The sequence below is a fragment of the Bactrocera oleae genome, chromosome 2 (genome assembly GCF_042242935.1).
Source record: "Bactrocera oleae isolate idBacOlea1 chromosome 2, idBacOlea1, whole genome shotgun sequence".
In the NCBI taxonomy this organism is placed as follows: Eukaryota; Metazoa; Arthropoda; class Insecta; order Diptera; family Tephritidae; genus Bactrocera; species Bactrocera oleae.
The window spans coordinates 2,800,573-2,917,809 of NC_091536.1; the positions used below are offsets into that span (position 1 = coordinate 2,800,573).

The 117,237-nt window shown below is 34.0% G+C and overlaps 11 protein-coding genes and 1 long non-coding RNA gene across 20 annotated transcripts; 6 read left to right on the forward strand and 6 right to left on the reverse strand.

Moving 5' to 3' along the window:
- The first annotated feature begins 880 nt into the window (after nucleotides 1–880).
- Nucleotides 881–48,483, forward strand: thw (thawb). Of its 5 annotated transcripts, none has more exons than XM_036373637.2 (6): nucleotides 881–1,032; nucleotides 3,653–3,808; nucleotides 40,786–40,842; nucleotides 43,657–43,703; nucleotides 43,898–44,170; nucleotides 44,228–48,483. In XM_036373637.2, the coding sequence occupies exons 2-6, from the start codon at nucleotides 3,793–3,795 to the stop codon at nucleotides 47,852–47,854; spliced, it is 4,020 nt and encodes a 1,339-aa protein (XP_036229530.2). In that variant the 5' UTR covers nucleotides 881–1,032; nucleotides 3,653–3,792; the 3' UTR covers nucleotides 47,855–48,483. The 5 variants fall into 5 exon arrangements, with proteins under 5 accessions (XP_036229530.2, XP_069962943.1, XP_069962952.1 ...); XM_070106842.1 differs by lacking the exon at nucleotides 881–1,032 and adding an exon at nucleotides 1,095–1,380 and having other exon boundaries at nucleotides 3,613–3,808; XM_070106851.1 differs by lacking the exon at nucleotides 881–1,032 and adding an exon at nucleotides 1,095–1,380 and having other exon boundaries at nucleotides 3,613–3,808; nucleotides 43,901–44,170.
- Nucleotides 48,484–52,863: 4,380 nt separating this feature from the next.
- LOC106622804 (nuclear pore complex protein Nup214) lies at nucleotides 52,864–56,612 on the forward strand. The gene is made up of 3 exons (XM_014242111.3): nucleotides 52,864–53,522; nucleotides 54,989–55,023; nucleotides 55,088–56,612. The coding sequence occupies exons 1-3, from the start codon at nucleotides 53,498–53,500 to the stop codon at nucleotides 56,261–56,263; spliced, it is 1,236 nt and encodes a 411-aa protein (XP_014097586.2). The 5' UTR covers nucleotides 52,864–53,497; the 3' UTR covers nucleotides 56,264–56,612.
- A 1,277-nt stretch (nucleotides 56,613–57,889) lies between these two features.
- Nucleotides 57,890–60,124, reverse strand: brv3 (brivido-3). The gene has a single exon (XM_014240921.3). It carries the CDS (start codon nucleotides 60,026–60,028, stop codon nucleotides 57,890–57,892), a length of 2,139 nt encoding a protein of 712 aa, XP_014096396.2. The 5' UTR covers nucleotides 60,029–60,124.
- A 1,761-nt stretch (nucleotides 60,125–61,885) lies between these two features.
- On the forward strand, nucleotides 61,886–68,843 carry LOC106621890 (modular serine protease). Of its 2 annotated transcripts, XR_011395449.1 has the most exons (8): nucleotides 61,886–62,142; nucleotides 63,050–63,335; nucleotides 63,394–63,914; nucleotides 63,986–64,127; nucleotides 64,193–64,431; nucleotides 66,186–66,321; nucleotides 66,373–68,421; nucleotides 68,486–68,843. XR_011395449.1 is itself a non-coding variant. In XM_036373754.2 (7 exons), exons 1-7 carry the CDS (start codon nucleotides 62,049–62,051, stop codon nucleotides 66,884–66,886), a joined length of 1,932 nt encoding a protein of 643 aa, XP_036229647.1. In that variant the 5' UTR covers nucleotides 61,886–62,048; the 3' UTR covers nucleotides 66,887–68,843. The 2 variants fall into 2 exon arrangements, 1 of the variants encoding a protein (XP_036229647.1); XM_036373754.2 differs by having other exon boundaries at nucleotides 66,373–68,843.
- On the reverse strand, nucleotides 68,404–69,520 carry LOC138856286 (uncharacterized). Its single transcript, XR_011395451.1, has 2 exons — nucleotides 69,476–69,520; nucleotides 68,404–69,401 (listed from the first exon to the last, which is right to left on the reverse strand). It is a non-coding gene; the product is annotated as an uncharacterized lncRNA (long non-coding RNA).
- A 244-nt stretch (nucleotides 69,521–69,764) lies between these two features.
- Nucleotides 69,765–71,237, forward strand: LOC106622851 (uncharacterized). Its single transcript, XM_014242175.3, has 2 exons — nucleotides 69,765–69,953; nucleotides 70,005–71,237. Exons 1-2 carry the CDS (start codon nucleotides 69,930–69,932, stop codon nucleotides 71,040–71,042), a joined length of 1,062 nt encoding a protein of 353 aa, XP_014097650.2. The 5' UTR covers nucleotides 69,765–69,929; the 3' UTR covers nucleotides 71,043–71,237.
- On the reverse strand, nucleotides 71,232–74,198 carry Noc3 (Nucleolar complex protein 3). Its single transcript, XM_014242122.3, has 5 exons — nucleotides 74,094–74,198; nucleotides 73,052–73,976; nucleotides 72,285–72,984; nucleotides 71,595–72,215; nucleotides 71,232–71,537 (listed from the first exon to the last, which is right to left on the reverse strand). The coding sequence occupies exons 1-5, from the start codon at nucleotides 74,100–74,102 to the stop codon at nucleotides 71,303–71,305; spliced, it is 2,490 nt and encodes an 829-aa protein (XP_014097597.1). The 5' UTR covers nucleotides 74,103–74,198; the 3' UTR covers nucleotides 71,232–71,302.
- A 348-nt stretch (nucleotides 74,199–74,546) lies between these two features.
- Nucleotides 74,547–75,888, forward strand: LOC106622889 (G patch domain-containing protein 11). Its single transcript, XM_014242222.3, has 3 exons — nucleotides 74,547–74,895; nucleotides 74,954–75,421; nucleotides 75,477–75,888. The coding sequence occupies exons 1-3, from the start codon at nucleotides 74,852–74,854 to the stop codon at nucleotides 75,781–75,783; spliced, it is 819 nt and encodes a 272-aa protein (XP_014097697.1). The 5' UTR covers nucleotides 74,547–74,851; the 3' UTR covers nucleotides 75,784–75,888.
- Nucleotides 75,826–77,320, reverse strand: LOC106622836 (serine/threonine-protein kinase 16). Of its 2 annotated transcripts, XM_014242158.3 has the most exons (4): nucleotides 77,209–77,320; nucleotides 76,988–77,149; nucleotides 76,335–76,929; nucleotides 75,826–76,276 (listed from the first exon to the last, which is right to left on the reverse strand). In XM_014242158.3, exons 1-4 carry the CDS (start codon nucleotides 77,301–77,303, stop codon nucleotides 76,025–76,027), a joined length of 1,104 nt encoding a protein of 367 aa, XP_014097633.2. In that variant the 5' UTR covers nucleotides 77,304–77,320; the 3' UTR covers nucleotides 75,826–76,024. The 2 variants fall into 2 exon arrangements, with proteins under 2 accessions (XP_014097633.2, XP_014097640.1); XM_014242165.3 differs by having other exon boundaries at nucleotides 76,988–77,294.
- A 372-nt stretch (nucleotides 77,321–77,692) lies between these two features.
- Nucleotides 77,693–79,047, forward strand: Dtwd2 (DTW domain containing 2). Its single transcript, XM_014242210.3, has 2 exons — nucleotides 77,693–77,865; nucleotides 77,920–79,047. Exons 1-2 carry the CDS (start codon nucleotides 77,735–77,737, stop codon nucleotides 78,668–78,670), a joined length of 882 nt encoding a protein of 293 aa, XP_014097685.1. The 5' UTR covers nucleotides 77,693–77,734; the 3' UTR covers nucleotides 78,671–79,047.
- Nucleotides 78,826–79,766, reverse strand: LOC106622906 (general odorant-binding protein 84a). Of its 3 annotated transcripts, none has more exons than XM_036373914.2 (5): nucleotides 79,673–79,756; nucleotides 79,420–79,589; nucleotides 79,277–79,338; nucleotides 79,085–79,211; nucleotides 78,826–79,000 (listed from the first exon to the last, which is right to left on the reverse strand). In XM_036373914.2, the coding sequence occupies exons 2-5, from the start codon at nucleotides 79,583–79,585 to the stop codon at nucleotides 78,906–78,908; spliced, it is 450 nt and encodes a 149-aa protein (XP_036229807.1). In that variant the 5' UTR covers nucleotides 79,586–79,589; nucleotides 79,673–79,756; the 3' UTR covers nucleotides 78,826–78,905. The 3 variants fall into 3 exon arrangements, with proteins under 3 accessions (XP_036229807.1, XP_036229806.1, XP_014097722.1); XM_036373913.2 differs by having other exon boundaries at nucleotides 79,645–79,719; XM_014242247.3 differs by having other exon boundaries at nucleotides 79,420–79,766.
- A 1,060-nt stretch (nucleotides 79,767–80,826) lies between these two features.
- Nucleotides 80,827–116,746, reverse strand: Gld (Glucose dehydrogenase). Its single transcript, XM_014242134.3, has 6 exons — nucleotides 116,044–116,746; nucleotides 97,319–97,711; nucleotides 95,273–95,393; nucleotides 83,095–83,499; nucleotides 82,603–82,934; nucleotides 80,827–82,548 (listed from the first exon to the last, which is right to left on the reverse strand). Exons 2-6 carry the CDS (start codon nucleotides 97,478–97,480, stop codon nucleotides 81,736–81,738), a joined length of 1,833 nt encoding a protein of 610 aa, XP_014097609.1. The 5' UTR covers nucleotides 97,481–97,711; nucleotides 116,044–116,746; the 3' UTR covers nucleotides 80,827–81,735.
- Nucleotides 116,747–117,237: the final 491 nt, after the last annotated feature.

Consider the following 117,237-nt stretch of genomic DNA (forward strand, 5'->3'; position numbering starts at 1 on the left):
GACCATTTGCAATTAGCTGTGGTCGCTTCGTAATAAACGGGGTTTCTTCCACGAAATTCCAGTTTTTATCTGATAGATGGGAAAGAACAATACTTCCACTAATTGTGCACCATTTTAATTCGCATGCAGTCCATTTGCACTTCAAAATCTCAATGAACGAGTCGTAAAATTTAACTGTAAACTGTCCGATGAAAACAACTATCTATTCAATTGGCTGTCATTTAGGAATTTCTACTAATGAACGCAGTGCAGCGATTTGAAAGAAGTGATCTCTGTGAAAACAGAAACAAACAGAATAATGAGAATTTTATAGATTTTGAGTGATTTGATTTGATTTGATTTGATTTGATTTGATTTGATTTGTGAGTGAATAATGAATGAATGAATGCCGATGAACACCTCAAAATGACCGATATGACTAAATGAACCAACAGGAAATGAAATAAATGAACGGCTACGTTACAACAACTGTACTAATCTTTCGAATATCATAGCATCGTGGCAGCGCTGCTTTAATAACGATGAGCACTCGCTTTTCTGTGGGAGCGCCACATCTATTAGTTATCTGGCTTGTACAAGTCTCTTTAGTTTGCGCAAACGCTTCGGCATACAATCAGTATGCAAATTAGCTAGCTTTATAAAATCAGAAGTTCATTTCGGTGCTGCGCAAAACATTCACAATACCTCTGTCATATGAGCATAAGGTTTGCGCAAACTCGCACTCTCAGAGCGCAAAGCTTTGCTTTTGGTTTGGTGATCGCATCACCCAACTTCGACCGCCCCACAATCGAGGCTGCCACTGTTGGGGCTGCTCGCAGTTGTGTTGGTGCGCCAGCCTCATCTTCGCTGTAGCGACGCATCTCAACGGCGTCGCTTGTGCTGCCATCGTCCAATTGTTATTATGGCTTAAATCGCTGCATGTTTTTGTTGTACTCTATGAACTTTTCTTAGGTTTGCGTATTTTTTCATCACTTACTTCTTTTCATCTTCGTTTTTGTGTCTCTGAAGAAGCGCCGACTCGACAATAAGGCGGTAAGTACTAGTAAAGTTCGTCGGCACATTTGCCAAATGAAACATTCAAATGTTGGTAACGATCGTGTGAAGACGTGTTCAACGTCCGCGGCTACGGTTTTGTGTAAAATCTTTTGGGAAAATCTATTCAACTCAACGACTTCCTCAACTGCGTTTTACTAAAGTGGTTACTTAGCTGAAATTTTGAATTTTTCGAAACAACTTCAAAGTTCGTTTATGAAAAAATAAAGAAAACATTTGAAAATAAATGTTCAAATTAACGGTGTTTAAAAACCTGATTATAAAAAACTGCTACTTCAAAAATTATAAGTGTGCTGTGGAAACTTAAAAATCATATTGCTTGCAAGTGTTGGTATTTTATCAAAGAAATAAAATTAAAACAGAATTTTGCTACAAAAAGATACATTTTCATAGTTCTAAAAAAAAGTTATAGAATTGTGAAAACCTAATCCTTAAACACATGATCTCATTATTGATGCTATTTTAAGACCAAAAGAAATAGACAAGAAATTCATACAGTCAATGCAATAGTCTTGAAAGGATAAAAAAGCTACGTACAGCGTCTGAAAAAATTCAAAGAAGTACAAGAAGTTTGGAAATATTAATGTGCATTATTCGTACTTTCGGTCGTGATAGATAAATATTTATATTAAACAATTTTTTACGGAGTTTCAAACGAGAAAATTTATATTTCTTGTAAAAAAATTGAAATAAATAAAATTATGCACATATAAAGTAAAAACAAATAAAATAAATGTTTGCCAATAAAATTGCTCACATTTATATGTTTGAAATAAAAATTAGTTATGGCAAAATAAATATTGAAAGTTTTTACAAGCAAATTTTAAATATATAAATATATATCAATATAAAATAAAAGAACGAAACGCAAAATTTTATAACAAAAGTACTTAGATCGAAATGTAGCAAAATGTTAAAAGTATTTGGAAATATATAGCTAATATCAAATTTAACTAAAAATCAATAATTAAAAATATTAACATTGTTATGATTAAATTACTTAAAAAAAATTATTTATATTAAATTATTTTTTAAATATGAAAGTTCAGACTTATTTCAAATGAGCAAATATATGTAGTCACGCTTTTCTTAAAATAATTTATTGTGATAAAGTTATTGATATCCTATAAGCATTCGATTTATAAATTATATGGTATTTAGAATTTGCTTAAACTTTTTAAAATTCAAAAATTATTATATAATTTCTAGTAAAGAAAAAATTTATATAATATAATATTTTTTGGTTGAGATTAAAGTTTTAATTCTGTTTTAAATTTTTTTTTTTTTAATTTTTGTAATTAGAAATTGTTTAAAAATTACGTTCATTTTAAAAATGAATGCTTACATAAACGTTTGAACTTTCCAACAAAAAATAGAGAACATATGCTGCATTTACTACGCACAAAATTTTTTAAATTCTAATTTTAAAAAATATATAAATTTAGATAATATAAAAATTCAAGAAGCAATATTTACGTTAATCAAGATTGGATAAAAAGTTTTTGGAAACGAATTTATTGGGTTTGATCAAATTTCATTTTAAAACATAAAATATCAACAAAATAAGCTCGTACGAAGCCACAAAAGAAATCTTTCAATAACACAATCTAAGAAATTTCGAAATCGATGAGTTTGTTTTATCGATATTCATTAAATTTGTCCATAGTATTTATATTTATTGCATTAACTATTAAAACTATTTAATAATAGGTTATTAAAAAAAAAAAATATTAAAAATTTGTATCATTTAATTATTAAAATATCCAAAAATATGGCAATTAAATTAATTAATTTATTATATTTAATTAAATAGCAATTTAATGTACACATGTTTTAAAATATGTTTAAAATAGCAACATATCCGCAAAATGTTAAAAATTAACTTTTTTTTTTGTCTAGTAATAACAGTAATATATTTTTATTTGTAATTCGTTATAAAGCGCAAGCAATATGCATAATATAACCTTAAACAATTGAACCAACCATGCAATTAAAAACTTATGTCTAAGACATTCAGTACAATGTAATTAAGGGCCTCAAAAATATAACCAGTTTTAATTGTTAGCAAAGTACCGAAGTTGCATGAAACAAGCTTTAAAACAAAAAAACCTAAAAAATAGCAAAACAGCCAATAAAAATCATAATAAAAACCAATGAGAACTCTAATAACATAAAACCAACAAAAGATGTACGACAGACATACAAACATTTATTGGAGTAGCGAACATGAAATAAGTCACAGCGGTCGACAATGTGAAACAAACGTGCACACTCGCCGCGCAGCCGCTTTCCACATAACATATAATATATTTATCTTGGCGGTTTCCCTTAAAATTTTTTTATTTTACTTTTTTTTCTTCACGCTTTTGTCTTTCGCCTGTTTGTTATTGCTGTTATTATTATTTATTTAGTTGTTTTTGGCTTTTGCTTTTGAATTGAACATTCGAAGAGGGAAAATGAAAAGAAAACTTGTACATTATTCTGTGATTACATCAAATTCACAGTGAAATAACGGCAACAGCAAAGATTAGCGAACGACTAACACACACATTTACATAGCTATAGACATACATACTTACATAAGGAAAAATAACTTTAGAAAAATATCACAGCGAGAAAGAGTGCAGCATTAAATAAAGCAAAGAAATCGAGTGCAATAAGATCAAAACAATAACAACCGACAACAAAAACAGCGGCATACATACATCAAGCCAACAGTGACAACTAGCAGTGACAGAAATGCGACCTTTCAAAGGTGAGTTCAAAGCGCCCTTTATCATTACATACATATCTATTTGTACTTATATAGATATTTAAATATACTAAACCAAAAAATATAGTTTTGCTCAATGACCGCTGTGTAAGTTTTAACTACTGCACTAACTGCTGAAAAAAGTTGTAGAAAATATAAAAAAATGTGTAATTACTAAGAGTTTGATTCACGCGACTTCATGTTGCCATAAAGCAGAAACCAACTCTTAGAAATATCTAAACTTCATTTGACTTGTAGTCTTCTTTGTCATAACCTTGTTACAATATTTTTAAAAATCTTCGAAAAAACTATTTCAATTAAATAAAAACAATCTTTTTGCATCAGATCATGCCACCGCCGAAGTATTTTACAGTTTATTTCACTTAACGGGCCATCTTAAACAAGCTAGTAGTTCATCCTCGCGTTCTGTGTTTCAAAATTTTTTTTATACTCTAAACAGGGTATATTAAGCCACAAAGTTTGCAACACCCAGCAGAAAATGTCGGGGATCCTATAAAATATATATACAAGTACGTATAGATGATAAATGATCAGCATGACGATGCTCATTTGTATTAACCGCTTTAGCATTATCGAAATCAACTGCTTTTATGGTTGTTCAAATCGAGTCACTATGACATACGTATATGTAGCTGTCATACAAAGTGACCAATCAAAATCAAACTGGAAAGCTTTTTACTCGTGAAGGGTGTTCTAGTTTCGTTGCAACTGAAGTTTACCTTTTGCTTGTTTTTTATTATACTTTTTAAAATTGAGTTATGATTTGTTATATTGCCTCGAAAGAAATTATAAGCATAAAGAAAATATGTGGAAACAACTTTCTTAATTCTTCTTAATTTCACATAATTTGGGAATGCATCGTTAGTACTAACAACAACAACAATATTTGATGCTTACTAGTCATTAAATAGCAGTAACAGTTGTAAATAGCAATGCTTAACCCGCCAAAGCGACAAAACCAGCTCTGCAACTTTGTGACTTTGTTGCCTTCAAAACTTCTTTGTAGTTGTTATTATGGTTATTATAATTTTTGCAGCGAACTGCAAATGTGAAAAGGTTACGACGTTATTTGGCTGATGACTGGATGCTGCAACAAAAGCTGCTTTTATTGCCAGCAACAAAAACAAAAACACTACTAGCATCAAAATAAGAAGCAGAAATGAGAATATCCTCAATGCTCTTGTGAGCGAAAAAATCGCTGAACACGAAGAGTAAAGTTTGGCAAACAAAGCAACGAACGCCAGCAGCAACAGTTAGACAAATGTAAACATTTATGACACTAACATACACACACTCACACTTAGTAGCCCATCAAGCTGCTGATCAAGCAGCCAGTTAGCGCAGACAGACTCGTTTGCCGCCAAACACGCAGCTTTGCGCTTGCACTTGCTCGCCACCGTACATTCTAAATGTTGCGTCACTGCACAGTTATGCGTATGTGTGTACAGGACATACATGTGCATACATAAATTGTCTGCTTATTACTTTAAAGAATATAAGAAACCTTGCAGCATCTGCGTGATCTTATTTTTAGTTGTCCAATCGAATTCCACTACATCTCATTTTTTGTTGCACTTAACTACACAAATATGGTTATATAGTACGTATGTTCATTTAGAACATGAAAAACGTTAACTTCAGTTGCAACGCAGCTATAATACCCTTCTCAAATACAAAAGGATCCTTAAAAAAACTTGATTCCGACCGTTCAGATTGTATGGCTGCTGTATATATGCTGTGCTATAGTGGTCCGATATCGAACGTTCCGTCAAATGAGCAGCTTCTTTGTGAGGAAAGAACAGGTGCAAAATTTCAGATCGATAGCTTAAAAACTGAAGTATTAGTTCGCGTATATACAGACGGACAGACAGACACACATGGCGAAATCAATTCAGCTCATCATGCTGATCATTTATGTATATATTATAAGGTCTCTGACGTTTTCTTCTGGGTGCTACAAACTTCGTGGCAAACTTAATACACCCTGTTCAGGGTATAATAAATCTGTTACCAATTCGTAGTGAATGTACTATGTTACTCAAAGCTTATAAGCCAACGTATTCATTTTTAGTCATAAAATTCTGCATTTTACTGCAATACAACTATGATATTTATTTGTTTAGATTTTGATTTATGTAATGTATCGATATTGCCTAAGCACTCTTGAGCGCATGCGTAGTCTTTGAATTCTTCTGGTCAATAAATTTGACATTTGTTGATATCATAAGCTGGCTGAACTGCTAGCATTCTTTTAAAGGAAAAAAATGTAATTTAATTATTAAATGTAGTTGCCTCAGAGAGGAAATTTTCCAACTTTTCCTTATCACAATTGATATTTTACTACAAAATGGACACAATCTTTCCGGCCGGGCTTCCACCAACTCATCAGCATTTTACCAACATTTTTGATTAATGTTGTGACATTATTATTGTAAAAAAGCAGCAAAAAAAGCAAGAAAGGAAGCGTTAAATTTTGTGTTTAACCGAACTTTTTATAATCTCGCAAGGTAAACTGATAAAGGGGTTTGCGTATATATTTTAATCAAAAGTAGGAAGTATTGCATCCATTTCATTAAGATATATTACATATTGACTGATAGAAGTGAACCGGAAGTGCGAAAAAATGTATATTAAGTATGTATATATTTTTGGCACAAGGACATGTCATCACAAAAATATTCTCCCGGATTTCAATAATAGAACTCACAGATTGACCGATATGTTCCGTAAATTTTAATAGTATGTGGTATTGAAAAAAAAATTGATAAAATCGAGTCAATACTACCCCCAACTCCCATAGACTGCATAAATGCTTTTTGTTTTTCGCGCAAGTTTTATACCGAATATTTTGTGATGCAACCTATGTGTGTTTTTTTTTTTGGTTTTTGGAAAAAATTATCTTAACAAATTAAAAATTAATATAATATCACTTGCATAGCCTTTAGCTTTTATACTTTTCCTTTATTTCCGGATTACCAGAGAACCTGATTCTATATCAGTACACTAACAATAACAAAATAAATCAATATTTCATACGTATTTTTAATTAATTATCTAATTAACCGAACAATTTTAAACACCGCTTTAAAAATTACACAAACTAAATGACATCAAGTTTGTTGCTTAAGTCTTTTGTTTCGCCTTCAGCATATAACGAGTGCACCCAGCATTAAGTCATATATATAATATAATTTTGGGAATTGTAAATGGGCCGCATCGGCCTTGAACTCTCTGCGCTATAGCAGTACACGCACACACACATGCTTAGCTTTGTACGTGTGTTGGTGAGCTCCTTAGCGGTGGTGAGAGCTTAAAAACACGTGCCACAGTTGCAAAACCACAGACTGCCAATCAACAGTTACCAGAAGCCCACCGCCATCACCAGCAGCATAAATTGGCAGTGATGCTGGCGCGCGGTGGTTACGGCAGTCGCCGCCATTGCCGACAATTATTGCTTGCAACATGAGACCCCGCAATGCCAATAGACAGAAAAGGCGCAGATTAAAAAGACGTTGCCGCGTCGCCAGCAAATAAATGCTCACCAAGACCGCAGCAATACAAGATTATGAACTTAAAATTGTGCTTAATGGAAGGCAAGCGGCAAATTCGGTTGGTGTGGCACTCTTGGCGACACAGAAAATTTACCACAATCGTTATGTAGCAACAGTAAAAAGTTGGCATTGCCCGTGTATGTGTTGTGTGTGTGTGCGGCTGTGTTAGTTTCACCTACAACTTTTTTAAGCGGTTAGCTAACGCTCTTCACATCTTTTTGTGCATTTTTCAATTTTATGGAATTTTTATTATTTCTCGGTGGAAACCCAAGCGCCATAAATTTAATCAACGCAACTAATAATTATAAAGAAAAGAAGCTAAGTGCTTTATGCAAATACTCTCAATTATGCAAAAGCGTGAATAAATTAAATTTTTTGAGAAACTTCGCGTCTAGAAAATTTTTAATTTGTGGGAAAAGTGTGTGTATTGCATTAAGAAATAGCGTTGAAGGGAAATATTTATTTCGAAACGTGCAGATAAGTACTTTAATGAATTAATTTTCAGCGGCAAGCAAAAAAAAAAATTATAATGTATGTTGTAATGTTATATTAAAAAATATTTTACTGTTATATTTTCGCAAATATGCGAAGTTTTGTTGTATAAAATTTCCAAATTTTATTTCAATTCAAATATTTATGAATGAAACTCAAATCTCAATGCTTTCGAAAAAAATTCTGTAATTCTTTTTTACCTCTTAATTTTTTTTACCTCAAATCTTCTATTAGTGCATATATATATTTTTTCTGACATCACCATAAAAAATAATGTGAATAAAAAAAGTTTTTTTTTAATATTTTATATATCATGAAATAACACAAAAGTGACGCAATGACTCATATTCAATGAGTTCCAACTGTGCCGCAAATTGCATTGAAATCTCTATAGACTCGAGATCCAAATATTGTCTATCGATATATTTATAATACATTATCGATTCACGCTCACAAAATCTATTAATAATAGCTCGCTATTAAAAACAGTAACTATGGTCAGCACCCATAGTGACGTAAGTAAAACAATATCATCATAAATCAATATTATCGACTATGGATAGATTAGTACCATTACTAATTTTGACTAATAAAACTCATTTAATATTAACGATTTGCTGAATATTGAACAATCATACCCATTTTCCAAATCCTACATATTTTCCTCTAACTTTACTCAATTTCGGTGCATAAATGTTGAGCAGCCATTCAAATGTTTCACAGTTTTTTCCATTAATAAATTGCATATAGTCAAACATTACCTCAAAAACAAGAAGAAATATTAACTTCGGTTGCATCGAATCTATAATACCCTTTAAAAATATTCCTTACGAGAATCGTTCAGTTTATATGGAAGATATATGCTATAGTGGTCCGATCCAAGTAATTTCTTTGGTGATTGTCAAATGAAAAAGTTTGCCATATAAGGACTTCATTCCGATCGTTCAGTTTGTATGACAGCTATATGCTATATTAGTCCGATAGCGGTGGTTCAGAAAAAGCTTCTTAGGGAGAAAAGGACGTGAGCGAAAACAGAGACTAGTTGGCGTATATATATACAGACGGACAGAGGGACGGACAGATGGACATGGCACAATCGACTTAACTGTTGATAATTTTTAAAGGCTCTTAAGGATTTCGGGTTAGTTATTCAAATAGTATGCTTAGTCAAATATGTGGGTTTGGGGTTAAAGGAAATTAGGTATAGACGTTTGCAGTTTGGAGTTCTAGATGTGGTGACTCGATATGGTGACTGCTAAGATTAATTTCGGTATAATCGGGCTAGATATGTTAATTTAAGGGTATTGAGTTCATTTCATCTTTGAGTATGTCTGCCTTTATCACTAGCTCAGTGTTTCAGTATATTCTAATCTTAATTCTCTTCTTCTTTTCGTTCTAACATTTGCCGTTATTCTTTTCTATATAATTTACATTTACTTTTCTAGAATATAGGAAACAATATTTTATCAAAAGCAGATCAAAACTAAAAAAAAGCTAAACAAAACAAAATACCAACAACAGTTTAATTCAAATAAATAAATTGAAAATGTAATTTAAAGTCAATTTTGAAACCATAAAAGTAAGAATCAAGCGAGTGAATGAAAAACAAAAGAAAGTCTAAGTCTCTTACCCTGTTTTTCGATAAAGCCGATTGTTTCATGATCCATGAGGTCAAAGTATTGCAGACACTACAAAAACGTCACAAAAAATAAAACATAAGGGAACATGGGAAAATATTCAAAAAAGTATTACCCGAACAAATCTGAAGCATAATGTGACACATTTCTAAATTCAATGTAAATGTTTATATTTTCAACTTCTTAAAATTTTCAAATAAGTAAAATAAGTACTTAATGATGTATCAGATTCTTAAAACGTTGGTCTCACATTTTTGGTGAAAAACTGTGAATAACGTCAGCCGTATTCATTGTATTTTATTATTTACGAATTTGTTGCAACGCCGCACATAAAAGTCAGTTTAAAATTGCCGGAACAAAGCAAATGCTAACAAAATGGAACGATTAAAAAAAAAATGTGAAATAAAAATCGCAAAAATCAAAAAACTATAGCGCAAGCAAAGCTGTGCACTATAAAAACATAGAAGAACTCCAACAATGCCGCAACGCAACTTGCGGCGGAAATTCCGGCTGCGCATATTTTGTTTATTGTGGCTGAGTCGTGGCAACAAAACGCAAAAACAAAAATAGCAAAGCGTAGCATAAGGCAAACAGCCTCTTTGCGGATTGCCACCTTAGAGCTGGCTCACGCCTGAAAATTGTAAATCTACCGAGTTGCCCTGCAGCAACGTTTTTAGAATATTTTTACATTGTTGTTGTTATTATTTTTATGGCGTAGAATCTCAGCGCAAATCTATTTACCTATTTTTATACTGCGGCTCAATGTTGTTACCACGCCACAACATGCATTTTGTTGTTGCCGCCGGCTGGGAAGTGGTTGTAACATAGCGTCATCAAGCAAATTTCACACAAGCTCACTTATACGTATCTGTATGTCTACATACCGTATAATCGCAAATTTTCTTTTTGTTTTTGTATTTACTTTAGCAATTTCGGCAATTTGAATGCTTTTTCTTATGTTATTATTGTTTTTGTTGCTGTCTTTGTTTTCAAATCATTTGCGTAAAATTTGGCGATTTTTGTTGTTGTATACACATTGTAATCGCTGCGCCGCTTTATGCACAACTACACTTTTGTGGCAACTGACGCCTCTGGTGCCTAGTCGAGTTCGTTGCTTAAGTCTTTTATATAGTCGAATAAAGCGGCATAGAATGCATCGAAGACAGACAAATTAGCAAAGAGTCTCTTCGCGTTGCCGAAATCTTTGCTTGAACATTGTGTTGGAATTACAAGCCCTAATGAGTATTGATAATTAAGTTTATTGAAAGAAGGCAATTTATACGATTATTGCCTGTTGACGGTGCTTATAAAACAACGAAATAATTTTCAATTATTTGCTTTAAAACACAAGCAACATAATTAAATATTTTAACAAACATTCATATTAAATAAATATTTTAAGATTATGGACACTTTTTCTACTCACATAAAATTTGCATTTAATCACGCTGGGCAACAAAATCCGAGTTTCCTATATACTAGTTACATTCCGTATTCTTATACAGAAAATAGTAGATAACTGTGTGCCGGCATAATAAAATTTTGTATACTACAGCAATATATTGCAAAAATATAATAGTTTTGAAATCGGACTAAATCTTTTCAAATCCCTAACATCCGATAAGAGGACCTCAGTGTCTATGACTGACTTTATATTGAAAATATTGATCAGTCTGTAAAGCATCTTCATGCAATTAAATTGACATATTTTCCTGATGATAGAATGGTCAAATATAATATTAACAAATTTGAAAACAAAACTCTCCATTATCTAAATTATATACCATATAACAAGTAAGGAAGGGCTAAATATGGGTGTAACCGAACGTTTGATACTTTTGCAATTTCCAACGATTAAATCCGGGGAAAACCCATCAGATGTTGGAAAAATAGTTTTAAAGGTTTTCATTTAATGGCGTTTTTTGAACGTGGCAGTTATCCAATTACTCCCGCCTGCATTAACAACCTCCATTGGGTAAAAAGGAATAGTTTCATCACAATATCTTAATTTTTTATCAAGTTATGGCTTGCATGGACAGATGGACAGACAGTCACTTCATCTTGTCATCCTGATTTATTACATATATATATATATATATATATATATATCTAGTAATATTACTCTATTATAATATTACTAGATTAATTTTTTTAATAAGTATTACAAATATATATTGCGAAAATTTATTGAATATGTTTTTATGTACTTAGTATTGTATAATAATAGCAGTATATTTGATAGTGTAAGAAACAAAAAAAAATCCGACGCGAAATCTTCGGCATTTATAGCAGGATCTACAAGAATACAAAATTTGCCAATCATAATTTTAATATATGGTGGAAAGCCTTTTAGGCATAACGTTATATTCGCAGAATGTTTACAACTTAGTTAGATAGAATAGGTCAGAGCCAAAACCAGAACTTATTTTTACTCATTCTTCCTGCCAATAATAAAAAAAAACACTACGCTTATACTCAAATAACCAAAATTATTCACCTTTAAATAAATAAATCCATCACAGAGACATGTGCGCATGTGCATTAACCGATTGCAATGAAAATAGGTCACTCAGCAATGAATAGGCGCAAATAGACCTTATATCCAATAAATTTTCCCACAACTCATTCAACAAAGTAAAGCAAAGGCGTTTTGTATTAAACTCAAAACCAAAAACAATAAGTGAAAACTCATATCCAACAATTCCACAGGAAAACAAAGAGAAATTGTAAACCTTGCGGGTGGAATTGCAAAAATGCTAAGAAAGGCACGCCCCCACACGGACATGGCACAGTGTTTTCGTTGCGTCTGCTACAACGCACCACAAGCGGTGCGCAAAAACGCCATATAACTTTTTCCTACTAACGAATACCGCATGTGAACATCTCAGCTGCGCCACTTGGCTGAAATAAAATCACCTACAAGAACAACATGAGTAAATAAACAAACAATTGACATGATAATAACGCAAACAAAAAACAAATAGATGGACAACAAAAACATCACGCATTCGCGTGAGCAATGAAACGAACATCCAATGGCAAATCGTGTGCCCAAAAAACAAGAAAAAAAAATAAAAAATATTAATGAAATAAATAAAAACTAAGTATGCGGCAAAAAAACAAGTGTTGAAATCGACACAAAAGTCAACGGCAAAACCATCAATAATGACATACAAACACAAACCGCCAGCTCACCTTGTTTCCCAGCGCCCACATGATTGCATCGCTCCGTTAGTTAGTCATCGGCTCGATCGTTATTTACACTTCATTAATCAGGCAAAACATTGATCGCTGTAATGCGAGGCGGATGAGCGTTTTGTTATTGTTGTTTGTCTGCAACTACACGGTTAATGTGGCATCTTCAGTTGCTGTTGTTAGTGTTGTTTTTGCTCTTTTTTGTTATGCTGTATTGCAAGTGCGTCACAACCTGTTGGTTAGAGCCGCGTTAGATGCCTCCAATAAGGTCGTCTCGCAATAGGATTTCAGGAGTTGGTGAGGGGCTGTGGTGCGAAATAAGCTACAATTGGCTGTTGTGGGAAATGACTGGTGTTTAACTCTATTGTGGCAGCGCCGATATCTTTGACTCAAAGAGGTAAACTTACAGGAGAAGTATGTAAGTTTCTATGATAAACAAAATGCATATATAAAAATATTTCGATTTCCATCAAATTTTGCAAACTTGTTACTTGCACTAAAGAAAGGCCAAAGGAAAATTAAGCTTCAATTCAATTTTGTTTGCTTTGATTGTTGTGTTGTAGTCATCTTCTTAACAGTTATTTAGAACAACTTACACTCATTGAAGTGGGAATTGTGATAATAGATAAGCAAAGTTAAACAAAAGATAATTTCATTGTATGTAGTCACATAATCTAATCGTTCCGACTACTGTAATCATATTGTAACTGTAACTCATTTATTATATTATACTCAAAATGATTATATTTATGATTACAATTTAAGTAATAGTAATCATATAAAATTTAAGTGTTCTTGTAATACATAATTCTTGAATTCATCATTCATAATTCTAAGCGCCCGGTTAAACAGAATCAAAATTATGTATTCCAATTAAAGTAATCGTAATGGTTGAAATTTATGGATTACAATTACAGCAAAAATAAATTTACATCAATACTGATACATACTTTTGCAACTAAGAAAAAATTTAATTAATAATATGCTTAGCTTGTAAAATATGATAAATATGTAAAGTAATTTCTTTTCTATTTTCAGTGCAACTTTATGGAAGAAGAATGGTTATTATTATACATATATAGATATATATATATATTTTTTTTTAATTTTTAAGAAATGTTATATAAACTTTAAAAATTTATTCATTTAATCAAATGCTCATTGCTTATAGTATCTTTAAAAAATAACATGCGTTTCGTATGTATTGCATAACACATTATATCCGTGACTACTCCCGCTTTATTGTTGCAATTTCCCATCACACAAATCAGCTACCTGATGCTCTTCATCACGATTTATTTATTACTCACCTTGATTTGACTTTGGTTTGACCGACACAAATCATTTCAAACGCTTCAATTCCTCTGCACATTTTCTATTATTTTTCCCAACATATAAAATACCAGATATAAACTCATCTTCTCAGCCAGTCGAAGGTAACGCTAGTAAATTTAGTAGTATGAAGGAATTTAAAATAAAAAACAACAATACAGAGTCGTACACGTATGCCTACACCGATGTAGCGAATGCAGCGCTATACAAAAGTCGCCTGTGAGCTTGAAAAGTGCTGGCATAAACTAAATAACAGAACGTAAGAGCTGAATGCTGGCGCTTTTTAAAAAGCAGATTCTTGCACAAAAATGAAAAATGGTTTTAGCAATGCTAAAGGTAGTGAATTTTTCATTTTCAGTGGAGTGCTGAGCGTTGAGCTGACAGTAATTGGAGTTGCTGAAGCAGCTGCGATTATCAGCTGCGGTCAAATGTCAAATTAGTTGATGCCGAGAAGCCAATTGAAATGAAGGCAAAATTTAAGCGAAAACAGAAATAAGAAACAAATATTAAATGCAAATAAAATATAAAAAAATAATGTTTTCAATATCCAACTGAAAGAATTATTGATTGTCATGTGAAGATCGCATGAAAAATGTGGTGTGGAGGCCAATTGGCACATATGTTTTTTGTTTTTGGTTTTTGAATGAAGTGCTAATGAAGCTTGCATTAAAGCAGCGTTAGTGTTTTATTTTATATTAAAGTATTTAATGATGGCACATTCGCACTGGCTGAAGGCTGTGGCAGAGTGGAGTCTTCGCCTGTGAGTTAAAACATAATTAGTAGCACTAACAATCAGCGAGGACGGCAATAAGAATAAGAATAATATAATTCGCATTCATTTTTTTTTTTATTTACTGAAGTTGTATTTGAGTAATTCTTCATTTGCTGATTTGACTACTTATTCTTTAAATGTACATTAAGATTAGGTTGCTGCAGAGATATCTGTTCTTTAGCTCGGCCCTGATATAATTTGGACGATTGAAATGCAAAATTCTTGAGCAAAAGTATGCTAGAGTTGTAACATTATATACTCATATGTAACATTATATATAGTAAAGATCGCCAACACTCTTCAAGGATTTAATAGCATCCAACTTTTCAAAAAATATCTTAGTAAATAATAAGATTTTTTAGAAAATTCACAAACCTTTAGCTTTTTACCAGAAAACTCGCTAAAATTGCACTTAAAATTATAATAGCAGTAGAGCAGCCACTAGAAGTGCATCTAAACATTACACAGAGCTTAGGTTGATATATATTTCAATAGTCACTAAAAATATTTTTCCTAATAGGTGTAAATCAGTCAAAAAAAATCTCCTTACAAAATTCGTTAGTTGTTGTTTCTATAGTGTTTATAGTGTAATTATTCTCCAAATAATTGGGGTGAATGCTACCAGGTTTACCTTCATTGGCCGGATATAAATCCGGACGAAGCCGATGTCGTGGGAACAGCAATCCATTAGTCATTTCGAACCTGCTTAATTTATTAAATTAAATCCGCCTTTCGTAAGGTAAGATCTACCAAGAATCGATGATATGCTACATATGTATAAGCTAATCCATTTACGTTCATATATTTTTAACTTGCTTGAAACTAAATGAGGTTTTGATGAGTATTATAATTAATATAAATGTGAAATAAAATGTCGAAAATGACGTTAACTTAGAAGAGAACAAATGTGTGATCCGCTATAAGTGAGCTTAAGTGAACTTTTTTTAGTCGACGAACATTTGCCGACATTAATAATTTTACAAATATTTATATACTATTTGGAATAGAAAACATATATTGAAGAAGGATATCGATAAGAGTACAGTTATTTCCATTTAAGCATAGTTCTGGTTATATTTGCGTGTCTCTATTTTGCTTAGATGCATCTTATGTCACACAGTTTCTCTTATTCCTAAATAGATTCATTTGCTATCAAAAACCATAGCGCCTAAAAAGAAAAACACTCTGAACCTACCTACTAAAGTAATAGCACCAACGGCTGTGCAGCTTATGACCAGTGAAAGAGCAGAAGCAAATTTAAACACTGAATGTAGCTGCTAAAGGCAAGAAAAGGTAGTCTCGTAATAAGAAAAATAGGAAGGAGGCTTAAAAAGCGACAGTGACTAAAATTTAGAGAATTCGTTGTGCCAAATGGAAACACTTGTATGCATAATTTTTTGCGGATTTCTTGACGTGCACACAAATATATAGTGAATTAAAAATGAAAAATCGGCGACGGTAGACAATTAATTGTGCCTACTTTAAAAGTGGCTTGTGTGATTTCTAATTAAATTTCCAAATGCAAGGGTGTGGACCTAAAAGATAAAAAGAAAGTTATAAAAATGTAATTAAATTTAATTGAAGACATTATTTAAACAGATGGGTTGTAAGCCTTCTCAAATATCTTCACATCTTACATTTATTTATCATTATGTTAAATTAAAGATTTTAATAATTAGCAACGATACTCGAAAAATTGTTCGCACTCCAAGTTTGAATCTCTTGATTGGTCCAAGTTATAATTAATCACATGTACAGCTGAAAAATATTTTATCTTAAAATATAATTGTAAATGTTTTGCAACTGTACTTAAAACTAGTTACACAATAATTTAATATTATTTTCAAACAAAAAATTTATCCTTCTAATTTTTTTCATTGCAGGTAAGAGTTGAAAACAATTGTTGATCTAAATTATAAGTTTTGATAATATCTTCGCGGTGAGTATAACTCTTAACAAACAACTCAAAAATAAATTGTTTGCATGCAATAAAGTTGAAATACGCTTAATTCGAATATATTTTTGCATAGCTTCTATTGCGGACGTTGAGCGTGGGGACTGAATTAAGAAATTCCATAACGGAAATAAACCTAACACGATCACAAAGTATGCGCAAAATGTTTGTATTCTTTTAGGCGTATTTTCGCATATCTCAGCGGAACAAACCAATTGAAGAACAGGGTGATTCGAAAATAATAATATTTAAGATACAATTTTTTTAATGGTTAATAATAAAATTGAATTTAATAAAAATGTAATTAATAGAAAATAAATTATTCAATACTCGGAGTCATAATATTAGTAACATTATTATTATTTTGGTAAATAACTACCCCACCTTTTCCAACAGTATCTCGTTTGACTTCAACAATACAATTGAAATTAGGTATTTCATTCGGATTATCAATGTTAATAAATTTCCACTTATCTTGGCTGGCGATTCAACATCAACCATGCTGATAAAATATCAGAGCCGTTGACAACTTTTCTTTCGGAAGAATTGAATTTGAAAATGAATACTGATCCACAAGAATCCACAACAAAATTTTCTAGTTATTTAGAAGATATCAAGTCTCAAATTTATGTTTTTTATTTCAGTTACCATAAACCTATAGTTTCAATTATGAAAATTCCTGAATAACCTACATGTATTGTAAGATAATAAAAATATTTTGAACAATATTAACTTCTCATTTATTCAATAAAAGAAACAAAATTGTTTTCTTATCGTTCACAACACTCAAAAACTTGAATTAATATCAAAGGAAAAAAAGACTACATAAAAAGTAAATAAATTATTATAAATGTATAAGTTGATAAAAAATGCTTGAATTGGTTTGAATTTTTTATTTACTCGTAGTTTAATGCAAATTAATAAACATATGTGCAAATACATACACAATGAGAACGAAAGTAAATATTAGTAAGAAAGAAGACCGCAGATATCAATATTGTTACATAAACAAGGTTTACAGGTTTAATGGTACCGAGCATTTTATACTCTCGTAACATGGCAGGATCAAAGACAGGAAAATTACTTTCGAGTTTCAATAATATATCTGACAAGTTGACCGATATTTTTAGTAAAAAGTTCGCAAAAGGAACTGGCATCCACATATTTTGTTCCGTTTGGTACAATTTTTGGTCATCCTACAAAGTTTTACTTGGATATATTGATTTTTATACTGAAAAGTGTAAGAATAAGATGGAATTTAAAATTGTGTTATATGGGACGTAGGTGTGGTTTTTGTCTGATTTCGCCCATTTGCAAGAATATCCAGGTAATCTTACATACCAAATTTGATGGAAATCGTTTTGTATCGACCAAATTTGACACCGGAAGTTTTGTGTCATCTCGGGTGTAAAATTTTAGGCCTCCGGGGCATTTAGTTACATACTAATCGCACTCTTAGTATTTATATGCGGAATGGGCAGGGTTATAATCCGAATTCACTCATTTTCACAAAGTGGATATGGATGCGGAAAAAATTTGTCCTAAGCAAATTGGCTTATTCTAGCTTGCATTATTTAGGGGATATATATTACTACACTTATTAGAAGGTGGTGCAATGGTCACTTCTTAAAAATTTTTAGCCCAGACGTGCCCCTTTCTACTTTATATGTTTTTGAATGGTGTCTTGCAGGTGTTAATAAGGTGATACAAACAACCGTTAGGCAAATAATAAAATACATTGTCAAATTAAAAAGCTTTCCAAACAATGACTTGAATTTGAATGGTCAGTTTGTATGGCAGTAGTCTGTTATAGTGGTCTGATAAAAATACAAACGTGTGCAAAATTTGTTGTCGATATATATATATACTTTATGCGATCTCCGACGTTTCTTTCTGAGTATTACAAACATCGTAGTAAACTTAATATACGCTATATAAATGTGACCGAAGAAATTTTTTAATTCGATATTTTATAGCCGAAGTTAAGTATAATTACGCTTAAAAACTCAATAAATTGGGAGTTAAAATATGTTCAAAGTTTCTCAACATTTCACAGCAGTTTATATATTATTATATTATTGTTACCATTGTTTTTTTCTCACCCTCTCTTTCCTCCACTAGACTTCTCTCTTAGAGAAATAAAACAACACTACCGAAAAATACAGGTATATTCCTTTATAGAAAATACTAATTTAACTTCAATACTACTAAACCCATTCCTCAAGGAATTTAATAAAAATAATCCAAATAATAAACACATACCTGCAAAAGATAAATAACACTACCCCCTCTCCTATTTGACCATGAAATTTAAAAAGAAAACAAAAAAGAAATTCTCAAATTCAACTAATTAAATAATTTCTCTCAGCGTTTATTAAAAGATGATAACTCAATTTTTATTAGATTAATAAAAATACATATACATTTGTTTCTTTGTAGTTCCCCAAAACTGTTTTGTTCGCTTGTATTTTTGTGCCACCAACAAAAGCATAAAGCCGTCAGGACCGCTGTTTATGCAACTAATGTAGAGAAGCTATTAAATTAGCATGGCACAAATTACCTGTAATCAAATGAGAAAACCATTATTTCAGGATTGAAACTTAACACATTCATTATTATTAAGAGCTGAGTGTTGCTTTATCTGCCTGACAACGACTTTCTTTGCCAGCAAGCATGTACTTACGTGTATATATGTTTATGAGCTTCAAATTGACTTGAATACTATTAGATATATAATAATAACAAACACTTACATCATCACACAACAACATTTTAATGGCTTCGCAACGCTTCGTATCTTAAGCCTTTTGTCGTCTCCCACAAATGATCGCCATTTAACGCTGGGTCATTAGTCAAGTTGTAAGAGCGCTTAACTCTGGTTAATTTGATTACAAAATTTACGATAATATTCAACCTCTCTTGCCTTTTTTATGAAATTTAAAGCGTGACGATTGGAAAGATTTTCTGGCGAAATACTTTATAAAATTGTTTTAAATAATTAATTAGAAAGCTAATTTGCGCTACTTACTTGCCTAATGCAATAATAACTTTAGCGTAACATAATTTACTCACTTTTGAAATATTTATAAAATCCTACAAAAGTCTCGAGTGTCCATGAGTAGTTTCGCATTATCAAATAAACACTATACATATATACCATATAAATATACATATGTATATATAATACTACAAATACTATTTATTCAAAAATGTATCTTCAAATATTATTCACTTCTAAGTTTAAATTGATGAAGCTGTTGAAAATACTGCGATAAGCAAGAATTCAATTTGAAACTAATTATGGACCATTAATATGCTAAATACTTCAAAAACATGACCGACAATATAAATTGACAAAGATACTGAAAATGAAAACAAAACGAAACGGTTGATTGCATCTCAATTGAAGTATTTGATTCGAATTTATTAAAATATATTATATATTAAAAACTAGTTTTTTTTTTGCTTTTAATGGCAATAATTTAGAGATCTAAAGTAGCTAAAAATATAGAAGATTATCACATGTTTAGGCACCATATGGCAAAATATTTTTATAGAATCATAATGAGACATAAATCGATTGCTTCGTAAGCATTAAAAAATTGCCTAATAATATCGCTTATTGTGTTTTAAAATATTATACGAATAATTGTTTGGATTGTTAACTGAGAAGAGCCAGATTTTACCTTGACTATGCACTTATTGATACAATTAGTCAAGCACTTTTACCTCATACTCATCTAGAAGAGTTGCTTTGAAACACAGTGGTATCTGAGTTTTATAATATCATATCAAACTGACCGATCAAAGTACATGGAAGGGTTCTTTCGTATTTACAAAAGGTATTACAGCTTCAGAGCAACTGAAGATAATATTTTTTCTTGTTATTATTATTGCTTGACAATCATTTTCCTTTTAATTAGCGTCATACAAGTATTCTTAAAACGCAAATGTAGATCTGAACTGATCAAATCCAGAGAGATGCTGTCGCTTTGAAGATACTGGGGAGAGAGAAAGAATGCCGAAAATGCCTGCTGATATTGTAATAATTGAAGAACATTTTCACAACCGTAAATTACATTACCCATTGTGGAGCTCTCAGTTTTGGTTCAAGTACGGTTCTCTTTGCCTTATTGTTCGGCTCCATGACCCATAGGAAAGTAACTAAAGATTCAAAACCAGCTTTTTACATTTAATATAAAATTTTTTTATATAGACTACAAAAATGACCATTGTCTCTAGATACTTATCAACAAAAGATAATGTTAAAAACAAAATCGGCAAATTTTCTTTATATTTGTATAACAAACAAATTTTAATTTCATGTTTTTTTTTTTGTGTGCAGAATATGTAAGATAAAAAACCGTTGTATTGACTTAAATAACAACTTGTATTCTTGTTTTCGATGAGCGTAACGCTTAACTTATCGATGATTTCAGATAATATTTATATTTTTCATCATTTATAAACATAAATATTGCGCTATGCTAATCTGCTGATGCTGATGATGCGTCACACATTACTACCCTAAAACCCCTCTGCATGCCCTGGTCTAAGCGAAAAATTATGAATACCTATTCTGCAGTTTTTAAAAGCATATGGAAATATAAGCATTCGACAAAAATAAAAACAAATACAGAACAAAGCAAATCCGTATGTGTTAATAAAGTATCAGAATTTAACATCCTCAGAAGAGATGGCCACCAAACAGGTTCACTACTACATGATAGAGCATTTAGCGTTGGACCTGATTTGTGTTAAGCCCAAGTTGCTTGGCTCATCTGTCAGCCAGCAGAAGAACCTGTCTAGCACGCTTCAGCCACAGCTTAAGCTTCACTTAAGCCGTACGTAAGTCGACTTGGGGCAAGCCCCTTATCTTACAATAATATATACAAGTATATATACTACTGAACCTCGATAATCTCACGCTAATGACTCATGTAATATTCACAGTGTTAATTTGTATTTATTTGTTATATTAATTTGTTGTAAGCGTTAATAAAGATTTCGCTAATGTTGTTTATTTATATATATAAAAATAATTTGTTTGTTTGCCAGTTTTAAGAATGCTAAGCCAGTGTTGATGTCAGTTGTCAATCAAATTCTTTTTGGTATACAAAATAAGTTTGTTGTTGTCAAAGTATTACGTTTTATATTCGCCAAACAGCTTGTTAGGAATTATTTTTTTTTTAATACTTGTAGTAATTTCACTGTCACGTTACGTAATACGTGATACAAGAAATCTAATGTTTGGATTTGCAACTTGATAGTTTGACAGATTTTATGACGCAGATGTAATTAACAATTAATAAATTTAAAATTAACGGTATAAATATTAGATATGAAATTCGTGCAGCCGACGCAAAATATGTTGCACTTATTTAAACTCACAACAAAAACTAGGAGAAGTTTAGAAGTCATCCAGCCGAGATGTAAACATGAGGAGCTAAAGAATGAAGAATGAAGCAGAAATGAGTATTATTGTGAATTATCAACTCAATCGATAAAGCTTTTTAACTATTCATGGGAGTATTATTTGTTATTAAAAAAGGGTTCGAGCTAAGTTCCTTCCATGTTCGCTCAAGCTGTCATAATTCGATATCTAACAACAAGCCTCTAAGCTTTTCATAAAAATATTGTAAAAATTTCTCAAATAAAAAAACTCGTTCAAAGCTTTCGCAAATAAGTACAAAGACCCTGAAATAAAAGTTAGTGCCTCGTAAAGATATTATTAGTATTTTTATTTAATTATTCAATCATTAATGGATGCATTTTCGAATACTAATGGCACAAATTTTTTAATGATTGCCAGAACGGTAACTACCATTACATTGTTTGACTATCTAGTCTAGACTAGGTAATTTTTGATATCCGATTAACTTAAAAAAATTAAAAAATTGGAGTTATCATATGTCAATGATCCTATCAGCTATTACCTCCGAAAGCTAGACAAAAAGCTTTATAAGTGTCTTTTAAAGGGCAACAAGCTCTAAGCTCAGAGAAAGTCACTGGGCATAATGAAAGAAACTCAATTTTCTAAGCCCAAAAAGCTCTCACTTGATTTAATCTATGTTTATCCTCCCTTTTACTCCACAATCACGTTAAAATACTGTTTGCAATAAACGCTAAATAACTTAGCATTTGTGTGGGTTTATAAAAAAATGGGTTAATTTCTCGTGATTGCTGATATTAGAAATACCATATTTATACTATATTGTTAACAAACGATAATTTTTCATGGACGAAAAAGGATTATATTTCCACGAACTCCTTCGCTTCTGCTTTAATACGTAGTAATTGCTACAAAGTAGGGTACACAGAAATTTGTTTCGATTATTTCATTGCTTGTAGGTAATTTCACATGTCCAAATGTAGCTCTAGCATGATAACTGTCTTTTACCAACAACGACCAACATTGAAGTATCCAAGCAAGGGTCTTCAATAATTTTGATGCTGCAACGTAATTGAACTATGTATTATCAGAGAGAAAACAACCCTAGTTGGCAATAAAAGGCCAGTAATTAAGTTGCACACTAACAAATAACAACTCTTATTAGTTACGAAAAAATAAGAACAATAAAGCTAACTTCAGATTGCTTCATATTTTACCCATAAAGGCTAATAAAGGAAACCGAAAATTGGAAAGAAAAAGCAAAATAATACAAAAAGTAAGCAAGAAAAAGCTTTTTATATAGAAACAATTTTAAAAAAGCGGACACGTGCAGCAATGTTGCAACACTTCCATTACATGCTTGCAACACTACTGTCAAAAGACAAGAGGTGTTAAAAATTCCACGCTTAGTGGGTTCATAATTTGATGGTAATTTATAGTAGTTTTCAAACTTTCTAAACACAGCTGCAACCAGTACATTTGTTGTTGCCTTAATTATGGATATGAAACAATAACAAAGTTCATAGCTAAATATTTAGCAAAGTCATCATTACTCTCTTTATATTGCATTTGCGTAATATACCATCCATTATTATAACTATTAAGGTAAAAGTGAGAGATAAATTGGAGATAGATCTGACTGCATTCGGTTTCTATGCTTTAAAAGTTTTGTTTTTTTGCTAAGTAATATTTTACTTCGTTTACTTGTCAATCTCGAAACTCGAAATATTTTTGAGTAATTAGCATTTTTTTCCTAAATTTACGTCTTAATCAGTTCGCTAGTTAACTAAATTAGTTTGCTAATTATATCTGAAACGATTATATTATTTAGAGTTTTCCAATAAAAGTGATATGATTAAAAAAATAATTACACTAAATTACCAGATGATTTTGTTCCAAAGCAAAATCATCAAGTTTACGACGTTAACGTAGATCCAATGGCTTCAGTTCCTCAGTAAAAACAATTTTATACGGATGCAAGTCCGAATCCCTGCTCAAAATCTGCTAGGCTGTAATTTGAGACAGTACCAATTCTTAAGAACGTCTTGGAATCGACAAATTGCAACTTCAGCAACACTTGGCTGAACGGCAGCAATATTTTCATTTCTTCTTATTGGCACTTGAACATTATTTAAAGAAAAAGTACGATCGAAATTTTCAACGAGAAAAATTCGACGAATAGCGATCCCAGATGGACGATTATTACAACCATAACATGGCAAAAGCGCAAAAAAAGTTGCAATTGGAGAACGATTATTTTGATAATTAAATTGCATAATTTGTATATACAATGAATGAATACAATGTAAAAAGATTACGAAGATATGATATTATCCCTATTGGAAATCCCATTATATAAAGAAAGAATAGTTCTGTAAATTATAATAAAATAAGATAATTTAGTATATAAAATTAAAAAAGAAGTCGCAACGAAAAATTTTTAAAATAACGCAAGAGGTTTAAGGTAAATATTTAATACTTCCTATTGCAAATAGGCGGGTAGTAAAAATAATAAAATCAGCAAATGTAAAAATAAATTAGTTATGTTAGTAGGAGTGTACTAATCACTTCATATACATTTGAAAATTCAAATTAAGTAATTTTCTGCAAAATGTGAACAAGGTAAACAATGTTTAAACACAAGTGCATTTTTAAACAAAAGTAATAATAATCACAAAGGGAGCAATTAAAAATATGATTATCTATCTATGTAGATAGATAATATACAATTCATTTCAATGTTCCGTACATTTTATTTTCTGTATAAAAATGTTACCCTTTCCCACTCATAAAGCTATTTTGAAAACAATTTTGGTGATTAATATCACTCTAAAACTGCCTCCAAAGGACTTTCCATGAAGCTATAAGCTAACCTTTACATATAATAATATCAGCTCAAACATATTTTGCAGTGATAGTCACAGACAATGAATGCGTATTATACTGAAAAAATGTTTAGTTCAACCTTTTGTATTCAATGAAAGGCTGCATAATAGGGGCTGCGAGCAGGTCCCGAGATATGGATTTTCCCCTAAATGTGGGCGATGCCATACTCCAATTTGTGAACTATTTCGTTATCGATTTAGCTCGCTTTTAGTATTATTTAACAAAGCCGTTATATGGGCAGAAAGCAGAGTTATAATCCGATTTCATCCAATTTTATACTATTTATAGGAGTACTTAAAGGGTTTACGTTGAGTGAATATGGATATTATATATATAGCTTAAGTGGTTTAGAATATATGTACAGTAAGTCTATTGGAAGGCGGAGTCATGCATACTTTTTTTTTATTTAAGCCCACAGGTGCCCCTTGCTATTGCAATTCCCGTGTGATAAATTACAGTTTTATATTTGGATATATTGGTGCTTAGTTATTGCATTGTATAAGTTTTTGATTAACGACGTTTTTTGGGTGTGGCAGTAGTCCGATTACGCCCATCCACGAACTCGTCTTCACTTTTTTGCCAAGAAACACGTGTATCATTCAGATATCCAAATTTTTACTCAAGTTACAGCTTGCACGGACTTACTGACGGACGAAAAGACAGACAGTCACCTAGATTTCAACTCGCCTCTTCATCCTGATCATTTATATATATATAACCCCAAATCGAACTTGATCATTTTTAGATGACACAAACAACCGTTACCTGAAGCAACATGTTGCAAGAGTGTAAAACATAAATTGTTTTAAAACTACATTTAGCTTTCTTTCCTATTGTTTCGCGCGATTTAACTTCGGTCCTTCTAAGAAGAACATCGTTATAAATATTTGTACAAACCGTTTTTTAACATTGTGCAGATAATTGACTTTCAACGAATTCTAGGCAAAGGAACACACAAGCGGCAATTTTCAAAAGCATTTCAGTAGTTAACCCCAAAGTGCCATTGTTTATAAATAAAATAGAAAGACAGTGTCCTATTTGAGTACATAGGATATCTATGGCTTATTTTATTTTTGTTTTACAATTTTATTCAAGTTTTCATCTTTGAAATAAAAGATTACATCTAAATATTACATATATATAACATAAAAGATAGTTGCCACATTTTAAACAAATTCTTCGAGTTTTCGATTATAGGTAATTCGTCTTCAGTGTTTGTATATTTACGTACATACCCTCGCCAAGTTCGTTGCTTAAGTCTTATGTTACTGACAGCCAAAATGCTCGCGAGTTTTATTGCTCTGTTATTACTGCACCGCGCTTAAGCGCCTAATTTACCATTTCCAACTATTATTAAAATCAACAACTACTAAAGTTTACGACAGCAACAACAACTGCAACAGAGACAAAGTAATTATAAATGAAATCGGTACGGCAACGTGTGAAAAATTTCACACCACATTTAAATTTGGTCTCGCTACAGCGGTTCAATGAAAGCTAAATCGAAGTGGTACGTCAACAAAAAAAATTATTTGATGTAAAAATTGAACTAATGCAAACTTTTCAGTTTTCAACGACGAAAACATACCAAAGTGAATGAATGAACCATTAAGTGTGTGTGTGTGAACTGTAGGCCATTGCAAAAGTGGCCTGAATTTAAATGCAAATGTCATGTGATGTTTTTTTTTTTGAATTTTTCAGGGCGATCAAGTAGTTATAAACATTCTTGTGCTTTTGTATTGTTCAAATGTTTGATATATAGTACTTCTCATTTTTGAAACAAAGTTACAATTTACAAAACAAATACCTAACCAAAGCTTTATACAAAGTAACACCAAGCCACTTTCAAAGAACTATTTACTTGAAAAATTGCCATTTTAAAACTATGATCTTTAACTTTTATTACCGTTACAATTTTCACTAAATAATTCCATATTATTAAACACCTTTGTGTATCGTACGCACTTTTTAAAAATAATAATTTTCAAAATGAAAACATTCACAAAGATCTTGGTACTCCTATGATAAGAAAAAGAAGTAGAGGACAGCAGAAAAAAATACGAACTTAAACTCCGGAAACATCCAAATCCATTAACTAATTCCTTGCTTGAAATCAAACCGGCTTGAAAAGTATAGATCTACCAGAATACTAAAGAGCAACGTTTTAGCTAAAAGGCTCAACCACAACCTTGAGCTTATTTAGGTAGTTTCAAGCAGATTTAAGACTTTATTATTCATTGTAAGGCTAAAAACCTAGAAAAAAAAAGAAAAAAAGTCAAAGATAAAATAACTTTTATGCTAAAACTACCTCTTCAAATCTGCCTATCAGAAAAGACTGTCGGAAATGCTCTATCTTTTACATTTTATCAATGTTTCGAAATTGGAATGAACTTATCTCTAGTCAGTATTCCAATTAGCTTCTAAAAATAAAGTACGCAATTCTGTTGTTTTAAATCTGGAAAAAGCGCTTTCGAAACCAAAAAAATTATTGGCTTCAAATTTAAGAAATTTATTCATTCCGGTTCTAACATAACAAATTAGATCAAATCTAAATACAGATCGTATCTGCTTACGAGATCCATTATATTTTTGTCCATCACTGCTTGTTTCGATACAACTCTTTGAGTTTTCATTTGGTGTTACTGTATAAAAGCAGTGCGGTTAATCATTAGCCAACGATAACTCGCACTGATTGCTTGGTGGTGATGTGATGTGTTGATGATGATGTTGCAGTTTTGATGTTATTAGCAAGTCGTTGAGCTAATGCTGAGCCAAGCAAAGTGATGTAGAAGTTAGCGACCCCAGTGTGGTAATCAGTCAACGTAAGCCATTTGCAACACCACTAAATAATCACGTACCACGACACATGTACAGCAACATAAACAAAGAAGCACAATGATTGAAATTTTTGCAGAGCATTCCAATTTGCTAACATACATACATATATGTGCTTTATTGTGTTGGGATTATAACAATAAAATGTGCAAAATATTTGGCGCACAACAATAAGACACCTCTGCCACGGCTACTAACAAGTGTGTATGTGTGCATATGAATTGAAAATCAGCATAAACACCGAATAGTCGCTCATTAATTCCTTCGCTTTTTACATAATTGTCGACGGTTTTTTTTTTTTTGTGAGATAAGTGCGTTGGAAACTGTCACAGCAACAAAAGTGGGTCTTTAAGTAGAATGAAAAAGTAAATGGGAAATAAATACAAAATGTAAACAATTTTTAACCAAAACAAGTAAAAGAAGCCGCGACTTTGTTTGTGAACTTTTTGGTTGTGCCTACATAGTGCTTAGGTGAAGCGCGAAATAGCACCCATTGACAATTAAAATTTTCAGATGCCGCGAATGCATTGCATTCACTTTTTTGCACAGCGCATTTTTTTCTCTTCTTCTTCTTGTTTTCTTGCTGTATTTTCTCGCGGTTGCATGGTACTGCTGTCTTCGCTGACATGGGTTGGGCGTTGCTAATTAATTAGCGTTAGATTATTTAACCCGGTGACATAAAAACGCAACGGGAAAAAAGGAAGCGAGAAACAAATGAGTTGGCTCTTGGAAAAATAGACAGCGTGGCACTGCATATTGCTGTAGCGAATTCACATTAGCACACTTTTGTGTATCTTGTTTTAACTTGTTGCGTATTTGCTTACTAAGTTGACTGACTTGACTGACTGTAGACAGCAAACAACTTGTTGACTTTCAACCAAAACTTACATATTTTCAAATATTTTGTTTTATTATTTTTTAATTTTTTTTCCATTTTTGAAAATATTATATATTATTTATTTTATTTCTTATATAATTTTTTTTTGTTTTAATTTGAAAATTTTTTAGGCATTGTTATATTGTATATTCACCGAGCGGCAAATAAATCTTTGAAATAATTCTTGAGTCAAAAAGTTATGAACACAAACCTACCTTCATATTTACTCTATTATATCATGATATCAAATTTTTCTACAGAAGGAAAAAACGCTTAATCCAAAATTTTATAAAAAATAATAATTATTATGTTACAAAAAAAAAACATTTTCAAGAAAATATTAGGTACAATCATTAATATAGAACTATTTTTAATTACAACTTTTCCTTTTTACTATAAACTGCGTCTCGGTGCTATTATTTTGTGAATACAATTACTGATAGTGGCCAGTAGTAATTAGCCATTATATTTTCTTTCTCGACCAGGGTACCTTGTTATGCCCTGAACAGGTATGTTTGCCACAATGCTTGTTTTCAAAGCATAGGCAAATAAATGATACACATGAGGTTTCCGAATGTGTCCAATAGCTATAGAATACCTAGATTAAGACTGGTTGAAGTTAATTCTGAAATGTGTTAAACCTTACCAGTTGAAATTTGTTTTTGTTTTTAGAACTTGCCTCATTTTACTAAAACAACGTCTATCTGTATCCAAGAAACTAGTAAAGGTGTACATATTTAAGCAAACAAATGACCTTATCTTTTTATATATATTTGCTATTAGTTTGTTAGTAACAGAGAGGAAAAAGGAAAATAGGATGTAAGTTCTTTATTAGATGACAATATATGTTTCTCAGCAATGGGTTAGAAGAAATATTTCTATCAAAAATGCTAAAAAAAAAACTTCTGTCTGATGAAGATTTGAACACTATTAAGCGCCAGAAGCTTGTTGACACGTCGCATGCCACATTGTTTGCCGCAAACAATCACTTATTGTTACTCATTATTGCCAAAGACATAAGCACATGTTAAAGATATTTGAAATAAACGCTTCAGCGAGGCGTCAAAATGCGAATTCAACTGCCAACCGGCAAACGTTTAATGAACTGCTGTCGAGAGCTAATGGCACCCGCATGCCGGAGACAGCGGACACGCACGCAAGCAGTTAGACGTATGTTAATGAGCTTATGTTGGCGCACACTCACACATACCCAAGAAACATATGATACATATATACAAGTAGGCTGTAGACTGTAGTAGTCTACTCCGATAAATATGCGAATGTGTAGTGTGTATAAATATAGTTATGTATGTATGAAGTCATGTTTGCAATGCGAATTGACAACATAATGAGAGAATTACATAAAGATGAACATGGAAATTAATGATGATGTGATGTATATGCGGTTTAGTTGAAAGAGTAGCAGGAGCTGAAAAAATAAGGCCAAAACAGAATACTCACATAACGAACAGACACGAGCTGAACACACATCCAAGCCACTGAACACACTTTGTATGGTTGTATGAATGTATTCAGATTTCAGCAGCCGCATATGTGTCTTTCCGCTTAGTTTTGGCAGGCGTCCATTCATCAGGTGTGCCTCCAGCTCTCAAAGAATTTGGAAAAATTCAAATTACCAAAAACGAAAAATATGAGCAGCGCACAGCTTGGTTTAGCAGACGAAATTCTCAATTGATATTCGGCGATCGGTCGAAATAAAAGCACAACCGGGCAGTCGGTGCGACTACTGGGGATGCTTGCGGAAGCGCCGGCAATTTGTATGGAAAATTTGGTCGCCACAACAACAGCAATAGCAAAACGCCAAAAACATGTATTGCATTGAAATAAAAGCAAACACAGAAACAAAAACGATTAAAAAAAAAAACGCTGCAGCAGCAAAAAGATGCATCGCTATTCGTTTTTACCACGCAAATGACCTCAAAATCTATTAGCATCCAAAAAACATGCAGCACGCAAAGCAAAAAATTAAGAGGCTCATTTTTTGGCAATACCTCGTGTAAAACCAAGCACAAAAAACTAATTGGACTTTTGGCATTTTTGTTCGATCCACCTCCTTCCGCGTCGCATTCTTGACCGACAATTACCGCCAAAAAACTGTGAATTCACTTAAATCAAGTAGCTACAAGTTAAGCTTTGCTGTTTTGTTCGTCGGTCAACAAGCCACCAGACGCGCAATCAGTCAGTCACACATTACAGTACTACACTGGGTAGTTTCGTCTGCTTAGTTCTGCTGTTAGAGTCGCTTTATATTATTTTTTTGCGTCTGCGCAAACCGAGGTCTCTACTTATGTTTTTATACTTATATACGAATGTACATATATATGCTTATGAACATATAGAAACGCCAAACTAGGCAGAAAAGTTAGAAGTAACGTTAAATGAACGTAGTTTGGTAATACAAAAATATAGTAATTGTATTATGAAAAAACAAGAAAAAAGAAATTTTACTTTAGTTGGACCGAAACTATAATACCCATCACAGGTGCAGTTTTATAACATTTATAGCATTGGTCTTCATTTTGATTTTGATCGGTGAGTTTGAATGGAGCTACATATATGCAATAGAAGTCCGATAGGAATCATTTTTTCGAAGATTGTAGCAATTGTATAGCCTTGTATAACCATTCGTGCCAAACTTCGTGATAAAACCTTGTCAAATAAAAAAGTTTTCCATACAAGGACTAGAGTTCGGTCGGTCAGTTTGTATGGCTATATGCTACTTAGATGAAGAAAGAACGTGTGCAAAATTTCCGACCAATATCTCAAAAACTGAGGGACTAGACAGACAGACCGACATGGCTAAACCGAATGCGCTCGACACGCTGATCACTTATACATATATTGTATAGGGTCTCCGATGTTTCCAATCGGGTAAACATCGTGGAAAACTTATACCCTGTTCAAGGTATACAAAAATAATAATAAACGTCTAAATACAATAAAATTTCTACAAAATATCATAACAAAAGATATTTTATGGAATTGGTACATAAATTTAAACAGGAAACGCTTCGGAACTGAATACAACTATTCGAAATTTGCAAAAAAGTTGGCATACCAAACTTTCCACCATTAATAAAAGGTAATGAATTATATACTTTTATAAACGTGTCGTTGTAAAAAATGTCTTGCTGATATGAATATTTTATATAAATAAGAAAAATTTAATAATTTAATAAAAATTGCAGTATATTTCTTTTAGAATTTATTTAAGAAAAATGTAAGTAAAGTCCTTAAAATAATTTAATAGTTTTGGTTAACCCAAATATGTTAACAAAAAGACTGTTATAGATATGTTAATGCCTTGGAAGTTAATCTAATAAATATTTAAAGCTAGATTAAATAGGAAACCATCGTTTTTTTATTTAGTTCCACATTGGTCTGATAACAGCCTTTTTATAATTTTGGATCTGATTTTTGCTACAAGTATACAAGCAATTCAGTTTTCACGGTGGACGTTCGATTGCACTTCCAAAAGTTCTGCTAAATTTTCCCCTCGATTAGCACTATAAACAAGTTTCGACCATAACAATAAAGTTGTGTCCACAATTTAAAATTTAAAATATACTTAGTTCTTGTTTAACCTTTTCAACTTTTTATTTTTATGCATTTTTTGTTTTTTGTGTCACTTGACAATCAGCATTTATGTACAACCTAGCATCTAGCAAAGCAATACAGCATGAATCGAAATAAAGTCATCATGTTTGCAACGTTTTTGTAATTTGAACTTGTACTCACACTTCTGTTTTGCAAACACAATGCATGCACCTACAACCGAGCTTTCAAAGCACCATGCAAGACCATCCCACTCTTGGCTGCACAACAAAGCTTCGATTCGCTGCCAAGCATAACTTGTTTGCTGTTGCTTAAATGCACTCAGTATCTATTATGCTAATACTTGCTTGGCACTTTTTGTTTCACCGACTTTACCTTTGCACATACACACATATTTTGCGCATGTTTGCAGTTTGTTTTTGCTGGCGCTGCACTTGCTATGAGTTCTTTGATAAATTGCTATGTTGATCAACTTGAAGTTCAAATGTTGCATAAGGTTTGTTGCATTTGTTGTTGTTTTGCGTTTGCTTAAAATAGCGAAACCTGCAATGCAAAAGACAGTTGGCACATATTTCTTTGTAGAGAGATGCCTAACTGTAAAAACATTCGAAGAGCTTAATACCACTTAGCAGCTGAGTAGGAATGAAGACTTAAGAAAGAAACCTGAAATTATTTTTTATCAGCAATATCAATTGCTGTTGAATGTAATTATTGTATGTAGTAAAAGAAGAAGCACCAAATTTCTGTTTACAAGATGCTATCTTTCGGTACTTTCCGATCAAATGAGGAGCTTTTAAACTTAGTATGCTTTCACAACTCTGCATCTGTTTTCTATTATTTCTACCAAGAATACTCATATATTCTTTCATACAAGTATATTTTTCTTCAGATGGTTTATGTTTCTTAAATAATAAAATAATGCCAAGACACTATTCTCCATAGGCGTTTTAGAGGCACAATTTTATATGCAAGTGGATGATTAACATATAATATATATATACAAGGTGCAATTCAAAAGTTTCAGGACTTTTATTAAAAAACGAATATTATTATTTTTTTTTTTTTTAATTTATTGGTTGCTTCAAAATAGTCTCCTTCCGCCTGAATACAACGTTTTGCACGTTCAAGAAGGTTATTGAATGACTTTTTTAGGTCATTTGTCGGTATAGCGTTGAGGATGGCGGTCGTCGCCTTTTGGATGGCATCAACGTCAACATAGCGGTTTCCTTTCACGGCCAAATGTAGTTTTCCGAACAAATAAAAATCGCAGGGTGCCATATCAGGCGAATAGGGTGAATGGTTGATGATATGAATGCGATTTTTGGCCAAATTGCATGTTGAGTTCTGAGGTCTTTTTCGTGTTGTTTCAAAGTGTGCGGGATAAATTGAGCACAAACCATTCTTAGGCCCAAATTTTCTGTCAAAATACGATAAATCGACGCTGCGGATTTTGATAATTCCGATTCCATATATTGAAGCGTTGATTTCGGCTCTTTTTTAATGAATTCAAGCACAATTTGCGTGTTTTTTTCGTTCACAACATCTTTTGACCGGCCCGAACGTTCGTCGTCTTCCAAATCCTCCCGTCCCTCTTGAAAACGTTTAAACCACTCATGAATACGGCTACGGGATAGACAATCATCGCCATAAACTTGTTTCATCATTTGATGAGTTTTGGTAAAAGTTTTACCAAGTTTAAAACAAAACTTAATGTTGGCTCTTTGTTCGATGCTCATTTTCCGACCGACACTACAAATGTAATGTCACATGTAGTGCGATATCTCAGCTGTTATATAAATTTTATACGACAACACTGAAAAATACACAATTGAGGGCTAACAATTTCAGACAGATGGCGTCACTAGAAGCCGCGTTGTTTAAAAAGTCCTGGAACTTTTGAATTTTACCTTGTACACTACTTACAAAAAGTATGCCTCACTCAACGCTATAATTCTAGAGCGAATTCGAGCATTCGCCACGAAAATTTCACAGTTTTCAGAGTAGCACTTAATTTCTCAATTAATAACTAATTTGAAAAGAAACAACACACTCTGCAGCTGTATTTAAGACCATATAACAAGGAACCTACCCGAAGAGTAAAAATTTAAACATTTGAAAAATCACCTTCAGCAGCGCATATTTATGGCAATTGCCCACCAATAGGCAATGAAAATCTACTGAGCACATACGTACACAACGAAACAACAAAGGCTGCATATAAATGAGCCAACTACATACCCATATAAGTAACTTAATAACAACAAATGTGCAATAAACACCGAAAAAGAGGCAATTAAAAAAGCAATTAAATTACCAAAACTATGGTAATTAACTCCTTTGCATATGCACATACTGAAATTTGCTTATATACCTACATATAAGTATGAACATATGCATATGATAATCATAACGTCATATAAATGCTTAATTTCCATTGCGGAAGTTGCCGAGAAAACGCTTCTTGGCTTTGTATAAATAAGTTGGCTATTAGTTGAAGCCGAAGCAATTGAATATCTGATATAAATAAATCCATACATACAAGTACATGTGTATATGCTTATACAGATGTTAGTGCAATTATCTGATATTTTATAATCACATATGAGTTTGTAACTTTTAGAGGGCGGCAGCTGCAACGATGCATGGTATATAACTTTTAGGGCATCAGTGACTAAACATTTATACAAGTATAAATATGTCGCTGATTTTATGTGCGTTAATTGCGCCAACTTTTATAGTATAAAGTATAGTGCTTATATTTCACATTATAAGCAAATGCCCGAAGTCAGGCGAATTTTTGATATGCGACGTCATTGCTGAGCGTAAGACTATAACCCAACCCGTTAAGAATTCAAATAGAGTTGTTTCTATTAGTTCGTAGATCACTTATCACTTATAAGATCGCTACCTCTTCGTTTAAGATCAATATTTATACGCGGGATAAAACGAAAAGAACGAACTCTTACCAAGCAATGATTTACTTTGTAAACTTTTAAAAAATAAATAAAGAAACAAGTAATGTTAGCTATGACAAAATAAAGATGTTTGAAAAACATTTTAAATATTTATAAATTATTTGTAACGTTTTACAACTAATCAATCTCCACTACAAATATTCGTATAGGGCTAATTAGTACCTAATTGTATCTAATGGTAGCGTATAGAGAGTATATACTAAGTGACGTGGCCTGCTACACAAAACCTACTACGTAAATATGATTTTCACACCCACCAAGTGGTTTTTGTCGATTATATGTCGGATAGGGTAACTAACTTTCATTGTCGCTAAATTATTTTACACTGAGAACTATTTTGAGGTCTGAGAACTGGAAAATGTTATGAGGGCCAAATCCGGAGAAAATTCGGGAATAATACGAAACAATTTTGCCACGATTTATGTTATTCTTGCGTTATCGATATTTTCAACGCTTTTCTTAGGTACCTTCAGTATATCAGCTATCGGAATGAACTTAATTTTACGGTAATCCGAAATCGTTTTGTATACTTTTTTTTCCCCCATTCCGTGTATCGAGTTAAGGTAAGATAGGTAAGAGGTAAGATCTAACTACAAAGCGTAAACATCCAATTCTGGTTCTCTGATATAGAAGCGCCATGATCTTTTCAGCCCTATTACATATAATTTATCTCACTAACGACATTCAATCCAAGGAGTCAAAGATTTATGAGCCATCCTTCTAGAAAATCCAATAGCTGAAGAGATTCTAGCCTTCTCTTCAGCTATTGGATTTTCTAAGCGGAACCACAAATATGAGTTAGTTTCAACGCAGTACAAAGCGGTAATTTCGTTGCTCTGCAATTAGTATAATTTACTTCGGACACCAGTCTTTCTTAATCACATATCAGTTTAAATATTTGCAACACTGAAAGCGTGAATGTCGCTCAAGCAAATGTTAAGGCACGAATGTAAGTGATGCAACAAGCATACAAGCCAATTGTACGTTGTTGTTATTGATATTTTACAATGTTTTATTTTCCACGAAAGTATGTAAAGCGTGTGTATCCGTTTCCGGTTGGCTAGATGTGGTTTCAGTAACAGCTTGTTAAGTCGCAAAATGGTGGAAAGCGGCAAACTTACCTATTTCCCTCATTATCATTAACTTTGTTTTTCAACCTAAATTAACCCTTTCTTTTTGTTTTTGCTCCTTCTTCGGTGTTTTTGTTATTTTTACTCTCGCACGCTTGTCACTCAAGAATCTGTCGTGGTGGCTGTGCCCGTGTCCGCAAAATTGCCGCGTAATTGACCTCTCGGTTAACAGGCGTTTCAAATGTTTCTTCTCTTTACTTTTCCTGTTAATTTTTGCCCATTATCTTTTTTACCTTTTGCATACGGAAGTTGTGAGTTAAATATGCAACAGCAATAACAATAAGATATAGAAAACTGCATAGGTATAAAAAGAGTGTTGCCAGCATGCAGCATATGACCACAAGAGGTGTCAGCAATGACTGTAAGCCGTTATATGCAAAATTTCAAACGGTACTTGCACTTAGCGGTTTCTATAAATGAAAACGAAACGAAAAACGGCAGATGCCTCAGCGAAAACATTGAATAACAAATAAGTAGCGAAAAGTTTTTTTTCGAAGCTTTTAAGCGGTAGTGTTGACTTCAAGCTGCCAACAGATGACTTTGCTGTCTGTCTGCTGTTTTGTCTGCTAATTCTGCACCTGTTCATCCACAAGCTGTCTCGAATATCGCTTACTTAATACTTTACATTTACTTCCTAACTCTACACTCCATTACACCTTCTCCCGCCTATTTTCCCGTGGATTTTTCGACTGGCAGTCACATTGCTGATCAGTCTTAATTTGACATAGAAATCGACAAAAAGCTTCGATAATGTCAGTGCTTTAAGAAAGATAAAATATTAAGGAGAATTTGTCGCCTGTTTCTGCTACTGGTTCTTTATTATTAGTGTTGTTATTGCAACATGACATTACCGATTAGTTAGCTTTAACGGCCGATACTTCATTTTTCGCGTCTTAAGTGATTTTGCTGTCAGTCACAACTGTTTTCAATTTTACGAGTTTTTTACTATTTACATAATTTTGCATTTTATATTGAAAGGGGATTGAACATATTCGTGAATATTATTTTCAGCGCGTTCCTCTAATCATTGATTATACCCTGAACAGAGATATCGATCTGAAATTTTGCACATGTCCTTTTTTTCCAAGATGCTGCTCACTGAAAAACTTTTTTATTTGACAAGAGATCTTCATGAAATTTTGCACAAATTATTGCCAAAGGCAGCACTATAAACATCGAACAAATTATTCAGATTGGACAATAAATATATATTGGAAGATAAGAGATTTGTATACCCTTTTGTGCTATACAAGTTAAAGGGTGTTACAGCTTTGGTGCAGCCGAAGTTAACATTTTTTCAAAATAAACAATTTTTTTTCATTTTATTGTTCGCAAATCTTCTAAAATTATTTATTTAATGCAGTTATATATTATATAATATTATTAAAATAAAAACAAATTATATTAATACTAACATCACATATTAATCGACTGTAAAACTATTTAAATATCCTAATATAATAGTATATATTAAGACAGCTGAAGCTTTAGCTTGAGTCAAGAAGTATTTCAATGCATCTGTAGATATTAAATTATTATTATTTATTAAGGGGATCAAAACTAACAAGTTAATTTCTAGCTCTATTCAAGCTCTTAACCTAGAATTAGACTGTAATTACAGTTGCTGTCGTTAAGATGAAAAAAACTTTATAAATTGTAAAATTTAATGTTTAATAGTTTTATTTTCCATATACAAATATACTTAAACTAATGAGCGGCCATTGCACTGGCAAATTTTAAAGAAGAAGCCAGCATATAAAATATTTAAATTTGCGTGAATTTTATTAATTTTTGTTTATTTATATTTTTGCAGCCACTTCAGATAAACTTTTGTGCAAGCCAAATTATGGCTTCATATTTATTTCGGTATATGTATAAATAGATATACATAGATGCTATTTACATATCATATGTTATGAAGATTTATAAGAGGTGGACCTATTAAGTTGCCGTTATCAAGCGCGTATTATTTGCATAGCTGTGATCAGCTCAACCAAGTGTTTTCTATGTAGTAAATCAACAAGCGCGCTCAAATTCATTTGAGTTTGTTAATATTTATTTTGTAAAATTTCATCACATATTAATTAAATACTTTAAGCTAATACTTTTCACTATTTTGTACTTACAGTGATAGTAATTTTTATTTTTTCGCGAGGTGGTAATTTTTATCTAACAAACGTCTGAATTAATACAAAGTAATTAAATTTTGCCAAAGCACCCAAAAAGAAACGGAAAGAATATAAATAAATGGTCAGCGTGACGAGCTCATGCGATTTAGTGATATGTCCGTCCATCTGTCTGTATATATGCGAATTATTCTCTCAGTTTTTGAGATATCGTTCTGAAATTTTGCACACGTCCTTCGCTCACCAAGAAGTTGCTAATTTGTCGGAACGGCCGATATCGAATCATGATAACATATACTCGTAGCTGTCATACAAACTGTACATTGCTTCTATGTAAAAATTTTCCATTTGACGAGATATCTTTACGAAAGGGTATTATAGCTTCAGTGCACCCGAAGTTAATGTTTTTTCTTGTTTTGCTTGCTTTCATCAAAAATATCTAAACTTTCATCTGAGTTATCAATAGAATTCAAATGTAAATCTTCCTCTTTTCTAAGAATTAAAACACTCTTTAATTTGAAAAAAATAGATAATCCTATACATATATGTACCATATGTCTGCAAAAAGAGCTGCCCAACGTACTGCTTTTGCGAATTTCTTTCATTATTCCTTCGCTTAAATATTAAATTCAACTTAACAAAAAGTCTCAAATATATAAATATTATATTTTAAAAGTTGAAAACTTTAGAGAGAGAGTTCATACGGTTCCATAATTTCACTGTCTTTTTTTGTTTGTTTGTTTTATAATCAATTAATTTAATTCTTCGTCGGCAGTTACAACGGTTGTTTGTGGCAAAACGCTTTTTTGCTTCTTAACTAAGATTTCTAAAAAATAAGTTGTGTACAAAAATAATTTTTTAATACATTTTTAAACAAATATCTATTATATATGTTATTGTTTAAATAAATTGTAAGAGCAACACTCCAATACTCCTGGCCAGAAATAATCAGTGAATTAAAAAAGGCACGTAAAAACGTTGCATGTTCATAAACAACTTCCGCGTCTTTACATTTTCTTTTTCTTTGTGATGTCGCAATAGTGGCACGACCAGTTTAAAATGCCACTGCCTAGACAAACGTCCTTCCTAGTTTCATGGGGCTTGTCACACCTTCGCATCGCGCTGAGGCTAAACAAAAGCAGCAAAGCAGCGTTGAGTAATCCTCGTTGCACATGTTTTCACAATTTCATTATATACATATGTTTAAGGTAAAAAATAACTAAATGAAGAACATCCAACACTCGCACAACCTCTGAGTACACTGACCAAATGTGGCAAGTTAACAGGCAAATTAGCGTCAAAGTGGCGTCAACTGACTGAAAGTGGCAACTATGTGGCATTATAGCCGCGGCTGCTTTTACCTTTTATTGCTTTAGTATACGCTGCTATTATTATTTTGCATTCAGCATGGAATTTTGAAACTTTGCATTGTTGATTTCCAAAACTGGAAGAGCTGCTACGTTGCTTAGATCATTTTCTAAAATGTATAGTATATAGTACATATCAAAAAGCATATGTATAACATAATAAACTCCCTTTAAATTCCTGTAAGAATTTCAAAGATAATTAAACGTAATAAGACCAACCATCCCCAACTGAAAAATGCTTGTACATATCCAAACCCTTTGTAAATAAATACACATTTTTTTTATGTATAACCGTTATTTCTCTTTTGTTTTTTACTCTATCTTATCTGCCCGAGAAATTGGTTGGAAAACAGAGAAGTTAGAAAAGATTAAATATCAACAATGATGAATGAGATGCCGTGGATTTAAATGAAAAAAAATCGTTGATCACATTTTTAAATATCGCAGACACTTTCTGTCAATTCAATAAATTTAAGGAAGACGTATTTCGTAAACTGTATATTTTTGTTTTATGATAAAATTGACCTTACTTATAAAAATTAAATTTTTCCAAGAAGTTTATGTTATATTTCTTCACAGGGATAGCAGCATAACTCGATTTTGGCGAATGCCCGCTTACATAACATCAAATTTAGGATTTTCTAAAAAAAAATATTGTATTTTATTTGCAAACGTAAAATTATCTTTAAATAACAACAAAATTAGTAAGTGATGCTTTCAATATTATTCTATTTTGGATTAACTGTAACTTGAACGCGCTTATATATACAAACATGGATCTATTAAAATTTATATTTAAATGTAAAAATATTATACTTCCAATATATATTTAACCTATTTATTTTTGTTTCCTTCATTTCAGATTTTTTTGTTTTTAAAATGGAAACACGAAAGCTGGGAATGAAATTTGTACTCAGCGGTATGTGAAATAGATATTAACTGCAATATTACCAGATCGATTTAATTATTTTGTTGTTAATCTTTACATAACTTTCATTTAACAATTTATTTTAAATAATAATAAAATATTTAATGCTCCAAGAAGTTGAGATTTAACACCATTAGAGTACTTCTTGTGGGGTTTTTTGAAGTCATTGGTCTTTAGCAATAAACCAGACTTTCCTCAAGCTTTAGAAGTCAATATTAAACGTGCTATTCTTGACATATGACTCGATTTAGTGGAAAAAGCACTCGAAAATTGGGTTTATCGAATTCGTTCCTGCAAAAGAGCTCGTGGAGCCCAATTGAATAATGGCTTCTTGACTAAACTTGAGCACACTGTCAGTAAGAAGTGCAGGCATAATTGCCGCTACTTCTGCTTGAAAAATACTACAAGAGTCTGGTATTTTGAAGCTAAAGTTAATGGTGCCCTTTTGACAGAAAATTCTCCCTCGAACTTTCCAGTCTCAGTAACAGTTTCAAATCCTATATCATCAGAACGTAATTATATTCTACATTGTACGAAACCCAATAAAACAAGTTCAGCACATTCTCCTAGCAGATTATGATGAACTAAAGCAGCGTTAAAATAAGATAATGTGAGATATAACACATGGGCCTCCCATATAGATGGCGCTAGTTTTATTGAATTCACCTCATTTTCAGTTAGTACTAACCTTCAAAAGTCAACTGACAGCAATGGCTTTCAAAAGTTTTATAGGGATTTAGCACACTTCAAGCGTAGTCGTAGAGACACCAAAGATGTCCAAATGAGGCTGTAACACCAGAAAACATAAAAAACAAGAAAAAAGTTTTCCATACAAGTACTTGATTCCGATTGTTCAGTTTGTATTGCAGCTATATGCTATAGTATTCCGATGTCGGCCCGACAAAATAGCAGCTTCTTAGTGAGAAAAGGACGGGTGCAAAATTTTAGATAGATAGCTTAAAAACTGAAGTACTAGTTTGTATATATACAGACTGACGATATTTGTGTATATATTTTATAGGGTCGCCGACGTTTCCTTCTGGGTGTTACAAACTTCGTGGCAAACTTAATGTACCCTGTTCAGAGTATAAAAATCCACAAAATCGTTCTGAATGATCGGAAAGTGAAGTTGCATGATTTCAAAAGAACGTGTTGGCTTTAAATTGCATGTTTGTACGTAACAAACCGGAAAAGTGGTATTAAAATGTTAGAACGGCGCTAGAATCATTGTGTTGCTTTTGATGGAGATTATATTGATGAATAAAGCCAATTTTGAACACAAAAACACCATGTCATGTTTTATTATGCTTATAAGGGCGGCCAAGATATTTTAAAATCAACAACATGGGTGGATCAAAGACATTTCACAACAATTTCTTATTTAATGCACCTTTGTTTATGGTTAGGAGTTCGAGCTAAAGTGAATAACTTCCACCAAATATACGCATATACATAATAAAGGTATCAAAGTGATAAATTATGAATACGATTAGAAATTTACTTCTAAACTTACATAAAAAATAGCGTTTGGTAAAATGGATAAAATAAATACAAAACAACACTAAAATATTCATTTTGATACCCAAAATTTTGTTACTCTTGCATCGGGTGTAGCCACCGAGCACAAAACGAAATTCGTTTCTTCCAATTATGCTCAAGTGCAAACTTGACCCAACGAACCATTGCGAGATGTTAACACTTTTCGCACGCAAAAAAACACGATTTTGGAATTTCATATTCACCATTGTAGTGTGACCTCGATATCGACAAAATTTCAATGAATCAAAAATGACTAGATCGATGAATTTTTGCGAAAAATATTTCCAAAAAAGATGCAAACATAGCATCACTACAAAAATTAAACACAAATCGAAGTCAACATTAAATATTAATATTACAACATTAATCACACATTGCAAATCAAATGACAACAACCACAAACAGTTTCGAGGCCAACAAATTAGCTTAGCAATTAGGGTGTGCGAAATCTGTGCGGAACATACACCGATGCATCCGATTGCGCAACTAATTTATAATCATTTGATTTTTTTATCAAAATATTCATTAGACATTCGTTGAATTTTTTTTGTAGGTCAACGGATATATTAATTTTTGAAACCTGGTTTTAGGTTTTTTTCTGGGATGACATGAAGAGTGAACCCAAATTCTAAAAGACAAATTTATCTACTAATCCGATATCGCATGTGGGTATTCAAACCCTAAAGTTCTGCTATAAGAAAGTTTTTCTGAACTTTTTTTTTTTTCAAAAATGTAATATATGTTTACAACAAATTTAAGGTGAAATAAGCATTAGAGGAACCGCTTGTAAAACTATGTAAATAATTACTATTGTTCGAAGTGGCTGGCCGGCATCTTTAGGAGTCGAAATGATTTGTCGCCCCACATTTCACAAATGCAGTGAAAAGATACCCCCATTAGTCTATTTCATCCTATTCGAATTTACGTGCAAGGCTTATAGAGGATAATTGCGCTCCTCGAATATGATTTAGTAGCTAAAACAAATTTAATAAAATAAGTATAAATCTCACTCAAATTCTTTCTAGATAACATCATATACTTGTTGTGTCAACCCTCCATGAACTTTCTTATCCTCAAATGTTTATTTTCATGCACCTACGCATCCTCAGTAAAAACTCTATTTTTCCTACTTAATTTAAATTAGTCTGAGTATATTGTTGTAATATATTCTTACTTCTAAGAAATATAAATAAAAGTGAATACCTTAATGAAATATGAAATATCTCATTTACTACAAATATAATAATATTAATCAACTTTTTACAGTTCTACTGCTCGTCACAATGCTTAGCTTCAGCAGCGCCGAAACAAACGTAAGTTAGGGTCGAAAAAGGGTAACTTCCAACTTGCAAATATACTATATTTATGAATCAATACTTTTACGCTCTAAGAAATTAAAATAATTACTCAAAGAAATGTGTACTCTTAACCCTAACTTGACTTTTGCACTTGTCGGTTGAATACAAAGAGTAGCTCATAAATTCTCTTATTTTATATTTCCCGTTAGCAGAGCGACAGCACGCCAGCACGGGTTTTAGCCAAACAAACCGGTGCCGCTCAGTTTGAGGAGGAACGTTATGAGACGCATACGGATGTTAATGAACACAAACATCACTTGAAAAAGCGCTCTTCCGATGAGGATGTGGACTATGAGGTGTATCAGGGCGTGGTCGGCAGGCCGGGCATAGATTTTCCCATCTATCCACGTATACCGAAAACGACATTTAGTTGCCGCTCTTTCGGCAATGGATACTTTGCGGATATGGAGACAGATTGCCAGGTAAGTGTACAAATAACCCACTAATATTGGCATTTACAAGTTCTTTTTCTGCAACAGGTATTTCATATCTGCGAAGACGGACGCAAGATATCCTTCCTCTGTCCCAATGGCACAATTTTTCAACAAAGTGAACTCACTTGTGACTGGTGGTTCAAGGTGAATTGTCTTGGCTCACCCGGTTACTATGCAGACAGTGCAGAGATACTCAATAAACAGCGCGTACAACGCATACGCCCCTCCGTACCGGTGCAAGGTTTCAATATTGTCGGTGGTGGCTTGAATATAAAGGCAAAAGTGAACAATGAAGTACCACGTCCACGGCAATCGGCTAAGCCGGAGCGACGTTTCGACTCGAATGAAGAACCTTCTCTGGAAACTGTAGATTTTGAGGACCTTTCTGGAGAAAAACAATTGAAGGGAGAAAAGACACAGATACCGGCGAGTATCGACAACAATAACAATAACGATGAAACACAAATTACCGCTGAAAGTGGGTCTTTCGTAGACGGGCGAAGGCGCAACAGTTTTGGCTACGAAAAGCCGAATGTAGACATTGTGGAAACGAAATCTGCAGAAAATCGTGGAAGAAATAATGGACGTAATAGTGCTTATGTGGAAGGACGGCGTGGAAATGGCAATAACAATGTGGATGGCAATAAAAAAGATAATATTAGTAATAGTAACGATAACGCTAGTGGAAGCAGAAATGGGAATGAAAAAGCGAGTAGAAACGGAAATAATAACTCCAAAGAAAATGCTAGCAGAAACGGTAATAACAGTGGCAACGGTAATGGCAATGGCAACAACACTGACAACAGCAATGATCGCTCTACTACCCCTCGTAAAGGTTACAACTATCAAAAGGAGTCTGCGGAACGTGCTCGAGATGGTAAGCGTGGTCAACAGCGTTATCGTGAGGATGTTAAGTCTCAACTCAACTCACAGGAATCAAAAGAAGTAGCTGTTGATAGCCGGGAATTCAGTAAGAAACCTTCATTGCTTGAGAAGCCACGCCAAGTAGTCCCTGTGGAGGGTCGCGCGAAATCACGTTCTGGTTCCTCTATTAAATCTGATGAATCGGACTCAAATGAGCCAAGATACTCAACACGTTTTGTAGAAACACGTTTACCAAATACTACACCATATCAAGCTCTTGGCACATATTCGACCGCGCGGCGACTTGATACGACACGTAGCACACCCTTCTATACACCAACTGTGCCAACTGTGGCTAAATCCAAGACCACTGAAGGTAAAGGATTTTACATTAAGGGTTCACCGGTTGTGGGATCAAATATTGTTGCTTCCACACCAAATCCCAAACGAAGAGTGGTTTCACAGGATACTACCTCTAACTCAACACCTATTACAACACTCCGTCCACTTATAATCGGCATGAGGTACAATCACGAATCATCCGGGGAGAAACATAAAACTGCAGTTTCGTCGAAGAGTTCTTTTGATGTAGATTTACCAGTGCACCGAGCAAGAAAACGTCCAGACTCTGCTGATCTTACAACTACTTCCACTACACCAGCGCCCACAGGACCGACTTATTTGCCACGCAATGCCGCACGTCCAAAAACGACATCAAATTCTGGTGGTGACGATTTCCTCTTTGCACCGCAACCACTCATTGATGGCGATGACTCAGTAACACGCAATGTACAGGAAATGATAAAGACTATTAACTTGTTGAAAACTAAATTTGATGACGTTGATCAGACAAAATTCCAAGGACAAGCACGTGAGGGTTTGGATATACCTCCTTCATCAGGACCAGATGCTTTAGTCTCATTAGCCAAATATTTTGCGAATGAGCAGAATGCCGCGTCAAGTAACTCAGTAAGTAGTTCAGCAGAAAACAAAGGCATAGCGCGTACCGACGCAAGCATTCCCATAACGACATTGAAATACTCATTAAAACCCATAAAAATCACTGAACAAGTTGACGCTACAACCGCAACCAATATTGGTGTTAGCAAAAAGTCTGAAGACATACGCACCAGTCTGCTCAGTGAACGCACTGTCAATCAGTATTCTAATCTATTTGGACTGCACGCTGCTGGTGGCAAATCCACAGAAAATATAACAGGCCGCAGCAGTGGCACAAATGGATCCGGTGCGTCTAATGATCAGTTAAGCTTATTCCCACAAATAGGAACCACCGGTGCTACAATTAGTCAACTGGCCGAAGAGCCTAACTCCCGGAAAATAGCACATGTCTTCTCGGAAGCCATATCTAGTTATTTAGAAGATCCCAAAACATTCCGGGCACAACTTGAAGCAGTCAGACCGACTGAACCAACAATAGTTAGCGGAAAACCAAATTTTGAACCTGTTACAGCGACCGATAGGTCATTGTTTAACTCAGGCACAGCTGCTACTTATCTTCCCACGCAGTCGCCAATAGTTACTGAACCGCCAGCCACCGCATCGAGTATCGCTGCCGAAATCAACAACAACTTCGACTTTTCTACACCCTCAAATGACTTCTTGAGCACCACAGATGCACCCGACACCACAACCTACCGACCACGTTTCAATGACGCACGCGGACAACAGTTGCGAAAACAATTCTCAGCAGAATTACAATCGGCTCTGGGTGAATCAAGTGAACATGAAGAATTTCTCCATGGTGAGCACACTCAATCGTTTGTTATACCTCGCAATAACAGAGTTAAAGCTGCATACACCTCCGATGTGGGCAATAAACCAACCGAAAATCCCTGGAATCACATTTCACAGACCGATTTCCTTGACCCTCTGACAATTAATGACGGTCTGATGAAGGAGCCACGCACCACAACCATTAGTTCATTGAATTTTGCTCAAAAGGACACTACAACACTAGTCCCTGCCACAACTCTCCGCGGCCAATTAAGTGTACTCTCATCGGATGCACAACGCACCACAGCACGAACTAGCGAGCAGTACACACGCGTAGGTTCTGCCGAAGAGACAACACACCATCCTGCTGCCACCAACCAATCACCCGAATTCGACTCTTGGCAAGAACTGTTTCACGCATACAATCTGCCACAAGAGTCACTGCCCTCTAGCAATGGTTTGCAACGTATTGCCAATAAACTGTTCGGCGGCCTCAATGAATCAGAAGCATTACATCTGAAGAATGTTATGCAACAAGCGGAACACAATCGTCAGGTGCTAAGTCTATTGCTATTACTCATACAGACGTGCGACGACCAAAATGGCAGAGCCTTGGAACGCTCGCGCAAGCATCTTCTGAATGCGCTCATTGATATGGACGGCAAGTTGGCAAATGAAGGTGGCAAGTCTGCACATAACAAAGGAGCCTCTGTGCCAGCAGCCGCAGCGGCGGCTTCCCAGCCAATAATCTCCACAACCGCACGCATAGTGGACACCACAATTCGGCAGGCAGCCACCACTAATTTACCGTTAGCCGGCAGTACTACCACTGAAGCCGGCGCGTGGACGACGACAACAATCCCCGCAGTCACACAATCAAGTGGCAGCATGGAGGAGACCACGAAATTCGAGATACGTGTGGAGGATCCAGAGGAGAGTACAGTCAACACGATTGCGTCGAGCCACGGTGGCAGCAGCGGCAGCGGCAGCACCAGCTCGAACTCAGATGAACGCGCCTTAGAGCTACTCAAGTCATTATACTCGTTGGCCTCAAAGTTCACAAGCAGACGATAAGACCAGCGATGGCTACACCGTCCGATCGAATACTTCGCAATAGCTAACTACTTTATCCCTGCAATTTCTTTGGTTTTTTATTTTAAATTGTACCCAGTTATTTACGTTTATGATTTTTTATTTAACTTAATTTTATTATTTGCTACTCTTAATTTTAGTTAATATTTTTATCCAAGTAATTAATACGAGTATTTGCTTTTCGAAATCGTTTGGTATAAAAACCAATGTGAAATTATTATTTTAATATTTAATTCTTTAAAACATTTACTTGTAAATAATATTAAGTTGTAATTGCCGGATGAACGAGTATTTAGCTCAAGTGCCTATGTGTGCGATTCCATTTGTATTGGGGATAATACTCAAACCGCTTATTGTAGTGTATCTGGTATGCGAAAGCACTATATTTTTTATGGCAAACTCTGAGAAAGCACAATTGAATGGGTTTCTCATTAAATGCTTTTTATGAACTCTTTACTTTATTTATGATTTATTTCTAAAAAGTGACTTATTCTTTTTGTCGCCAATGTAAATATGTATTACTTGTTAGAGACACGTTTTATTCTGCCACACTGTAATATTATTTTTTGTACATTAATTCCAACAATTTATGCAATGAACGAATAAATAAATAAAAATAAGATAAATAAATAAGGTACGTTTTTTTAAATATACATATGAGTATGTGAGTAAAAGCTGTTTTGTAAAAGAATAAAATTTTTATTACCACAACCACGACGACGCCTTATGCACCATGTCGATGCAATTTCTATAATTTTTCCCAACACCAATAACAAGTCGAATAATTTCGCTTATTTACGCACCTGTTGCATCAACGCTTAAGATGACTTTTGCTGATAAATGGCACATATATTTTTTTTACATGAACTTCGAGTTACTTCGAAAAACTATGTTATATTGCAATATTACTTGCTGGATATTGTACCAGGTACACAGATTCCATCCCAACATACTCATACTCAAAAAATACCTTGCATTCAAAAGATAAGTTCGGGTGTAACCGAACAGTTTGCATTCTCGCAATTTGTAAACATCAAATCCGGAGAATTTTAGACTGTAAGTTTCATTTATGCTAAACCATTAAAAATATATGGTTAAGAAAGCATGTCCATGATGTGGTCACGCACATTTTCCAAAATTTGTTTACAGACGTGAAGAAAAGCTAGAAAGGAATGTTGCAATTATATTCGATTGTTACAGCTTAAATAGTTTATGAGATATACAAAATTAAACCCATTAGCAAGCGACGCGACGCCCACTTGAAAAAATTAAACCCCAAATCTCTCTCTCTCCAGTAATCTCCTCTACCGAATTTAATTTTTTTAGCTTAATTTTTGATTCACTTCCAAGTTATTAAAATAACAATTGTCCGATTTTATCCATCTGCAAACACAATCTTCTCAAAGTTCCAAGGAATATACAAGTTGGTTGAAAATTGAGTAATAAATAATAAAGAAATACTTGTAGCACTACTAGCTCCAACATTTTTTTTCTCAATTTGCTACATCTGTCGTGAGAACACATGCAAAGTTACAAGTCACTCTGTCAATTATTTTTTTGTTTACAAGCCATTTGAAATTGACGTGTCAGAGTATTTTTTTAATGAAAAAATTTAATATGGTGCAGTGATTAGATTCTTTGTTTTGAAGGCTTTTAAAGCAAAGGAAATTTATGAACAATTATTAGAAGTTTATTGGGAGTCCTCACCTTCAAAACGCACCGTTGAATTTTCGTGGGCGTACTAGGCTTAAGGCCGATCCACGCGAAGGACGACCAAAAACCGCAACCACATCAGTAATCATTGAACAAGTTCATAATATTGTTAGTGAAGATCCATGTTTGACTAAGCGTGAAATTGCTAATGCCATAGGCATCTCAGACGAATGCGCACTTCATATTTTACATGGAGAATTACAACAAAAACCGAACGTTTAAAGCAGAATAAAATCGATTTCTTGCGTCCTTTTATAACTGTGGATGAGACTTGGACCTACCACCATGATCCTAAATTGAAACAAGAAAGTTTACAATGGACTGAAGCTGGTTGTTCAGCTCCAAAGCAGGTGAAGTCACAACGATCAGCAAAAAAGGTTATGGCATCAGTTTTTTGGGATGCAAAAGGAATTTTGTTGATTTAATATCTGCAGAAAGGTAAAGTCATCCGGAAAGTCATTATAGAGATGGCATAAAATTATTGGAGAATCATTAGAATAAGTGTATTGAAGTTAAGAAAAATTATATTGAATTTCGAGCGCAGAAGCTTTTCAACCAACCTGTATGTACCAAGTTTGTTAACTTATAGGTCCAGTGGCCTTTAGTTTAGTAGTTAGTTTTATTACTATATTTTGCTTCCTATCCGAAATATTTATATTATAAGCAATCTCAAATGTGATACAAAGTCAACAAAGAATATTGGGGATAATGGGGTTTAGACCAAGGACTTGGCCGATTTCAGCGCTAATCCACATTATTTTTAAGAAAACATTTCCACTCTATTTTAGTAACACATCGCACATTTTCAAGAGCATAACAGTTCTGTTGGAAAGTCGGAACACACTATATAGGGTATATTGCGGCTGGAGGAAGATCTGGAAGACTGTTTGCTTTAACTTTTAATATTACTTTCGTATAAAGTCTGCTAGGGTAACGAAATGCATTAAATGTTGTATGTATATGACAGCTAAGGTTATTCGTGGACCACTTTCACTCAATTTGGATACTAAATTATACTATTGTATATCCGATATTATACGTTCACTTCTACACGTTCTGCTAAGCCATCTTACATACAACTATTACTGGCTTAGTTTGTGGCTAAAAGATAAAGTCCGACTTCGACCGCTTGCATTAGATGCGGCATTTACTCGAATTTTTTTTCATTTCGCGAAATCAACAACGCGAACAGTATGTCAAGAGAATGTTAAATATTTAATTTTAATCAAATTGGTTCGACAGTTTCATCTCATGTCATCTGCTATTCGCTTTTAAATTGTATACAAATAAAAAATAAAAACCTTAACTTCGGCTACATCGAGCCTATAATACCCGTCACAGGTGCAATTTTTATAGCATTAAAGGGTATAAAAAGATCTTTATGTTGATTTTGATCGATCAGTTTGAATGGCAGCTATATTCTATAGTTGTCCGATATCGGCAGTTATATATATATAATATATCTCAAAATATGAGGGACTTGTTCGACTATACCATATACAGACATGCAGACAGCCGGACATGGCTAAAAAAACTCAGCTCGTCACACTGATCATTTATATATGTACTTTTTACGGTCTCCAACAAATCTTTTAGGGTGTTACAAACATCGTGGCAAACTTAATGTACCCTGTTCAGGGTATAATGCAGTAAATTTCATTAAGAAAATTTGTTCTTTAATATCGGTAGCTCGTATTTGAAAACTGAAAATCGGAGCACGTTAAAGATGTGCACCTTAACGACGAGAAGCATTGCATGTTGTGTATTTAGAATCTGTTAAATGTGAAAGGTTGCGAATGCGTTCTGTCCATAGTAATGAGAAGAATGAAACTAATACACGATTTAGACGTCTGTTCAAGGTCTTGTTATTGAATACATATCTTGTAAAAACGCCCTAAATGTCGAAAAAGTACTTATTATGCAAAGCAAGTGATAGCATTATAGATATCTCACGATAATTGAAAATTGTTTGAACATGTTTTTCCATAATAAAATAAAAACACAAAACCATTGAATAATTTTTTAATCACGCACTGAGTGAATCATGAACGATTGGACCAATTATTTTGAAAATATTTTTACAACAAAGACATTGACATTTCCTTGATTTGTTAAAAGGCAAAATTTCTGGAAAATTACATAAATACAAAAGCCGTTTGGAGGTCAACTTCACATTGAAGCTGCCATGGTTAATAAGAAAAACAGAAAAGATATATGCCACAAGGATACCATCTGACCCTGAATTACGAGACGATGTCAACTGTTTTATATGTATAATAAATAGATATAATCAGTAAAAATACATCAGTGGGTTGCAATTTGTAACAAAAGCTATATAAGTATATTTCTACTTAACTGAGAAATCATTGTTGCCACATTGTGTTTTTGAATTGTGTTGTATACGCTACATAAGTAATGATTCTCCGCACACAAAGATTTATATTTTTTATTATATGGGAGCTGATAATTGACAAACCTTCCAAAAATGCCGATCCATATAAATATACTAGTAAAGCCGGGCGTTGCGTTGTTGTGGCTATAGTATACATTAAAAACTATTTCAACAAACAATACATTATAGTGAAATTATTATTTATTTATTATATAGAACTTTCCGTTTGTCATTTTACTCAAAACTACAATATAATAATAATAACAACTTTTTTTTTTGAACACATGCTTATGCTTAAAAATATATTTATTTATTTATGAATTGTTTTGATTTTTAACAATTTAATTGATATTTAAACTAACTTGTCTTTTAAGTTGGATTAAACTGACATAGCGTACTTAATTTTACTAAAATCGAATCAGTAGTTTAGGAGCTTACCGCGGACATAACGTTACACGTAATTATGGTAATATAGATGTATATATTATCTTAGTCTGTACCTCTGGTCTCTGGATCATATAGTGCAACGCATTTATTCCTTCACGCAACCCCCAAATTCCGTACTAGATAATTTTCGTCTCTCTAAAACAAAAATGTTTCAATAAAAAATATCATATGGCAACCACGCAATTGATTAACTAAATTCAATTAATGGGCCGGGTCGAGCTAGCGTAGAAACAATAGGATTATCCACGGTAATAAATCTACATTCAAATGAAAATACGAAGAAAACGGTTAAAAGTAAATGAGCAAAAATTATGAACAAGTTGTTAGCGACGTCACAAAATCGAGAAGCAACAAGTTTACTGTTGAAACATTCATACATATATCCATACAAATAAATGTGCCTGTGTAGTTATGCTTGCCTCCGTGTGCCCAGGGGATTGATAAAAAATCACATATCGTAAATTCAACAAAGATGCAACAAACAGCAAGCGCAATGCAAAACACACAAAATACCAACAACTACAACTGCATAGCGAACAATGTAACGAAAAACAATAAACACCAATGTAATCAATCAGTTGTAGTGGCAACTAACGAATTGTATAACAGCTGAGTGTTCTTTCTACACAATTAGAATGAAAATAGAATTCTAATAGTTTGCTGTGGAATTTTATGCTATTTCAATCTCCAATCTTATGCGGCACTCATTGGAGACTACAGCGCTATCGCTTCAGCAAACTGTTGGTGGATGAGTTGAGCAATTTTAGGCGGCAAAAATGTGTTTGAGGCTGTATAAAAAGGGCTGGAACTCGGAGAGCCATGCACACAAATGCAGTGTCAGTTGGTCGGTCGGTTGGCTGGTGTTCAAGCATTTGATATTGGCCAGACGAATAATAGTTGCGTATACGCCGTGTAGTAGATTGTGAAAGTTATACGGTGTTTGATCGGTTGTATATGAGTGCATAGAGTTGACTTAAAATACTTAAAATATATAAATAAATAAAATACTTTAAAAGTTATTTATTTTCAAAACTCATTTTGAGTTGTCTCACTGCTTCAGAAACTTAGCGAATATGTTGAAAATACTGAATTATTTAGGTAAGTGAAACTAAAAATTTAAATTAAATAAATGATACCGAGAATTTGTCTTTGAGATTTTTCAAACTTCAGTTTACTGTGAATCAGCCAAAGCAGAATCTCAAATCATAAAACAGTTTATTCAGTAATTGCAAAATGGCTTGGAGCCCTAAAACCCTTTATTTTTTCAAATAATATTAAGTTAAACTTTAAATTAGGTAAAAGATTCCAAAAGAAAATTTTGTAAACATAACTTACTATAGTTTAGGTTATATAATTTAAATTTCATTCATTCTTAGTATTCAAGTTTCATAAAAACCGTCTAACTGATCAGTACAAGTTTCCTCTGTGTACTACCAAAAACAGTTAGAAAATTGGACCGAAACCACTTTCACTTTAACTATAATTTATAAGTAAATAAATTATTTGAATTAACTGATATTGAAACATTTTATAAGTAAAAAATATTAATATTTATATACCCTTGGTAAATTGTTATTAAAATTTATATTTATGACCATTTTAAATACCTAGAACTCCAACCAAGGAACCAAGATTTTAAGAATGTAGGTAACTACGGTCTAAAACCAGGATCTACACTTGTACAATATATAATAAATATTAGAATCAATAAACTTATCCCTAAATTTTTTATTTGTAAACATTTGTAAACCAGCAACTTTATACTTTCTAAAAAAGAGTTGAATGAGACCAATTATTTTTGCATTTGCAAGATCATAAAAATTCGTTCAATCTTCCTTGAATTATAAACGGTGTCACTAACCCGACGTTGTTTTATTTTTATTATTAAAGTACTGTACTTAGGTATGTATAGGAGTATCATAATGATGTACGTAGATGAATACTTGCAAACGGTAATGGTTAAAGAAATCAGGGTCATTTGCTGCCAGCACCATAAACAGCGGAAGCGGGTTAAACTCACCAAGTCGGCACCAAAGCAAAAATTCAAAAAGTAAATATGGTCAGTGTGGCACGTGCGGCTTCAGTACGAATTGCACATTTATATATCAACGTTGGTATGTGTGTAGTTCCACAGGTTTATAAACTAACTAAATTCGTATGCACATACAAGCACCTATAAATATACCAGCATACAAAGAACAGACTCAAGCTTCAAGTAAGTACAAAAAGTGTTAACATACCTATGCAGTCAATATGAGCTAAACCCAACTGAAGTCGGTGCCGTCAGCGTCGCCGCAACCAATGATAAATGTTCGCATTTAAATTGGCCACAAAAGATTGTAATCACGTGCAGCGCCTGCTTGGGGCATGCTCTTGGCCTTAAAAAACTGGGCCACAACCGCGCTTTGACCGACGCATTTTGATTTGCAGCAGCGGACGTCTTTAATTCATTTTGCGCTGCAGTGGCCAAAATATACACAAATTTGTACATACATATGTATCTTATGTATGTTGTGCGTTTTCATTTTACTTGCTATAACCGACTCTCTTTCGTATCATTTCAGGAATTTCACTGCTGCTATTCAGCACGTGTGCACAGGTGAGTCTGATCAGTAGGCTAGTTCAAGGACACACTTGATTAACTTATTTTTTATTCCTGTCAGGCGCAAAGTGGCTACAACTATGCACGCCCTGAAATTGCGAACGTCGCTGGAGGCGGAGTTGGCAGCTCGAATGTCTTGCGTCCGATAGTACCCGTCGGCAGCAACACCTTGACCGCCTCTCCGACTTCGCCACTGGGTTTCCCGTCCACCGCTGGCACTGCTTATGGTGGCACAGGCGGGGCTGCCGCTACACCTTTCCCCAGCTTTGGCACGCAGCCGTCGGCGCTAGGTGCTACTGGACAAGGCGCTTATTCAGGTGCCACAAGTGGTGCGGCATTACAAGTGGGCGGTGGTTTCAACGCGGCTAAGCGTCCTATTTTAGCGGGACAGCAACGCAGTGGTGGAGGAGGCGTATTCAGCGGTGGTCTGACGGGTATTACAAGCGGTCGGTCGGCATACGGCAATGCACCACGCGTTTCAGGACTTAACGATGTGGACTATAGTGGCGAAGGCGATTATTCAGCCATACCGGGTGTACCAGCCGTTGATTATCCCGTATATGCGGAGGTACCGCAGACAAATTTCGATTGCGCACAGCAACTGTCTGGTTATTACTCGGACGTCGAAGCGCAGTGCCAAGTATTTCACATATGCGCACTCAACCGAACCTACTCATTTATTTGTCCGAATGGCACGATCTTCAGTCAGGAGACACTCGTGTGCGTATGGTGGAATCAATTTGAATGCGCAACGGCACCTGCTCTATACGGCAACAATGCTTACATATATGATTATGGCAGCGAACAACGCACTGCAGGCGTTTATAGCAGTTCTGGAGGCGCCGCAGCATTAGGTGCACGCCAACCGACCAGTTATCCAGGCGCAGGTAGTGGCAGCAGCTTACGTGCTACAAGCGCTACATTGCCCTCTGCTGGCGGTATTTTCGGTGCTGCCAATTTACGTCCCACCGCTTTCGGCGCTATCCCTAGCACTGTGACACCAGTGCCGTCGACGGCAGGTTATAATGCAAATACTGGTCGCTTTCCTACTGCCTCGGCAGCCGGCGGGCAGTCCTTTAATACTGCCGTTGCACCGATTTCTGTCGCGCAGTCTACGTATGGTTCCGGTGGTGTTGGTGTCGGCGGCGGTAGTGGTGTGCCGACAGGCACGAGCAATTCTAACGCAAATAGCAATCGCGAATATTTACCACCATCGCAGCGGCAGCGACGTCCCTAAATATACGCCTTTATTTAGTAGTATATAAAAATCAACCTTCTATAATATTAAAGACCACTGGAATCTGTACCCGGTTTATGATGTCCCTACTCTCCCACGCCCGTACTACTGCTTAGGTTGTACACCTTAATTTTAATATCTTATGCATTGACCCATTTTTATTATAGTAATTAAATATTCATTATCTCATCGAGCTCATCATAAATAATTCAACACTATTCTCTTCAGAGGCATGCCTGTTTTCGCTCAACTTCTACAGTTTTCTACCCATACTTCGCTTCATTAATAATATAATTACTAGAATGATTTTACATATTTTTTACAAAATAAAGTATTCATAAAAACTACATTTTATACGGCTTTTAGAATTTCATATAGAAAGATATAAACATGTGATACAATGTTAGAAGTCTCCCTAGAGAAAAAATCAAAAAATCGAGATAATACCTCCCATTGTCCTTGGAAGCAGGGAGGCATTCCGGGAAACGAAATAGCAGATGAGATTGATTGATGAGATGAGAACGGAAGAAAACATGGATACTTTTTACTAACATGGTCTCGAAAAGACTGCAATACGGTTGTTGCCAGTTTAAAGAAATTGGATGAAGTAACAGAATTAGATATCAAGTCTTTATTAAATTTCGTCAAAGCGTTGACGTCCTGTACGACGTAAACGTCAGCTCGTACTAAACTGAATATCTGGCATTACAAAAGACCTGTAGATCAATTTATGGCATGGCAGATAGCCAGTATAACCTATACTAACCTACATGATGTTTATAAACGATAATTAACATATATTGCAAAGTTTAGTCAAGACATTACATCTTTTTCGACTGATTAATTACAGTTTACGAAATTTTTGGAAAAAATCGATATCCGAATGATCACATTGGCAACTTCTAGCCTAATCTGATACTCTATGCTGATACACGCGTAGCTAGCAAAATTTTCGGCATCCATTCAGCGTCTCTTGAGGATTATGAAATAAGTATGAAAATAACGATTTGGAAGGATTCTATTTCACAACTTATATAGCATAAGTAATTTGTTTCTACGCATTGATACCTTTACGCATAGGATTAAAGAATCTTCCATTTAAGCCGAAAATACAATACATTAACCTTTATCAAGAGTTTTCAAAATATATATGGTCCTGATTTTATTCTCTACAGTATTTCCTTTCGGAGAGGACTGTAGTTTTATCAGTTCAAGAGTATATGTAAGTAAAACGTTACAAACAATACTAAAAAATCTCAATATTAATCTAGGTAAAAGTCTATTACCCAAATAAACCATTACTGATAAAACAAGGATTTCAATTTCGTACCGTTACCTTTTTGGAAGTGTGCATTTGATAAAAACAGCAGACGTCATGAATGAGACTTTGTTTGCCATTGCTATGAAAGTTTGACAGTTCGCTTCACATAGGGTGTCACAATTTTATCTGTAACATTTTTGCTTATAATAATGACTCTCAAACTATTATTTAAGAAGAGCGGCTGCATAAAAAATCTTAGTTAAATAAATGTCTCTCAGTTCATAAAAACAAACGGAAAAATAAATTCCATAATTTTTATTGTTACTAATCAACTAATACAGAGAATGTAATAACAAAAATGGAGGTTATGGATTACGTTGTTGCCAACGTTGGTATCTTCGTAATAGCGCCACCTGTGCGCTCAACTTTCGCGCCATTGCACGCACTTGATTGAGATCTCTTAACTGTCGCCCGTAGGGAGGACCTTTGTCTTCACGGCCTGCCAGTTTACGTTTCTCTAAGTTTTTCTCTGTTTTCAGTACAGACTTCTCAATGCCTTCCTTAACATCTCCCCTCTCCGTGGTATAAATACGCTTCACACAACAACTACACAACGTATGCTTACACCAACGCCCACAACCGCCATATTCAACTCTGAGAAATTGAAGAAAACTCAACTCTTTCGCCTCATCATCTTCCGGTGTACTTTTGTTTTCCGAAAAAAAGTCACAGATTAGGATAATAAAAAGATTAAGCAGCACAATGGCAATGACGAACATTAGCAAAGCATACAAAATGAAGCCTAGTGTGAGCCCACCGTAGCCGAGATCATACGGGCTAACAGTGCTGCTGAAACCAAATGAGTAACTCATGGATGCGGTGAAGCTCTTTAAGAGATGTGTGAAATTTTCGGTGTCATTGCCATTTATTATGTAGGAGCTGATGCCAAAAGCAAATAGCCAAATGGCGATGATTACCAAGAGTGTGAGTAGTGCCCACCGCGCATGATACAAGGTGCGTGTGAAGACACGAAACGGTTTGGCGAACTGAAAAACCTTCCACAGACGTACGGTGGTCAAGCAAATAAGAAATCCAATAGTCAAATTTGATAAATAATCAATACTTGCCGGCACACGGAAATCTATAAACTCCAGTTTCATCGACTCCTCGAATTCTGACATCAACGTCGATATTTTAGTCTCACGTACAATAATCAAAATGATTATAAATATATTTAGTAGAACTATAATACCGTCCACACAATTCCATGGCGAAGCGGACATTTTCGTCTTGTACAGTAAATTCAAAACCAGATGCTTGATAAAATAAATTAATGTAAAAAGGTATAGCAGAAATGTTATCAAGAAAACGGCAGGCAAATTGTCCACATTCAACAACAGTCCAACGCTCTGAACATCAACATGTGAGAGCACGTTTCCGAACGGTGTGTACTCCAACAAAATTGTGCAGACACTAAATAAATTCGAATCGGCATTGTAGAGCGTGAAGTCGATGAAAACGGCGGCGGTGCGGGCATCAAACCAATGAGCTTTCTCCAGATAATCCAGTATTTTGAGACTATTATTTAGATCGCGTGATAGAAATGTTGCATAGCCATTATTCTCAGCGTACGTATGCAACTTGCCCTGATGATGAGTGGGAGTAAATATACTCCAATCCATTTGACCCGCTAACCAAGGGCCGTAAGTATGTATATACTTAGAAATATAGTGTAACTGCTCGTAAGGCAACTGCCAACGGGGCATGAAATTTTTATCATCGAAATCTGGTGCACTCAAACCAATATACGGTTTTTCGCGTCGTACTTGCCGGAGCCGCACTACGCTTAGAAGCTTGGCGATATTATATTGTATCCAGCCAGGCTCCTCTATCACGTTCTCATTGTAGTCGCGTCCCTGGTTGAAAGCTCCAATTACAATACGTCTTATATATTCGTAAACATCATCTAAAGTATTCACATAATAAAGTCCAATCGCATCCAAACGTTTTTCTTGTAGCACCGTTTTTAACGTTTCCGTATTATAGTAAGCTTGATAGTTGCGTGAGCCCACCACTAAAAGCAATAGTAATACGAAATACAATCCATACAAGCGCAGCTCGTTGATGATTTGTTTGTATTTGAGATTCAGCGATTCGTTATAATGCGAAGGTGTTGTGTACATTGCCGCCTCGTGGCTGGCTAACTGTAAGCGCACAAGTGCATCCTCATCGTAATTGTAGGTGATCGAAGAACGACCTACGTCAGGACCCTCTTGTACAGCGGGTTTCTTACGTAATGCCGAATAGCACGCGTATCCGAGAAATTTTATGAAGTCTCCGATGAGGCAGTGAAAGAGTATCACGACAACAATTACAAAGAGTATCGCGCGAAACTTTCGTGATTCATGCGAAAAACCGGATAGGCAAATGATGAGAATCAGACACCACACCACAATGAAGATAGACACTCCGAAGAGAATATACATTTTACGCGGCGCTTGCATGTTGGTGCAGCAGGTCAATACTTCGAAAATTGTATTTATTTGATAAAATTGATTTTATTTGGATTTTAAGAATACAAATTTTCAAAGTTATTAAGAATTGTAACTCCATGCGAATATATGTATAATGTCAATTAAGTACTTTTATGTCAATCATTCTTTTAGTTACTTACATACATATGTATGTAAAGACTTGGAGTTTTCTACAATGTGAAATCGCTTACGCCTATGCAGCTCTGCGTTTTCTTACATATACACGCCTGAGAAGTTCAATGAAATATAATTGCAACACAACACTAATGTAACTTCTGGTCAAATATCATACAACTGGTCAATATCTTACAATTTTAATAAAAGTCGCGTAGCGAGATGTAACATATTTTATACCCTGAACAGGGTATATTAAGTTTACCACGACGTATGTATTGTAACACCCAGAAGGAAACGTCGGAGACCTTACAACATATACATACAAGTATACGGGTAGATGATCAGCATGGCGAGCTGAGTTGCCGATATCGGACCACTATAGCATATAGCTGTCATTTAAAGTGAACGATCGAAATTAATTGCTTGTAAGGAAGCTTCTGCACTTTCTCCTCCACTGTCCGGCTTTTGCTAGGCTGAGAATGAAACATCTCGGCAATCACACTTTTAGCGGACCAGAAGATTTGGCCGAAACGGATATAGGCCGTCTCAACAAGTTTGTCATAGACACAAAGCGCTTTGTCGGCATGTAAGGGTCTATTGATCCGGCTCATAGGAGTTTTGGGTACCACAACGGACCCTCTAACCTAACCTAACCTAACCTAAGGAAGCTTCTGTATTTGGGTATTATACCGAAGTTAACGTTTTTTCTTATTTTATTATAATTTTAATGCTGTGTCTACTCATACATATATCTACTTACGGCTTTAACCAAAGGAGTGGGGAGTTAAAGAATTTTTATTGCGGTGATTGATTTAGAGAAGTGTGGAAAAAGCGCAAGTGAAACTTATGAGCTTCTCAAAAAACTTAATATTTTGAGAATGCTTGCTGTTGATCGTTCTTTCCAAACGCGGCAGTTTATGACAGAAAGAAAATCGGTAGAAAAATTTCAGCCATAAAAAATTGTTCGCGCACATATTCGCAGAAATCGCCCTTGAAAACAGAAAATTATGTCATGGGAAATGGATATATCGACCAGATCAATGTCAAGACTTATTAAAGATGATCTCCACATAAAAGCAATATTCCTAGTTTCATAGCCGATGATAGGTCGGCTGGAAGTCCAAATTTGAATCCATTGAACTACAAATTGTGATCAGAGTAGGAGAACATGACCTGTCGAATATATCACATAAATTTCGAGAGGCTCAAAAATTTTTTGGCAGCGTCGTCAATATCAATAGAAATTGTGCGTGTTGTTATTGATCAATGGCCGAATCGTTTGAGGGCTTGCGTGAAAGCAAAATGTGACTTTTTCGAATAAAAATTTGCACAACGATCACTTAAAATAGTATATATTATAAAATGAAATTAACTTTTTTAAAAAATATTGTATGGTTTTATTTTTATAACGATCTGAGCTTGTAACATATCATTTGGTCGGCCTAAGTATATTCATTTACTTTTCTGCTTTATAAGATGTGTTTCAAGTGATTCAAAACGTTTAGAATCTCAATTTTCGATTATCAAAACAAAAACACTTACAAGAAAGAGAAAATTTCTCAGTTATTTGCATTCGCACATTCTGACCTCGGTCTCTCTTAACTAATAATTATATCGCCGCTTATCAAGCGACATATGTGTGTTGTTACATATCTATCTCCATACATCGGCTTTCGTACACTTGAGAATGAAACTGAGCTCAATCTGACGGCTTTAGTAGCATTCGAGATCTCGATGATGTCTCAAGTGACGATTTCGAAGCGCTGTTCAAAGTTATCGTGCGATAGACATAAACACTGAGAAACAACAGTGTTAAGCTCCAAAGAGGCGACATACATACATCACTGAGCAGTTGTAATTTAAGTTGTAAATTATGCTGGACTCTGTTGTTGTTGATTTTTCATTCAATAATCATTTGAATATATATTTGATAGTGTTCTTGTCAATTATCGGCGGCCGTCAGCTTCGTAAGTAAAACTTAAGAAAATAGAAAAGCTTTGGCTTGTGCGTGATATCTTGTTCTTAATCTATTTATGAAATTTATGAAAAAAGTGGCGCAATCTTAGAATTTTGTAATTTATTTTTAAACAAACCGACTTGACTCATTTGTGTAAATCACAAATTATTGCAATTTGTAAAAAGATTTAAGAGAGTCTTAATAGCACATATGTACATACATATGTATACATGTCTCTCTTCATAAACAAATTGCACTTACAGACTAAAATTTTAGAGCGTAGCTACTGGTTTCTTCCTCTGCCTCAGCATTATCGCCGCGTCGACTGCGCTTTTGCGTAACTTTCTGAATTCAAAGGAACTTTTACGACAGCCCAAGTTAAGATTTCCAACTAAATTAAAAGAAAGTAATTATGGGATCTTGTTAGTCTCCCTTATCTCATATTCGATTATTTAAAAAATACAGCTTCATTTCATTTTACCATATGTGACCAGAAGCAATACTCTTCCGTAAGTTCAAGAAAAAGTTCGCTAAATGCAATTCGTTATTTAAATGCTGGATTTCAAAGTTTTACACCCTCTTTAAAGGTGTCACTGATATCTGTACAACCAATACCACTTTGAAAACTGAGTATTTTTTGGCATATAAAAAATGTTTGTAAAGGTTCTTCTATGATGAATGCGAGTTTATAGTACACTCCTCTACAATAGAAAAATTCAAAACTTAATGCTCTTAAGTTATATGGCAGATTGATCCGGTTATCTTTTGATTTTAGCTCAACATATATATGTACCATATACTATGAACGCAATCTTTCAATTTCATCTATCTACCGACATTTTCCAAAGTTTATAGTCTCCCCTATTAGTTCTTCAATTAGTTCCCGGAATAACTCCCGCTTTATTCAATAACTTTAGAGAACACAGGATGCGATTGGAGCTGTGACAACGGCGAGTGTTTAGACAGTGAATATCTCTGCGATGGTATAATTAATTGTGCCGATGGTTCGGATGAAACTATAGAAAACTGCTACGGCAATTCAACATGTCCGTCTTTCGCATTTCGTTGTGCCTATGGAGCTTGTATTACGGGCGAAAATCGTTGCAATAAAAAACGGGACTGTGCAGATAACTCGGACGAATTGCCAACCATATGTCAAATGACGAGTATCGAATTGAACTTGGCGATACGCGGTCAATGTGGGTAAATACTTACAAAACTTTAGTCAACGGTCACGGGAATTAGCTTTCTAATATTTCAGTGACTCGAAAATGCAGTGTAACAATGGTCTATGTATAGATAGTGATAAGTTATGTGATGGCATACGAGACTGCCCGGAAGGAGAAGACGAAACCTTGGAAAAATGTGCACCATTTACATGCCAGTCCTTCGCTCATAGATGCGCCTACGGTGCCTGTATAGAGGGTAAAGCCGCCTGTAATGGCACCGCAGAGTGTCACGACGGTTCGGACGAATCATACGCTCTATGCGGTGGTATACGAAAGAAAGGTTCCAACGTACGACCAACGCCGAAAGCAACGGAGACGCCTACAACACCAACAACTCTAAAAATTGAAAAGAAGTGTCAAATACCCGCCAATATTGTAAATGCAATAATCACGAATGCAAACTTCGGTACAAGTATCGCCGTCGGTTCGGATGTGCCAACAAATATGCTTATTAAATTTGCATGTCAACCTGGCTATATTTTAGACGAAGACGGTATGTTGCTTTGCACAAGCAACGGTTGGCACAAAAGGCTGCCAGTCTGCATCAGTCGCGGTGAGTAAATTTTAAAAGTGTTGCTAGAAAATCACGGACATGTACATATGAAATGTTTTGTTTATTCATAGAATATTGTGATGCGGGGATGCTACATGCGGATAAATCTACCGTGGCCACTTGCTTCTTCGATAATGCGCCTGTGGTATGTGAAAAAATCAGACCAAACACTATTGCTAGAATCGATTGTGCAACAGGATATCAGCAAAAGGAGTGAGTAGACCATTCATATTTCATCATTCTCCGTCACTTTATTAAATATGTTTTTGCCATTTTAGTGTACCCCAAAAAACCACTTTACGCTGTACAAATAAATACAATTGGAATCAGCCGAGGACACCATGCGAAATAAAATGTGGGCATGTGCAACAACTGTCGACGCCATATTCACGCAATGGCATAGAAATTAAAATTGTTGAGGCTCCGTGGCATGTTGGCATTTATATCAACCTAAACGAAAAGGATTTTAAGCGTGTTTGTGGCGGGTCCATAGTTTCTGATCGCCTCGTTGTGACAGGTAAATTGTTAAATGAATAAGGAAATACTAAAGTTATGATCAGATTTTGCTATTTCGAAATTCGGTTTTCGTATAAAAATGTATATATTGAACAGAGAAGTTCGAGGTCTTATCCATTGTCAAAACGATGTTCTGCAATTTAAGTTGCCTCTGAGCAGCTGTTTGATTATTCAAAATACATATTCCATTATTTGCATTGACATTGCCGGTTCTGGGGAGAAGTTAAAGGTTAAAATTTAACGGTAGTCGAGACAATAATTTATATATCATACACCCGTCCCGGTATCTGCCGTCAGTCTAATATTATGAACAAAAAATATCAAAATTTTTAATCTATTAAATCAATTTGCATCGATTTAATCTGAATTAACCATAAATTTAAGCAATCCCCAATTATTGATTGCTAAACAGGGCTGGATTGACGCAATCAAAAGCAATGAAAATAAAAAAAAACGATATCGCAGGGGCAGTAAGTTCAACAGGAATTAGAGTAATCAAATATCAGGACAAGAAAGAAATAACAATGATTGCAACTTTTCATGGTCGAAATATGTAAGAAACTGGGGAAAAAACGCGAAGGAGAACCGAGTTAATGGTGAAATTCACCTTTTGACCAAATGATATATTACCACAGCCCTGCAAGAAAAGAGAGCCTATTACTTCAAAAAAAGCAAGAAAAACCGCTCACGAACTCGGCGAGATTCCTCGAAATGATGATGAGAAAATTGTACGGAAAAGATGTGTTGGCTGTTATACTTGTAAAAAACTGGCCGGAAATCTCAATACAAATAATGCTATCTCAAAGGCTAAAGAAGTTTCTATAAAATGTACCATACTGTTTATCGTGCTTTAATGAAGTGCATTAAAAGTTTTTTAAATTTTGTTTTCTTTTTTTTTTTATACAGTATAGAATATAATAAAATTGTTCATCTTTTTTATTTAAATAACTTTTAGATTTATGAAATAGTTTTTAAACATGTTATTATTTATATTTTAATTTTTAAAAAACCTTTTTTATTGGTTTAATCTTGCATATTTACAGTTATCTCTGTTAACACTGTAAATGGTTTCCTTAAAAAAAGCATCACCTGTACGCTCCGAGTCACAAGAGCAAGACAAATTGTGCACCTCATATAATGCACAAGCGGTTAAATGTCAACGTCTGTGAATCATATGTGGTGCACAGAACAGTCAAAGAGTTAACATATGGTACATCTCTGGTAGCGCTGTTGGATGATTAACCGGTAATTTAGCTGATAGGTGGCTTGTAGGATAGAAAGCATAATTCAGTTAAGAAAATTGCTCTGTCCTAAGTGAGAGTTCACATCTCATCAATCAAAGTAGTACTTTTGTCAGATTTGAAAATCCAAATTATAAATTATAAAAACATTTCTACCAACTAAATAGCTCAAGATTAAATTTTATAAATTCCTTAACCTACTTCGCATACGAATTTACCCAAACTGCAAACGATGTGAACAAAATCTCGGTCTCGGTTATTAGACTGCTGCAGGTAATCACCCGACTTTGTTTCTTTTTACTTCATTATGGACATTTAAATCTCAAAAGGAGGCATTAGATATTTTATCAGAATATAAGTATTAAACTCATATACATAAAATGTGTATATACAATACATACATACAAGTATGTGTCCGATTTATTGTACATATATATGTATGTATTCAATTATGTGCATACCCATATATACATACATTTGTATATAATTTCGTGTTCTATTTTTCTGTATAAAGCCGCCCATTGCGTCTATGATGAAGCCAATTTAAAACAGTACGAAAATTGGCGTTTCAAAGTGTCTCCAGCAAAGATGGCAAACTCGTACATCAGCGCTGATGGTATCGATGTCACAAATGTATATATTCCAAAAAAGTGAGTTAAATTAACAAAAGTGTAGAGCAAAAAGTGATTGTGTCTTTTTAGGTACACAGGTTCCGGAGATAACTATAACGGTGATATGGCGATTATCACCTTACAGAAGCCGATTACATTCGATCATTCTGTGAAACCAATTTGCTTTGAAAATCACATTTTGGCTGCTGCCACAGTGGAAAATGGCATGGATGGTTTCATAGTCGGCTGGGGTCCCACTGAGAGCAGTAATAATGTCGACGTCTTTCAGAAAGTGGAAGTAACTACGCTCTCCTACTACAGATGCATCGAGCGGTTAAGCAGCAATGATAAACAGTATGATTTGCCGACTGATAAGTTTTGCGTTGTGCGCAAAGGAACATCAGGCGATATTTGTCGAGGCGATAGCGGTGGTGGATTCGTCAGATATACCCATGGACGATATTATTTGCTAGGAGTAATAAGTCACGCTCCATTAGGCAAAAGCAATTGCGGCAGAGACAGCCTTATAGCGCTTACGAATGTGCAATACTATGAAGAAATAAAGCTAGGCATAGATGGCGAGGCAGAATATGTTACGTCGTAAATTTAGCGTAATATTTAGGAAATAATCTACTGTTAAGATATAAGATTTTTGTACTCAAACAATATTTTTACATAGATACAACAGAATTTAGAGTAATGATAAACACATGTGTACAACAATGATGCATTAATTTGTATATGTTTTTAAATTGATTTATTAAAAGCTTTATTTTCTTACTAAGAACTCTAATAAGAAAGTTTGTCAAAACTGTGAAAGCTCAAAATAAGATGGCTTTTGACATGAAAAGTAGTCTGCCTTTTGAACGGCATACATACATATATAAATGCCTTTCCATTGCCGTCTTAAATATATAAATTTTACTTTTAACTTTTTTGCTACTTTTGCCATATATAAAAAAAAATTTATATAAAAAAAAACATTTTAAATATGTATGTATAAATATTATATTTATACGTAATACTTGAATAGTTCGATAAACTTTTTAGAGCCACAAAAAGAAATTTCTAATTAAAAAACAAAAATCATAAATAACATGCAGCGTCGCAATAATTATACCCTGAACAGGGTATATTCAGTTTGCCACGAAGTTTGTAATACCCAGAAGGAAACGTCGAAGATTCTATAAAATATATACATAAGCATGATGAGCTGAGTTGATTTAGCCCAGTCCGTCGTCGCACAAGAAGTTGACAAATTGCATAAACCAGAAGATTTTCTCAATACTTTTGTCAAATTTTGACTGTTTGTCTACGGTATTTTTGTCCTTTGTGCAACGACTGTCTATACCTTTCACATATGTTAGTCGGTTGCCAAAATTTCGTTTCTTTTCCTTTAAGAAAAAATACTTTATTTCGATATAAAAAGTGCCAAAATTAATATAATAGATTTTCATATTTATATCTATTAAAAAGTTGATTCAATAAACACGATTTTCTTTACTCCTAAACCTTTACTTTTATACCGAAATAGTTATGAAGTTAAAAAAATATTTTAAAAATAAGAAAATCACTTGTCAACACTCTACGTCCAGGATAGTGTTAGATATAAATTACGTCCACAGAAAAAGGGAAAATCCGAATTGACAAATCTAACTGAAGCTTTTGTGTACGTGCCCTTGACGAACGTTTGGACAGACTTTTTGTTTCGCTAGATCTTAAAACTTTTGAAAATCAACAAATAAATTTTTTCAAATTTGTTTTCAAACAATCATATCTGCCAAAATTGATTTTTTCACCCGCCATAATATTTTTAATAAAATATCCTATGTCCTTTCGGCAAATGTATAGTATAGGCCCCCAACGAAGGAGGCCGCGAAAATTAAATTTTTTTATTGTTTTAAAAGTCAATTTTTCAATTTTTTCTTTTTATGTTTTTTTCGTCAAAAATAAAACAAAATAATCAAAAAATAAACACACTTGGTACATGTTCTTTCGCGTCAACCTCTTTACTGCACACAAAAGAACTATAGACACCTCGGTATTGGATCGATCAGAGTTTTTTTTAAACCGCGGGCGAAGGCCGCCAGTGCAGTATGGATGTGCGAATTAAAACATAAATTTTTCGATGTGTACAGTGTAATTTTTAATAAGTTAATAAAAAAATGGGTGCAAAATGTGTTAAACATATATTTATATACAGGGTGGCGTACGAATCGTGCTACAAAAACAAACCGTAATAACTTTTTTGGCAGAAATAATCTACGAGACGGAACTTTACCCAGAACGACACTGTGCGGTGCACTTTCATCAAGGTGTATGGTCAGGACATACTTCCTTTAAGAAAACGGTGTAAAAGTAACGATCAATGAGCACCGTTCTTTAAAGGTGTAGAATGAGTTTTTTTTTAGCCAGAACTGCGCCGAGGACGTATCCCTTTCTAGCGTTTGGTTCCAGCAAGATGATAACCAGACCGGTTATTGGGTAGCTCCACGTTTTTAACCACTAATGCAGAATGCTTCAGATCATTATCATGAATAAAGTAGTAGCCATCATATAAATTGAGTTTAACTGCTGATGAAGCCAAATTATATTTTAACACTGCCTAGTAGGCCATTTTTTGCATACTTTCTTCGATGAAAAGAAGGGTACCGATGCCATTTGCTCCCACTGCACCTCTTTTGCTTCTATTGCACGAAACTCCACACAATGCAGCCTGTGCTTATGCTTTCAAATTAGGTGAAACCAAAAAGTTCCGTACAGTTTGAGGGTGGATTTTGCAATGCCAACTTTCTCCAACTCCTTGGTGTTAGCGACAGCGTAAAAGCTGAAATCATTTAAGAGAAAGGTTCCTTCAAAGTCAAAGCCTCTCTCAGTACAAGTTTTTTTTTTTGTTGGTTCACTGTATATAAAAATTTTTAAAAAAATTTAAAAAATCCAATCACGAATTTCTCATATATGCGTCAAACTAAACGATTAAACAAATTATCATTTTACTATACATTTACCGTCCTTTCTAATACCTTTATGAATGTGTGCGGTTTCGGCACTTACATTCCCATTTAAGGCCGGAATATTTACATTGTATTCGAAAATTTAAATGTTATTATCCACTTTTTCTGTAATACGTGTAAAGTAATAAGTTTCGTTAATTTTTGTTTATTTTGTTTATTAAGTGTGATCGTTACTACACCTGGTAAGTTACTTTACAGAACTGAGAACTTAAATCTGAGTAAGCTTAAAACTAATAGTTCAAACAGTCAGTGACGCAAAACCGTGTACCGAGTGAGCTGATACAGACCGGTAGAACTCTGACTTAGGTCACAAGCGACTTTTTTGTTGCGGAGGAGCTACTCGCGTTAACTTATTTATGAATGCAAATATGCATTATATTATATTTAATGGTAATGAACGACAAAAAAGCTTCCATCTATCATTTCATGTTTTGTTTAGAAACTAATCAAGACTCTTGCTTTCGGTAAAGTTTACCAGAACTTATTGTGAATAGTAATTGAAAATAACGTTTATTCGACAAAAACAAATTTAAAAGAAATTTTTGCGCAGCATGCCTACAAAGTTATCCACATTTTTTTTGTAAAAGTGATCGCTATCTTTCTATTTCAAAGTTTAACACTTAATCACAAATTATGAATTTCTCGCAGAAGAAAAAGGTAAGTGATCTAAACATTGTAGTTTCATTAGTTATAAATTTTTTATTTCAGTCACAACAAAAAAATGTTGACGTAGAATCTCAAAACTGGGGTATAGGCATTAACCAAGAACGATTTGCAAGTGCCAACGAATTGTTGGACCTAGCGTTTGTAAAAACACTTTTACCGTGCAAAAGTAGCTTTGAAATAATGCATGGTACGCACCTCCCAACGAATTTGCCTGGCTATGGCATAGCGGATGTGTCATCAACAAATAGTACAACTAATACAGCCGGTTTATCGAAAAAGCAGAGGAAACGTCTACGACAACGTGAAAGGGAAGCTCAGCGTGCTGCAGTTCAAATGGCAGTTAATAAAATTGAATCCACAATTAAAACCTTGCCCAACAAGTACTCTCTCGAAGGCAATGCAAATATTCCCCAGATACCTGCTCTGTCTGGTATGTTGTACGACCTAGCCGTACAGTTTCGTACAGAGATATGCTTATTACAAATGCTCATGGACTCGGAGACTCAACAAAATTCTAAAACAACAACTGGAAAAGAATTAATTGTGGCAGAAATAACATTAGCGAATAATAGTCCAATAACAAAAGAGGCATTCCAATTTATGCGTTCAGTGATTCTCAACGCAATTGAGAAATATCAAAAGCAGAAAAAAGCCACGCCCCTTTTCTATAGCATGAATCACAATAACACGTATATAAATATACTTTGTGAAGATGCGTTTGCATTTGGGTGTTTGCAGGATTGTGTTGGACGAATGTCCGCTCTAGGCAGTGTATCGATGTATCCTTTACAGGCAAGTGCTGGGCGCTTATATTGTTACAGTGTAATATACACTGGGATTATAAATGATCCAATGAAATTTTTGTTGCAAATCCGTTTGCATATATCGAAATTGCGTACCGATCACTGGATTATTGCAGACAGCAAAGTATGTACCGATGACCAAGGCGAAACTCAATTCCTTTTCCTTGTGGATGAAATTTCGTCCATAGCGCTCGAGTACCGTTATGGCAATAGGCTTTTTATCTGTTTGGAAGAAGCACTATTTCATAATCATGGACAATTACCAAATTTCTTTTGACAACTTTTCCCATTACAATCATTAGCCGGTATATAACGAATGAGTCAGTGTTTATCCCGTAAAATGTTCATTTATTTTTATAACTGTATTTTGAAGGAATTTACCCAATCAATGGTAGGAATACGCCTATTTTATTTTGACACACTTAACAATAAATGAAATTGAAGTGAACTGAATCAATCTATAACCTTATAATATTGCCAACATTTTTTATTTTTTTGTAAATTAAAAAACACCTTTTTTAATTATACTAATATAAGCTAACAATTGTTGACAAGAGCATCGTAAAAATTAAAATTTGGATAACCTTTATTTTTTGTTTTTTTCGGCAACGCTTCACTTTCCAAAAAGCTTTTGCAAAATTGCTTGAAATCAGAATTGAAAAATTGCTGTCTGCCTTTTTTAAATTTTGGATCAGTCTTCTTCGGCACCGGTATAACTGGGTTGAACACCATTTGTGTGCTGTTAAACTGATCGTAGAGCTCATGAGAGGACCTAAAACAAAAAAATATAATTACAAAAAATAAACTTAAAACTTCTTCTAATACTCACAGTTTGCCAATTTCTGGTGACAAGGCCCCTTCTCCAGATGCTGGCACCCCATTGGCAATGTGCATAGACATTTTACGCACCGTTGGATGGTAATGGCGAGACAGTATGGTCAACTCATATAGCGCCGTGTTTGAAGCATTACAATACTCTGGATCCTCCAATTCTGGATCATAATTACCTGATCCAACGCTAGTGTCCGTATCCAGTAACACGTCTAATACAGATGTTAATTGGAAAGTTGTTTTTATTGTGCCAAGGGTAGCTAGTGTACCATGATGCAATAAATGCAGACTAAGCATAAGCAAACGTTTTATAAACGCCATTAAACGTTGCTGGCTCATATTGCGTCTTCTTTTCACCAAAACTTCATTTAAAGTACCGAGTATGATGCGGAAGTCTTCATGATTTTTTCCCGCATTCACAGTAAGCATATTTTTATAGAAGTGCTGGTAGAAACGTATTGGATCAATATTCAGCACTTCACCCTGGCCTGAGAGTATTACGAAAATCGTTTTTATGCAATGCAATTGTTCACGGTAACCAAGATCCATTTCTTCTAATATGCGATTCAGCACATCGATAAGGTCAGAGAAAAAGTCTAAATTGATGACATGTGCAAACCTATTGGATAATTCCATAATAAAAAAAGATTTATTAGATAACTTAAAAAACAAATATCCGCGTACTCACTCTGCTAAGCCCTCTAAAATGGCACTCAGCACCTTCGAAGTTGGATCGTTTTTCAAAACTCGGAAATAAATTGTAAACACCATTTTAGTTATTTCTGTTAGTTTGTAAAGTTTTGTTTGCTTGTTCTCTTCGGCACGGGTTTCATCCAACTCTCTGGTGACTTCAGCCAATTTCTTCCGTCGTTTGCGCTCTTTCTTTGATAAGCTCATCAAACGCTGCCTGTGCGCCTCCAATTTTTTTTGTTTCAACTCGTTCTCTTTCTCAGCATCTAAATTGACATTTTTTATCTTAAGCGCTAGTAAGCAAGTAATACACTCAACGTGCACATTTGGTAGTTTAGACTTTATAAGGTGGTTTATGCGTCTCACAATGAACAGTGTCATATCTAACTTCTTGTCATTGGCGAAAAAGGTGCGGAAACACTTATTAATTGTTTCACGCATATTCTCATAGTTACAGTTTAACATATAGACCAAGAGTTGTGCAACATTTTGTACATAATTAAAATATGGATGCGCGTTGAGTATTTCACACATACTTTGTACAGCCACCTCAGCCATTTTAATAGCCTGTGAAGTTACACGTCCCTGTCCACGTTTGTTCACTATAGCTGTAAGTTTCTCAAGTTTTTGCAAGAATTTTTTAAATTGTTGAAGCAGCGCGTTTTCATATGTAACACGTTCTAAAGTAGCTTTGCGAACTAAAGAGTTTAATACATAAATCATACATTAAACGAATACGGTTCAAAGTAATTCAAAATTACGCACCAGTTTGCATTTTCGTGTCCACCTGTCCTACGCGATATTCAGGCAAAATGTCTTTGAATATTTCCGTCACCGAGAGTATTGCCAATTTTCGTACTGTTATCAGATTTGGTGTACCGGCTGTATTTGTTTCTTCCATCAGCTCATATAAAGCATTAAAATTTCGCATTTTGTCTTCTGGTTTTTCAAGTAGACCAGAACATATTATACCTATACGATATTTTTGACGCTCTATTTCCTGTTGACGCGCAATAAGCAAATCAGTCGTGGAAATCAGTTTTTTTTCGGGCTCAGGTAGAGCACTTCCTTCGCCAATATCATTTACTACATCATCATCACTGTCTTCATAAACAACGTTCTCTTCATCGTCGTCAATCTCATCCTCCTCTCCTTCTGCTCCGTCGTCCTCTTCCTCACCACGTTTAATCTTTGGTTTTGGTATGTAGTCTACTTCAGCGGTGCGCGTAATGATTTGGCCATCACGACTTTTTATAGGCAATAAATTGACTTTGACTTTTTTCTTTTCATTGTCCACAACGGCTTTGTTTGTGTAAGCCTTTTCTAAACCCACGGATTCCTTTACTTCTGCAACGTCAGTTGCATTTTTTCGTTTACGTTGCTTATTTAAACCTTTTTCATGCAAATATTCCAAATCATCACCGTCCAACATATCCGATATGTTATTAACCAATTCAGATGGATCCAAATCATCACCCTCATTATCAAGGGGGTCATTGTAAATATCACCCTTTTGTTTTCGATTTTGCGGCAATTGTTCACGTTTTTTCGCCTTCTGTCTGAATATATTTTGTTTTCGATCCTTAGCCGCTTTCTGCTGAGCCAATTTGTGTTGTTGTTGTTTGGTAAGTGGAGTCTTCTTAGATTTGAGATGTGCACTGCGTTTCACCGCACTAATCTTCACCTTTTTCTGTAAATTTGAATGTTGTTAATATTGTTTCGGTTTTAAATTAAATGAGGGTTTGCAGTGCATTATCAGAGTAGAAAATACAACCACCGTAACAGTGCTTATATATTATTTACAAACCGTGCCCATTTTATATACAAATTACTTATTTAAAGTAATTATTGAATCGAAGACAATCGCACGTGTACTGTAGTTGACGCTATAATGCTACCACTGTGTAATGAGTAAATGTCGTTCAAAATAAAAAAAGGAAACGATATCGAAGTAATAAATTACTGCTTATAATTCAAAATTTTACAAAATAATAACAATAGCAGTACTTGTTTTCAAAGTTAATCTATAAATCAAATCGATTCTAAATTTCAAAATATGAGAACGGTAAATATAAACTTTTTTTAATTCAGTGGCATCTACTTTATGAACAGCTGTTATAACAGTTCAATTTGTAAACAAAATCAAATCAGATGTTCAATTTATCTTTAAAGTTGCCAACCTATTCTCTTTTGCATCTTTAATATCAGAAATAGATAACTGAAGTAAATTAAGGGTGATGCAATAAAAAAATTTTTTTAATTTTGTTTTAGGCAAATATATAATTGTAATAAATTATGCGTGCGAATACATCGATCTCTAGAGTATTGATAAGAAAACACAATATACATTGTTACACTAGATATCTGCTATATTCCGTCGGAGAAAAATGTTTCACGATGTTGAAATCAACCAACCTTGTACATTGAAAAACAAAACAATTTGAATTAGTCTACAAAAATCTGACGTTTAGTCTTGAAGAAGAGTGTGGCAACCGCGATTAGCTGAGAGAAATCCAATCTTTCTAATTGCAAGTACTTTTAAATCAATATTTAATAATTTTAATAATGTCTGACGAAGATGATTATATGTCGGACAAGTTCCTTTGCGGGTAAGGCATGTTTCAAATATGTTCATAAATTGAAAATCTTACTAAACTAATCATACAGAGACGTTCGACCTAGCCTTGTACAACAACCCAATAAAAAGAGGCAGATTTCATTGGAGGAGAAGAAAAAGGAACATATTAAACGTCAAAAGCAAGATAGCATGGCGCGCAAGGGAATTGTGAACAATATAACATTGGCAGAATCTCTCAAAAAGCCTATAGAGAATCAGAACAAGGGCTTTCAGATGCTTGCTAAAATGGGCTATAAACCGGGACAAGCACTTGGTAAGAAAATATCTGGTAATGAAACAGAAACGCGCCTTATTGAGCCAATTAGTATCAGCATAAAATCTGATAGGGGAGGCCTAGGCCGTGAAACAGCATTACGTGATTTAGCCGAACGTCGGCAACAAAAACGAGAACAACAGCTGCGAAATCGTCTCGTTGGAGGTGAAACCGTAACGGTAGAACAATTTCGTAAGCGCGCACAGGAGAAAGCCGACGAGCGATTTGCAATTGGAGCCTTAAAGTTAGTAAAAGTTTAACCAAAAGTTACAATGCTTCACAATAACGTAAAATTTCAGACACTGTCAGTTATCATGTGAAACACTAGACCTAGAGAACGGCATCAAAGAAGCCGAGCTTAGTTGGTTTTGGCCAGAACGCAATGAAAACGTAAATGAGGAAGATTTGAACGAAGCAGTCTGCGAAACAAACGCAAACGATGTAGTTGAGGATAATGAGGAAGAATTTTCCTCCGCGGAGAAAGTGGAAATGCTTACCAGTTATTTGCGCACATCATACAAATTCTGTTTTTGGTGTGGGGTACGTTACAAAAATCAAGATGATATGAACAGCAATTGTCCGGGAGAATTGCGAGACGAACACTAATTAACTTTTTCAACCATAATCAAATAAGTTAACGGGATAATGTCGACTTAATGTTATTTTATTTACCATATTTTAAGAAATATAGAAAATTACTTTAAGCTAAAATTTCTAAATTCATTTTCTATAAATGTTCAAATTGTTCATCATCATACAAAAATGTGTTCATAAAATGCAATAATTTCGTCAAAATAGCATTCACATTTTTTAAAAAGCAAAAATTAAAAACATACGTTATATTTAGCTAAACACGACCATCAAGCTTATGTATTAAATCTTGGGTTTTTTCAATTACACTATATATAAAGGGTCGTTCCATAGGATCCATACGCAACATATATTTAATTAAATCGTGCATATCATCGGAATAAATGGAACTTTCAGGAATGTTGATGTTACCGCTCAACACCGCCAGCGCAACACTATCACCTTTTTCATAGACCGAATCAAAGGGACAATGAAAGAAGCACATTGCATAAAGAACACAACCAAGGCTCTGTAAGAGGTACAAAATTAATATCTTATTCAGACTTTTAAATAAATGTATTTCTAACCCAAATATCTGTACGTTCATCAATCGTGGAATAGGACTTGACTGAGAACAGTTCTGGTGCACGATACACGATTGAACTGCGCTCCTCTGCTTCGTCTTGCAGTCGTTGCGCTTCATTCTGTCCACAGATTTGCAAACGAGCTTCCGTCATAGAACCCAAGTCTACAATTATCGGTTCAAAAGTGTCAGACAAACATATGTTTGCTGTCTTCAGGTCTCGATGTGCCAACGGCACTGGTTTAGCTTCGTGCACCGCTCTTAAACCATTGCAGATACCCAGAAATACTTGCAAAATTTGCGCCTCTGGCATATGATCGTCTTTGCGTGCACGCATACTTAGATGATCTGCCAGTGAAGCGTTCTTATAGTATGGCAGTACAATGTATAGGTCACTCGTCGTGTTGATTACAATATCCGCAGATCCTTTCAGCTCATAGTCTATTACTTTAATTACATTTTCTGAATCTATACGTCTACAATGTTCAATCTCACGCAAGGCTATATTTTGATCATCTATGCTATGACAAGTTATACGCTTAACCGCATACAGTTTGTGCGTTGTGGCATTCTCTGCTAGATCGATCAAACTGAAACCACTGTAAGAATACCATACATCAATATTAGATAAGAATATTAAACATTTTTTCAACTTACCCTTGAGCCAGTCGATCGCGTATAATATATTTTGTTCCTTTAATGTTTACCGTCTCTTTGGAGCAGAAGAGACAACCTCTTTTCATGATTAAGGCCCATCCTAAGCTATTCATATTGTATTTATGGACTACTTTTGGTGTAAGCGAAGTATAGCAAATAACTCTAAAAATAAATGGAAAATTTTGACTACCTACTGTAAAAATAAATATTAATTTTTTTACAAAAAACAAGAAAAGCACAATTTAAACCAGCTTAGATTGGCGATAATAAATCTCGTTAGAAAAAAATAAACACTGTTTTTCTTTAGGAAAATCATCAGCTGCTGACCAATGGCAGCTGTCATAATATTAACACAGGGTTAACAGTATAAGGAAAATTATAGTTCTGAATTAAAGCCATAGTGGATTACTTCATTACCTAAAACAGCTATTTGCAGTATTAAGGAGTAATTTAGTTCATTCATTTATCTCATTATCTAATCCAAGAATATTTTACACGTCTTACAATTATAATTTTGTTGAACAAAGTGTAAAATTGGTGCGATACAATAAAGAAACTGTTGCAAGCTAGGGGTGTTGATGCCTCAATATTTTTTGCTTTAACCGATTTTGATATAACCGAAATGATATTTTCCACTCAAGTTACCATCTATTTGCGATTAGTTCTTCACATTTAATTGTTTTCGTTCACCCTGTGTACCGAACAGCTGTTTATGTTTGAGCCGTTTTGAACAGTTCTTTAATTTGTATGGTAAAAAAGTTATTTTTCGGCAAATTTATAATGGAAAATTCTAATCCGATGTTGGAAGAATGTTGTGAAGATTTATTTGGCATACGTTTGGATCCCCCAGACAGGCGTGATAAATGTGATAATTGCAAGTAAGTTATATCCCTAATTCAAGACGTATACAATTAAATGGCAAACATTTACAGGCGACCAGCTGTAGTCTGTTGGTGTCAATCATTACCAAATCCACCAATTGACATTAATTCTTCTATAGTTATACTCCAACATCCTGCCGAAGAGAAACGTTCGTTGCGCACAGCCTTAATGTTACAACTTGGTGTAACACCTGGAAAATGTGTGGTATATAAGGGAAAGCGTTTTCCATCTCCGAAAAATCAAACTGAGCTTGAACCAATATTAAACTCGCCAAATTCTTTACTCCTCTATCCCAGTAAAGATTCTGTGCCTATAGAAAATCTATGCTCACAGATAACAGAACCGTCTGAAGATGCACATTTTACATTAGTGCTTATCGATGGTACCTGGCCGCAAGCAAAAGCTATTTACGCCAGTAGTCCCATACTACATCGCATGCGACAAGTAAAACTCATAGCTGCGGGCAATAGTGATTACATTATACGTACACAACCCACCGAAGGCTGCCTCAGTACTCTTGAAACTGCTGCACAAGCTCTATCCATTTTGGAGCAACGTAGTGAGCTGCGACAATTATTAGTACGTCCGCTACATACGTTATGCAAGTACCAGTTAGATAATGGAGCTGTCGAACATCAGTCGAAAGAGTTTCGCATAAAAAATCAACAATATCCCAAACAAATTGGCAAGCGCCTGAATCGTTTGCTCAATTACAGCACAATCTGTAGACCCGAGGCGTCCGAAGAGAATGTGGCAAATAGAATCGATGCAACAATGCAACAGCAGCAACAAAAAACGTGAAAGTGGGCATAACTGATGCGAAATCACTTTAGAAAAATACTATACTTACATGTTACATATGAAGAAATAATGCATTTATTAAATTTGACATTGCTAGTTTATAAATTAATATATTTACCAAGCTATACTAAATTAAACGAAAAAAACATAGAAAATAGCTAATCAAAGTTTTTATTGCATTGCATTGCCATTAATAAATTAACATCTGTAATTTCTAATTAGTTTGAAATCTACTTTAGGCAACAGTATGATTGCAGGTATCTTCAAAACCACGTTTCATCAAACATTTTGCGATGGCATAACTACGTACACAAGCGTTCATTTCTTGTTCTAGAATGGAGTCATTTAAATATATATGTATGTGTATAAAACTAAAACAGTGTTGAATTTTGTATGTTATTAGTAACGTCTTACTTGATTCTAGTTCACAAAACTCAATTGAATCTGCTTTTATCGGCCACATAGTTTGCATTATCAAGTCCCTATTCAATTGCCAGTTTTTAATCAACGATGCTTTTTCAAAGTAGCATCGTATGAAACACTAAATATCGGGTGAAAATTATATTTGTTTCTTTATACATATGTATGTATGTAAAGCTATTTTACCATGCCCGTTTTGTCAACTGTATCTGACAGGGCGCCATTCGTATTGAATTGCACAATATAATCTGGATAGAATATAGAAAATACTTGTAGTTGTAATATGTTTTCTTATGAAAATACATTTTTTTTCGGTAGTGCGCGCTCACCGTTTGGTATGGAAAAACTATTATTGCATATATGCATCACATCCGTGCCCTCACTGCTGAAGCTGCCATTAGATTGGACAATAATTGGTGCAACACATTCCCGCTGCTCCTTGTGTTGCACAAAAATGTCACCATTATCCTTGGCGCGATCCTGTACCGACATCATAATGCTACAATAAAGCAGCATTATCGTAAACGGTAACGTCACAAGTACATTACAATTACTCATTATTCTCTAGAGTTTTTTAATTACTTTCTAAAGCTTTGGACGTGGAAGCACTAACGCGCAACTCCGGAAGCTTATGCGTCTTATGGGTCAGCCAGTGAAGTGTGAACAATTTAAATATAGTATTGTTGTATTGTATGGAAGCGTGTATTCAGTTGATTAAGTCAATTATATTTTATTGTTGTGATAATATTATTGCACTTCACGTGGTAATTGCTTATTTAAAATTACTGCAACAATACAATGCGCAATGATTTAGATTTTTAATGTAATAGTAATCCGGTATGTAAATAAATAATATTAGGCATAGACCTAGTTGTGTCTTAATATATATATTTTTCTATTAAATACACTAGTGCCTACATACTTTTAATTTGTTCATTATGCATTCGAATTCGCATAAGGATAAGAATAGGGTTAGTCAGAATTTACGAAAAAATCGATTTTTTAAAACTTTTTTTAAAGTCAAATATCATAAAAATATTTCTTTAAATTTGAAGTAAATCCGACAAATACTTTTCGAGTTATTCTATAACACTATTCAACAAATCTGAAGGAAACATTTGCGACTGATGTGCTAAGAGGTCTGTGGGGGTATTTGAGGTGTCCTGATTATGAATTTGAATTCAAAAATTTTCCATCACGTACAGCTAATTTTGTCATTTTAGTATATGATGGTAGTTTGACCCCTACATCCCTTAACTACAAAATGACTGTAAACTAGTCTAAAACGGGTTATCGGGTGCTCTGGAACTAGAGTGTAAAACTTCAAATACCCTTTTCTCAAAACTATGTTTTTTCAACTGGTGACCACTGTAGCTCGAAAATCGAGCGGTATCTGGTGGTATGACTTTCTTGTTTGGCAAGCTTCCAAAGTTTCAGTTTTCGACTTTTTGGAAATTAAGCGTAACTACACAAATATAGGATCTTGGGGAGGTAATTAATTTTCGTCGGACTCAGATAATCAGACCAGCTATGAATTTTTGAGAAATCGTGAAATATCTTGTTTTCGCTCTGCTACTGTATATTGATTAGGTCCATTATTTAAACTAAGAATTTTTGAGGTGGTTTCTAAATTTTATCTAGAGTGTTATCGTGCTTTTAGGTTTTATTAAGCATACTGATGACATTATCGCCAGTCTTCATTAATCATCGTACCGCAGTTTATAAGATACAAAATATTCAACATAAACATATATTTATTTATTTATTTATATAATCTGCTACACATACAAGGTGTTTCATACAAGTAAGAACACGCATTCCATTCTACTAAGTCAAGAAAGAAATTGTTCAGATATATTGTTTAAATTATCAAATATTGTAATAATAAATATAAGTTTTTCATATCGGAAATATACAACGAAAATATAGTTGATACAAATACATACAGATAGTTCTTTTAAACATAATGCAATCCTAGTTTAAAATGTTTTGGATTTGATTAATATTATTAATTACTCCTCAGAACAATATAAACAATTTGATTTTAAATATTTGCAATTATATGTTATATTGAGACCTTTTATATAAAATTTGCAGAGAATTTTATTTTTATATTTTTCTCAAAATAAAATATAACTGTTAATTATTCGATGAATTAAATTAAGGTGCAGTTGGTTGGTATTGAAGCGAGGAGTTATACTAACAATAAAGGTTATAAAGTGTATTCTTTAGTGTGTATATACTTAGAAGTGTGCGAGAGTGTATTAAATGTGGTCAGGCAACGATGAAGCGCGGCAGAGAGTTCGTGAGTGATTCACCAAATAGTTTCTAGTTTAGATCGAATATTAAATTACATAAATGGATTGAGTTACCTAATGTGAAGTTAGGAAGTTTGACAGGAAATGTGTTTAAATAATGGTTTTTATACTAATAAATATCTTTTTAATTTTAAAATAATTACTTTAATAATAAAATTTTATTTTGTAGATTTTTCTACTATCTTTTTTAGTTTTTAATGATTTTTTTTTTTGAATTTGCTTTGTATTTTTTCTATCTTTGTCAACAAAATTCTTATTAAAGTAAATGGTTTTCTGATGTTTTCTTTACTAAATTACTCTATGCAGCGTCCATGTTGCGTCTAGCCGTCAAACTTTGGCACCCCATGCACGCTTCACCATGTACGCACCCTTCTCGGCGATCATAACCGCAGGCGCATGCGTGTTTCCAGATGTTACCTGTGGCATTATGGACGTATCCATGACACGCAACCCCCGCACGCCATGTACGCGCAGCTCATGATCCACCACGGCCATCCGATCGTTCGCGGGACCCATTTTACAAGAACCGGCTTGATGATTTTCCGGTCCAGTGTCGCGTCGTACTGCACATTCCCAATACGCATCCGTGCCGAAAGTTAACGTTTCGCAGCCCGTTGCCAGTGTCTTGTCCACGCGCATACCATACTGCTTGAGCGGTGTTGTCTGCGACAGTTTAATTGCGACTTTTATACCTTCAATGAGTGTTTTCACGTCGCGATCATCGGTAAGATAATTGGCGATGATACGCGGCGGTGCTAGCGGATCAGTGGTGGCAAGCGTAATGGAACCACGCGATTTGGGATGCAATACTGCGGGGAAAACCTGTATGGAACGCATGTTGTTGGAAAGCAGTTCGCCCACTTGACCAGTACGCGAACAACTGGCCGCGTAGCCGCTGAAGTACAGTTGTAAATCGGGCACATTCGGTTCATCGGCGTAGCGTGTATGCACTTTGGCGGTGACATCCGATATGCCTGTGCCGGACATAAGACCATCGCGAAAGAGTAAATATTCCATAGCAGTGGCCCAATTTAGCGGTGCCGTGTCTGTGTCATCGATAAAGAAGTTGGTGAAGTAGGCGACGTGATTATGTAAATTTTTGCCAACACCGGGAAGATTGTGTATGGGGCGTACGTTTACCTATGTCAAATGAAAACAAAGTTATGTCAATCAAATGTATGACTCATATTGTACCTTCGTTAACTCATCAGATGGTCCGATACCGCTGAGCAGTAGTATTTGTGGTGAGTTCACGGCTCCACCGCTGACGATCACTTCTTTTTTGGCGAATATCTTACGTGAGCTACCGTACTGATCGATCACTTCTACGCCAACAACTGTTTTACTGTCGGGCTTGAATAGTACCTTCGAGGCAGTAGTGTTCAGCAGAATGTGTAGATTGTTGCGATTACGGGCCGGACGTAGGAATGAACGCGCCGAACTCCAACGTATGCCATTGCGAGCTGTCATCTGGGCAATCATAAAACCGGTGGAGTTGCGACCGTTTAAATCCTGCACCGTGTAGCCTGAAAGGGGATGTATACAGGCTTTAAGTACATGGGAACGTGGGAATATGAGAAGTTTTCATTTCCCGCCAGTTAAAAGTTTACAAATGCCCTTTAAAAGCACCAGTTCTTGGGTGTGGTGATAACTTTTCTATGAATATAATAATTGTAACATACTCACCCATCTCCTCGCCGCCCTTCAATATTGCATACGCCAATGGAGGATTGTAGGGGAAATGTGAAACTGGTAGCGGTCCACCCTTCGCATGTAAGCTCTTATCCACCTCATCCAATTGTAAATTGTCCTCTGATTTCATAAAGAATGGTAGTACGTCCTCATATGACCAACCGGGATTGCCCAATGCAGCCCAATTATCATAGTCCTCGGGGTTGCCACGCATATACATCATCCCGTTCAGTACCGATGTGCCGCCCAAAACTTTGCCACGCGGCCAGCTACAACGCCGTCCTTCTGAGCCTAAACAAGCACTACTTTCCGGCTCGGTAGTATAGCGCCAATCAATATTACTGCCAAGGAAATTCAAGAACATCGAAGGTATTTGCGCACCGACCGGTTCATCTCCGCCTAAAATGCGAGAGAAAAATGAAGACAAGGAGTTATAAATATGTACATTTTCTACATTCGATTTTTTTTTAAACAATGGATTAGAGAAACTGGTATATGAAAGAGTTCCTTTACCAATATGATAAGGCTCAACTGTGCTCTAATGTTAAATAAATTAAATTTGTACCGATTTGTACCGGTCGAGTCTAATTGACAAGGCTACCATACGGTTGATCCACTAACTAATATCAGTGAAACTTTGTAAGCGAACGAAACTTTTGTACGAATAATATTTGTTAAATGACATTTATGGTATTTGCAGATCGCATTTTAGCCATATTTTTACTAGAATTTCTCAAAAAGAGAATCACCAGTTTGGTTTAGGCATTAATTGATGTTTTTGAAATATATATATATTTATGTCTAATTTAAATATGTTAATGGTTTTAAATTATTTTTTTCTCTACCCATCACATCATCCATCATTCTTTAGATAAGAAATGAAAAGCTTCACACTTCCGCATTACTTTAAATGACACTCCTCGTATTTATAGCCTCAATAATTTTAAATTAAATTAAATAGCAATAGTAAATTGTTTTGTTTGCACTGCGGCCTGTAGTTTATCTTGCCCTATCCTGTTGACAGCGTCTAATCTAGTCGCATAACTCTAATAGATTTAATAGGTTTAAGAAGCCGTGGATTTTACTAAAACTTCTAGTGAGTATTACGAACGTCGTGTTTGTAAATTCTCAGCAGTATCTCTACTTTATCGCTTATTGAGATTTATTAATTGTTTGAATTATTTCAGTTTATAGGGTGCAGCGCAGTAGTTTGTGAATCTTTATGGTGTGAATTGCCTTGCCAGAAAAAGCTCCGGCCTATCGGTCCAACTGCTGCTGCTGAACGAGTTAGGACGTCACTTAGTTCTCCAGTTCCGAAAGTTTCTGCCCGACTGTAGTTAGTGAATACCCCGCAATCCCAAGCTACCACTTTCTTAGTTGGCAGTCTAAATAGTCTCATCATCAGCTACAAATCTCCACCTACGCAGTTAACGCTTTAAAACTTTGTTCACAGCATGTCAAAATAAGATATGCCCTATCTCTCGGATTGGATTTTCTCAACTTAAACAACTTATTGTTTCAGCTTGAGTGATGATGCTGAAGAAATTTCAAACTAATTATCACAAAGTTTATTTATTACTTTATTTTAATATATATTTTCTTATCTTATCTAAATTTATATGTTTTTGTTACATTTTTGCATAATTTATGAGTGTGTTAATGTCAGTCTGTTTTCAATTTAATTCCTCTAGTTATTCTTCAATTTCATTTGTTGTCTATTCACTATCCCACGGTTCGAATAATCATCGTAATTAAGTTTAAAGCTTTTTTATTTTTGTGCAGTTAACTGTCTCCACATATTTGTTGCTTTAAAATCGCTTCTATTTACTCAGTTCAGTTTCATTTCAATGTTTTTTTCTGATTGCCTTCATTTTGCTTGCGGTTAAGTTAATGTCAAAGTTGACGTATCGTTGGTGTAATCTTGATCTCAACAAGAAGAATCCAGTTCGCTTTTACTGTTTTTATTTTTATTTTTTACTAATCATTTATTGTTATTTTTTTTTCTTATCTCACGCCCACTAATTCATGCGGCAAAACAGTTCAAAGGTGCTTTGCAACGATTTTCGGTGAATCAATTGCAAGTCGGCACTTTAAAGCCCTCGTATTTACCGCTACTTTTACATCGCGTTTTGCCTTTTTCCATTTTTGGTTAGAGAATATCAAATTATGTGGTTAAATGGCGCAATTTTCACGGGTTAATTGCGCGATGGCGTCAGCGAAGTATCTCTAAGCCCTCTGGTTTTTGCAGGGTAACTCAATGAATTCCCGATGTTAGGCAATTTCAAAGACGAGTAGCTGGTTTAGCATTGCTAAATCCACAAAAACATTATCTTCGGCTTGTTTTGTAATATAAGGTACCCAAAAAGGCAAGGTAATAAATAAACAAATGAAAATCACATAATTACTTTTCACAAGAGTTAAGTAAACAAAGAAAATTTGTAAAAAAAAAGATGACTTTCATAATCATTCATAATCACTCATTTTGGTTCAAATACACATACTACTACTACACACACATACGCAACTAGGTCTTGCAGCTCGTCAATGCTGCTAATGGATTTAATGGGACGTTGCAAGTAATTATTTTGCTTCTCCTTTATTTTACACTTATTTAGGTGCACCAAAGCACCATAGCTATTGCATATACATCCATGCATACATTAGCAATTAATTATATTTGTAATGAGTTACTTGTTGACCAGTTGAAATTTGGTATTAGGCGATTATCGGTGTACGCTCTGATATCGACAGCTTTTTAGTTGCTATAGCTACGGCTGGCTGTCAGTCGCCAGCAATTGGTTGCCAATAATTGACGACAATTTATCGCATGCAAACCTGTATTGGAGGATATTTTGTATTTCGCGCTCGTTAATCTCATTAAAAATATGAATTAATTGATTGCATATGTTGGTTGGTTGAATGCTTACATGCTCTTGTTGAGAAATTTTTGCACTAACCTACCCATTCTGCACTACAAATGCTTTGCCGGCAATTCTGACAGGGTAACCCAGTTTATTAATAGCAATCCTGATCTCAATCATGTTTTTTTAACTATGTCATGATTTTTCTAATATTTGGTTAGTTCTAAGCTGGGAACACTACAAAAGATTTAACATAGCTTAAATTAACTACAAGTATATGCAGCTATTTCCGCTATCCTAGGGTCACTTGTCATCGCTGTGTGGATTTTTAATAACATTTTTGCCTTAGCAATGGAAAAATAAATATTCGTCATTAAAAAATAGCTATCTCGCATGAGAGGTTTCATTGAATTAATTTTTGAAGCATTTTATTTAGTCTCAATGATGCAACATGCAACAGATGCTTCTTAAGCAGTCGAAAATAGCTAACAAAAATTGTTAATACTTTGTTCTTATTTTGAGGGAACGAAAGGTGTTCAGTGGGTTCCAAATTAAGACGGTTAAGACGCTAAGTATATAGCGGTTGGTCTATCAATTCAATTTTGATTGTTTTAGAATCCGTGTGGTCGATACCAGTTTCTCGGTGGTCACATTTATTTATGTATCTTTTTTTATAATGCCAAAAAATGCTCTCCAAAAAAAAAAATCACAAAATGTTTCTATTAATATATGTATGTGTATATGAACCTTTACTTTATATACTTCTTTTTTTGTTGATTTATATACTCATAATATTTTCGTGATATTTGATCATTGATGTGTAATTTTAAACGATAGAACTTTCTCCAGCACGAAATTGATTTAATTTTTTGGCATCGAAATGCAACTTTGTTCTTTCGATATTAGAAATAATTTGAAATAATGTGTCGCCATAGAGAAAATTTATGTAAATCAAATCTCTCCAACAACATGAAAAATTTTGGTTCAATATTTGTGCCAAACTTCAAGGTTCGATACACTAAATATATAGATCGTATATGTATATCGGTCGATATGAAAGCCATTTTAATGACATAGAGTGAGAATGTAATTTGGTACAAAAAAAAAAACAAAAAGCGTGGCTCGGTCAGTTGACTTTAAAGTATGTACACGTATTTCGAATTATAAAATTCGTCGAAACTTGTTTGCTACCCTTTTTTAAATCAAAATTCAGCGTGTGTCATACGCTAGTTAATCAATCATTCGCGAAGCAGTCAAATAATTTGAATCAATTTAATCATTATAACTTCCAATTTTTATATTGCTTCCAATTAAAATTTCTCAAGAATTCAAATTAATCAAAACCTTAAAAAGCTGGGCTTTTAATTCTCATCTTCACTTCCCAGATGATGACTTTTGTTTTGGTTTTTGTTAATTATGACTTGCTGCTGCTGTATTATGGATGACCGTATACACACAAACATATCCAATGCCAACTGTATCACACGCATCGCACGCTTCGTTTGCATATTTCCTCTTTACTAATAATAAAGCACAATGCAACAACAATAAGGTCAAGTACAAGAAATCTTCATTTAGTGCGCGAATATGTACGAAATCTTTCTAAGACTAATTATCATGTGAATTAAATTTTTATTTTAATTGTCTTTGTGGTGAATTTAGGCATATTTGTTGTTTTTGCTTAAGGTATATTTCATTTTTTCTTTTATAAATTTTTGATGCAATTATTTTGTTGCGAGTAGATATTATGAGTTGAAAAATTTAAGGTGCATTTACATAATTAAGTCAGCAGCATTAAGTTTTATGCGAGTGTAAAGAATTATACAATTCTTATTTTATTATTTATTACTTATGCTTAGAGAATTAGGGCAACTTTTTGAAGGGGAAAATTTTATAATAAATATTTTGAATTAAATTAATTTAAATATTTTATAATTAAAGTGGTCTTTGAGCGAAAAGTTCTTGTGTGGACTCTTAAACACTTCTAATCAACGCTGATGAGCATTGTATACTATAAACCCGTGATATGGTTTTTCACCTATATATGCGTGGACATCGGCTCCTATAGAGCAATTTTGTCCCATCTCGATCTGTAATGCCAGGAACATATGAACCAAGTTTCATCAAAATATCTCAATTTTTACTCAGGTTATCGTTTGCACAGACGGACGGACAGAGAGACAGTTTGCTACCAATGCGTGTTTGTCCCCAAAGAACAATCTGAGTATTGAAGAGGAACTACAACATTAAACCCTGATCATCATAATGACTTCTGTGAGTTTAGTGGATGAAATCCAGCAGCTAGAATATGTCATTCAAATCGAAATGCGCTAGAAGAACGAATGGAAGAATACTTTTGCTTTGTGTTTAGTAACTTTAATAAAAGTATATGTATGCTTCATGCATAATCAGTGCCGAAGTGTTTGCAATTACTTTTCTTGGGTTAGAAGATGCCATTAAAAGACAAATTTGTGCTTGAGCTACAGAAGTTCACCCTTAAGAGTATGGAGCCAAACCGGTATGTGTATTTAATAACAGAAAATAGCAGCCAGATAAAGCCTTGAAAATGTAAAACAAAAGAAGTGCAAAATAGCGAAATCGGCTGTATCTTACACGCAATAAAAAACTAATGGTTCGAAGAATAAAAAAATCTGCAAACATAATGGCCGGTTCAGTCATAAATTAGCTGAAAAAATCAGCTATTTACGGTTAACTTGTTTTATAGCGACGCTTGTATTATAAAGATTTTTCCATTTGCTTTTGGTTATGTAGGCCCGATTGCAAGCATTTAACCAAAGACTTAAGACACGAACTTGGTGTAGCATAATACCAAACACATTTACGGCTATAAAAATGTGCCCTAACTGTATTTGAATGCCAAACTGCCGATTAATTTTGCAAACCATTAAGAATGTATTCATTCAACATGGAGGGTCAACTGTGACATATGTATTTTCCGACTTACAAGTTTACAAATGGACTCTTCAAGTCGTTGAAAAACGTATGCAGATAAAAACTCAAACAAGTGTTTGCATTTTTTAGAACCATAGTATAGTTAATTTATATGTGTATGTCATTACAGATCTATGATTATTACTGTTAGAAAAAATTATAGAATTATAATCTATAGCAACTATATATGTATTGATATATGTGCGCAAAATAACAGCAAATTCCTAAACTAATAGTCCATTTATATTTTTACCTTTTTAAAAGTATATTTATACTCGTATATATCTATCAATGTTGGTATGTCGTTCAATAATTTGTAAAAACTGAAAGCACTCTAAATCGTAGAAGTATCGGCAAGTATACGAAGCTATAATACCTCCCACAAATATAAAAGATTCCACAGAAAAATTTGATTTCGATCGTTCAGCTTGTATGGCAGCTATATGCTATAGTAGTCCGATCTGAACAATCTTTGAAGATTATATCGTTGCCTTTGACAAAAATTCATGCCGTATTTTGTGAAGATATCTTGTTAATTTAAAACAATTCTATACAAGAACTGTATTCTGATTGATCAATTTGTATGGCATAATTCGCATTATTGTTTTCATAAGTCTGATTATTTTCCTTTTAGGAACTGCCTCTGCTCAAAGATTTTTGGTGCTTGGTCTGCTTTTAGTAGGCCCTTCCTTTAGAGGCCCTTCTCGATTTGAACTACTGACAAGTATTTAAAGTTTTGTTAATATACTATGTGTACCTATATTTTGTTATTATATAGCCTACGAAAAAAAAAACTACAATGCAACATCTTCGTTGTACTCGGCAGTAAAGGCCAGTAAATCCCTTTTATGGAAACTTAACATAGTCATCCTTCATTCCATCATTTGTCACTCGTTTCAGCAAATGATAAGTGATGTATATACAAAGCACTCACTTACGCAATGCAAACATATTGTACTATACATAGAAACAAACGAGTATATGTATGTAATACCAACTGGTTTGCAGATATTTGCAAACAAAGAAAAAAAAAAATTAAAAACAAACTCACACATCCAAAATGAAAATTTTACCGTAGTTTAGCTATTTTAAGTATTAATGAGTAGCGTCAAAGAATTTTGAATTTCAAATACTTATTAGGTATGTATTATACTTACGCCTAAGCTGCCATATTTTAAGTGTTTAATATACTGTTTGACTTATTTAACCAACTTTGTATTTGAAACCCACAAAAAGCAGCGTCAGATTATATTTGAATTTAATTTTGGGAATATTTCGACCTTTTAAGCACCCTACTAGGGTAAGTTAGTTAAAATACTTGTACAAAAAAGTAAATTAATAAATGAAAATGTTGAAAAACTTGCAACAATATTCAATTCAAGCGGATACTGATTATGAACTTATTAGAGGGTGTGCTTGAACTTACAATTAGAGGATTCGGAGGAGATACTTCATCATATTTCCGAATGCTACTTTGAGGGGCAAATAACAGGTGATGCAGGCTTATGTGTTCTGCTAATTACTAATCTTACTTACATATATAAGATTTATATGACGTACAAGTCTCTGCTTAAAATCCCTAGAGGCAGAACTGCTTTCGAGCAATGCTAATTTTATGCTACTTATTTGTCATAATAATTCACACAAATACTTTGAAACCCAGAAATATTTTTTGTTCAAGTTTATTATAAAAAGAATACATAGATATATCATTATCTCTCCGCATTGTTTATAATATTGTAATTAAATTCCTTTTTTTTAACAATGTGTGCTGCACTAAAGCTGAGAAGTTTTATTGAGATTGAAATGTTATTGCTATTAAATTTTTCATAAATATATGGGCTAAAGTAAAGTCTTATGAGAAGGGGAAATAGTGGAGTTTGATCATATACTTTTTTTTTTAAGAAAGTATTGTGCTCTTTTGAAAATGAGAGTGATTTGAGGTGTACTCGTATTTTACCTGTTAAATGCAAAGTTTGGGTAGCTATATTTCTTTTTATATTGCTTTATAGATATTTCAAGATCAAAAGTCTGCGTTGGTTAGCATCTATATGTCATATATCATAAAGTCTTTCACCATATTGTAGCGTTTCATTTCGTAGAGATATGGCCGTTCGTATTTAGTACCCTTCGCTTAATTAACACCCCCGAGAGTTGTGGTCTTGACGCCTACTTCTATTCAGCAATAATAGAACATGATGCCTTCCGAAAATTAAATGATGCATAGCATTATTTACAATTAATTTACTTAAATTATATATAACTAACTCCCACCACTGCATTATATTTTTAGCTATTGCGAATTAGTATGCTGCTTGTTTAAAAAGGAGTTGTTGCAACTAAAAGCTACCAGAATGCAAAGAAGATTCCGTTCAATAACAGTAAATATATAGGTATAATAAAAATATCCATGTCCGAATACTTCATGAATATTTTATTCGTATGTGTGTTTGTTTGCGGCTTTATGCAATGATTGTGACTAATTTTTAATTACGCTACCTAACATACAAGTACAATTACAAGTGGTGCGCTGTTGCATATTATGAGTTTCATTATAATGGGTGCTGATGTGGAACATTCCGCATATGTATGTACACATGTACGAAAACAACAATTGTACTCATTTTTACTTTCGTTGGTTTAAACCTTTTAATTGCTCATGACAATTGTCATTTACAAAGCTTAAGCTGTCCCACATTTTCAGCGCTAGAGCGGGTTTATTTAAGTGGAGTAAGCAGTTATGTAAACCAACTTTACGATCAATTTCCACAAAATGAAATATATAACAGTAGTGACTAATTATATTTTGTATTATATATTAAAGGAAAAAGTGGAAAATAAGTCAATAAAAAACACCTTATCTGTTTGAGTTATGTATATTTAATGGTGACCGAGGTACGACCGCGGCGCCAGTACGCATATTGCAAAAAAAGTTAAAAAAAGTAACTCTATGCTGTACTTTTTACGGCAATGATTTTAATCATTAGTTATCTATTTATCTACTTGTTAATATTTTTATAATAAAGAGTTGTAGACACAAGGATATAAGCGACAAACAGGACGTTTTCCAGTAGGAGTGTTTGTTTTAAATGGCAATTACTGTACCTATATTTCTGATATTTTGATGGATGTTCCATCTGTGAATGGTGATAAAAAACTTATTATTTTTTTAATCAAAAACAGAAAAGAAGAATGTGGAATAGTTTAAACCTATTATTGGGTCTATAACTATATTTGTGAGAGATGGCGTAACTTGATTATTATTCCATTGTTCTAATATTCCGATCAAGAGTTCCGAAATTCAAATTCTAACTGAGCAAACGTGCCAAAAGTGGTTTGCACGACTTAAGAGTGGTGATTTTGGCTTGGAAGACAAAGAGCGTCCTGGGCGGTCAAAAAAGTTTGAAGAGGAACAGAAAGCATTACTCGCTAAGATTGTTCACAAATACAAGAAGAGCTCGCAGAATCTTTGGGAGTCACTCAAGCAGTCATTTCAGAACCAACAAAAGTAACGAGATATATTCAAAAGCAAGGAAATTGGATGCCATATGAATTGAAGCCAGGAAACGTTGTAATACAATTTTCCCTATCAGAGATACAGGCTACCAAAAAGTTGTGTTTGCATCGAATTGTGACTGGTGATGAAAAATGGATAAATCAAGACAACCTCAAACGCAAAAAAATCAAATCAACGGTAAAGTTGAATATCGCTGACGCTAAGGTAGTGCTGTGTGTTATGTGGGGTTAGAAGAACGTGCTATATTATGAGCTTCTAAAATCGGAGGAACCTTTAATGAGGAACGCTATCGGCAACAAATCATCAAAATTTGTGACTAGACACGCGGCAATAATTTTTTATCATGACAACACTTGGCCTAATATTGCAAGACCGAATAAAAGTTATTTGAAAAATAGCAGCTGGGAAGTTTTGCCTCACCCGCCTTATAGCGAAGATCTTGCTCCTTCTGACTACCATTTTTTCCAGTCCAAGTAAACCAACCTTATCGGAATACGGTTCACTTCAGAACAGGGTATCGAAAATTGGCTTGATTCATTTTTGGCCGCCTGGTTTTTTGCTTCAAATGGGCAATATTACGATGCACGAATGTAGTTATAGACTGAAAAATCAAACAAATTTACCTATCTTTTCCATAAACGAGTTCATAAAAACATACATACAGTAGTACATAGCACAAACATATTATAGGTAAACTTTGTAATTAGACACTAAAATGCGAGAAAAGTATTAGCATTAATTGCAGTAATTTTGGGCATTGTTCAGATATACCTCAAAACTTATTTTAAAGCAATTTTATAAATATGTATATAAATGTAAATATACATATATATGTAGTAAAGTCGCCGGATGTTCCAAAATCCTGAATGTCAGTTATATGGGGCCTAAACTAAGTTTTCTTCCGATTTTATGTATTTTAGACACAAAGGTATGCAGTTATTAGAAAAATACGCTCTCAATTTCATTAAAATAACTCCCACATTGGCCGATATTTATTAGGTATGTGGGGGATAAGGGGAAGTATTGACCCGATTCAACCCATTTGTGACACAAGCGTATATTATTATCACAAAAACGTTTTCCCCGAATTTTGATAACATATCACACAGATTGATCGATATTTTTGCCAAAAAGTTAGCCATACGCTCTGAGGTCCACTTATTCGGTATGTGGGGCTTGAACAGTTATGGTCTGATTTTGACAATTTTTGGTCATGGCACTCTTTGTGCGAAGTTTTATACCGTTATATTAATTAGTGCTTTATTTGTATACTGGAATGTGAAAAAATCATTTGGAATTTAAAACTATTTTATATGGGATGTTGGCATGGTTGTAGTCCGATTTCCTCCAAATTTCAGTTCTGTATCTTAATTTACGGCATAGTTATGGCACTTTGTACGTTTTCGATTAATGGCGTTTGTGGACATGGCAGCGGTCCGATTACGCCTATTTACGAACTCGTCCTTACTTTTATGCCAAGTAAAAATCTTTGTGATTATCATAAATTGAGGATAAACGAAATAGCTGGTGTTCTAAAGATATCAAAGCAACGTATTGTATATATTGTTTATGAATAATTGGGTATTACAATCGACGTATTCACAGTGTCACAAATAATCGAAACCGATAGAATAACTGTTTGAATTGGGCTACGAATTTCTTATATATGTTCCGAAATAAATGGCAAAAATGAGGCCAGTTTTCAAGCGAAATACAAATCGTACTTGGAAAGTATACTTAAAATGTTGGAGTATCGCTCTAACCGGTGTTTCGCCCTCGATTGCAATTATTTTGGATAATAAAATAAACACAAACATTTCAGAAAAATGTGTTTTCTGTAAAACTACACGAACTTTTCAGACCCTAAAAGATTATCATTTCTCGAGTTAAAATATGTACTCAATAAGATTACGCGAAAATTTTTTTCGATAATAACCTATCACTATTCACAAAGCATTATGAGCTCAGTCCATTTATTTCATTATCTGTATATAATGTGTTGGTTTTCTTAATTGTCTAAAGCATATCTCTATGATAATATCATAATTTAAATCAACGGGTTCCTATCGCTTGTGAGCAATCAGTAATTGCAAAAAAATCGCTGTAAAAATTTTGATTGTACTTACATACATACGTACATGTAAAACTATTTAAGTTGTGTATTTAAACGAGCAATTAATCGACTTGTAAAAGCATATAGAGAACTAAGTCAAAATGTTAGCTGTAAACTACTCGCTATTCAGGTTTTATTTTACGCATTATGTGTACACATAATATTATATAAAGAAGACTGTATACGTACTATGGGGAGACACAAATAAAAATATTGAGATTTGGACGTATTGGACTATCAGAATTTCAGGACTTATCGATATCTTAAAGTTTTAAATTTTAAACAAATCTGATAAAATTTCTCAAAATGAACGCCTCAAACAGGCTTTGGATTTTGAAGAATATATGAGATGACTACAAACCTAACAAAACTAATACTAATATTTATTTAAAACAAAAATGTAATGGAAAATCAATATCATTAAAGGAATCTCTAAAACAAAATCAACACAACGTAAAATATTGAAAATCGTCTGACAAAACTAACAATAATATCATAACTCTATAAAATATAATATAATAGTGTTAAATACTACATCGCAAAATACAAGAATGATTACAACCATTAAAACTCATGCTATAAATATCAAAATTACTATCACATTACGTGCCTTCAAGTAGCATGCCCAAATTCGAACACTAAATTTTATGTCAAAACTTCATATTCATATACATATCCACATCAAGTTGTCGGCATAATTTTTTAAGCAATAAATTGTTCAACACTTACCTGCTTCGATGAGCAACACTTTCCATTGCGGTACCTCTGAGAGACGCGATGCAACAACCGCACCAGCTGAGCCGCCGCCAATCACAATAAAATCATAGTCATAATCGGGCTCCGAACGAAACTTTCGTATGGGAAAACAAATACCAAATAAATATTTATGTAGGTAAAATGTCAATAAAAGCTTATAAAATAGCAAAATAAATATGAGGAATAGCAAATGCATTGAAACCGATTTTATGAATTAAAACTATTCAAAAAAATATTTTATCCTTTGTTACTGCATTTCGAGTTCTATCAGTATATATGTATGTAAAGACTTCAGTCCAAGCCACACAAATGTTTTATAAATCGTATGTTATTATTTCACTTTATCGGGAAAAGCATTGTTACCCCTCATCTGTGTTTTACTGACTTTTTGAATAATTGACTCATATATCGCAATGTAATGTATCTATTATAGAGAGCGCTGAGCACATTGAAACTCGCACAGTTTCTTTCAGATAGGTGGGCATACACTCTGACAGAAGAGCGGCAATACTAGCGTTGAACTCATAAACTTTGATCTCTCTGGACTATAATAGAATTCATAGATCTACTGAGCTACTTGCTCTTAGGATAGTTCATCTTGTCGCAATCGTTAGATATTTTATTGCAATTGGTCCAATAGGCATTCATACTGTTAACCTCTACATACAGTCGGACGTAAGTTGTCATAGTTGTATGAAAGGAGGGCACTTTCTGCTACATTGTCCAGCTTCTGCATGACTGAAGTTGAAACATCGGCAGACATACCTACGTCGAACCAGAAGAAATAGCCGAAACTAACGTTAGCCGCCTTAAAAATATGTGTGATCAGCTTAAACGCTTTGCCAATATATATATGTATGTTATGAGGGTGAGAACTTCTGGGTACCACAAGGGATCGTCATTATAAGCTGCCCAAGTGGATCGACTATGGAATCTAATCCAATCTTAGCTCGAATCTAAGGTTCTCTATCTTGGAAACCGAAATTTGAACCGTATCAATTTTAAATTGCTTACGTTTTTCATACCAAAACGAAATTGGTATTTCTAATTGAAAGGAAAACCCAAACTCGTTCTGCACAAGAAACAGGTCCAATCGGATTTAATAAAATTATAAAAATCAAGTTTAGTAACGGATAATAACAAATTGGTCTCTGCTCTAGAGCGTAAGCCATATAATCGTTCTTACCTTAAATACTAATAAATTGTTTATTGTCGGTTTACATCACTTTAGCTCTTTATTTAAATAGTTCAGAATCTAGTTGACGCACGGCTTCTAATCAAGCTTGTTGAGCAAATAGTTATTTCAGCGGAAAAATCAATTGATAAAATGTAAGAAACAATAAAATTTGAAGAGCAAAAGTGAGAGGGTACGTGCTCTTATTTTGCAAAAGTTTCTTTTAATAATTGACTTTTTATTCACTACAGAATGCCTCAAGTTGTGCGTATATTATTGTACCACAGAGCACATATATACCTTAAGCCTTACGAATAGGCTTTCTCTTTAATATATGATAATCTGTTAATCTCTTAATTTATAAATTTGGTTATAATAAAATAATATAAGTTTTATCAAATCGGTTAGATTTATGAAACTTGGTTCTTTAACTGATATTTTTAGGAAGGGTAATCCTGTCCTATTTGTACTATACAAAATGGTTTCAATAATTTATGTATGCTATGCTTGAACAGTCGTCAGCCGATACCTTTACTCAGATTTTCAAAATTCGCACATTGTGTTGATACACACAGGAGATAAGATTAGACCCGCAAAGATAAATGAATAAATAGATAGTCGGATCTACGTAACGGGAACAAACTTTTATCCGTTTAAAGTCAGTCAACAACGAATTAAAAAAAAATCGATAGAAGTTTTGATCAATGAAATCATATATGTAAATGAAATATATTAATGAATACAACAAATAGTTCAAAAATATATAAACGACATTTGAATAATACGTGTGTGCTTACGTTTATATTTCATGGTTATTGCTCGTTAGATTAACTATTTTGACTTACCCTTGGCGTGGCGCGGCCACAGGGATCCTCGAGATCACATTGCGAGCGTATGAACACCTCTAGCAGACCCATGAAGAGCATGAATGCGCTGCCGCCACAAGTGGATGCTAATGTGGGACCGGTTGGCACGCTCACCAGACAATCGCAGCGACCGGTTGACATATTTACGGCTTGTTGTTGTTATAGACAATTAGCTTTTTTTATTTTTGATTTTGTTTTAGCTTAATGATTTGCTTTTGAAAGTAAACACTAATGTGACACTCTAATAATCTTAATGCATTTGTTGTTATTGTGCCACACTTGTTATTGCTTTGTTAGTGGTAAGCCTCTGTCTGCACGCTTTTGATCAGATCTGCACGATCCAGTTTCGTTCGTATGTTCTTGTTGCTTGGTCTGTAAATAAGAGCGTAAATAAAACAACAATTTATATAAATTTGATTTTCTGGTTATAGAGTAGCTGCTGAGCAGAGATGTATTGCTCTATACGAGCATTCTTCAATTTCTAGTTCTCAAAACTCGCTTTTTCAGAATTACAAACATCAGGCAAAATAGAGAGTACTGAGTTAGCATGAAATCGAACATTATAGGTTCGGTCATTAATTTTTTTTTTATTTAATTTTTATATATATTTGGTTGGACGCTGATTCCGGAAAAAATCTTCAAAAGTTGAGCTCAACAGTACCGATACTCGTATATTTGTAATATTGTACCAAAATATGACTAATTGGATCGAGTTTACTCAAGTTTCCTCTAGAATATGCTGCATTGCAATTTTATGAAGATAACGCACTCACTGACCGACATATTCGACATAAAGTCTGCTAGAATAACGAAGATCATAATATAAGGTAAAAGGAAACTGGGATAATTCGTGTACCAGTATCACACATTTTCGGAATTAAGCTATAATATATTGATACAAAAATGGGTTAGTATTAGGGTATGTATTGACCCGATGAAACCGTTTTTGACGCAAAGGAAAGGATTGCTCTGCATTTTAGTAATATACCTCACAGATTGATCGATATTTTCGGTAAAAAGTCAACTAAGGCCTCTTTGAACCACATGTTAGGTAAATGCACCTGCAAATTTATGGTCCGACTTCGACAATTTTTGTACGTGATAAGCTAAACCTCAAGGGCAGTATTTGATCCAGTCATTTCTAAGATATGTGGTTTCAGCTAAAAGTGGTCGGTGCCACGCCCATTGTACAATTTGGATACCTGCTTCTAGTATAAAGTTCTTCCTAATTATCTCGGGTGGGAAATTTGCTTTCTGACGTTTTTATTCAGTGAGTTATCGCAATTCAAAAAAACCGTTAAATGGGTAATGGGTGTAGTTATCATCGGATGTAAACCATTTTCATAATGTAGAAAAAACTGCTACAAAGATTTCTTATCAGTTAGTTTGGTTGATATAGCTTTATTTGTTTGTAAGATATGTACATATTAACCGTCAAGGTGTCCCTCAGCACTGCAATCCCCTGTATCAAATTTATGGAGTTAAACTTAAAAGCAAAAAAAAAAATGGTAAATGCGCAGTAAAAATATCTATATTAATAATATTTCTTAACAATATATGAGTCTGATTACTTTCAGAACAGTTCGACTTTTTTCGGCAAATTCTAGTTACAGACTAGACATTTTTCGAATTAGTTTATGATAGTTGAATATTAATATTTTTTCAGCCCAGAATGTTTCATGTTCAATATCTATATAAAGAATAAATAATATAATATATTATATAATTTGGGTCAGTAAAATCGTTTGGTTCACATATGCATATAGTAAATAATTAAGTTTACAAATGCTTAAAGTTTAGTACCTCCACAGGACTGAAGGAAATCAGAGATATTTTTTACTATTTAAAACTTTTATCCAATGTGTAGTGGCAAGAAGAATATATTTTTAAATATTTGTAAATTGTAAATTGAGAACCTCGATTATACAGAATTAACAATAGCATACAACAAAATAAAAGATATTACATGGTATTTGTATGATCACGCAGGCGGATAAAGCAGTTGCTGACAAATATATTTATTTATCATTCGTGAACTTGGCATTGATTTGTTAGAACTTTTTTTTCTACTGAACTTGCGCACTAGCAAAACATCTACAAACAACTTATTCTTCGGAGCTATTCAATTAGGATCGCTTCATAATTCCCATTCTGAAATTAGCAGTCTACACTGAGTATATACTTTGACAATCTTGAAAAAAATTTACTTAGCTTAAGCTTAGGAATTAAGTTATCACTTAAAATATTTTGAATCGAAAATGTCAGTAAACAAACGTAAACTTGAATGAGTCTTATAATTACAAAATAAACAACTGGGCACACATCTAGCAAGAGGCCTAAAAAATTGCAATTGAAGGTATGTTTGTTTTAATAATAATAAACAATTGAAATTCATAAAATTTTTCTTCCTAAAGTTCGCATGACCTTAACTGTAAACTAGGCGCAGCGTTAAAAATAAACCAACAAAACGACAATTAAAATCGGCAGCTGCCAAAATAACGGTAATATCATTTTTTTGTGGGCAACGGTACAATGTCTGTCGGCAGCCGCTTTTTCAGCGTTAATTTATAGCTGCCTCAAGGCCACAGAAAACGCCACAAACAAATACAACAGCAATGAAAACGCAAAAATAATGAATAATTCATAGTAATGAAATCGAAATTTACTGTATGTTACAACAAAAGCTGCGTCTAATAAACTGCAGCAGAATTCGAATTCGAGTTCGAAGATGTTGCAAGCATCTTTTTTAGTGTTACACTACTTACATTTGGCGAAAATTCATTAAAAGTAATGAGTTTTTAATTTGAAAAACATTAGATAATAAGCATTTGACTCAGTAAAGTGAATGATTAATGACAGCTTTAAGCTGGTCGCCGACTTCTTAATAACAATCATTGTTGTTATATTTTATTATATAACTAATAGAAGGATTTTCAAACATCCGGTTGACTTAACACTTTATGTATTGGTCAATATGTGAAGCTATCTTAATAAAAATCAGAGCGAATTTTTTGCTAGTCACTTATAATCAAATATCAGTATTGTATCAAATATTACTTCCCAGTGCAGAAACTTATTTTTTATTAATTATATTCTTTTTTATTGGTTATAGATAAACTATTTTCATATACATATATTTCTTAACTGATCCAAAAATAATGACTTGAGATCAACATCTTCCATTTATTTTCATGCATTTCAAAAGAATGTCGGTAAATTATGGGTTAAGGTTTGCCGTTATCTTTGCCATACTCAATGAAACTTACTAATGAAGATACGCTATGAATTGTTTAACAAATTAAACGAAGATTCGCCTTTGCTCACATGCAACTAAGTAATTAAAAAAAATTATGAGTCAGCCACGCGTGACAATGGAAATGCATAAATCATAATAACTGTAGGGCGCATGCAAGAATCGACAACCTTAAAGAAATATATTTCTCTAATTGAGGTTCAACAGTTATTTGATGGTGGTGGTTCTACAAAAAGGCAAAATAGTCGTTATGGATGAATATACAAGTGCAAATACTCGTAAAAGCAATGATCTTTTAACGAAGAATTTAGCTTTAAGATCAATAGCTAGATAATATAAAAATCATTTGTTTAAATAGAAAACAAACATTATATCAAATGACCGATGTACATATTGTCATATAAAATGTGGCGCTATGTGGCCAGGATATCTGCGAACAAAAGAAATTAATTTATGCTTATACAAAATTGAGAAAGATTATGCAAATCATTTTTAGCGATTTTTTCTAAAATTTGTATTTTCCTGTGAACAAAATTAAAATATAAATTTGATATCTGCAGTATTCACTTGTGAGATGGAGCTGTAAACTGTCATTAGAACCTTGAAAATGCGTGACATGAAAATAGTCTTAAAAATCATCAAATGTAAAATATTTGTGTTAAAAGTTGCATATTTGTTGCAAAATGAAACAGCTCAATAAATAACCAGCTCCAAAGCCTTAATAAATGGTTTTGCAGGCAAAACTTGTGATGATGTTACCGCATTAAAGTCAATGCTATTATACATATATATATAATATTAATGGAGTGACAAAAATCCAGACATGAAACTTCGAGATATATTTGATTAATTAGTAGTGTGTTACGACACAACTCAAATATATGGAGTAAGATATTTGCAACAACATGCACCACAACAACAACAGCAACAGGGGTACAGAAATGCATCTAATCACCAACTTTAAATGCTAATCGACTGAGATATTCGTGGCATGTTCAACACATGTGCGACGAGTGCCAGCCCCATTGTAATTGCAACCGTAACAACTGGCTACAATGGTTGGCCATCGGCTTAGAAATGCATAAATGGCCATGCAAACAGACATTTACAAGTACATGCAGAGAAATGCCATTTCTTGCAGCAAGCCAACAAGTAGCAGTTGCGAAAGAAATGCTTTTCCATGCGATGCATTTGCTTGTACAAGTTGCCAAGTAGTTTAAGAAGCTGCTTTACTCAGGCGGCTTGTTGATGTTGAAGCTATGGAAGCAGCTGCTGCTAACTAAGGTACTCTTTCTGAAACGCGAACAGCTGCCGCTGCAAATATTACAGTACCTTGGCTCTTTTCTAAATAGCTGCGGCTGCTTGCCAACATGGTAGCTTGTATGTGGCAGCTACTTCCTATTTTCACTTTCAGTTGTTAGTGCTTGCTATTACTGGCACAGCGGATGCCGCGTTCGTTTTTGTTGCTTTAGACAGCCGTAAATACTTCTTCGACACTGCTAGTCATCGCTGAGGAATTGTTGTTGCAGTCACTGTTTTGTTGTTTTATTGACGTTGCATGCTAGTTAATGGCATTGTTGCATATCTACTCATTTTTATACCCTGAACAGGGTATATAAAGTTTGCCACGAAGTTTGTAACACCCAAAAGGAAACGTCGGAGACCCTATAAAATATTATATATACATAAATAATCAGTAGTAAAGTGCTTACATGAAAAACTTTTTTATTTGACGAGGTACTTGCACGAAATTAGGCACGAGTTATTTTTTAAGGCAACAATGCATTCTCCGCAGAAATTCTTCAGATCAGATCACTATATCATATAGTTGCCATACAAACTGAACGATCGGAATCAAGTTCTTGTAAGGAGCCTTTGTATTTGTGCTTCGGTGCAACCGGAGTAAACGTTTTTGCTTGGTATGTGCTTTGAGTCCAACTTTTTGGCTGGCCTTTTGATTTAAACCAAGTGATTTTAATGATGTTTCCACTTTTTTTATTTTCAGGCATATTTTCAGCAGGATTGCAAAAATTTGTGAGTATATATATATTCGATATTTTTTTTAATCAATGCGAAAGCATTTCGTTTAAATATAATTTGTAGGAATTGAAGTTCGTTGCTCAAGTCTTTTGTTTGACAATAAAATATGTGTGATGTTGTTATAGACAAAAATCCAGATAAAGATATTTATGGAGACAAATGTGTAAATGTTTCAGCACTTTGCAGAGTATGCCATTAGTCTAACGGCAACATCGATTAGACACTTTCTTTGTTTAAACAAGAAAAGACGGCTGCACCGATTTCATTGTTCAGTTTGTGATGGCAGTAGATTGCAAATATGAATATTAGCTGTTTTGGGTTCGCCATTTCTCTGCTGGCTATCTTTCCGTGCTTTTGTCTTGTCAAAAAATTTCATATAAAAGCAACAACAAAGTAATCGGGTTGAATTCGTAAAAGGGAGTATGCGGATACCTCCTTAAAGTGATACAGCAGCTATCTTCAATATTACCAAGTTTTGTTTTGCATACTTTAGACCAGTTTTACTATTGTGAATGGTTCAAATGACAAATGAAAATACATATCTCTTTTAATCCCTTGATTGTAAAAACTTAAAACTTAAACTTATTTATAATAGTTTATAACAAAATAAAACTGCTACTAAAACGTGTTTTGACACATGGTTGTACCAAAAGTGCTGCCTGTTTGTTTGAACATCTCGTATAGCTCGTTAGGTTGACTACTCTCAAACGCTTAGCGAATCGAAGACATCTATTGATTCGTTTGTGATTATTGTAAAGCTGTCAATTGCCTGAGTTTATTTGCTTGGTTGGTAATGCACTCTGGTTTTTAAATGGAAATTTTGTAATTTTTTTTTACTATGTTGATTATTTTTTATCAACATATCGTGTTTTCTGAAAATTATTCGAAATAAAAATTTGAGAACTGACTTAAGCAAAGTGGAATCTGCTTCAGTTAGTCAATACTTGACATAATTATAAATCCTTGAAATGAATACTGATAGAAATATACTAATAAGATATGATACTACGATCGATGCAGTTTTGAATACGTACACTGAAAATATAGAAATGTTTTATAACCTCAGTTTAAATAATATATTAGCTATATTTATTGACTGCGAAACTCACGGTGATGAAGGAAGTGACATAATAATTGAAGTTCATATAATTCAATGATTTAAATACTTATTTTGCTTAGTTTTTAACATGCCGAAGCTGAACATGCTGTATCTAAATGAGCGTGATTATTTATTATGCATTCTCTCTACAACTTTACAGTCACATATCCATGAAAATTATCGTAAATTTGAAAGAATTGGCCTTCGAATTGCCTTCGTATGCACAGTATACTCAGGAGCTGGCCCCGAGCGGAACTAGCTATTCTCAGAGCTCTAAGAACAGTTGAAGCTCTTATATCCTTCACAAATACACAATATTTCTTGCATGTTAGCTATATGCTATAGTGGTCTGATCTGAACAACCATTGCCTCAGATAATAAGGGAGAGCATAACTTTTCCATTAAATATTTTATTGCTAATATTATTATAACTAATATTTTTGCATTTTTTTGCAACTATTTCCGCTTCAATGAACACCAATAACTAGTCGTGCACCCCTTAAATAATTATACGATTAATATTCTATTTTTTATGTGCATAAAATTGACAGTCCTTGTATTTCGTGCCAATGTCAATTAACAATGATTTTTAAACGAAAACCTGCTCACAGTTGCCTTGTTTTACATTTAAGTGTTCATTATTGTAATACATTGCACACGCAATGACTGTTGCGTAAATAAGAAAATGGTAAAAACTGCACGAGCGCAAGCTTTATTTTACAATATCTAGAAATCGCGGCATGCCCCAAATGTAAGCTTATGTGGTAGATATGTAAAACAGAAATTATGCGTGTGCAGCGCTTACAATGATTACACAAAAATTCAATTTGCGTGGCGCGCCAAACGCCACAGACGAAGCGGCAAACTCAATCTTTAGTTGAAAGTGAAAACATTTAAAGTAGAAAAAGAAAACTCAGCCAAATGAAATTAGAAAAAGTGGTTACATTTTTTCAGGCTTCTCGGTGAGTTTGACTTTTTATGCATTTTGGGTTTGTTTGTTTTGTTGTCCTCTACTTTTTGCTGTTAAAATAATTACGCAAAAGTAACGGCTACGCACTTAATTACCGCACTTTCCGCTTTTTCAGGTGCGGTTAATTTTCGCTTTGCCAAAACAGCTGGCACAATGCGCCGCTGTGCGAATTCGTGTGACAAGTTAGCAATGCAGCGCAATGCCAAAAGGTAGCACTAACCAAAACCACATGTGGGGTGCATTACACCTAGGCTTGCGTACATACTTGTACATACATACAGTCAGACATAGGAAACGCAAGAAGGCCAACAGGCGCAACAAACATTGCAAATTTCGCCGCAAAGCTTCACGTCAGTAACACACATATCGTTAGCAGCGGCATAATAAGCAAATTTCATACACCAATGTAAAGATACACATACATGTATGTAAGTACAATATGTAGTCACATCAACGATTTAGTGTTGGGCGCATAGACAGCGATTCGCTTACTGGCAAATCGTAATGTTGAACAAAAATGCCTTCGTAACACGCTTCTGGCCAATGCCGCTGTTGTTTTTGTTGCATTTGCTGTTACTCTGCAGCATCATTTGATGTAGCAATAATGCGGATTGTTTTGATTTCGATCTGCCAGTTTCGGTTCTTGTTTTACTCCTCGCTGGCATATAATATGCACAAACCTAACCACTCAGATGGCCAGACAGTCTGTCGCTGAGTAGCCGACAGCACTAAGCTTTCATTCATGCATTCAGCGCTTCAATTAGTGCAAATAAAATGAAATAAATTGTTAAATTGTTCACATTAAATAAGTAAATGACTGCGTGACAAGGCAACAGGCCGGTTTTTATTAAATTTTCTAAATTTTACGAATATATGTTTGCGGGATTAGATTACGTAATTTGTCAAAAAATATAAGTTTTTTGCTAATACTTGTAGATCGTCAGATCCAATTCATGTACACATATGCAAGTATATGCTTATCTTTCTCATAAAAGCAGGATGCAAATAAAAGTAATTCAAGATATATTCTAGAAAATACTACATGCTCCTTTCGACCCTAAACATATTCAGTTTTTAAGAAAATACGTTCACTTCGGTTGTGACGAAGCTACAATACCCTTCTAATAATGTTGCAGTCAATGGGGTACCAAAGCCATGATTAGTGACTTTTGCGTGCCTGCATTGATGTGAAGGACCTTTGGTTCCAACAAGACGGCGCTACATGCCTTACAGCCAACGAAACAACCGATTTATTGAAGGTTATTTTGGGTGAGCGCATTAACTCGTGTCGTTGGCCTGTTTTCGTGGCCCACAAAACCGTGCGATTTAGCACCGCTGGACTTTTATTTGTTTATTTCTAACATATTGCCCCAATTGATGAAAAAATTGAGCCTCACGGCTGGAATGTATTCAAGCTACTCACGGCGGTCACGTGCCCCTTGATCATATCATTACTTTTTATGCGTTTTATTTTTTTTTGAAAACCATATATCCAAACAAAAAAAACACACTTTAGTTTAACTGAATAACATACTTTTTTTTATTAAATCGATTTTTTACTCAATACGTTGTGATTTTTTGATTTTGGTTGATTTGTGACAGGGTGAATCGTACATCGTTCACATTCCTAAATGTTAAAGAAAGCTATGTCGAGTACGTAACTTTTTATACCTTGAGAGAGTCAGTTATCTCGAAGGACCTTATTTTATGGTCACCCAAAATCATTTGTTGATTTCTTTTGGTTTTTTCGTCCGTAACAGTTTCTGTGGACGTTTACTAGGTTCAAAGGTCTCTTTCAGAAGAGAGTAATTTCTGTCTACCTAAGTATTCATCACCATTTTGAGATTTTAATCTAAAAAGACAAATATCTATTTAGATACGAGTATCTCAATTTCAATGTATTTTTACCACAACATTTTGTAAGATATGCAACAATCCGCAACAATTGATCGACTTGGCGAATCTTCGGATTGTTCAACAATCGAAATTGCCAAATTATTTTTCATTGCAGCTCTTTTCTCAGAAGAAGCAATGTGAACGACTTCATTCTACGATGAAATGTACCACAAGCCGCAAATGAGCAAAAGGAAAAAAAAAATTAAATAGACTGAAGAAGTCGTTAGCTAGCGAACGAGTTGCCACTCGCTGCAGCAACTAAAAAATAAGCTATTAGACTAAGCGACGAGGCAAACAACTCTGAGGTTTTCGGTTTCAAAATTATTTTCTTATTGCCAATTTTAATGCCTATGATTTTTTGTTTTGGGCATTTGTTGTGTGCGCTTCTATGTAACCGCAAGTGTTTGTAGAGAACTTAGTTTATTTTTGAATTGAACGTTATACTTTTAGTTTTTTACTTCACTTTTGAGTTTTGCAAATGTCAAGTGAACGGCAAAAGACAATGTGCAACAGATATAAAACATGCAACGTCGAAATACAATATGTTGCTGGATAAACATATAGACTTGCTTGCAACAGAGTAAGAGGAACGTTCAGTTAAAAATTTAAATAATATCAGTATGTATTAGCACAGGAAGAAGTCAACAAAGTGCTTTATTAGTACCATTTACAATATCATATATTACCATATTTGGCATACACAAAAATGTGCGAAAATCTTTGCAGAGCTTTTAGATATATAAAAGCGGGAATACTTCTACTCAAACCTTACCACACCCAAGATATTTCTCAAGAGCAAAATAAGCAAACAATTTCAATACTTCTCGTACAAATCTTGGTATCGAACACACAACTTCCTACAAGGCGACCGCGTACAAACTTATTGCAAATGCCGCGCGTGCATCAAATATATATACAACAACTTATTGTTTCTAGGCTCTTGCTCAATTTGGATAGCCACATTTTTAGTGAACGATTATGGTGAACAAACTAGCAAATCTATTGTCCTTATAAGTCGAACTTTAAACGCGAATGCCTGTACTATGTATTGTACAAGTACATCACTCCCATGTCGATGAAAAATCGTTCAAAAAAGGTAAAACTAAATTATCGAACTAAAAGTGCGTTCGTAACATTATCTCGTTCTTATTTAATTGCTATTGTTACTTATCATTTTCTCACGTATTCTTCAGATACCGCAAATGGAAATCTAAAACTTTTACGAGTATCCTTTTGTGCTTCGTAGCAAACTAAAAACTTGCTAAATATTGAAAATTCTGCAGTCTATTCAACTAGTTATAAACTACTTTGCAACCAGCTTCGACCACAATTCCAACTAGTCAATGTATTGGTACTTTTATACCCTGAACAGGGTATATTAAGTTTGCCACGAAATTTTTAACACCCAGAAGGAAGCATCGAAGACCCTAAAATATATACATAAATTATCAACATGATGAGCTTAGTTAATTTAGCCATGTCCGTCTGTCTGTATATATACAAACTAGTCACTAAGTTTTTAAGCTATCGATCTAAAATTTCGCACCTGTCCTTTCCTCACTAAGAAGCTTATAGCTGCCATACAAACTGAAAACTGAACAATCGGAATCAAATACTTGTATGGAATACTTTTTTATTTGACGTAATATCTTCACGAAATTTGGCACGAGTTATTTTCTAAGACAACAATGTAATCTCCGCAGAAATTGTATAGATCAGATCACTATATTATATAGCTGTCACACAAATTGAACGATCAGAAGTTAACGTTGTTGCTTGTTGAATATACAAAAGCAATTGATATTTTCCGTGGGTCCGTGAAGAGATTGCGACGTGGAGCAGTAAACCTATCCAAATGGATACCAAACTTTCAGGAGAGCTCAGACAGTCGAAAACAGGCAGTAAATGATTCAATAAAAAAAAATAAAAATTAAATTCATTTGCCTTATTCCGCTGTCCTAACATTTTCCTAGCTCCCTTTCCTCTCGCCCTCTCCCCGTCCCTCTTCGCTCTATAGCTCCCATTTGCATGACTGCCATAAGTTGGCATTATATTGGCAAGAAATTGTGCAAATTTCTTTGCCGCCAACTTCAAGTGAAAATTACGCGAAAATTATTGTAATTATCAAATTGTCGCCTTCACCAACAATCTGAGGCAACAGTTGCGCTTGCTTACAATTACACTGCCGTCTTTTTAATGCCTCTCGCTATTTCTGTAACCTGCCAGATCACGACTTGGCAGTTTTTGTAGATGTTTGGAAGTAAACGTAGTTTTTGTGTTCCCACGTAAGGAATTGTTGCGATGATTTGCATTTCAGTTTCGCTTTTTTGACCTTTAACTGCATAGATATTTAAGATTAGACCACCCAAATTATAGAAAATTGAAGTTGAGAAATACTAGTGTGAAATCGGCAGAAGTAGTAGGCGGCTGCCTCAAAGTTTCTCAGCCACTCAAAGTATAAGTTCTCCGCTGCCGCCAGCTGCTACATTTGAAATCTGCAATGATTTTAATTATGTACCCTACACACATATTTACATGGCTGCAGTGAATCTAATTATATTTTTGAGAGGACATGAATGTTGTTGTTAGATAATTGCTCGCTTAAGTCTTTGATCAGTTTATCAACTAAAAAAGTTATCCACACAAGTACTTGATCTTGATCCTTCAGTTTGCATAGCAGCTATATGCTATGGTCCGACATCCCCGGTTGCGACAAATAGGCAGCTTCTTGTAGAGAAAAGGACATGTGCAGAATTTCAGATTGATATCTCAAAAACTGAGCGACTAGTTCGTGTACATACAGATTAACGGGCAGACGGACGGAAAATCCGATTCCGCTCATTTTCACAAGTTCTTATAGCATTATGTACTAAGTTTGGTTGAATTCCGTCGTGTAGTTCTTGAGATGAAGGATTTCATCGAAAAGCGATGCCACTCCTATAATCCAACTTTTCCAGTGATTTCTATGAAGCATTTCGGTACGGACGAACTTACAGTGGTTGAAATCGGTCATGCCGTGAGCGGTGCCACTTTTATTATCCCATTTCTATAAAGTATTTCCGGACGCACAGATAGTCCAACTCGTATCATCAACCTCTTCATTTTGATACACTTATATAACTGTATATTTTTCAAATACCAACAAATTTGTATTTTTCATGAAAATTTTTGATTATATAATTATATGTTTTGTTATACCTGGATAAAGGGATTTCACGTGTTGATGCAAAATAGTGGAGTGATGCATATTATTTCTTGAATATAGAGAATATTATTGCATAAATTGGGCTTCGTATTACTTTAATATTCATCTTATGCTTCGGATCTGGTCGCCAACGACTTCTTTGTTCTCAGACATCAGGACTCATTATACCACTTGTTTTGAGAGAAATTACAAAAAAGATCTCAACAAATGTTTTGAATATTATACCACGGCTTTTCAAATCAACTAGCATTGAATTTTAAAATGAAGATTTAAAAAATGTTTCCATAATTTATGTCTAAGCTTTTAAAATAAAAATTTAGAATATTTGTATTTGGAACTCACAAAAATATTTATTCTAAAATTGCGGCATTCTAATACCGGACTTTTTAAGAGCTACAGTGATGAAAGCATATACAACTAATAAAATATTCCGTAATGTTCATTGTTAAGATATACATACATATATTATAATATCAGTGCCAGCAATTTTTTTTTTCAAAAAGAAGTACATATGCCTTTAGATTCTATTGACATTCCATTCTTCATTGTTCATGGAAATTACGCGCAACTATCGTATAATGACTTAGTATTTTTTATAGATTTTATAACTTCGTATTTGAGGTAACGACAATAATTAAAAGTAAAGGAGACGTGACAGCAAATAAAACGAAAATACCCAGAATTGTTGGAAAAAACATCATTAAATATACATTTTTAGGCACGACTTTTACTTACTTTGTTTAAAACCTTACTATAGGCGTACCTTGCATAAATTTGTAATAGATATACTTGTACAAATATAATAACTTTTTGAGGCAAAAGAAAAAAACTGACTTAGTACCTTTTAATGTAATTTAAAAATCAGAATGTGTTCTTTTTCTTATCATAGTTCTTTTTAAACTTTTGTTTTGTAAAGTAACCATACAAAATGCAATCAGTGAGATAGCAGTGAGTCAATATTATGAATTCTGCTGAAAATTTGCAATTTGAGTTCGACTTGTTATTTTAAATAATAAGTAGCTAATTTGTCGTATTTTGCCAAAATGTTACGGAGCTTGGTAATAATACAAGCTTGCGTACATAAATAATTACAACGATAATCGAAAAGGGTTATTCAATTTATTACAAAGGAGATTCAAACATTTTAGCAAATTACTGGGCCTAGATCAACCAACCAAGTTCATTTGTGACATGAAAAAGCTTCCATTCCCTTAATGTACCCTGTTCAGGTTATAACAAGCAGCTGTTTGTGCCGGCATTCAGCTAGATCGGTTAAAAAATAGATGATATAGCATTCTTTTCACATTAGCTTACAAAATTTCAGGCTTATTGTACACATATTTATTTCTACAATTAAAGTAAGAAGCACGGATGAAATTTTGTCACATTTATTAAGTATGATTTCAATTAATTAAGCATCGAGGTACCAAATTTGAATATGTACGTTCATTTTTTAAGCGAATTTACTTATTTATTTCTTTATAATATATATAAAACATGTTTATGCTTCTTGTAATAATGTTTTCACCGCAAGTAACCAGTTCCGGTGTTTTATGATTTCACTTATTTATTATTTAAAAAATTGAATAAAGTGAACAAAAAACTAAGGTTAGCAATATTAAAATTAACGCCAAAGCACATTAGTACTAATACAATCGCTTGTAAACTTTCTTAAATTTAACTTAATTGTTAGACATGCTTACTTGACATCAAAAAGACTTGTTATAAGAAAGCATATAACATATCAAAGAAGAAAGAGCATAAATAATGTCGGTTCGTTAATTAAAAATTGTCACAATGCAGAATACGAAATGCAAATAAAGAAGCAAAGCTAATGATGTCTTAAAGGCAAAAGAGACATTCGTTCTTTTAGAAATCAAAGCAGACCATTGTATAGACTTGAACTCATTTGGCCCTTTTGAAATTTTTGCTTACTCATATTTATTTACATCAATTTGAATACATACATACTTGTATATATTTTCGTGTGACAATTTTTATATTGTTGCCTGATCTATATAAAATTCTAATAAGATTTATGTTCACGAGAGAAAGCAAAGTGTGGTTTTACTTAAACTATTTTTGCTCGGCGATATTTCATGGTTTTGCCCATATTAATATTTCGGCGATTTAAAATGCAAATTGCTATAAATATTGACATTTATTGTAGTCAATGATAATATTATTGAGTTCGATTATTGCTTTTAATAAAAGTAAGTCAAGTTGTTTGATGTAGCTGAGGTTGTTTAGTGAATGATTATCACAGTTTGGATGGAAAAACTAATATATGCGAAAATTTATGAATGTAGGGAAAATGTTGTAAAATAACCTTTAAATCATGTGACACAACCTTTGAAAAAGATGAAATACGAAATTTGACCAAAACTTGTTTACTGCAAGAAAATAACCCGTTGATATAACAATTGAACGGTTAGGGGCATTTGTTGGTGAAACCAGAGAACTTCAATGTTGGATGTCATGTAACGAAACTACGCCTTAAACTCATCACAAATCTGCTTAGGCATTATAATTTTATTCCTAATAATTCAAAAACATATATCAGAAGATGTGAGATACTTAACCACGCAAAGGCAGGACATTAAAAGGATGTAATGGTAGTATTGTACTTCGTCTGCTTCCAAAAAACTTCTACAACTTGCATTGGATAAGATTTTGAACCTTTTCAGGTAAACACCGTATCGACAATGACCAGTTAACACAGGCGAACCTGAAATGCCTAAAAAGTCTACGTATTTTTTACTCTTGTAACTTTTTATTATTTTGAATAAACTTCTTAATATTAAAATATTTTATTGGTAGACAGGTATCAATCAATGCCGTGGCGGCTTGAAATCTACAAGCTTTTGGTTCTAACTTAACTTATAACTATTAATTTCTTTTAGTTAAATTTAAGTGGCTAGTATAGAAATTAAACTTGGTAATTGTATAGCAATTAGTTAATTTACTAAATTTTCATAAATATTGTATTTGAACATAATTAAACTATATAAGGATTTTTTAAATTAACGATCAACATTTATGCTTGTCTTTGTTATTTAAAAAAGTTGAATGAAAAATTGTACTAAACCAAAATCTGCAAGAGAAATTCACAAATAAAAGTGCATGAGTAAAATTGGGTAATTCTAAAGAAATTGGGTATCATCAAGGCGGGCGTTTTTGGAACGATCCATTCAACAGCAATTTTTTCGTCAACTCATCGCAATGAGCTGGCGGCATTTGAAGCGTTTATATTCGTAATGGTGTTACGATTGCAATTCGACTTTTGTTATTTTTTTTTTTCTTAGACTCATTGTAGATGGGCATTTTATTGTGTGCGTGAAGCTAATATCGCTATAGGCGATCTCCGTTTAAAATCAACTCTCGCTGGCGTTTAAACCATTGACTTTTATTCAGCGAAATTGAGGTTGCACTGAAAAAGTCTTTTATTATTGAACTATTGTTATGGTATCGCGCAATTATAAAACGGCTGGCGTTTGCAGAGTTTTGCCTGAACGCATATTTCGAATTTGTCGATTATAAAAGTGTAAATATGTATCTTGTATATTCGTCTTTCATTTATACATGCGGAGTATATTTAATTATTAGGGTGGTACAATTTGTATGTTTTTTGATACAAATTGTTAATTTTCTTAACAAATATCATAAAATATTTTAAAAAAATTTTGTTTTGTACAGTTTCTCATTACAGACCACAAGGAGTATCATTGGCTTAAAATTTATAAATACTTTTTCTGTAATTTTTACATATCTTTGTTTGTCAATAGAATTTTGCAAACTTTCATCATTATTATAGCACTCCTTTTATTGCTTATATAGGAGTATAATATTTTACTCATATAATAAATGTAGCTTGTAAGAAGACTATCACCGTTCATAGCAACATTATGTAACAAATAACTAGCCCCGCCCTAATAATTTATTTGACACATTTCATATTCAAGCTGTGTTAGCTTTCATGGCAATAATCCTATTCGAGCAGCTTTTGATTGAATGAACAATCCGCTACATTTTACGCTTTGCTCCACATTATTATCTTTATTTCATAATAATTCATGATTTTCCATGCTTTGCGCCTCGAGTACACAAGCTCATCACTAATACTCAATTCATCCTGATTTTGATTTGAAATCGTTGTTTAGTTATAAATATACGAACATTTATATTTCTTTTTAATTATTAAGCGCTCCCATGTGCAACTTCATTGTCCGTTAAGCTCAATCGTCTAGTGCAAAATAAGTGTCTCTTCTGAAAGAATACGCGTGCTTTTGTGTCATTAATTGTATGCAACTTCACCTTATATACGTAGTTTTATTGAAATGTACATATGCAAAGACTTAACTATATATAGACTCGTATGTATGCACATATAAGTGCTTTGCCAGTTGTATAACTTTTAGTCTCAGTTTAGTGCCTAACTCCTCGACTCACCTAAGCTCTAGTTCATTGAATGCACGACTATGCACAAACATTGACACATACTTGCAACTAATTGCTACAAACAAACTTAGCTAAGATGCGATAGTGTACTGAGTGTCTTAAATTCTAATATTTTTATATAAACATTTATAGATATGCAAAAATCAAATATTATTTCGCTTAGTTATTAATTATATTTATAATTTAATTGTGTAGTAAGGAGATAAAAGACTGATATAAAAAGTTATGGAAGCTTAGAGTCTTATATCATAAAATTATCAATAAATGGTTTCGATTTCACTGGTAGGGAATCTACTGGATAAATATTAAAACCAAGTCTGGACTGCATGTAGAAAACTGGTTTCTCATTTTTACAAAGTTTGTAGTTTTACAGTCCTTTTTAAATATTAAAATTGATATAATATATAATTTTCAGTTTTGTGTTCTATAAAAGAATATCGGTTTTTCACAAAAAAATTTTCAAATCTGAAGAAAAAGTATTGAGTGATAGCTAAGCTTTATCTTGACTCATATTATTCTTAAATTTTTTTAAATTTACAACAACATGAATACAGTTTATACACCAAAATGCTAAAGGATGTCAAACTAACAGGAGGAGAAAACAGATGGCGCTAAATTAAACTAGAACCCATATACATATACATGTCTTCTGTGTATATTACAAGTTTTTAGCGGTTTTCTCGAACTTCAACTTTGTATATTTATTGTGGTAGTTCTTGAGGATTCAAACAAGTAAAATTCTACAATATATAAAGAATCGTTGTATCTTAAAAGTACGACTTTATATTTTTCTTCCAGAGAAAGCCCCAAAAATGTTATTGTTATCATTTCTATAACCTAAACAGGGTATATTAAATTTGTCACAAAGGTTGTAATGCCCCGTTGGAGACGCCATAGAATATACATATATAAAGTATCTGTCTATATATATGCGAACTAGTCGCTCAGTTTTAAAGAAAACGATCCATATTTTGCACACATCCTTTTCTCTCTAAGAAATTCCTCTTTTGTCGGAACCGCTAATATCGGACCACTATGGCATGTAACAGCCATACAAACTGAACGATCGGAATCAAATCAAAATTTTCAGATCGAACCACTATAGCATATACCTTCCATACAAACTAACCGATCATAATCAAGTTCTTGTTTGGAAACATTTTTATATGTGAAGGGCTTTTAGCTTTGGTGCAACCGAAGTTAAAGGTTTTCTTGCTTATTTTTAATTTTTCAGAGCCAAAAGCTGCTCACAGTTAGGAGTGGAGTAAGGTTTGAAACTCCCAAAAGTCCCAAAAGTTTACTTAAATAAAGTAAACCATTGACTAAGTTGTATAAAACATTATTTGGCCTCGGTTTCTTCATTGAAAGATTAGTTGATTGCTTAATGCAGTGAATTTCGCAACATATTTAAGAATCGACAAAGTAGTGTGAATGCGGAAGAGCAAAATGCATACACAACTGAAAAAAGTTCGCCAATTTGCAACATCTAACCTCTAGCTAAATTTTGACTTCTTGACTTTGGCTCTTTTTTAAACTAATTTTTGCTGCAAGTTGCAAATATTAAATCTGTAATCAGAACATATATATATTTTACATCTTCAGTGTAACGCTGTGGCTCACAGTCTAACGGCTGCAAACAATTCTTTTTACTTTGGCTTAACCTTCAATCGATACACACTTTTGGCCTCACATCAACATTTAGTTTGGTTAAATGCATATGCATATGCAATGCTTCTTCGCTTTGTAACAGTAATTTTACGTAATTTTTGTTTTTGCTACTTACAAAGGAAAAGGAAATCGCTGCTAAATATTGTTGTTGTTTCCATATATTTTTGTATATCTTTTTCCGCCAAAAGCGCTTCTTTCAAGGCATCACCCACTTTTTGGCGTTTGTGCGTTGAGCTGTCGATAAAGATTTCAAACTGGCGTTTATGTACGTACTACAAGCCACACAGCCAACCGAGTTCGTTGCTTTAGTCTTTTGAGTCCATTAGCTGTGCTTATGTAAAGCGCTGCTTATAATACAAGTATGTAGGTGAGTATGTGCGCACAGTTCTTGTATACACTGTTTTAACCTTACGATATTTACCGTTTCACGGTCTCCCTTGCAAGTAACTTGCAGATATTAACAGCCTATGGTAGATTATGTTTGTGTGTTGGCGAATATTGCTTGCCACCGAATATCGTTAGTTAGTTGTAACTGCTTTAAGTTTTTGCTTTTATCTTAGCGCACGAATTATTGACACGTAAACACTACACTGTTTTCTTATTCCCGAAATGGCAGTTTAATTTAAGAACTCCGCGCACTATATTGCTTGCATAAGTCTTCTTTTATACAATCACTTTAACTTTGTTTCAATAATTTTCTGTTCGAATTGCTCTGTGAAAAGCACAATAAAACACCGTAAACCGTTCGCTTGCCGCTGCTCCGTGGTCAGCTGTTCAAACCTCTGCGTTCGCGTTCGGCATCAAACAACCGTTTCTGCAGTCTGCCACGCTATTTTATAAACACGCGTTCGTGATTGCATTGCCGAAGTTGCTAAGAGCGACGACGCAGCGGGAATTGACGTTGCTACTGTTGTGGTTTGCTCAGCTGTGGCCAGTCTTGCAGCAAACGACTAATTGCTGTTGCTACTATTTTCTTGTGGCCACCTTGCAACACTGGGCATGAGTCGAACAATAAATTTGTATTGAACAACTTCGAAAATATATATTTCTATAATTAGCGGCTTTATTATTAACTCTTAAAGCCCCTTAACGGTTTGCTTAAGTTCTTCAAAGCACCCCTATTTCAAGCGGGTCCAAAATCATAAAGATCTTTCGCTTCCAGTACGAAAAGGCAACAAAGGAAATCTTTTGACCATTTTGTGCTTAAAGCTTCGGTTACTTATGTATTTCATTCCCGTATAACTTGCCTCGACGGAACCATTATAAGGTGTTAAATTCTTACATAACCCAACGGTCCCCCTTTAAGTGT

What these genes read in the sequence shown, in the direction of transcription:
- LOC106621890 (XM_036373754.2), top strand. Translation starts at nt 62,049, where the DNA reads ATGCTGGACTCTGTTGTTGTTGATTTTTCATTCAATAATCATTTGAAT. An exon ending in TGATCGCCTCGTTGTGACAG is followed by an intron (nt 64,432 to 66,185) that starts GTAAATTGTTAA and finishes TTCTGTATAAAG; the next exon opens with CCGCCCATTGCGTCTATGAT. An exon ending in AATGTATATATTCCAAAAAA is followed by an intron (nt 66,322 to 66,372) that starts GTGAGTTAAATT and finishes GTGTCTTTTTAG; the next exon opens with GTACACAGGTTCCGGAGATA.
- LOC106622851 (XM_014242175.3), top strand. Translation starts at nt 69,930, where the DNA reads ATGAATTTCTCGCAGAAGAAAAAG. An exon ending in ATTTCTCGCAGAAGAAAAAG is followed by an intron (nt 69,954 to 70,004) that starts GTAAGTGATCTA and finishes TTTTTATTTCAG; the next exon opens with TCACAACAAAAAAATGTTGA.
- thw (XM_036373637.2), top strand. An exon ending in AATGAAATTTGTACTCAGCG is followed by an intron (nt 40,843 to 43,656) that starts GTATGTGAAATA and finishes AACTTTTTACAG; the next exon opens with TTCTACTGCTCGTCACAATG. An exon ending in TCAGCAGCGCCGAAACAAAC is followed by an intron (nt 43,704 to 43,897) that starts GTAAGTTAGGGT and finishes ATTTCCCGTTAG; the next exon opens with CAGAGCGACAGCACGCCAGC.
- Gld (XM_014242134.3), bottom strand. Translation starts at nt 97,480, where the DNA reads ATGTCAACCGGTCGCTGCGATTGTCTGGTGAGCGTGCCAACCGGTCCC. An exon ending in GTGGCCGCGCCACGCCAAGG is followed by an intron (nt 95,394 to 97,318) that starts GTAAGTCAAAAT and finishes CCCATACGAAAG; the next exon opens with TTTCGTTCGGAGCCCGATTA. An exon ending in GAAGGGCGGCGAGGAGATGG is followed by an intron (nt 82,935 to 83,094) that starts GTGAGTATGTTA and finishes ATCCCCTTTCAG; the next exon opens with GCTACACGGTGCAGGATTTA.
- LOC106622889 (XM_014242222.3), top strand. Translation starts at nt 74,852, where the DNA reads ATGTCTGACGAAGATGATTATATGTCGGACAAGTTCCTTTGCGG. An exon ending in TCGGACAAGTTCCTTTGCGG is followed by an intron (nt 74,896 to 74,953) that starts GTAAGGCATGTT and finishes CTAATCATACAG; the next exon opens with AGACGTTCGACCTAGCCTTG. An exon ending in TTTGCAATTGGAGCCTTAAA is followed by an intron (nt 75,422 to 75,476) that starts GTTAGTAAAAGT and finishes GTAAAATTTCAG; the next exon opens with ACACTGTCAGTTATCATGTG.
- brv3 (XM_014240921.3), bottom strand. Translation starts at nt 60,028, where the DNA reads ATGCAAGCGCCGCGTAAAATGTATATTCTCTTCGGAGTGTCTATCTTC.
- LOC106622804 (XM_014242111.3), top strand. Translation starts at nt 53,498, where the DNA reads ATGTTGAAAATACTGAATTATTTAG. An exon ending in GAAAATACTGAATTATTTAG is followed by an intron (nt 53,523 to 54,988) that starts GTAAGTGAAACT and finishes GTATCATTTCAG; the next exon opens with GAATTTCACTGCTGCTATTC. An exon ending in TATTCAGCACGTGTGCACAG is followed by an intron (nt 55,024 to 55,087) that starts GTGAGTCTGATC and finishes TATTCCTGTCAG; the next exon opens with GCGCAAAGTGGCTACAACTA.
- LOC106622836 (XM_014242158.3), bottom strand. Translation starts at nt 77,303, where the DNA reads ATGATTTTCCTAAAGAAAAACAGTGTTTATTTTTTTCTAACGAGATTT. An exon ending in TTGTGCTTTTCTTGTTTTTT is followed by an intron (nt 77,150 to 77,208) that starts GTAAAAAAATTA and finishes ATTTATTTTTAG; the next exon opens with AGTTATTTGCTATACTTCGC. An exon ending in CGCGATCGACTGGCTCAAGG is followed by an intron (nt 76,930 to 76,987) that starts GTAAGTTGAAAA and finishes GTATTCTTACAG; the next exon opens with TGGTTTCAGTTTGATCGATC.
- Noc3 (XM_014242122.3), bottom strand. An exon ending in ATTTTAGAGGGCTTAGCAGA is followed by an intron (nt 72,216 to 72,284) that starts GTGAGTACGCGG and finishes ATTATCCAATAG; the next exon opens with GTTTGCACATGTCATCAATT. An exon ending in TCACCAGAAATTGGCAAACT is followed by an intron (nt 71,538 to 71,594) that starts GTGAGTATTAGA and finishes TTTTTGTTTTAG; the next exon opens with GTCCTCTCATGAGCTCTACG.
- Dtwd2 (XM_014242210.3), top strand. Translation starts at nt 77,735, where the DNA reads ATGGTAAAAAAGTTATTTTTCGGCAAATTTATAATGGAAAATTCTAAT. An exon ending in GATAAATGTGATAATTGCAA is followed by an intron (nt 77,866 to 77,919) that starts GTAAGTTATATC and finishes AAACATTTACAG; the next exon opens with GCGACCAGCTGTAGTCTGTT.
- LOC106622906 (XM_014242247.3), bottom strand. Translation starts at nt 79,648, where the DNA reads ATGAGTAATTGTAATGTACTTGTGACGTTACCGTTTACGATAATGCTG. An exon ending in TAGTTTTTCCATACCAAACG is followed by an intron (nt 79,339 to 79,419) that starts GTGAGCGCGCAC and finishes TATTCTATCCAG; the next exon opens with ATTATATTGTGCAATTCAAT. An exon ending in GTTTTGTGAACTAGAATCAA is followed by an intron (nt 79,001 to 79,084) that starts GTAAGACGTTAC and finishes ACTCCATTCTAG; the next exon opens with AACAAGAAATGAACGCTTGT.